Source organism: Aquila chrysaetos, chromosome 3 (assembly GCF_900496995.4).
Source record: "Aquila chrysaetos chrysaetos chromosome 3, bAquChr1.4, whole genome shotgun sequence".
Lineage (NCBI taxonomy): Eukaryota > Metazoa > Chordata > Aves > Accipitriformes > Accipitridae > Aquila > Aquila chrysaetos.
In genome coordinates this window covers 58783607-58927785 of record NC_044006.1, presented here as the reverse complement: position 1 = coordinate 58927785, position 144179 = coordinate 58783607, and the positions used below count along the sequence as shown (strand labels likewise).

The following is a 144179-nucleotide window of genomic DNA, read 5'->3' as shown; positions in this document are numbered from 1 at the left end:
CTGATTTCTGTATGGCAGGTATTGTTTCTGGAAATCAGCATATCCTTTACAATGCAATGTGGTAGCAAAGAGCAGAGGCTGCATAGACAGAGCAGTGTGCTGTCTTTAATCTAATCTGGACAATGATGCTGGTTTACTCCTGCATGAGACTGACCAGAGACCTACTTTCATGCTACAACAAGGGAATGTGCATGAACAAGTGATTCAGGAAGAGCTTGAGAGCAGCATCTTCAAGTGGCAAAGGCGATTTGTGTGAGATTAAAATCACTAACAATAGCCTTATTAAAAGTGTTAGAAAACAGGGCTGGAAAGGACTTGAAGAGATAGTTGTAGTCTGTCCCAGAGCAGTTCAACTGTAGATAAACATTGGTGAAAATTGGATTAATCTTTTCCAGGGAGGGTAGTTCCATTACTTCCCTGTGCTGTTCCTTCCCATGCCTCGCTAGCTATATCATTAGAAAGATTTTTTCTAATACCTTACCTGACTCTACATTACTACAATTTAAGCCCATTAATATTTGTTCTATCTACAGTGGACCCTGAGAATAGTTTATTCTCTTCCTCTTTCAGTTTCTCTTAATGCGATCCTGCCTCTATGTACTGAACAATGTAAATATTAGCTTTTGCACATGTTAAATTGAATATTCCCTTTCCTGATTTAACAAAATAATCAAAATGGTTTAAGCCAGACAGAATGACCTATTCCATTTTTTGTAATGCCTAATTTTAGAAAAAATCATCTGTTAAAGTGATGCTTCTTGATTGTCAGTCACATTTTATAAATGGATTTACAGGTTTCTGTTTTGAGAATTTCCTAGCCATCCATTTACTGTCTAATAAAAAAAAATGTAATAATTGCTGTTTGAACAGAATGCAGTTTCAAAATGAGCACGCAGCTACTTAGCTGTAGTTGTTGCTATAACTTCAATAAAATAGTAACTGCTTTTCTCTTTTCCCGAAGTAAACAATATTATGATCTTAGTTTTCCTAATGATATTCCCTTTTCACAGCTTCTAGTCTCATCTCCATCAGTGATATGACATAAAATAATTATTTGGTTGTAAGTATTAAGGTACAAAAAATACTTCTTTGCAAGCTGGCATAAATTCATTCTTACCTAGTGCTCTGAATATTTGCAGGCGTTCTAGTTATTGCCCAATATGCTTTTGAGTTTATAGAGCTCCTACTTTGTTCCCACTCAATCTGATTCATTCATAGTGACTCATTTTATTTAGTGATGTGTATCCTATTGGAATAAATGGCGCTTGTGAGAATCTTGAGATTTGAAGATGTTTGGCACTTGCATACAAGCCTGGAAGGTGATTTAACTCATTACATTTCTCCATTTCTGTTATTTCACCTTGCCTCTGTGTAGGAAGCCCAAAGCTAGAGCACTCTGCTTTCTTTTCCATTTTATGTATTTTTAAATGGATGCATAAAAATATTTTGTTACAAGAATATCTCAGTTGCTCTAATGTCTACAGCACGTTTGGCATACCAAGGCAGATGCACAGGCTACCTGCAGTTACTGGGCTGACAACAATTCTAGTTTGCCTCCCACCACCTGAGGATAACAGGGTCATGTTTGATTCTTGTTAAGAGAAAGTCCCATATTTCCGAGATGTGCCTGCTTACCCCAGCAGCTTGGATTCAAGTGATGCATAAGAATCCTTTCTACCCAAGCAGGTCTGATTAATTAGTGCCTACTTTAACCTGGCACATAATGCTAAATTGAACTTCACACTCTGGGTCAGGGCCCTATCTTCCTTCGCACTGTTTGCCTTGAAGGGCTTTACTCTTAAGTATTTCCACTTAGTTCAGTAGTCAGTCTTAGACAGAAGTTTATTTGTGCATCAGCTACGCCAAAGACTTTGTATTTGGGGTGGGAGGCTGTTAAAATATCAAATTGTACTGTGCAATTATGATCATCTCTTTATAGGGTACAATGGAAACCATCTGCTTTTAGTTAAGCACAATGATGAGCATGCTTCAGTCATAGCAAAGCTCTGTGTGGAAGGAAAAATGATAGTTTGATCTGGTTACATCGTAAAGTGCTCTGGAGCAGAAGTTTCCAAGTTGTTTCACATGCCGCAAGCTGCAGCATCTCTGCGCTGGGCTGCGCTTACACCCCAGGGTGCCGAAGAGTTGGATGGCACTGGATCTGTCGGAAAGGGAAAAACTGAGTATACATTTGTAGCCTCAGAACTGGACCCAGCTGTACAGTGGTGCTTTTGGAGGCCCCAGTATAGAGGGAGAAGAACGTGCTTTCTGTACGAGCTAGTGTTACTTGAGGAATTGTGGTGTTTGAAACTGCATCCTGGATTTAAGTAATGTCCTTAAAAAAATCCTGTATCGCTTCTCGTGGCGCTTCCCCTGTCAGCCACTAGCCGCACAAAACTGAACTGCAGCTCCCTGCTTACCCTCGTACTGTTTTGCTCTGAGGCAGCCGAAGTGTGTTACGGGGCTGAGACGGCTCCTGGGGCTGCTGACAAGTGCAGCTCTCAGAGCGTTAGCAAGTGGAAGAAAATAGATGGTCTCTCCCTGTTATTTAAGTGTTTTCTAAACACTTTCTCATGCATTATGTAGCCTGCTGATCTCCCACACCAGTCCCCTCATCAGACACACTCCCCACAACCACAGTTTAGGAAAACGTGCATGTGGCTTATTGTCTGTGTTGGTATTCCTCTCTTCCTTCCCCCTTCATTGACTGGTAGACCTGTAACTGTCTTGTTTGCCAGCAAACTGCAGGACAAAGTGGATAAAGCCACCCAGTTTAGTCCTCTGGTGACTCAATTTGTAAAGAGGAGAGGGAAAAAAAAAGACACAAGGGAAGACTGAGTGGGGACAGATGGAGAGACGCTGCCTGCTCCACCCAAAACTTGGCAGCTAGGGACAAACGCGGGGCAGGCAGAAGGCTGCTCCGACACCGTTGCACAACTGCTTGCCTGCACAAGCCCTCCACAAATGATGGCATCTGACAGACACATAATAAGCCACTGAGCAGCGTCCCACCACAGTGCTCCAAGTTCTCACCTTCCCAGGAGGATCAATGTTGAGCACCTAGCTTCCTTGATAGAGGAGTTAATCGAGCAGGACTAATCTGATAAGAGAAGCAATTCATTTACTTCTAGGGAGAGAAAGAAACTCGCACCACAGATTGTAGCAACGAGGGTTTAGTGTAAGGGAAGGGCATAAACCAAAAAACCTTTTCTGAAGCAGCAAGGAAGAGACAGTACTGGGGCCAGCAGAGGAATAAAGCTGAGAATGAGGAACAAAATACAGAGAAGCTACTGAGACCATGCTCTACGAGATCCATGAGGGAGGGGCGTCTGCTGCATGTTCCTGGGTTTGGCATTAACTGCAGCTGCTCTAAGGTCAGGGAGGACAGTACCATATGGATTTCTCTTAAGGAGCAGAGAAAAATCTCAGACCATAAAGATTATGATGCAGAAGGAAAGGCATAAAATATGTTGACAGCACCATAAAAGCATTTTATAATAGTCCCCTTCTCACCTGAAATAATGTGAAAGGTACTGTGGTATAAGATTAGAAGCAGAGCAAAGCAGACAGAACTGATCATCCTAGAGAGCAGAGTGATAGCACCCCATTAAAAAACCCCAGCATCTTTAAAAACAACGCAATAAAAGCTTCAAGGAGATACCCATGCAAAACATAATTAAACTGCTGGGCTCACATCATATGGCAGTATGTTAATACAGAAAAGACTCTGAGTAGGAGCATGGACACATGGAACATTTTCATCATCAAAATAAGCTGTTTCTGTGACCCAAACCAGTCTGTGGAAACACTGTTTATTTGGACAGGGTTTTCTTCTGACACACCCCGAAACATTTCCTCATGCAGTATGTAGCCTGCTGATCTCCCACCTTCTTAACACAGTCTCTTCATCAGACACACTCCCCACAAACACACCTTTTGACTTCATTCAGAGTACTAAGTAGTGTGGCTTAAAACAGATAATTGTTTTCACAGGTACATTTGGGCAAGGGGGAGGGAGGGCTAATCCGTAAAGAAACAAGCTTTTCAGATGAGATGGATATAAAGAGCCTGTCATTCTCTTCAGATCCACTATGAAGCAGCTTCTTTCTTCTCAAGCATTGGGGGTTGGGTTAGGACCCTCAGTCCAGCCTTTAGGTTATTGAACAGAGCTCTAACTGGCCTTCTTGGGGAAGGTGCATCAGCTGTCTCACCAGTCCTTTAGATGCAACCACCGCTGCAGTGAAAGAGCAGATCACAGCTGATGTCCTAGAAGTCACCCAGTCTGACATATATATATTGCAGTTGCAGGCTCATGCTTTGAACATTCTTCTGGAAGATTAGAATACAAGCGTTTTAAACACAAAATGCTCTCCCAAAATGGGTCTCTGTACTTACGGACCTCCAGAGAAGAGCTGCTGTCCCGTACATTGCTGTGCTGCTGAGCAGGGCTCGTTATCCAGACCTTCGCCAAAGGCACAGTGCCCTGCTTTACCATTGAGCAGCTATACACTTATTAGCAAGATTGCTAAGGCAGCATTTGTTGGATTCCTGTCAAACGACTTCAAAGAAGGGGGGAAAGAAGGTACAGAGCTGTTGTTAGTAATCAAATTCCATTACACACTAAAAAAAAAAAGAAACTTTTTCAAAATGGTGAGAAATAAAGCAGGTTGCACCCTTATAATGATGAGTATACATCCCAATTTAGAGCGAGAGGGTGGGAAACATTATGCAGTGAACCGTGGCCAACCACAGATGCCCAGAAGGTGAAGGCTAGAGATGATCTTCAAACATAGCCAACCTTTATGCTATTAAGCGCTTTAAAAATCAAAATTACCAGTTTAAATTAATCCGTGCTTTATAGGCAGCCAATGTAAAGAATGCAGCTGCGACTTAATAGGATCACAGTAACTCAAGTCAGGGAGTAAATGAGTTGCTGCACTCTGCACAAGCTGTGAGCAAAACAGAAACCCTGCTGAAACCCTGCTCAGAGAGAATTGCACTCGCTGAGCCTGGTGAGCACCAGGGCAGGCATAGCTCTTGCAAGGCAGCCACAGCCCAAATAAAGACAGGGGCTGTGCTCTAGAGCAAAACCCTACAAGCAGCATCTGAGACTTCTGGGAGGAAGGAGTGGTCGGAAGGAAGGCCAATGTACTTAACCTCTTATGATGTTTCCAAACACATGTTCTCTCATTACATGGGGCAACTATAGAAGAGAGTCTGCACAGTTACAGGACTTGCCAGCTCCTAGAAAACATAATTTCACATCCAGGCATAACTGGAAAGCTACATTTTACAGCTTATCCTGAAAATGAGAGGCCGAAAAGTTGAGATAGTTCAAAGAAACCAGCCAGGGATCACATACAAACATACTTCTGGATATTTTCTAGATTTTTGACCAATGTTTGGGTTTAGGTCTTTCATATGTTACAGATATTGCCATGAAGTCACAGCCAGGAAATTAGTTTTAGATGTTAACAGGCAAAACGTTTGTAATCCTAATTGTTGCTTTTTTGCTAAACAAAGTGATTTTAAACAGACCTCCCATGTAGCTTAATGTTGTGTTTAAGCAAGCTGCTCACAATAAGTGCTTTAGTCCCTTCTCGCTTATTCCACAACTTGAAACGTTACCTTTCCAAACTAATTCACAGCCTAAAGTGCACTGCTCTGTTTTTTAATCACTGTAGTAGAAAATGGTCTCATCTACTTCCCTTGCATTGCCCTCCCTGCAGACACAATCAGGTTTGGCTTTAACTATGACTTTCCCATAGCAAAGATTTACAGTGGTAAAAAATAAATTGTACTATTTCTGAAGTCCACTCTGTCAAGCACAATCCATTCGTTCGAACCATTATTGACTTTGGAACACATTTAACACATCAAAAGAAATCCAGAGGCATTTGAAATATCTTCTAACTTACAAATACCTTAAGTTAGAAATTAAAATTTGGTCCAAAGCCCAGGAAAGGCTCCATGTAAATACAATAGTTATTGAACCAGATTCTTCAAGCATAACCTTTTCATCATCAGTGACTCACACAGATTAGTCCCTGTGAAACTAAAAGGTGTTGCCATTTTAACAGTGCCAGCATAAACTCGTATTTCCTGTCTGTCTTAACATGGATCTGGATATATCATGGTAAAAGTACTTATGTTGTTAGCCTATATTCCAATTCTTATTTAGGATGCTTATAGAAGTACATGCTGCCTTGTACCAGCATAAGAAGTATGACTGTACCTGTACTAAAAGCTTTACAGCATAACTGCAGCTGTAAAAGGAGAGTCAAACTTCTTAGCAAAAGGTTTACTGAGTATAACTATATTAAGTATAATTAGTTAGCAAGACAGATGTTTGGACAGACCTTCTCCTGAACAGTACCTTCAGTCCCATTTGTCTAATGCTCCCGTAGTACTTAACAGCCAGCTCAAACATCCCTTCAACTGCCAAATAAATTCCCACAGACCAGATGAGAGCAGAACAAATCGAGCTCCAGCACACACACAGTATGTGCTAGCTTTCCTACAGCATAATTAGTACCATACAGCTTCTCTATGCAATAGGATAACTCTCTATCCTAACCAAGGGAAGGGAAAGCAAGCTCATACTGTCTGTGTTAGACCTTCTTCTCAACTCCAGAAGAAAGAGGCTTAAATATGTAATTTAAAACACAAGCATGAACATTTCAACTTTTGAATTGACTGAAGCAATGTAGCAAGACGATGCACTTCAGCTTGGATTGCTCTGAAACTTTCCATGAGGAGTAAAACATGGCACAAGCTTGGTTTACAGCCAGACACAAAAGCTTTAATGAAATGAAAACATGGGAATAATACTTCTTTCACAAGTGTATAACATAAAACCCATTTAGCTCAAAGCCTTTTCAATACTACTCATTTTTGATTGAGAAAGAAATACCACAAAATCAATTCAAAAGAATTTAAAAAAAAAAAACAACCAAACATCAGAGAGCAGACCTCAGTCCTAACAATGTACATGGCAGTTTGCACCACTGAAGAACCTATTCCTTTGATAAGTATCTTATCTGTAATGTAGATCTATGTCAATGTGCCCCTCTTACAAGTTCCAATACAGCAACACATGGAGGAGCGTGCCCAGGTGTTCCGCTGACTCTGTTCAGCTGTCTTGCTCTAGTAAAGATGGAAAGAGTATCAGCAGACTAATAATTACACTTGCATTTATGAAAATAAGCTGGAACAAGAGTTTCAACAATTCTAAGCATCAAACTTTTCAACTCACCAAGTTGCATCATGCACATAAACGAAGTATGTGGGAGGTAAGCAGAAGAGAAATGAACGGTGACAGATGTTAATGTACTTGGATGACATACCAGTGGATGTTGTTAAAGAGCAAAATGGTGTCAATTCCCATTTTTGCAGCTATGGCACACCCCTTTATTTACACAACTCATGATACACAATTATCCTGCAGAGGTCACAGAAGTCAGCTATCCCTTTCATCTCGTTCACACCAATTAGATGCCAAAGTTCACTGAGATTGATTTTTTTTACTTTTTATGGCAGTTAAGGGACTGATTCTTGATTCCAGAAGCTCACAGCCTGCTATCATGTCCTTGGGGCAAGGGTAGGGGCTGCAAACAGAAAGAAATAGGCAGCAATTCTGGAAACAAAGTGAAAAAATTAGAGATACCTCTGGTGCATGTGCCAAGGAAACATTATTAAAGACGCCCCTGGAAGTCACAGTCATTCTAGAGAGAAACAATAAGGGAAAAGAAAAGGATGGTAGTGGCCTGACTTGATTTTAAGGCAGCAATTTCACCACCCACAACCAGCTGTTTGTAGGGCAGAAGCACCAATTGTGCTGGTCCTGGGACAGCTACCAACTATTGTGCCCGAAACATCCATCCACAGCAACAGTATTAGCTGTCAGTGCGTATTTCCTAACCCGGTGACATTCCTTCTGCCCTCTTGCTTTTGTTTGGGCTTTAACCTTGTCAGTAGTGCCAATCTTTTTCAGTGTTTTGTTAGGAGTCCATCCTCAAATCCCCTCCTGTCCTCTGCCAGGCAGCTTTCCCTAGCTTCTTCTCTGAGATGCTCTTTATGCAGTATGTGTATTTCTACATATACAATAAGAGTCTGGAAATGTATAACCCATTGGAGGACTGCATGGGATCCAAGTATTTCTTTGGCATATAAGTTGTAGTGTGATGTTCAAAACCATAAATACACATGTGCAGAAAAGTGAACATCTTTAGGTCTATAAAGTTGACAATTTCTTTTCAAGCTGCCTTTTTCTATCACTAGGCTTGACTTTAAAACAGAGCCCCTGAATGAAAACATGCTGCATCAGATCCTTCTGTGCCATTTTAGGTTATCACCTCATCAAGAGAGAAATCCTCTTAAAATTAAAAATAGCCTCCAGGTTCAAGACTAAGCAGCAAAATGTTTCCCAATGAGATAAAAAAGAAAAAAAATCCATTCTCCAGCTGATTTATTAAAACAGGCAAAGCACATGTACAGTGAGACGGCAGCACACTTTGCTTTGATGAGGAGAACCAGTCTGGACTCACGCCTGTAGCTGTTCCCCCCAAACGCTGCCTCTCTGGGAGCTCCACAGTCTCCATTCCATCACTGTCTCATACACAGCTTATGAGAAGAGAATGCAAATCCATAGTGAAAAAAAAAAAAACACCTTTTTTTTTTTTTTTTTTTTTGACCTTTTACAGCCCTCTAATCTCTCTACAGGAGTTTGGTACCCCACAATTTTCACTTTAAGGAACAACAAACCTAAGACAAAGCCTGAAGTCTTCCCACTTGCCAGAAGGCACTGACGTGCTCTGCAACAATCTGCGCTGAGCTGCCCTAGCCCAGGTCTCCCCAAACATGTCCCCTTTTCCAACTACTTCTCATTTGGAAATGCAGTGCATTTCTGAAGTGCTTGTCCACATCAACTGTGATAGGACAAGGAGTAATGGCTTTAAACTGAAAGAGGGTAGATTTAGATTAGATGTAAGGAAGAAGTTCTTCACTGTGAGGGTGGTGAGGCACTGGAACAGGTTGCCCAGCGAAGCTGTGGATGCCCCGTCCCTGGAAGTGTTCAAGGCCAGGTTGGATGGGGCTTTGAGCAACCTGGTCTAGTGGAAGGTGTCCCTGCCCATGGCGGGGGCGGGTTGGACTAGGGGGTCTTCAAAGGTCCCTTCCAACCCAAACCAGCCTGTGATTCTAACTGTACGTTCACACACCGTAAGTCAGACACTGCCTGGAAGCTTCAGATTTGCCATTAATAGACTGCACGGCTGATTCACACATTCACAGTAAGCCCCAAACACTCCCCAAGTGCCAAATTTATTGCACATTTACAATAAATCCAACACTTCCCAGAAGCTTCAGGCTCATCACACATGTTTTGCACAGTAAAAGCGTAGCGATTCCTGGCTAGGAAATCCCCTGCACGCAGCAAATGGTGTGGCTTCACTCGGCGGCTAAAATGAAACACATCGTGGCAGCTGCGTTGCTGATGGTGTTGGGCCTGGGAGACACAAGGAGACTAACCCGTATTCTGAAAAGTAACATGAAGCGAATCCAGGAATAACACCTCCTTCCACTTACTTGTCTAGATGCTGTGCAGGAAGGTGCATTAACTGAAATCACTTTTCACTGGTGGTTGCAGCTTGACTTCAAGCAGCAATCCTCAAGTTGGAGTCCACCGACTTCAATCCTGCTTCTGTCGGTATTTCCAGCTGCCTTCCTAGGGAAAAGGCTTCTCGCTGGCTGGCATAAAAGTATTGACATTATATACAGTTGTTTATAGGTGTTTCTTCTTTTTGCTTATCAAGAATTATATTCTACCATTCTAAACATTTATCTAGGACTTTTATATTCATATAATCCTTCACCTTGTTAATATAATGTATTTCATTGTAACTAGTGGAAATGGCACGTCAGCAGACAATTGAGGTTTTGCTCAGATTTGTGATTATCCACACAAGAAATTCACCATACGAGATTAACCTTCTTCAATTAATAAAACCACCTCTCAGCTTTCCTTTCCACTTCTACACTTACACAAAAACTATTTTTGAAGGTGCACTCTTAAGAATGTCATGATAAATGGAGCATGTTAGTGAAGCACCTTATGATTTCAGTTTAAAAGAAATATATATAATTAAACCAAAAAGTTTCTTTGCACAACAGAGACTGAAATTCCTTGCATCTGGGAAATGTAAAAACTCTCAATCATTAAGCGACAAAGTCTCAGCAATTGCTAAAAATTATACAGATACTCAATACTGTGCCACATTTCCAACGCTTCAGTTCAGTAATCTATGAAACATGCTCTTCCCCCACTTTGTATATAAAGCAGTTTATTTCAGGTAGTATATGCACTGATCATATCTAAATTATTTTCAGAAGGGTATGTTTCAACATAGCTTATCACATGCAATAGTAAGTAGATTTTGAAACCGTCTGGCAATTACATTTCTTAAAGCCTTAGTTTTGTGAAAATATATCAAAACTGGTTTAAAAGCTGAGCTGTGATCTAGGATTATACTGCTTGTCCTGTACGGAAATAATTTGCAATCTACCTCATCTAAAGAAATGCCTTTCAGACTATCATGGTGTTTCATTTTTTTCTGAAAATTTCTATTATTGGGGAAAAATAGAACACAGAGACAAAAGTCTTTTCATTGACTCCCACAAGTCTTTTATTAGACTCAAGAGGCAAAGAAAACACGTAACACCTGGAAGTCTGATGGTAAGAGGAAACTGGAATTATTTTTATCTATTTCCCCTCTACACCTCCACTACATTTCTTCAGCCCCTCATTAAGTCATATGTCAACTTGGGAAGATACTCTTTTTCTCCAAACTCCCTCTGACAATGCATTAATTCTCCAGCTCATTTTTGCAGCATAGCGTTTTTCTCTCACATTTAACCTTCTTAGAGAAGGATTTCACCTTTTTGCCCAAAGTAATATGTTCACACACACACACCCCTTTGCTTTTTAATTCATCATTAAAATGGTATTCTGTGCTTCAACCAGGTTAATCTCGAGTGTGCACCACAGACATTACCTCATCTGTGCAGCATATGCAGTTCAGTACATGCAATCTCCTTTATGTGACAATCTCTTCAAGATTGCAAATTATCATTTCCCTATCAGAAACATGAAAGCATTTTTCACATTATGAAGGGAATGATGGCACATTAAGGCACCATCAAAACTTGCATTATCTTTAAAAGACAATGAATGCAGGGTAAAAAACCCCCACATGTTCTTGTTCACATGGAGTCAACAATGGTGTAATTTGGTTTTATAAAGAAATTAAGATTTTTTTTTTGTATGCATGCAGTTTCTTTTTTCTTCTGTAAAATGTTAAAGGCTGCAAACTTGTCTCTGTGTCCTAGCTGATAGATATTCCATTATACCTGAAGGGATAAGAATTTTAAAAAATTATGCAACCTACACACACAGCAGTTGTTCAAACTTAGCTGCTTGGTCCAATACTAGAACAGTCAAACCTGCATTGAAGAAATATTTTTAGTGCTTTGTGTTTTGGCACAAATTATTTATGACCCAGGATAGCTGGAAAATGATTTCCATAAGCAGCTTGCTTTTCTTCTTTCTTTTCATCATTTTTCCTCTAAATGCTGAAGCTCACCATAACCCATATGTACTCTCCTTTACGTGTTCTGCTAGTCATACTCAGTTCACTTTTGTTACTGTATGTAATTTGTGGCTATCTAAATTGCATGTATTTAGCGTTGCAAATTTTTAAGCATTTAAGGCTCAATCCTATTCACGTTGGTAAAGCTCTACTGGATTTCCAAAAAGAACAGAACAAGTCACTCAAAAATTAGCATTGTCTAGCCTGCCTAAAGTGAAGCTATTATACTCTCCTATATGTTATCTTATTTAAAGGAAGCTTCATAAAGGGTACATTTTCTTTTCTACCTTTGAGAAATAAAAAACTTGATACATTTGCAACATTCATACATTATTTTGTTATCTAGAAAACAGACACATACTAAATAAAAACATCTCCAAACCCCCATACACAATACTTCAAAATCTCCTGATCTAACCAAACAGTTTGCATTTAGAGTCCACATCTCCACTAACACCACAGTTGCATCTGGACCATTATGTTTAATAGCCCTCAGTGGACCTACCCCTCCCTGAACCCTTTAATACCTTTGGCCTCCACAAGTGTTGCATGTATTCTCATACTTTTCTCTTGCTGCAGCCCTAGGAGCCTGAATTAGCTGTATTGGCAGAAACCTCCAGGAGGTTTGAGTAGTGTGTTTGGAGGATTAAAACGGTCAATACCCCAGAGCAGAATAAAATGTCCCTTTAACAGAAAAAAAAGGGAAGAAAGCACTAACCAAAAAAAAAAAAAAAGTCCCTTTAACAGAAAAAAAAGGAAGAAAGCACTAACCAGAAAAAAAAAAAGAGGAATTTGTGTCTTTACAATTTACATTAATAAGGCTTTTTGACCACTTTAAATATAAATTGGGAAAAAAGTATCCCTGCTCCTTTCCATCTCACTGAATCTACCCTTTCCTTCATCAAACCATTTGCGGCAAACTGCAAAGACAACAAAGAACTGACCTTAAGGCTGATCTCCATCAAATGTCTTCTATGTTGCTTTTAAGTTTGACTAGATCTAGACAGCGTATAATATACAGCACCAAAGCTCAAGGAAAGGAAGAAATTTCTACACTAAACACAGATAACGCCTATTACTTATTAGGAGACATAAACTGCATCCCTGATAGTAAAAGATAACTCACTCAGTACTTCCAGGACTATGCACTGACAAAGTCAACGGAAGGGTGCAATATATAAAAATGTTTATTTAAATAATAAAATCTAGCTCAAAAGAGAGACTGACTATGTATGTAAGCCTTAGCGTTCATTAAATCTCACATTTCACTAAGGACAAAGAGAGGTTGAAGGAGAGCGAGTACAGGGCTGTGGGGATGTTAAGGAAACACCCCTCCCAACACATACCAGGGAATTACGATAACGTTGCACTGCTTCATTTCCAGCACAAAACTGCTCCCGAACTCTGTATCCCTCAGCCTGAGAGAAGCTGAATAACGCAAGAATTTTCTGTCAAGCCTGTTCAGATGTACAGATACAGTCTGCACGAACTCAGCAAACACACACAAGCACAACAGAAACATGCAGGTAACTGTAACCAAGAGTTTTGTTAAAACACTAATTCTGCAGAGTATAAAATATTTATCATCGCCACAGGTGGTGTAACAGTTTGTTGTGCAGATGCTCACACGCCTGTCTATTAAATTGATAAACGGAGCAGGTTTACCAGCTTTACCTGAACTCAGAGCAGTGACTGAAACACAAAACCCTTAGGTAGAGAAGAGTCCCCAGACTCCCTTCTCTTTGGGTGATTATCCTTTGCCAAACTTTTCTTAACACAGACAACTGTTTCTGGACACCAACGTTACCAGAAGGTTAATAAGAACTGAAAGGGATCTAAAACTCGTGGCTGTGAATGTTGCAATTAGAGTTGATGTCAAAGCAATTCAGCTGTCTCTCCTTCCTCCAGAGCCTCGAACTTGCACGGTGCATCATCCCATGCCCAGACCAAAGTCAGGTATGCTGGGGAATACTTCGGGGCACCTACTCAAACGCAGAAAGGCCAGATCTGATTGCAAAGACCCAGGAGCACTAAATCAACCAACAACCAGAGCTCCAGCCCAGACTCGAGTCTCCAGATGCTCTTCCTCTTTTCATTTCCTCTCTGAATTGCTCTCTAACATCTGTGTTTCCTTTTAAATACCATGCTACAATCCAAAAGCATTCGTAAAATACGTTAGTTTATACCATGGTAGAGTGCTAGTAGATAAATAGTAAAGAAATAGTAGATAAGTTATGTGTAAGTATATACAGAAAGCATGGCAGAGCAAACATCCAGAATGCAGCATCTCCTGTTCATGGTCCCTCCAGGCAGCATCTCCCAGCTCCTACACAGGCTCACCTCCGGTGAAAGTTTGTCTCGGTTGTTGCTGGTCCCTATTTTCCCACCTTCAGCTGTAAGGCAGCCTGGAGAGCAACACATCTGCTGAGGAAACGAGATTTCTAAAAGCTTGCTGTTCACTTATGTAGTTTTTTTCAAATCAAGTCTCCTCACCTTTAAATTCATTTTCAGAGTCAATGAGTTTTCAATTGCATGTTTACATAGTGCTGAGCCCTTAGAAGGCAGAATTAACCAGAAAGACAACAACCAGGGGCCGTCTCAGCTACATAACAGTTTTAAAACCCAAGCAGGGACACAAAAAGTCATGGAGAAACTGCACAAAAGGCTGCTGTTCCTGCCTATAGCAATATCTGCTCCTACTCCCACCTCATTAATTGCTAGTTTTCCTGATTATAGAAACAGCTTTTTCTGCTGCTGAAATGTATGGCGTTGTGCCATTTGCATATGCAAACTGACAAACGAACAATGAACCAGTTGCACAGTTCCTTAGAGAGCAACAATGTAGAGGATTTACGACACGTATATGGCAACAGGCAGGGAGGGGAGTATGGGGAAATGGACACAAAACAGCTCATCATGTTCTTTGTATTGTTTTTCTGATAAATAGTCTTTCAGGCGGTCTCTTGAAACAAAATATTTAACACATTAGTGGATTACTGACACTGGAATTGGGAAAATAATAGAACTAAAGATCTGTGCGATCTTTGATTTGCCTCTAGATGCACACCTGTTTATCAGATTTTAATATATGATCTCTGATGACACGATCACATGCTGTTCTGCCACGAGATCTCTGTGTTATTCAATGCAGGGAAGACAGCGTTAATTTAACGAATGGAGGCCAACATCTTAAGGTATAATCCAAGACTTCATTTTTACATGTTATTTAAACTCAACCATCCAAAAGGAATCACTCATTTCCTTATGACATTCATTGCTGTATCAAAATGCTTCACTAATTTTTTATTATTTTCCTCCTAGGTTAGATGGGAGACACCGTTATTAGTCCCATTTTACAGATCATGAAGTGAACTAGAGACAGATTAGGGGGTTTTCCCCCAACAGTAATTTGAGATGCCAGGAGCCTGCTTTTTCAAAGCATTGGAGATTGTATAGGACTTCATAAATTCAAAGCACAGCTCTCATCATGTCAACTCCACCTTTGAGTGTCTAGCATTCTCACAGGTCTTATTTCACAAACATGAAAACAGTGATTGCCTATAGAAGATTTGGCTTAAATAATCTGAACAGGAAAATGTACAGCCCTGTAGCAATGGCAAGGACAGGCTCCAGTTCTCCAGAACATCATTCAGCTGCCTTAATCATTAAACAATGGTTATACCATCTCTATGACAAATGAAGATATTTTACCAAAGGCAAACCCCCCAAAAAACCCAGAAATTGTATCACATGGACTGATGCTGAACCACAGGGCTCACCACTGGGACTGACATCCTTAGACCCATCACAAACACATCTGCCACTTGAGGTAAGAAAACAACTGGCAGCAGGAGTCGGTTGTTACATCTGCGTGGACCAGCACTGGAAGGGAACACAAGGCACAACTCACCAGAAAACTTCTGAGCTCTTTGGTCATTGCAAAAGAAGGGTGAGATTTAGGAACCCTAGATCCCATCCTCGCTTTGAGCGGGAGCGTAACACAGACTTCCAGTCTTTCTCCTTGAGCTTGCCCCCGTTCTGCCCCATCCTCCACAGCGTGTTTCAGGCCCACCCACAGCCCTCGGTCCCACCCCGAGCTTCTCCCCCTAAACCCTGCCTGGACAACCCCGGTTCCCTGAGAAGTACCAGAAAACGTCAAATTGTGCCTCTGTATTTTAAAACACAGGAAAATCACTCGGAAGGTGTGGACCATTTGGCCTGACATCAGTAGGCAGCTGAGTAGAAAGCAGAAGACAGCCACACTGGTACAGTACAGCTGGATCTCGCCCAGGCATCTGACTTGAAACCACACAACAGGTGAAAATTACTTTACATGAAGGTAATAACATATATATAGATTAAAAAACACCTTGCTGAAGAATATTAAAATGTAAGATATAGTTTAATAGGCAAATATCTGAAAGGGACTCTTTCCTGGGTGAACCTTCTGGGAGTAGTTCTCAGTCTTTTTATCTGTTCATCGATGGTCTACACGATGGCATAAGACCTTGGTCAGTAGAGCTTGCGCATGGCACTAAAAGCAAGGGCTGCAGAAAGTAATGAAGGGAACATGTTATTCCTATGAGCTCTGCTAAATGGTCACAGCCCTACAGGACATTTCAGAAAACTCAAATGGAAATCAGAAATGCAGGTGATGCTAGAAGGACAGAAGACTACTTTGAAAATCAGTTTCTCAGAGGGAAGCTGAAGAGTCTGTTCAAATAAGCACCAGAACACAAGCTTGTGGTATAAGGTGCAAATGGAAATATTGAGTGAAAGGAATTGATTTTGCTACAGTACAATTCACTCCTGAGACCACTCTTATGTGCAGTCTTGATGCCCACTTCTCCAAGTTATCTTATCTTCCTTACAGACAGTTGTACAAAAGTGATAAAAATTTGGAAAACAAGTCATAAAAGCATGAGCCAAGGAACAACTGCATGGCTAGGTTCGGCTGGATAGCTGTTGTCCTTTCTGACCCTGAAACTGGTTTTCAACCCAGCTCTTTTATGGACACCAGCCAGGCCCATAAGTTTTGTAACTTCCCATGAAGACAGCTATTATTTTTTTCAAGTTTTGCATTTAAGCTTTCTGCCACTAAGTACAGGAGTCATAAAGGAAGGATTTCTTCCATGCACACAGATGTAATCATTTGGCTTCTGATCTTAGGAAAAGATACGGATGTCATTTTTAACTTCGTTTCCTAAGGAAACCGAGACGCACGGGCACCATGTGTCTCTGTATGTGTATGACCCAGTAATCACCCAAATCCTCCGGCCGGCTTTAACCAAATTTGACAGAGGAGTACAGACTGCTCTGAGCTACAAAGTTCCTTCACATTTTCATAGGAACAGGAGTTTGGGTAGAAAAGGGGGACTTCGTAAGCACCCTGCACAAGGGGAAGTGGTAGTACGATCCCTCAAGATAATAGGCACTAAATGAGTCACCACATGAATATCCTACTCACAGCAAAGCTTCGCTCAGATCTCAGCATCAATCACAAAACACAAATCTGTAGAAAGTGCTGGAAGGGGTGAAGGCAGATGAACAGAATTATTTGGTTTGCTTTCCCTCAGAAATAGCAGAGCTTGGCCCCAGCTGTAGAAAGCTGCTGAGAGGCCAGGACTGAAGGGAGGGGAAGAAATTCCCCCCTCAGGGCTCTGCCGGCCGCGGCCGCTCGAGCTCTTGCACGGACAGAGCTGGCCAGGTCAGAGTAAGGTGCTGCTGCCGAGTCAGGGGGCAGAGACCGTGGGGAGGGTTTATCTTCCCCTACACAGTGAGCTACGCTTCACCTGCACGAATCGCCAGCCCGTATCTTCTCTGGCATCACAGGAACCTGCCGAGTTGAAAAGTACTTGGCAGATTCTTCTCCATTTGATCCGTTTACTACCTAAAAATGCAGTCCCCTCTATATAGGTGAAACCTCTACCAACTGAAATGTATCCTTCTGTGGTAAATTATATACAGAAGTGCTAGGTACATGGAAAAATCCCCCTTTTTTTTTTAGTAGGAGGATATATGATCCAACTCACGGTATTGTCACAAACGGTATTTTTCAGATAATATTTAATAAACTTCCTTAATGAACTAGCTTTGTAGTAAAGTACCTGAATAAATCATGACACTTTATTTGACTGATAATCTGCAAACACCACTGGTACCAAATAAAAACAAAACTAGGACATCAACTCTGTCTTAATATTTTTGTTGAAATTCTAACAAATACTAAAATAAATTCTGTTAAACTATTAACAGTGCTTCCTGGCAGCTCCGGAAACATCATTTCCTCAGTCACTCTCTCTTTTCTTCTTTATTCCCAAGGATAAACATTAAGCTTACACAAGAGTAAGCAATCCTTACATTTTTATTCAAAATTGTTAGTGGTTTTCTCTTGTTAAGTTTCATTTTCATTGACATCATTTGAAAAAATCTGTATTTTCTGTTCTGAGCCCTTCAGGCAAATATTAGAGGTGAAAGGTTTACAAAATCTAACACTATCTTAAATGTATAGAAAAAGCAAGTGCTCAAGCAGTATCAAACTCCTTATTTACCTAGCCGCACTTCACAGAGATGACACACCTGAGAAACAAATGTTTCTAGAGTTAATTTGTCAGTTCTAAAACCACAAAGCAGTCTCTTCACACATATGTATTTAATATGAAAGGATGATTTTCTATAAATAAAACAAATGTTTTTGCTTAGACAGTTATAACATTTTTCAGCTGGTAAAGAGTTCTTTATCTACAGGTAAAACCTTTTGGTTTTTAATTGTGGGAAAATCATTACTAAATTTCCTTTAGCATTAGTATAATCGGACAGTATTTCTAAAATAGACCTGTGTCACAGCAAGTACATATTCCTTTAAATATTTTAAGTGGAAAAATCCTCCAGGGGAATAAGTAGGACAAACATGTTTACGATTATTCAGCACTGTAGATTGCTGAACTGGTGATGTCAGCTGTGCAAGGCATTTCTGCAGGAAAAAAAAAAAAAAAACCAAGATACCATTCGAATGGGCATATCTATGTCCTCACATTGAAAGCAAATGCCTCATCCTGCTGGCCTAGAACAGGTGAGAGGGATCTGCTCCTCACAGCTGCATGTAAGAACAATACACCAAAAGTAACATCAAATACATTCAGCTTCCAAATTAATACATTTCAAAGCATCATGTGTTAGCGGAAAGTATTCTATTAACAATAATTCTTTTATATTCAGCGCTTTTTAATGTTTTGAAAAGGTGAAGCGAACCTATTCCCTCAAATTCTCAGCGCTGCGCATTTCGCAAATCCCCCTGCGTCGCCTCCCTTTTGATGAGGACGGGCGCGAACGCTGTGTTACAGGATGACAGGGGCCGTGTCCCTGGTGTGACGCGGGGCTTCTTGACAGGCCTCGCTGTCGCTTTGCATCGGTGCCCGCGGAGCTGCCTCCCGGTTCAGCGCCGGCTTCGGCTGCTGACGGGAGGGCACCGCAGCGGGCTGGCTTGGCCCCGCCGGCTGTCTGCTCCGGCCGGCCCGTGCTCCCGGCCCGCCGCGGCGCTGGAGCTGCTAGCGCAGCTGCCCGCCCCACCACCTTGTGAGTGGTACGTACACACCGTGCGCCACGTACACACCGTGAGGCCAAAGGATCACCTGGGCCACAGAGCTCCTTGAGCGACCCACCGCCACGGCAAGGGAAAAAGTGCTTCCAGCAGGTATCGCTTCTGGCTCGGCAATGAGCTGAAGCACCGACCCAGCGCCACACCACAGCACCTTTACACAGATAAGCAATCGAGGCCAGGACTTGATTTTCTGCCACTAAACATCCCATCTTCGTTTTTCGTTAGGGAAGGCAAGTTAACAGCATCTAATTATCCCGGCCCTCTAGTAATGACACTGTGCCCCCTGCAGTTTCCATGGGATACGGTCCCTCTCCTGCCTTCCTCTTCTGAGCTGCGGGGCACAAGGCTTACTTACCAAAATTGCTTTTTTTCAGCCCGGAGAAAGTCTGGGTTGAGACTATGCTAGCACAGCTAGCAAGGGCTGGATTCCGGCAAGGAGCGCAATATGAGAGCTTGGGCAAAGAGGAGCTCTGCATCTCATTAACTGCTTTTCATTGCCGTGAAGGTACTCAGCGGAAAGTCTCTATCAGCGCAAAAATACATTTTCAGGGAAAGTGTCCTCTTTCCTCTGGAAACTTACCCTCGCTCCTTCCTCCGCTACCAAGCAGGCGAGAGACACCTGCATGGCATTTCCTTGTTGTCAGACCAACTCCAGACCCCACAGAGCCAGCACTGCTCCTCGAGGATCCCTCCTGCTGCCCTGCCCGCCCGTCAGGGTGGGATGCTGCTGCCGGGGCAAAGCTCAAATTGATGGCAAGGGCAACTACATTTGCACGGTGGGGCTTTCTAACCAAACTTGCTAATAAATAATATCTGCAAATTCACAGGTGGTGTGTTACTGGCTAAGTACCATCCCAAATCATTTTCCCACACAGTTAAGCAAAAGTTCACAGCAATCCTATATTATTAATATTGCAAACAATGTTATTAAGACTATTGCAAATAATGTACAAAGCAAATAAAATACTGTCCTGGTTTTGGCTGGGATAGAGTTAATTTACTTTCTAGTAGCTGGTACAGTGTTATGTTCTGGATTCAGTGTGAGAATAATGTTGGTAACACAGTGACGTTTTCAGTTGTTGCCAAGTAATGTTTAGTCTAAAGGCAAGGATTTTTCAGCTTCTCATGCCCAGCCAGCAAGAAGGCTGGAGGGGCACAAGAAGTTGGGAGGGGACACAGCCAGGGCAGCTGACCCAAACTGGCCAAAGGGATATTCCATACCACGTGACATCATGCCCAGTACATAAACTGGGGGGAGGTGGCCTGGGGGTGGGCATCGCTGCTCTGGAACTAACTGGACATCAGTCAGCAGGTGGTGAGCAATTGCATTGTGCATCACTTGTTTTGTATATTCCAATTCTTTTATTATTGTTGTTGTCATTTTATTATTATAATTATTATTATTTCCTTCCTTTCTGTCCTATTAATTTGTCTTTATCTCAACCCACAAGTTTTACTTTTTTCCATTCTCTCACCCATCCCACTGGGTGGGGGACAGTGAGTGAGCGGCTGCGTGGTGCTTAGTTGCCAGCTGGGATTAAACCACGACAAATACACAGCAGATGATATCTCTGCAGAATGATCGAGAACTAGTGATAGCACAAGGTTTACTGACTATACCTATTCCTAAAAGGCTAAGATTTAATCTAAAACCTCCCTTCTAAAGAAACTATGGTTTCTGTAACATAAGTATAACACTTCTCTGGCTCAAGCCCAGGCAGCATGTTGACGCATTTACACAATCTTAGTTTCCTGCTCATTGGTGGTAATTATCACATCTGTGTTTGCTTCTGAAATTGGAATTTAAAACACAATTTGGTTTACCTAAAACATGGACAGTATCTGCAGGCTCAAGGAGATAGCTTTCTGTAACACTTAGGGCTCACCAAACCCACACTGACCTTGGCTGAATTTCAGGAGGCAAAGGAATGCAAATTTTTCTGCCCCATGTGAAATGCTGACTGTCATGGAGTCAAAGGAAAATTCCCATTGACTTCAATAGGGCCACAATAGGGTCATCTCTGCCACCGTATCCCCCTTCAGCAAGTAAAATTTTGGGAGGGGAGTAACAGGCTATGCACTGAAAAATACTACAGAGTGTAATATTATTTTCAGTTTTACAGAACAGCTAACATGCCTGGTGACTTTCAAAGGACCTTTTAGTTTTTAAGCAATTTAGCTGCCCGAGACAACAGCAAAGAGTAAAACAAGAAGCTTCCAGTTCTTCACACCCATGTGGTTGCTCTCTGTCACCATGTTCCAGTGGGGGTCTCCAGCCTCTCACTGTGCCAGTAATTTCTCTGTGGGGCTTTCTCTGGTCTTCCCACCTTGCTAGCTCATTTCGTTAGAAATACTAAATTATTTGCACTACATCACTGCAAGGCAAGGTGGCATTATTCTCTTAGCTGTATATGCAAGACCTTGAAAGACGAAATTTTAAAGCTGAAGTGTTAGATCTCTCGCAGGGTTTTTGTCAGGGAGGAACAAGGGCTGGCTGCTCCCTCGGGGCCGGCAGGGCAGGAGCTATGGCATCCTACAGCATCGCTGGGGCAGGGACTGGCGGTCACGGCCTGGGCTGACGTGGGGTCCTGGGCCGTGGGCAACAGTGGGGGAGGCCCCGGGTGAGGCTGGGCAGGGACAGTAAGACCTGTTAGTGCTCTCAGTTTTGGATCGCCCAACTGGAAACACTGGCAGCTGGGTCTTGTGGTACCTTCATGTTCTGTAGTACTTCATGGATTTGCAGCGTAGCTCTCAACAACTTAAACAGAAGCTTTTCCCAAATCAGATCCCCCCTTCAGCTCAGGTCCCAGTTGCTCTTTGAGGACCAGAAAGAACAGCAGCACAAAACGGCCATCTTGGGAAAGTTTGTTGCAGGGCCCAGCCCAGGTGACAGATGAGCTCTGCAGCAGAGGCAAAGCCGTGCCCCCAGCAGCCCTGATCTGTTGCCTGCAGGGTTTCCCCTCCCACGCTGCCTGCTCCTGCTGCCCACACAACACCGCAGCCCACGCGAGGGAAGGACAGTGATTGAAACACAAACCGGACTCACTTGCAGCGCATGAGGTATCTTCAGCACTAAATGAGGGAGTCTTGTGGCAAAGATGATGTAAAAACCTCAAAATCAAAATGGACAAAAAGCCCTTTACAGTAAGGCCGCATTAACTTGTAGGGAAAAGATCCATCTTGTCATTTCCTAATTTTTGAGTGCTTGATTTTTTGTACTGATTCTTTTGATGGTGTTTTATTGTATGAATTTCCCACTCAGAAAAAAAAACCCCTCTCACTGAGAACACTAAGCATCATAAAAAAGAAACTTTTCATTGATTATAATTCTATCTATCCTGCGCTCCATCACCTGGCTTGGGACATCAGAAGCTGCAGGTGAGTCCTGTGTGACTTGTGTTAATGAAGATACAGTGTAGGAGTGTGCCTAGGGAAGGGAGGTGCACAATTTACCAGTAGAATTCACAGTTACTAGACTTGGCGAGGGAGGGGGATAAAAAACAGCCGTAACAATTCTTCGGTCTGCGTCCCTCACAGCCACACAAATAGCTCTGCAAGCACAGCACAGCAGGCAGCACAAGGGCAGGAATGAATAAATTGGAGATAGGAGGGGAAGAGCTTCTTACACAGCCTTACCACCAAATGCGAGAGCACAACCAGAGCCAGCGGCACCTCCTTTCTGGCTAACGACACAGTGCGCTCACACAGCTTTTCTACTTAGTGCTGTAGCAGATCGCTTCCTGAGCACAAACTTGCGTTTTTAAGCAGTTTTCTGAAAGCTTGATGCCACGTTTCCATACAAAATATTAGTTCTCACCCTTTCAGCCTGGAAGGCAGCACACTGGATTTAAGACTTTGCAAACAGTAGCACTAGCAGACCACATGCAACTGGACATGCTCTAGCATCTGACGTAAAGGCTGCTTATGTATTTTGAGTGAGAATCACTGCATGCAGTGCCTAAATCTCACGGGGGACAGAGTCCCAGGCTCCATCCGTTCTGGCAGAAGGTCCTTGGCACGGACTTTGGGCTCCCTTCTTATCTGCTGTCTTGCTGGCCCAACAAACTTGGTATTCCTTTCTGCACAGCGCCCCAGCTTCATCCAGAAGGATGCACGTCCTTCGGCAGGAAGAGGGCCCTCAGCTACCCCCAGCTTGGGGAGAAAGACAAGGCTTATCTCATGAGCCTGAAGAAGGACCTAGCGCCCAGGTGCCGGTTCCTTGGCAAAGGCTCCAGGCCACGGGGATTACGCTCAGCCCTTTTCTCAGAATGGAGGAAGGAGGAAAGCGGCACGACCACACCACTTCTTTTTGCACACCTGGGTGCTGCGCTGCACGCTCCGCTAGCCCCTCACCTATGGCTCAGCCACACAGTGCCAGGCCAGTCAAGAGCTTTGTGGGGGAGTCCGACTCATTCTCTCACCCCCAAAAGACGATGGGCACAGACCCGATTTTGGGCAGCGCCTGCAGACGGCGGCCCCAGCACCGGTGCTAGAACAGAAGCTGGCCCCTGTTCCACATCCAGCTGAGGAGCCCAGACCGTCCCGCCTGCCTCGAGGACCCCAGCCCGGGCCCTGCGGGGCCCGAGGGCGGCCGGGACGCCCCTCCGGCCCGTAAACAAAGGCCCCGGGGCGGCCCTCGCCAAACCCCGCCCGGTGCCGTCCTTCCCTCCCGCCCGGGCGGCACGGCGCGGCGCGGCGCGGCACGGCGCGGCACGGCGTGGCGGGGCCGGCCGCGGCGTGCTGCGGCGGGGCCGGGAGGCGCGGAACGGCCCCCGCCGCCCCCGGGAGGGCCCCGGCCCCCCCCCCCTCCCCAGCCGCGGCCGGGCTCAGCGGACAGCGCTCGGTCGGAGGGGTCGGTTCTCCGAGGAGAGGTTGCCCGGCGGCCGCGGGGGACGGGAGGCCGGTGACGACACGGGTCCACGGCAACCGTGGGTGCCGGTGCGGAGCGGCCGGAGAGCCGCGGCCGGGCATCGCCTCCGCTGCTGGACGCTGTTCGCCCGGCTGCCAGAGCCCGGCGGGGCGGCGGGTCCCCCGGCGGAGCGGGCCTCTCCGCGGGCTCGCCGGCTCCTCCCGAAACCCCCTGCAGCGCGTCCCGCTCCGAGCCGAGCCGTTCCCCGGGAGTCGGGGCCGGGGGGGGCGGGCCGGGCTTCTCCCGGCGGTGGGGTTTCCCGAGCAGCACGGCACAGCATATGGTTTACATGTTGCACTGCCGCATACAAGGACTAACATTCAGCCCAGGGATTCACTTGGCATAAAAAAAGCCCTAATTACAATAATTTAGAGGTGCCTGAATGACAGCGGGCTCAATTTTTGGTTGAATTTGCAATTAAGGGAAGATAATTATGCTTCGCGCTAGCGCAGAGTATTAATATTTATGGTACGAGCCAGAGGCTGCTTTGGCTGGGAGGATGCAGCGGAGCAAAGGTTGAAGCCCCGCGGTATTGGGGAAGGGAAAGTCGGGAGCCCCCGCAAGCGGGAAGACCGCGGCTGCCTCCATTGCGCTGATGGAATCCAGACCCCGCCAGAGCCGGCAAAGATTTATGCATATCCTTTTCTATGTATTTATACCGCCCGAGATACGCACCCTTCCTCTATAAACCTTTTACCATTCAGCAGGCACCTCCTTCACCTACTTCGTTTTCACTCCCGACTATCGATCCCGGGGGCTTTCCATGCCTCATTAACAGATTGGTGGCTAAATGAGTAGAATTAATTTTTAAAACCCTTTAATTTACTTTATTAATTGCACACATGCGCCCTTGCCTACCCCGTGTGTCCGGCTCCCTCGGCACGCGGTCGCGCGGGGGCAGCCGCCACGTTAGGGTGGGAAGGGGACTAAGGGGGGCAGGGAAAGGGGTTCACCCCCTCCCCGAGGCGCCTCCTCCGCCCCCGCGCCGCGGGGCCGGCCGCCTCCTGCCGCCCGCTCGCCGGGGACGGCCCGTCACCTGCCGGCGCCTTCTCAGGACCCTTCGCGATCCGTTTGGCGACGCCTTCTCGCCGGTGCCGGGCTCACAGCACAACAAAGGCGAGAGCCCCGGCGCGGGGGCGGGGGCACCTCTCCGCCGGTTTCGGCCCCTCGCTTTCGGAGAGGGAAGAGGCTTCAAAAATCAGGGCGCACGCCCCGGACATCGCCCTCGCCCTCCCCGCGAGCGGGCGGCTCCGGGAGGGCGGGCAAGCCGCGGGGAAAGCCTCCTCCCATCCCGGGCCGGCCGCCGGTGCCCGGCAGCCGCAGCCCGGCGCGGAGAGCGGCGGCCGCGGGGGCGGCGGCGCGCCGGTCCCATGGCAACCGGGAGGCCGAGCCCCGCGTCGGCGGCCGCCCCCCCCGCCGGGCCGCCCCGGGGCGGAGGGGGCCGGCCGGGAAGGGCTCGGCGCAGCGGCTCTCCCCCCTTCCCTCCCTCCCTCCCTCTCTCCCCTCTCTCCGGCCGGGTGCCGCGCCCGAGAAGCCGCCCGGGCGGGGCCGTGGCTCTCGGCGCCCGTAAGGCGTTTGCGGGAGGGGGGTGGTCCCGCGGCCCGAGCCGTGGCCGCGGGCTCGTGGGCAGGCACGGTGCCTTCTCGCCCGCTCCCGCAGCGCAGGCTCCCGCGGGCAGCTCTGCCTGCGCGGCAGGCGCACGCTCCGGCCGTCGGCACAAGCGTGCGGTGCGGAGGCACGAATGATCCCGAACGTAAACGCTGCCCTGTAGTCACGCGTGTCAGAATCCTGTCGCCGCCGGGGAAGGCTCGTGTCTCGCTCTCTGAGACAACCCCCACCAATTAAAGTAGAATACTGGGAGTCGGCAGCCGTAATTTGTTTGGTTTTCCCCCTCTGAGGACTCCCGCTTACTCGCAGTATAGCCTTCAAACAGTTAAATTCTCAACCCTCGGTTCACACGCCAGTAAATTAAAGAAAACCACCTTTATTTATTTATGTTTATCCTTTAAAAAAAATCCTTTTAACGTCCTGGCTGATTTTGTAGCCATGTCGAAACACTATCTGTGTTTTATTTTCATGAACTCGAAATAAGAAAGACAGTGTAGAGAGAAGTACAGCTATGAATCGTTACATCATTTACCATGAAAGTCAGAGGTATATTATACCAGTCACCACTGGCTTTATACAGCTTGTATCCTTTTGTATGCCTTGTCATTTACTGAATAAGCTACTCTTTTCAACGAAGGAGGAAAAAAAAAAAGAGATGAAGATCAGTTTGGGGGAGCTTGGAAGATGAGTATATATACTTGTATGGATTTGTACACACACGCACACACAATGCCATGCAAATATATTGTCTTGCTAGTAGAGCTGGCTGTGCCGTTCAAACAGTTTATGCCAATAGGATGATTTATTAATGGAGTTGGCATGACGTTTCCCTGCACTGCCTGCAGAAAGGCATCACAACATCATTGTAAACTCATCAGCGCTGCATGGAGAAAAACAATAGGATGCTGAAACTGCAGCTCGGTGGAGGAGAGGAACGTAGGTGGGGAGTCTTAAAAGTATCTTCCAGTGAGGGCAAATCCCGCCCCCTCCAGATTTCCAGACGATGAAACACCCCGGTCCACAGGACTAACGAGAGACCTCTGCAGCTTTTCAGCCTAATGCTGGGAATCTGTGGGATTTAAATGACTCACTGACTTTGTACCTGTCTTTCTACACAGAATTTAGGATGAATTTTATCCATGGCTAATCCCATTGACTTCAAAGAGAATGCCTGCACGAGTGAAGTGGTTGATGTTTATTTAAGTGAGATCTGAAATATGTTTTTAAAAAAGAAACAGCTTTGCCATTTAGTTTCTCAGGCTAATGCTGCTTTGATTCTGTTTCTCAGAAAGTTCAATTTTTAATTTCTCTGTAATCTGAGTAATTATCTTCCGACGAGTCCTCAATTTTTGGACAACAGTCAAGCAGAAAGACTTCATATTGTTCAGAATCCACTTAAAAGTGAAATGTGGTACTACCTAGTCTGGGCTCAATCAGAGAGACCCGTGGACAAAACATATGTTGTTTGGTTTGGTTTTTGAAAGCACAACTTAAATGTGGAGAAAACAGCATGGTGAGATTTTAATGGGTGCAATAGTGTTTGAAATCGTGGCAAGAGAAGATGTATAAAACTGTTCTTGTCCGGTTTTCCTTTTCACTTTTAATTTCAAGGAAATCTCTAATTGTAACTTCATCCTCTACTTATCAAAATGCTTCTCAAGACAATTTCTTTTACAGTAATGGAGATTCCCTTTCCCAGTAGTTGGGTTAAGTCAAGTCTTTGATGTCAATTTTCTGATAAGTTCAATGTTTCCTGTTTTTTCCAAGGTCCTCACGTTAGTTGATTTGTTTAATATTGGTGTTTGATTGCAGTGTCATTCTCATCACCCCAAGTCAGCACCTCTTTCCAAAATAACTATGAATTCCAAGTCAAGACCTGTCACCTTGTTCAAACTAAATAGCAACCAACTCTGTGAGCAAGGGGGCTGTTCACTGAGTAAAATAGTCTCCAGGCTTGCCCATAGGTAAATAGACCGTGTGGGGATGTAACATCCTTTAGCATAATATCCTGGAAACTCTGACCATTCCTAAGTGCAAGAGACAAAAAGCTGTGCCATTACTTTACAATGCAAGCGCAGTGCAAAAAACTACAGGTAAAAACCTAAAACCTTCTCCTCCAGAGAGGAACATCTTTCACCATCTATGGATTACCATTTTTTTTAAGACAAGTGGGCAAGAAGATAAATCAAGCTGCAGAGTTTATCTGATGAATGCTGTCTTCATATGAGGTCCTGTTTGGTCTTTATCTCTTAAGCAGAGAGTGACTTCAATTGCAGTTAATATAAAGATTTATTAACTTGAGAAGTAAATATTGACCAAGGTGAAGCCAAGGTCAATGTTTACCTAGAGGACTAATAAATCTTTGCATTAACCTAAATATGGAAGCTGGTGGGCCATATTTTGCTCTCAAATCAGTATCTACCTTAAATTAGCCCCAGTAAGATCAAGGTATTTGCCCCAAATGTGTTCAGTATACAAACTGTTGTAAAATACATTCTGTGTGAATTTGTCAGAAATAGAAGAATTAGGCTTTTTTTTTTTTTTCAAAGGATAACAGATTATTTCTTCACACATGAAAATCTGAAGAATAAATAACGGCAGGTGGCTGGAATTGTTTTTTGCTTGAAGGTGAACAGTGATTTAAGTGAATATAGGTGCAGGTGAGGGTTTTGCTCTATTTTACACTCTGATTGGTAAATTTGATAAATTATCATGGAGATGAAAGGATACTGATTTGATGTGACCGATTTCAAGAAATCACAGCTTTTTACCCCCTTATTTATAGCAATACTAGCGCCGGCCCCTTCTTTAGAATGAGAGCTCCCTGTTCTAGGTAAAACAGCTAAAATATCAATCTGCTGGCCTGCCTTTCTACAGCGCCTCTTGAAATAATTTCAATGTTATAGAGATTGAGTGCTTTTGTCTTTATAACATTTAATTTCTAATCCACACAGCTGTGCTGTTTTATTGGCCCTCATAGATTTAGCTGTTTAGCTTATTTCATAGGCATTACTGGGCCTTTAACTTGTAAAAATGCCAAGAAATCAGCAACCCTTTGGACCTACCTCAAATATTCTACTATAGCCTAGTCTCTATGTGCCTTAGAAGAATATCACCTTTATAAACCTCTCAGGATGCTTCATGAGTTTTGACAGAATTAGTGTAAGTGCTTTTCTCTTTTGTTATCTCTTTAATAGATTTTTTTTTTTCCCTGGGTTCTCTGTCTCAGTTGTCTGGTTGAAATGCCGCTTTCTCTGTTCTCAGGAACAAAGAAATGGCTCCTGTTTAACTTAATCAAATACTCTGGTCTCTTTCTGATAGAAAGAATAGTGGCCAATTTACCTCTAGCACTATTAAGTCCCCAACAGTTTTCCTGTGTTTGATTTCTGTATGTGCTTTCAGTACAGCTTTTTTTTCCCCTACCCATTTTCCTTTGTCTTCCTCTCTTTAAGAAGACAAAAGAATATCTTACCCAGAGCATATTTTTGTTGCAAAATTTAGTACTGTTTCATTAATTTATTTCTTGACATTTATTTGCAATTAAATTAATTCTACCTTCTGCACGCACAAGGTTTCAGTAAATGGAAGTATTGCTGCTCTGAGTACCAGATCTTTCTATCTTTGCTCTGCTTAGCCCTTGTGCAGCAGAAATCCTGTTGGCTGTAATGGAAAAGCAAAGTATTACTGACTTTAACAATCTTGCCTGTGTGAGAAATGAGTCTCGAGTTTTGTCTGTTAGTAAATGCATTCTGGATCATATTTCACAATCAGACTTTCATACGCTCTCTGCTAACGTTAGGTTTCTAGGCTCAATTTTTTAGTTGCACTTCCCATTCATCACGCAGAATAACTGATCCTAGAAAATGAATCTGCGCTGGATGAAACAATAAAACGAGCATCCAGTCCCTGCTGCTCACTTTTCTCATGCAAGTGGACCCCTCGAAATCAATAGAATCATTCAGGGGAGTCAGACAAGCAAGAGCTAACTCAAAACAGGTACTCCGTGCTGCCCAGAAACAAAATGCTTCTGTCCTCTCTGCCTCTATGAAATATAGGTGCCTCGGGTTGTATCAAAATTACAAAAGGAAACTAATTTTTAAAAGAATTGTGTGAAAAAGTCTGTTTAAACACTGACAGCTGGCTTTTGCAGGCAAAGAGCATGGTTTGGCAGATGAGCAAAAATACTATGGTCAGGAAATGTTAAGTGACTTTTTTTTAAGGAACTGTACAACTTTAATGCACAGTTAAAGCTTTTCTGACTTCTTTGGAATAGCAAATGCAGCCTCTAAATAGCTCTTTCTTTAAATGGTGAGTGTTAAGGCAGAAGGCTGGGAATGCCTTAGAATGATACCACAAAAAGCTTCTGCTGTTTAATTAATTTGTTTTCACTCTGTTTGCATTCCTTTGGTATCCAATGTTTTCAAATGTGCTTCAGAGGGACAAAATATTGTCCAGTTTTTGTGAGACCATCACTGATACAGTCACTTATAACCAAAAGTGGAAAAATATTCACAGAAAGGGAATCTGGAATTTACTGCAGCGCATGGTGGAAACTCAGGTTTCCAGGGCTGTGTTTCAGGGAAAGAAACATTCCTTGGGGTCCAGTCAAAATACCTCAGATGTCTACATGCTTGTCAGAAACTTCTTGTGAAGAAACAGTACACTAAGATTTACTTGCTTATATATTTTAAAATAACAAATATATTCAGATCTCTCAATACATACTCACAGTTAACATTCAAATAGGAGGAGAGATTAATTTTGTTCATATAGTTTATGGAATACAAATTATACTTACAGGATTGATGGAATACAAGTTGTACTACATACCACATTTCTGTGGCAATGAAAACCTGGTCAGGCTGATGGTGTTTTATCTCTTAAGACCTGAATCTGCAGTTATTTTTAGATTGTTCTTTTAAGTGTGGACTGCTCCCATCAGTAAGGCTATATACATGTTTAGGCTGCTCTAGTTTTACTGTATTAATCACGCTGATCTAAAGATTTACAAATTGCCTTCTAATTTCTACTATATCATGATAATTAGAATCTTTACAAATACTATTGTGAAGTCAAAAGCCTGGTTAAAGCATCAATTAAAACCTTAACTTATGTTACTGCCAATAAGTGGTCATTAAGGGCATGTGAGGGCAACCAGCATTTTTGTAGAATCAGATTCTTAGGGGTTGGTCTCTAAAGCAGATGTTTTTCATTTTTATTTCTTTTTTAAATGACTTATGAAATACTGAGACAACTGTAAGGATAGTGAAGATTTTTTGTATCAACAGTGCATTATGAATGCAGAGCTAAGCTTTTAAACACTAAACTTTGTTGATGATGGAGGAATAATCCCTGATCTGTGGAGAAAGAAGCATTGCAATAATACTGATGGTTTAGGCGAATGCTCACTACATTTTAATGGAGAAAAAAGGAATTAGTAGCTTTCTCTAGTGTGACAATTTTCCTGCAACATGAGAAAGGAATTTCTTCAAAAATAATAAAGGAGCAGAATACAATCTCTTCACACATTACAATTCTTCCCACTTATTGGGAGGGTACTACTAATTTTCAGTACGTGCTATGATCAGATAGAGTTTTTAAGTCTCTTCAGTGTGATTTTTTTTCTTTCCTTCAGTATGTCATGCATAGTCAAAATGGAAGTAACTCTTTCTGATGAGCTTGTGTTTTTCTGTGTGACCTGCAAAGTGTAATATTTGCTCAAAAAGAAGTATTACTGCTAAAATACAGTCCCAGAAGAACACTTCCAAATGGAAATAGTTAATTAAACAAACTTTAGTGTAGGTGAAAACTGTTAATTTCACTCGCCTCCTTATTCCCATATCACATTGCCACCCTAATTAATTTAATCTTCACTGAAAATGAAGTATAAACTCTTGTTTGGGAAGTAATAATCACAGCATGTAACAGGCTGAAATACTGTTCTTAGTCAACACCAGCTGTTTGGCTTGAGGTAGTTTGTGGTGTTGAAAAAGCATTTAAATTATACAGCAGCAGTGGACTTTTAATGGAATATCTGTTTCCACTCAGTAGAAACTTCTCTGTTGAATCTCAACGTGAAACAGAGAAAAAGACAGACTTTCACCTCTTTTTTTGTCAAATTTCAGCATGAAGTAGATGAAAGTATAGGGCTTTAGTTATAAAGCCAAATAACGTAAGGAAAAAATACTATCCTTCCTGCACATGCAATAAACTAGATTCTGAACACAATGACTTTTTTAAGGTAAACCACAGAATAAACAGAAGTTAGTGGTAGGTTTATGTCCAACAAAGTGACTGGGCGATTTAGCATGCCTTGTGCTATCCTTGGTGTACAGCACAGAATAGCTCTTTCTGTTTCCTTTCTCTGAAACTATTTTCATCTCAACCCAAGAACTACGGAGTTAATGGAATGGAAAATTCAGGCAACCTCATGCTCCTGATTTATGCATGACAAGAGAAACAGTTCCCGTAGATTTCTATGATAAAATGCTTTCCTTTTATTACAATCAAGTTCTTTGCAGTTTGTTTGCTTTTTGTGGGGGCGGATGTTACCCGTCACAAGTTAGACAGGACACAAGTGCTTTTGAGCTACTACAGGGTTCTGCTGGCGTAGGTATGTAGGTCATGGTGGCTAATCCCCTAATATAGATGCAGTTTTACTAGCCTAATTTTGCTTTTTTTTTACCAGTGTAGTCTGTGGAAAGCAATCCCGTAGCTGTGTGGTGCGCATTCACAGTCGTAGCGCTTTACCAGTACGTTATACCACTCTCCCTATTTCGGTAGCATCTTCCTAGTATAGGCACGACAAAAATATCCACCACAGCACTGCCAATGTGAGTGCAAGCAGCTCAAGCAGGTATAAGTCAGGCGTCGTACAGAGCTATTTGTACATGCAAACCCTGACCTGCAGTGTGTTATTTGCAGCCCTCCACCAGATATCTACATTTGACCCTTCAATGTCAACAGAAATGTCTGACTACCAGAACCTAGTTGTCATCTCCTTTCATTATCACAGGATTTTCTTGGGCCTTTTTCTATTCCTCATATTCACAATGCTAAGCTTCCATATTAATTAAATGTCAACATTCACTAGTCTGAGACTATGTTATCCAATAAATACCTGCCTGAAGCCAACTACGCAAAGGGTGGAACTTGCATGATTTTTAATACAAATTATTTGTTCACAATGTTTGATCAAATTAATCAGTGGCAGAATAAATGGGAGCTGTAACTGCAGCTGAAAAGGATTTGAAAAAAATATTAATGCTGCTTTTGTAACTCATCTCTCTACTTTGCCTCTGATAGCCTTCATTTCGGGGGTCTTAACCTTCCTCTGGGCCAAAGCTGGGTTGCTTGCCTATATGCACAGCAAAACAGTTAAAGACAGGAAGCTTCACACAAATAGAGTCTTATTTAGATCCGGTGGGTTTTTATTTTTTCTCTTCCAGGTGTCTTGTTTTCAATTCACTTAGTTTTTATCACTGGAAAGTAGAAAAAAAAACCAAAAACAAATCCTGATGGGAAATCTAACAATACGTGGCCCTTTTCTCTCACTTGGTTTGACAATTTTAGCCACTGGCTGTAAGCGATGAAGCTCCCACGGGCAGATATTATTATCCTAATTCCCGAGACGAGGAAGCTGAGTCATGGGGGGGGGGGCTGCCCGACCGCCCAAGACCGCACGGAGAGGCCTACTTCCAGGGAAGCTCTGCGCTCAGGCTGGCTTTAATCTGCAGAGATAAAAAACATCTTTTGGCACGTCAGAAATAGCTCTTGCTTGACACAGGCCCGCTGGGAGCCCCAGGCCCATCTCTCCGGGAGCCGGCCGAGCTTTCTTGCCGCACGGTGGGTCAGATTCTGCAGCGCGCCAGATCGCTCTCCCGCCGCCACTGCGAATTAATGGCTTGGGGCTGGCTTCGGCGCGGGAGAAATGATATTTTCCCCAACAGTGCTGCAGATGGAGCTCCAAGCAACTGTCAAAAGCGCGGGGACTTCCACCTCCTCATAACTCGAGGCAGATTTAAGCTGGTGACCTACAAGCAGAGGGCTCTGCAGCGTTTTCCCCAACCCCAGCGCAATCCAGCCTCCGCACTGCCAGCGCGGCTTCATCTCGGCAGCCATCTAGGTTGTCAGAGGGATGGTGAGCCCAGGCTGCACTGCAGCGCTTGAGGTCTTATCTCCTCGTCAGGCCCTTTGGGATTTCTCCCCCTCCACGTGCTAGATGCCTTCATTTCAATGGGATTTGCTGGGACTTCTGGGAGAAGCAGCCCCCCAGGGCGCGAGGTGAACGGCTTCCGCCACGTGTGGGACCCTGCGGCGTTCGCAGCCCTGAACGTACTCTGCATCCGACCTGGGAGAAACTCCTCTAATCGCTCGTTGTTGCCTTTTCTTCAGGGGCACCAGGGAAGGACGCGGTGGCCCCGAGGAAGAGCCGTACGCATGAGTTCAGTGCTGTCCGTGAGTCTGGCCGCCACCTCCCTTGGTCCTGTGCGCCCTCACCATCCTGCCTTACAGTGGGCTGCTGCCGGCTGCCGTTCTCCCAGCCACAGCTGGGGTGAAGGCGGGAGCGTGGTAAGATCTCATAAACGGTGGTTCAAAAGCCATTGGAGAGAACCTGGGATTTCAAAACAAAATGCTGCCACTGCCAGCGCCGCAGCGTTTTAATTACAATTCCACGGTATCTGTATCACAAAACCTGGCAATTTTAATGACAAAAAGTACTCCGATGCCACAAAGTATTTTTAGAACTAATAAAACCTCTGCAGAATATGTCCCTGGAATGTATTGAGATCCAATTTCTGCATTCATTAGAAATATCAAATAGCATGTGGTGGATGGTTATTTGGAAAAAATGCATTCAATGTAAATTGATTTTGTATTATCAGGAATAATGTGGAGAGAGGTTTTTCCAGCATCTTCAAGCTTCAGCCATTCCACTGCCTGCTGCAGTTTATGCCCTAATCTTGTGAGATTTACATAGCATTTTAATTTTCAGTCTTGTCTGCATTTGCCAGCTGAGGGATTCTTATTATACTTTACATTAATTCCGAATTCACACCGTAACAATAGCAAAAAAATCGAGTACTGACAAAAGCGAGAGGCCAAACATGACTCAATTAAAATAATATGTATCACTATTAATCACCTCTGCCTGTCCATCTACATTCCCGTGGCGGTGCCTCTCTCCACAGCAGCGGCGTTTATGAGCAAAGCCAGCTCTCATCCCTCCGCTCCCCCCTCCTCCCGCCACCTTCCTGAGGGATGACGAGGATCCGGGGAGAGCGGGAAGGAGCCCCGAAGGGCAGCACTGGGAGAAGCCCGGGGCCGAAGAGGAGCCGGGCCGGCGCTGACCCCTGCGCCAGCCGGCATGTGCTGGGCTGCCCTTCCCTCCCGCCTCGGCGGGAAGCGGCCGCTCATGCCGGCCACCGAACCGAGCACTCGGCGCGTCCGGCCGCCTGCCGCGGTGGCCAGCAGCCTTGTGCCAGCGGCCGCGTTGTCCTCGGATTTGTGCAGAGCTCAGCTGGTTGCCAAAGCTTAATGCTTCACATTATTATTAACAGTTAATCCACGTAAAAATAAGGCAGGACCAATGACAAAGAACAAAAGCGGACCAGTAATAACCGCTCTCCGCAAAGTAAACCCCCCTGGGTAAGCGAACCAAAGAGGGCAGGGCTCCCCCACAATTTGCCACCAGCCAGCCATCGGGTTAATAGGAGACCCATCAGGGACAGGCGGTGACAAAAGGGGACACCGGAGGCTGAGACAGAAGGGCTGGCCCTTGCTGACACCTCCCCAGTCCCTGCCACAGCCCGTGGTGCAGCAAGTGAGCTGACGTGCAGAAACGGGGTGAGCTTCAGGGTGAGGAACGGGGCGGTGAGCTGGGGGCTATTCCCCTCAAAATCTGATCACCGCAAAGCCTCACCCGGCCCCGGCTGTCGCGCAGGTCGGGTTTAACGCAGGCCATTTGGATCGGTCTCGCCACTCTTCCGTGCTTTGTGCAATCACTGACATGTGCTCGAGTTGGGAAGAAACCACTGCTGGGTCCGCAGCAGCCCTGTGCCCACGTGGGCGGCGGGAGCCCTGCTGCAAGGGAAGGCCCTCGCCCAGCGATGGAGAGCTGGGCTGGCGCGTCTTCGCGTGACAGGGCGAAAACACAGCCCCGCACGCCACAGGCTTGCCCAAATGTGATTTTGAAGGTCATAATACAAGGCTGGAATTCCAATGCTTGTCCATGAAATTATGAAGCTTTAGAAGAATGATCTTACTGCTCTCCTGCATCTCTCTGGCCAAAGGTAGGTCCCCTCGACCCCAAAATCATTCAAATATGACCCAGGGGGCTTCTTGAAAGGAGCTTTGATGAGGTCTCAACCTTTGATAGAAACGGACAGGACCGTGTGTGCAGGAAGTGATGTTGTCTTCTGCTCCTCTCTCTTTTTCTAGATAAGTCCTATATGTGTCAGTGTTACCCAGAGCCGAGAGCAGAAAGGCAGCAGTCACCAGAAACCACAGACAGCTTGGTTCAAAGGAGAGCAAGGAAAACCATGCGACGTTTACAGTAAGCATACGTATTTGATCTGGCCGTGCTAGCTGCTCGCAAAGCGCTCCAGCCCAGTGCGTATGGGCTCCATTTCATTTGAATAAAAACACTTTGGGTAGCTATGGAGGAAAAGAAACAACTTGCAAGAAGCACTTGCTAGTTTCACAGGAGTAATCACTCATCTGAAACTGGTAACAAAAAAACGGCCCTGTCACTAAGCACATCAAACTTAGCTTGACTAATTTGTGACTGGTTATCTCTTTGTGAACAGTATGTTGAATCAAATCTGGGGAAAAGTGGGTAATTAATGAATCAGTCAATGACATCAGCTCAGTTAGAGACAAAGCTCAGCATCTTTTTTAGCTTGGGACTGTCAGTTGTTGCAAATGATCAAACACCTAAAGAAAGAACATTTTTGCTGAAAAAAATGTACTGAACCGGGCAGACCCAGAAGCATTTGCAACAGAGCTGGGCTTGGCTGCTTCCCTGCGTTACTGCTGTACCACAGCTTTCCTCTACTGAAACAGCAATACGAGATGACACATCAGGCAGGATAATAGTAAAAGAAATTATTTTTCTCTCCATTCTCGTTGCTGAAACTGCTGGGAGAGGCATTTCCGATTTCCTTCTTCAGTAGCAGCTCTGGCCATCATGTAGTTTATCTGACCTTTGGCTACGCCGCACCATGAAATCAGACACCGCTAGGAGGGGGGCCAGAACAAAGCCTGGAGAGATTAATAAGAGCATTATTTGCGATGTGGCACAGGGCCATGAGTCACCGTGCAGCCAGGCTGCTGCACCTTCTGGCAACAGGAACAGCCCAAGTTCTGCATCAAGCTTTCTGCTTTAAAAAAAAAATTATAATCCTCACTTGTGTTCTTCTTTTACACAAATTCCTGGTTAAATGAATGAATGGGAGAAGGAGGAAAAAAACCACTCAACTGGAGTGGAAGCAAAATATAAACATAAAGTTAATGTGTGACTTTCATTCAAAAGAGTCTATTCTTTGCATGATTGTTTGGGGCTTTGGGGGATTAACCAATAAAGAAAAAAATTCTGCTTGTTCAGCCTGATGTTAATGTTGGTGTGGTACTTTCATTACCGCAAAGATTTGCTCACATCCCCTTCTAATACCTTCCACCTTCACAGCTGCACCATGCTAGGGTGCAAATGCAGTGCTCTATGGCAAATACAGCTCCATTTTCTCATGTCATCATGTGCAAATGTCTTGACTTGGAGAACACTAAATTCTGTGCAGGTCAGGTTCAAAGAGCTTGAGGATAAAGAAATACATGTAATTATTATTATTATTATTATTATTATTATTATTATTATTATTATTATTACAGTTTTATACCAAGCCCAGATAGTAAGAAGAGGAATTAGATTTCTTATCTTCAACTGCATTTGACTGTAAGGTTAAAGATCAGCGACATCTTGATTAGGAAGCAAGAATGATATGAATCAAGAGATTCAAAATGAATCAAGATGATGTGAATCACAGTGAATCAAACATGAATGATGTGAGTTGTGTTCTGTGTTAAGGAGCTCCCTGACTGTACCAAGCTCCAGCAGGAAAGCTGAGGCCAGGGGATTCTCTAGGTGAGGAGCAGAGAGGACAGTCCTGCTGGAGATGGGGCAGCCTCTCACAGCACGCCTGACCAGGAGGAGCCCGTGAACGGGGCTTTCTACAGACAACGGGCAGAAGTGTCCTTCTTACCAACCCTGATCCTTATGGAGGATTTCAACCATCCAGGCATCTGCTGGAAGTGCAACACAGCATTGAGCAGGCAATCCAGGAGCTTTTTACACTGTGCTAGTGGTAATTTCATCACGTGAATGCTGGAGGGGCCAGCTGGGGGTTACGGTCTGCTTGTCTTGCCAGTGGTGAACATGGTCACAGTATCAGCCTGGGCTTATCTTCTGTCACCGTAACTGAATTCAGGATCTAGAAGAAGGCTGGGAAGGTAATGACAGAGTTACGACTTTGGATTTCAGAAGAAGAAACTTCAGTTTACTCAGGGAGTTGCTAAATAAAATCCCCTGGGATGCAACCATGAGGTGGAAACGTGCCCAGAAGACCTGAATGATTTTTAAAGAGATCTTACTGAGAGCTCAGCAAAAAACAATCCTTCTGTGCAGGAAGATAAAATTTTGACAGAAGACCTGATTGGCAACGGGAGCATCTTCTTGATGAAACCAGATGCAAAAAGGGAGCGTGCAAGAGATGGACATGAGGGACAGCACCCGTTTCCTGAAAGAAGTGGCCAATGTGATTGTGAGACTGCTGTCTACTGTCTGTGACAACTGCAGTGACTGGGGAAGTCCCTGGTGGCTGGAAAAAGTCTAACGCTTCATCTATCTTGAAAAAGGCGAGAAAGGAAACTGGGGAACTATCTGCTGGTGAGCAGCATCTCAGTCACAAGAAGATCAGTGAGTGTGTCCCTCTTGGGATCCACTTCCAAGGCCATAAAGGACAAGTTTGTATGGATTTACTGATGGCAAACTGAACCTGACCAACCGGCCTGCTTTCTAAGATGAAATCACTGAATGTGTGAAGAAGATGAAAGCGCTGGGTGTAATCTACCCCGACATTAGTAAGGCTTTGACGCCATCTCACACAACATCATCATTCGGAAGCTCAGAGGGTGTGGCCTAAAAAGACAGACTGTAAGAGAGGCTGAAAACTGGCAGGTGATGCCTGGCAGGTCACCAGCTACCAGAGGAGCACCCAAAGGGTCAGTACTGAGATCCACATTGTTCAGCATCCTCATCAGCAACCTTGATGATGACACAGTCAGATTTGTTGATGACTTAAACTGTCTGGACTGACAAACAGCAAAGCTTCAATGCAGAGGCTCCTTTATAAACTTGAGATCTGGGCCAACAGACACCTCGTGAGGTTCAGCAAGGAAACATGATCCGTTACAGGCTGGGAAGCACCTCGCTGAAGGGTCATCCTGGTGAAAAGGAGCTGGGGATTACAGAGGGCACAAGGCCAAATGTGAGTCACCAGTGTCCTCTCATCTGAACAGGGCATGTCACATCCCGGGCTACATTAGGAAGGCAGTGGCCAGAAAACTGAAGGAAGTTATTATCTCACTCTCTTCAGCTTTGCACCCAATCTTTGGGTCCAGCAGTCCAAGAGGGGCGTGGAGAAACTGGAAAGGGTCCAGTGGAGGGTTACTGAGACGCCTGGAGGGATGTGAGAGGAGCTGAGGGAGCTGTGCTTGTTTAGTCTGATCAAGTGGAGGCTAAGGGCTGCTGGAACAGCTGCCCACAGCTCTTTGAAGGGCAGGTACGCAGACAAGAGCCAAACTTGTCTTCTTAGTGCTAGAGGCTGTAAAAGGGGCCAGCGGCCACAAGCTGAGGTATGGACATGAGAAGACATGTTCACCAGGAGGCAGTGTAACCCTGAAACAGGTTGCCCAGAGAGGTTATGGAACTTCTGCCGCTGGAGATATTTCAAGATTTAGCTGGACCATGGCTGACCTCGTCCAGTGCTGGTGACAGCCCCATTTCAAGCAGGGTGTTGGACTAGATGAACTCCAGAGGTCCCTTGATTCTACAATTAACTAACTGAAATAATAACTGTATGAAATGTTAACAAAATATGATTATAAATAAGATTAAGTGGATTTGTTTCCAATTTGCAAGAAGAGGGTAGCGGAATATGCACTATTTCCTGTTTTTGCACTGCACTAGGAGAAACTATACAGTGATTCCTGAGTAATGTTTCAAAAAACTCCAAGATCGGGGGAACAGTAAATAACAAGGAGGAAAGATTGCAACCCAAAGAGTCAACTTGATCATTTGCATTGGCACAGTGAAACCCTAAGCTTTCCAATGCAGCCAAAAGCAAGCTCAGACATTTACAACGATGTAAGATTTACAGCAGAAGAGGTGCCATGCTGATCAGCAGAGGTTAGGGAAAAAGACTTGGTGAGCACAGTAAATGAATTTGAATTTGCAGAGCATATTGCTGTCACAAAAGGAGCTAATATACAAAGATCGGTGCACACCAACAAGGATAAAAGGAAACGCCAAGTGTGACACAGTAGGTTACGTCACCTCTGACATCAGCCCTCGTGGGCTGTTCTGCTGGCCACCTCCTGAGCAGAATACAAATGAAAAGGAGAGAGTCTTAGAGGGTACAAAATGTCTTATGGTGAGAGACTGAAACATTTCAGTATGGTAGCTTTTCAAAAGTGAACATAATGGAGATTTCTGCACTGGTTCGAAGAGAGGTAATTGCACATTTCTCAGCGGCATAAGGGCAAACCTGAGTTTTGCTGCTTCCTAGTTGAAAGGGAAAGAGCTTTTACAGGCACTGTGGCGTGTTTTCCTTCACCTCCCACACACAGGCAGGGCCAGCAAGCCCTGCGAGCCTGTGTCAAGCCCTGCAAGCCCATGCCAAGCCCTGCAAGCCCTGCTCCTGCCTCTGCCCCAGTGCTGAGGGAGCAAACTCAAAGCGGGGCTGTGGGCACGGGCAGCAGGGACATGGTTTTCCCTCTGCAGATCTGTTTTGCTGCTTCCAGCAATTTGCTGCCTGGAGCATCTGCCTATTCTACCCTCACCCAACACAGGCTTTGGTCTCTGCGCATTTAGACAAGGAACACAGATACAGCATCTCTTAAAGCTTTCCCAAAGGTTGGAAGTTGAAGCTAGATCAGTTGAAACAGAAACAAGCCACAGTTATGTACACAACATATATATGAACTAAATAACAGTCATTAACTATTGAAATAAATTACTGCTGACTGACGAGCAAATGCTATTAAATTGAGTGTACGTTTGTCCCAAAAGCTGGTGTTTTCTGCAGCTATTAGGCTTGAAACATGACTTATCCCTGGGTTGCCTAAGCGGGAGGTCAGCTAGATGATCACGCTGGGTCTTTCCGGCCTTAAATTCTGTGGCTCTGTGGAAATTATGTGTCAGGGGGTTTTTCTCATCATAGCCAGACTGAGAGCTTGAAATCCACATGGTTACTGACAACTCCCAACTGTCAGTAAAGCTGTTTCACAGAAAGTGTTACATGACTGATGTCTTTACAACTGCACTTTTCCAAACAGATGGGGGGGAAAAAAAAGGCACTGGTCTCAAATCAAATTAGTCTTGATGGATTACGCAAAAGAAATTTAACACATGCTCCACATTTTGAGAAACTTCTAAATATAACATCTCCATTGAAAACAAAGTATATGACTGTGCTAAAAATATGTAAATACACAGCTATAAAACTATCTTCACATTACAGAATGAGGACGACTATTAGGGGCTGGAAAAAATGACATTTTCTTGATGCAGGACACCCATGTCAAGGTTGCCACACCTTGTTTAACCTCAGAGATAAGCTCATTTCTGAATGCTCACTGTTTGACTTATAGAGGTTTGTCTCTACTGAAGACAGGGCAAAGATAAAAATGTTCCCATTGTAATTTATGTCATCATTGCATTTAGAAATAATAAATCCGTGACATTATGGAAAAAAATTAAAGTAACCCACAATGGAAAATGTGATATTTAAATTCTGTTGCAGCTGGAAACATACTGTAATAAAGAATTAACCAGTGAGTCTTGGTCTACACCCTGGTATTCTTTCATTATAATTAGGCAGGGTGTAATTTTATTTTACCAGAGTAGTTATACTGGTAAAACATTTACTGCATATGCAATTTTCCTCATATAAAGGTATGATGCCTTAGTATATGTTATGCCATCATCATCTGAAGAAAGAGATACAGCAATGTAAGAATAGCACCCTAGTATGCCTACATACCTACCAAGCAATTGTACTGGTTTAAATGGAGCCATGTGGTTAAGGGAACATACTGCCTATGTTCAAACAGGTTCTTGGAAAGTTAGAGAGTGATATTCTGAAGATATAATTCTTTTACAATTACTTGTAGGAATTAATAATAGTAGAAAAAGCAGTCTCAGACACAGAATTAGCAGAATAAAAAGGCAGAACTGAAATTTGCACAAACAAAAAAGGCAGGTTTTTTTTCTGAATAATTTCAAATTACACAGGTAAAACAGGCCCTGAGAAGTACAGCAAATAGGGTCTGTATAACAGAGGAATTATTTTCTCATGAAAATTACATTTGAATTCATTTATAGCCATCTTTTGGTGCTCCAAAAGATAAAAAGCAAATCACATCTCTAGGTCCTTTATTCCATGTAGAATCTGCTTTGAAAATAGAATAATGACAGCTTCCTAATTATTATTTTTAAGGTAATTTTTAAAATAAGAAAAAGAATCTCCCATGTAATTATCAAAAAGAATTAATATCGTTCCAGGAACAGCAGCAAAAAATTGGACTGTAGCCTCCTACCTGGTATGGAGCCAGGGAGTTTTCTTTGGTAAGACCGTAGCAGGCAGAAGAGGCATAAAAACCACTGTAGCAGCAGACATTAAGAACATTAGCACGGGGGACGATTTTGTTCCACTTGTCAGTGAACACATGCAAGATCACCTTACTTGGCTCAGTAAAGACCAGTGTGGCTCTGTGCGAGTGGCTGGAGAAGAACATCCATTTCTCCATGAGAAACACCCAGAGTACCACTGGGGGGAAAGGCACTTGCAGTTCTTGCAACAGTAGTTAGAATTATAACTGGGGGTACTGAAAAAGTATTAACTAGCCTAAGCAATGCTTTTTTTTAATCTTCCGTATGTTTTACAAACTTTAATTTTGATTCAGCCCTGGCTTATGCCAGCTTGCAGCAGCAGCCAGATGGGGCTCGCTGCCCCACCAGGCACCTACACAACTTTGTGGGGATGTTTATGTGGTGGGAGGTGCTGCCTGGGGAAGGATCTTGTTCAGGCATGTGCTGAGTCAATGTATTTCTCTGGCAGCTTGTACTGGCAGAACAATTATAGTGGCCAAAGAGTTATTTATAACTGTCCTCCCGCAACAGGATTCTTGAGGGAGGATGTTGGTACGAACGCTGCTATTCCATGTACACATACATCTACACACACGGCAGCTGCATCTCTATTAAATGAATGCAGAATACTGTTCTGACATAAGTCCTGGGTTTTTTTTCCCAAGGAGGTCACTTGTATGGGGGAAAAAAGAATGCAGCTCCAACCACAGTCAGTCCACACCTCATCTGAAAGCCTGGATGCCTCCCCACAGATTGCCATAACTTCTTCATGAACTCATCAGAACTGACAGCATGGGTAAGCCTCTGACCATACAAACAAACCCGAACACTAATGTGGCTTCACTCACTTTGGCTTGCCTTAGATTCACCTCCCCTCAGAAAGCAGCCACCATACAGCTTCTGAAGCCCGTGTGAGAGTGAGGAAAGGGAAACTTATCCTTGAAAAACTCAGGGCTCCAAACTCGTCACCTCGCAGGAAAGGCACCCCATCGGACACAGCAGAGCTTCGCTCCCTGCTGGCTGCAGCCCCTTCACTTGCTCATGTGGAACAAGTTACAAAATCAGATCATTGCTTAACCAATTTAACCAGTAACCTACCACGGGTGAAGCATGACCTTCGTAGTATTCTTACTTTCTTGTACTCTAGAATATGGACAAATCAGGTAGAAAAATGAAACGATCTGAAAATGCAATGGCAAATGCCTAAACTGCAAAATGCAGTCGTATATGCATGGGGCCTCCACACAGCAGCACGCCTTCATTATTGTACTGGCTGCGAGCAGGTTGGTGAGGAACAGAAATAGTCCTTGGGCACTCAAGAATGTGTGCCTGCTAGTTTATTTTCTTTGTTTTGCAGTTTCAAATGCGAGCGTTCAGCCTGCCTGTCTGCTGCGAGAAGGCTCTGCAGCGGAGGAGACGCTGCTTCCCGCACTGAGGTTTTGTACATGTTCCTTTCCTGGCATTTCCCCGTGCAGGGGAAAAATGTGCATTTTGTTCTTTGTGTACAGAAAATGTAAGGAAACTGGGAAACAGGTCGGGGTTGTTTACTAACCCTCTCCACAAGCCAATGTAGCAGTAAAGGAAGACCGAATGCAAAATCTCCATGAGAGAGAAAACAAAGCCTGTCTCTCTTCCATCTTGAATCTCAGGGTCCTGCCAGGCAGACATGATGTTTCGCACATTTAAAGGTGCAAAGCACATAATAGGAGCTATATCATAGGGCAAATAAATACATCTGCATGCATTTCAGAGAAGGTAGGACTGGAAGCAAAAAAAATCACAAACACAACCCTTTCTCCACCATTTTAGTTCCATAGGTGGATCTGTATGTTACGAACTACCACAACAGTAGAAGGAGGTGTTGCAAAAGGGAAAAAGGCAACTGATTCCAAAATTGGGATTCAAACCCTCTTGCACGCAGCATAGAAATTAGACTAAAGAAGTAATCTTTTGTACTGATAGGGCTGAATTAAGAAGCTTTCATTCATGGTCATTCTATATTTATTTCACCTACACAAACCCTGGTTTGCTTTAGGGGTTCAGAGGAGCTGGAAAGATTTCATAATGCCACTGTGTCAGAGTTTGATGGCTGTTTTTTGTTCCAGACAACATAAGGGATGTACAGCAGCTACTGAAGTGCCAGTATCAAGGAAACAGCAGCGATGTTGCCCTTCACAATTATTTTTATTCTAAGACTCATGTGCTTTGTTACATTTTCTCAAAAAAAAAAAAAAAAAAGGAAAAAAATCCCTCTCCTTAGTGGCACTAAAATTAGCAATGCCAGGAATAGATACCAAAATCATCTTCTTCCCCATTTATTTTGCTCAGATGTGAATGACGCTGCATCAAGCACAGAAAAGGAGTATATTAGTCTCATGCTGCTGGAAAAACAAGTGTATTACATTGCTGAAATGTCAAGTTTCCACCATGCATTTGATAATAGATTGTGTGCTCGGTTTCTTGCATCCGTTGTAGCAGCTTACTGAAGATATGCTCTGCATTTGCCAACAAACCAGCCTGCCCTTTGGACTGAATCATTCCAGCCAACTGTGGCTTTATCATTAGCCTTTTTAGGTGTGGCCTGGCCTGTCAGATGGCTGTGTATTTGAAAAACAGTTAATACTTTTTTAACAACAGAATCCTTCACCTGATTGATCTTTTTTATTTTATTATCCCATAATCTTCCATCATGCACTCTTCCCGCAAAGATTTTTGGCTACCGTAACAGGTGAAGGGTCACACCTGGACATCATCCATCACAGCGGCATTGTCTCTGCACTGCAATTGCATGGGTGGTGGTTTGTTTCACAGGCTGCAGTAAGCAGGTAGGAACAACTCTGGCAAGAAGGGTTGCACGCTGTCAGTGCAGGTCCCCAGATGACTTCTATCAAAATTTTAAGGCTCTGCATGTCGTGAAATGCCCTGATACTGAGCTTCAGTCTGTTTCAAATTATATCAAATGCCTGCATGTAAATCTCATTCCGAGTGGTCCTCCTCAGACACAGGCTGTGACAAGCTCAGGGTGCGGAGTACTACATAACTCGGGTACGATTGCTATATCCTAGTTATCATTTGGGAAAAAAAAAAGGACTTAGAGTACCTTTCTTCAACTCACTTACCAAAATCCGAGACTGGAAAGCATCGGTGATCATACACATCTTCTCCAAAAACTCTGGAGCGGAACCAGCTTCTAGAAATTCTTTCATTTCAGCTGTAGCCTTGCGAAACCTGCTTGTCTTCAAAATCTTATAGCTGTAGTTGAACGAGCTGTGCTGTCAGCTGCCTGGTTTTAGACACACTGCTGCTGCAGGCTAGAAAATAAATGTGGGGTCAGTACCTGAGGGATGGGTGCAGAGAGGGAACTATAAGAGGAGAGGAAGAAGCCTGTATCTATGAGAAGTGACCCACATAAAGAGCCCCCGGTCACTGCCTGCTTTTCTCCCCCTGCCTTGCCCCTGCCTCGCGTGGTGCGGGATGCCACATTGTGCGGGAAAGACGAGCTGAAAAGCAGTGCAGGAGGAAGACAGTAACACACCACCAGGCACTGGAAAGTAGTCAGCACCTCCAGGAACAGGCAAGGCTGAAAGTAGCAGTGGGCACAGAGAAGATGCTATCAGCTTGATGAAGGTAAGAAGCACTGTAAGAAAAAAAGAAAGGAAAGTGGACAAATTAGCTGAATAAATTTTGTGGTGAAAACAGCTGGATGAGCGTCTCTGGAGACTGAGAAAAACCAGAAACAGAATGGAGAGATCATCATCATCTGTCCGTGCTTATAATGATGACAGATATGACAGTCTGCCCAAGCCAAGCATTGCTGTCCTGCTGCGGCACTTTCTCTTCCCAGTACAAAGCTCCTCGGCAGTCGCTTTGAGCCCAACAAAAAAATTGACATCTTTTACTGCTGCTTCCTGTGTTTTTATTTTCTGTTCACTATTTCTTTTTTGGTTTTGTATTTTCCTTTCTCCCGATCTTGGTGATGATCAGTAAAGAGCATTACCTGCAAAACTGCATTGCCTGTGAGTAGGCACAAAAAAAGGCTTCCTTGCCTTCCAGCCTCTTTCCCGAGCTGGATCCTCTCAGATCCTCCTTAGCAGCATTTGTCCCTCATCAGATGTCATGTAAGAAATACCTGTGTTTAATAGTTGGGCCAAAAATTTTTCATTGTGGTGTTTCTCTAGCCCAAAGGGTCTGTATTTAGCCATGTTCTTCAGTTTTGTGCTCGTTTCTTCTGTTAAATCCTAATCTATACGATTTCAGTGTAGAGTTACAGTCTCTCTCTCCCCCTTTACTCCAATAAACTGCCAATGCAGATATTCCTGTCACACCATAGGGAATATCCCACCAGTTACCAATTATATATCAATAGCAGGTATGAGACCTATGACAGGAATTGTGTTATCACCTAATCTCTATATACCTTCTCTGTATTTTGCAGACCATTGTATGAGAAGCCATGTAAAATGCCTTGTCCCTATGGAGGGAAGAGTGGAAAAGAATAACTGGCACATAAGTACTCACTTGAGAAGCTGACCAAATGTGTTTTTGTCCTGGTTTCGGTGGTTAAACCACAACAGTTTTGAAGTTAAAAAAATGAGTTACTGACATTTCTCTGGATGGTGGTTTCCACTCCTGAGTAAAGCTTGGCTCTGTCCCTGACTACCATTCATCCTCAGCCTTCAGCCTCAGGCTGCGTGAGACAGGGAGGGTAACCCCGCATGGCAAGCACCAGGCTGCCAGAGGGCTGGCAAGCTGCCATTGCAACTCCTGGCCACAAAAAGGACTTTAGAAGGGATCCTGGGAATTGCAGACCAGGAACTTTGCCTGCTAATGGCAGTAGAGTCTAAAAAAATAAAGTCACTGTAGACAGGGATAAACATGGTCTGTTGGGAACAAGGCAGCATAGTTTCTGCAGAGAGAAACCCTGCCTCACCAACGCACCACAGTTCTCTGAGTGCGTCAGTAAAGATGGAGAGTGAGTCTGGCAGACACAGTACCATCCAACTTTGAAAAAGCTTTTGATGAGGTTCCACACCAAAGGTTATCAGAGAAACTAACTTGCCACAGGATGGGAGGAGAGACTCTTGCAGACAGAAAATTGGAGGCAGGACATGAAGCAAAAGATAAGGCTTAATAGTCACTTTTCAGGGTGGAGAACAGGCATCAGCAAGGTCTCCCTGCTGTGGGATTGATGGTGGGACTGGCTTTACTCAACACTTTCAGTGAGTACCTGGAGGGGACCGTACAGTGTAGTCCTCAAGTTTGTATGTGACACTAAGTTCTTTCAGGCAAGTAACTCTAGAAGGCTTCATAAAATGGAGTGAGTGGGCAATGGGTCCATAAGCAGATACTAGAAGGGTTAGGCAGTGATGAGCTTCTAACATCCAAATCTAACAGCTGGGGATGCTGGGGGAGTACAGAGAGGACGGGCCACAGGATGTGACCAGGCTCACCTGCTCGCTGTAGGTAGCACTGCCTCTTTCCACTGTTGGAGGCAGACTCGGGGCTGGATGGATCATTGGTCTGATGCGGCACCTAATGTCTTAAGTTCTTAAATGTACTTCTGCACACCGTCCCAAGACACTTCCTAGTTTCAGCGCACATTCTGATGGGGCAAATTCCCGGCTTGGCACTAAGCTTGGGATGTAAAAACCCATGGAGTCCAATTACTTCAGTCCCCAAAGCCAGTACTGCCTGCCTCCATCCGTGTCTTCCCTAGTAGCTGACCTGCTGGCAGGCTGACCTGCTAAGCACGCTAAATATAAAACCCTTCAAGGACCACAGGACAGTTAAAGACAGAAGGAAACAGATTGTAGATGCGCTTTCACACACGTGCAGTCTCTCAGTTCCTCCTTCTCCATTAGCAGCCCTTGAAGAGGAAAGGTCTGTGCAAAAACGACAGACACTTGACTGGAAATCCCTGCTTCCACTGCCTCACCTTTCCTTGGATTTCTCTGGGGTTTGGAGAGCAGCCTTTCAAGGGCCAGGATCACTCAGCTTTCCATCCTTCCTCTTCAGTCTGCTGGTGCAGGCACGTCCATCCGTGCGCTGCAGGAAGGCCTGTCCCTTTTAAAGGCAGGGTCTGCTGATGCTCATTCCTGCCTCTCCTCTACCCACCGCCTCGGAGCAGGCGACTGGTAGAACTCGGTGGCTCGGTCCGCCAGCTCCACAGCCACGCTTTTGGTAGCCAAAAATGGCCTGATTCAGATCCAGAGCACGGTCTGCCCTCGGCCGTGACAGGGCTATCTTAACCCGTGCGGACGGTCACCGTCAGAAATCCCACGCAGGAAAGAAGCTGAGCCCCTGGAGCCGGCGGGGCGGCCGCCCCCCGCCTGCCGCCAAGGCCCTGCCTTGCAGCACCCACCGCCCGGCACAGCACCAGGGGCCGCGGGGGGGGGGCGGACTGAAACAAGAAAGCACGATTTAGCAGCTTGTGTATTCTGTCAGCCTCCGTGGTTTCTGCAGTGATAGGTAAAGGGTGAATTCTCTGTCTCTCCCACCTCCTCCTGCTTCCCCGTTTGTTTGGGCTGTATCCCGAAGCCTGTCCTGCATCACGTCCCCTTTTCCGATGCCCAGATGCACACCTCCGAGGTTCCCGAGCTCACTTTACTGAGCGAGGACTGGCGAGCCCAGCCTGAAAAGAGACCTCTGCTACCACTTAGAGGAGCTGCATCCCAGCTCCCCCTCCCCCAGTCCCTTCAACACCACCCACACAGCAATCCATCAGCATCACCCATGGAGCATCTGGGGGCAACATGTAATTAGGAATGATGCTGCCTGCCATTTATAGACATACTACTGCAAAGAAAAGCTGGTGAAAGTAATACCCACCGACAGACATACCTTATAGTGTGCATCAAACATTAATGGGGAAAAGTAAAGGAAAGGTGGAGGAAAGATACAGAGGGAAGAGAGAAGGATGAAGGCAGTAGCGTACTCCCCACAGCTTTAAAACAAAGCAGTCATTAAAATACATGCTCAGAGTGATCACGATGTAGTTGTCTGATAGAAGTTTATTTGAAGCAATAAATGAATTCTGTAAAATAAGAACACCCTGTCTTGCTGGATAAGTAGAGCTGCATTTGCTCCATGATCCCTTCACTGGGATACAACCCAGCAGAAATTGTGCAGGCACCCACATGCTACATTGCCTATGCGCAGGACGTGCTGGGCCCCGTGGTGTTTTCCTCTCCTCTTGAAGTCTTTCACTGCAAGAGATCTTCTTTGAGATTTTCCTCACAGCTGATAACTGTCTGGCTCATCGCAAGCACGCCTGCCCCTCAGTTTGAGAATGTTTCTTTTCAATCGTTCCCTATTTTTAATCTCCACCTTAATTTTTTTAAAGGATTTCAAAAAATTGGTTGTGCTTGTCACGACACTGTAAGCATTTAATATGCAGGCCTGCGTGTTCGCTTTCAAGGCATACATCAGCCTATTGTCACAGCAAAAACCAGCTGTTTGTGAGATCCTGTAACAATTCTGCCAAGACTCAGTAACTAGCCTTGGAAAAAGCAAAGTTAAACAAAAGGAGTGTGAACTATGACAAGCAGTGTGTGGAGTGGTAATTTAGAAGGGCAGGAGGAGATGTGAAGAGTAATTAGCCAAACAAACAAAAACACAGGACACATTATTTAAGTGCATCACAACCTGGAATCAAGGAACAGGAGTACCTGAGATCTGGAAAAGCACTGGAAGGAACTAAAAGAGAAATTCTTGCATCTCTCCCACAGATAAAGTCATGTAGGAGATACGTGCATCAGTGAATTTGAGTTAAAGCAAATGAAAGAATTAAAAAGACAGAGAGACAAGATGAAGGAAATCCAGAAGTGACTGAACCACTGTTTCGTTCAGTAGGAGAAAGGGAAAGAGGCAAATGGACGAGCTGCCTGCTCAGGGCATAACAATACAGCACAGAAGACAGCAAAGACCTCAGTGCTGTGCTTTTGGGGCTATGGAAAATGCTCTTCTAATGAGGAGTTTTTCAATCGCATTATGAAGCCAGATCAAATCCCTCCATTGCTTTGTTCATTCACTTGGTTTGCTAATCTGCAGCAGTAGAACTGATGGCAGTTAAACAGGATGGAATTTATATCAGGCTTAGAAATTGTACTTGCTGCCCATGGTTTCCCTGCAGAATGGCTTCAAATTACACCGCACTTGTGTGAAGTTGCAGAGTTTTGTCATCTAACCATTCCACCAGTCCAGAGCACATCACGGGAGCTGCGCCGCTGTCATCTGACTGCCATATGCCCCAGCCCGGGAACCTTCCTTCAGTGCAGTCACCCTCAAATCAACAAAAGCTTTTGCCTGGCTGAGGGTTTTCAGGACCCGCTCCCCAGACAAGTAGGACGGCCTGTCTGCAGCACTAGTTAACTAACATCCATCTTCTATGTATTCTTCATGTGTCTATCACCCCAGGATTCCAACACACTAGCACCACATTTCATTCATCTGCAACAGATGAACATTCATCTGAAGTTTTATTAGCATACTAGTGAATTTTCCCAAATTACCTTTTAGTTTTGTGGATTTTTTCAGTTCCTTCAACAGCTATTGCTAAGGGTTTTCACACTATGATCCTGACAGGTGACTAAGCTGTGTATAAAAGGATCTCTAGCTCTGGTCCTTTGCACTACTCAGGTTGAGGGGAAGGGAGAGGTATGTATATCCCTCCTTCAAGATTCAAATAATTTTCATTAAGATTACAGAAAATTACTTGTGGTCTCTGAGGAGCAGCAAAAATCCAGATTTCAGATTGCTTTTGTAGTCCTGTGTCCTTCCTTCAGGTGTGCAATGATGTAGCTCTGTCTATTTTCACACAGAAGGAATCCAGCTGAGATCACGTTTTATTATAACTCCAGATGATGAAAACCTCATTTTTCTCAGGTGGTCAGAGAACAAGTCCCAGTAAACTGGCATTCTTTTCTCTCTCATCTGAATTCTGCAGAGGAACTCAAATTGTTTATAAAGCCATTTCAAAAAAAAAGGGAGGACGGTCCTGGACTTTTTCACCTTTTCAATTACTCTTCAATCTCTTAAGAACAGTCATTTAGGTCAGAGTAGTTAAACTGCTATAAAACAGCTGCTAAAGCATTCTTATATTGTAGATTAAACAGCAATTTTGCCAAACATTCCCATGGCACGACTACATTAGCATAAACACAAAATGATGCAACTGCCTGGCCCCAAAGCAGGAGGCAGAGACAAGCCCCATGACCAAACTCAGAGATGGCTACAGCAAGGAGGTATTACTCATGAAAGGAGATAGAAAAATTGAAGCCTCCTTACATATTAATTTCCCAAAACAGGTAATAGCTGCAACACCAGTATGTTACTGATTCTTCTAATCTTCCTTTCTACCTAATGCCCTGTGCGGCTGGGGATTCAGTCTCCAACACAGAGCATGAGCCATTCCCTGAAAGCTCTAGAAAGATTTTCCTACCATTCCCTCATTTGAAGCACTGCTGGGGAAGAAAAAAATCGTTTTATCACTTCAGCTTTGTTTCCAGCAAGAAGCAGAGCTGTTCTGAGCACAAAGGAGTACAGGTGATACAGATCCAGTGTCTGATTCTCACTGCAATGGAAATCAGGTGGGTGCTGCTGACCTTAATGGAAATTAGTACCATAAAGTTGGCATTAGAGTTAGTGAGCAGAGGAATTGCCAATGACCCACTCTCCTTCAGTCACTAAAGATGCTTTAGAGAGGCAAGTCTTGTGAAAGCAAAGACAGAAATTGTTACAATTATGTTTTGGTTGACCATGCTTGCAAGTGTGTACATATGTGTATACAGGGAGGGGTTACATAAAAATCAGAGCAGACTACAAATGGGAGCTGTTTTTTCCAAATTTTATATGTTGCTTGAGTCATAAAAAATTAACTTCACCCAACTCAGTAAACTCCCTTCCCTCTTTGTTCATATTCACTCTAGTATATCCATCATTTTTGATCCTCTACTGATTTCCATTGTTGGGGCTTATTTTCTGTGACTTGAGAACCTGAAATTATGCTATATATCTTTGTAGCTCATTGAACTAACCAGCATTCATTTTAATTTAGTAAGGAAACATTTGGCTGGGTGTGACCAAATAAATACTGTGTCTAAACCAACACAGATATACTTTGTACAAGGCTATAAACCTGTCTCAGAGCTCTAATGATATTGCAAGTCAATGAAGCTTCAGTGTTCTCATTAACATGATTCCATCAGACCTCTACATTGCGTATTATTAACTTTTAACAATAGATTGTAATATAATTTATAGCACTGTGGGGCAACAAAGGCTGAATCTTGGTAGTAATCCACCCTTTTAGGTTGATAATGGCTTTAACACTGACCTAATATTGAAAGGTGAACATGTATAGAGGCCATCAGACCTAATTATAAATAGGACAACAGGGATTAAACACATCGCTAGTCTGTATCAGTGAAGACAAAACTTTCCTTGAGAGCAAAGGGCACAGATCTTGTCACAAGATTACGAGGAGTTTTGTTGCTGACTTTGACACAAAAAATAATCAAGAATGTTGTTTTAAAGACATTAACACACTTCCCACCCTCCCAAAATTTAATTTTTGTTATAAAAGGAACAAAATATAGAATAGCTAAAGTTAATCTGGGTACCTATTATTTAACTCAATTTGAAGGTAGGAACTAGTAGGAACAAGCATATTTTTATGAAGAAAAAGCAAGCCTTCAAAATCTCTGTGGAAATCTGTTAAGATGATGACATTAGTACACTCACATCGTTCCTCTCCATAGCTTGCTGATGCATGATAGTGAACACAACTGGTTTCTGCTACAGATCATGGTCCTCAGCACTTTGCTGAGCACTCAGCAAACCTCACAACTGGACCTCTGGGTAGGAGGGTACACAAACAACTACAAAACGTGTTTAACTCAAGTAAGAGTAACTTCTTGTGAAAGGCAGCACAATACCATTTCCTGGTTTAAAAAGCATTCTCATCACCAAAATATGCTTTAGTATTGCTTATATGTATTTTCTAATTCAATCTTCTGTGCAGTATCTAGAAATACAGTACAGCGGTAATAACGTAATTAGTATTTTCACTAGCTAAATTATAGAGGTGACTACAGAATACAGCATAGTAGCATCAATATTAACAGTTAAGTATTATACAAAAATGACACAAATAGTTTTAGTATAGTCATGAAAGACACTGTAATTTCCTCTTTCTCCAAGATCCCTTCAAATTGTGTCAGATGAGGAAACTCACAAAATCCACTGGACTTCAACTCAAATTCTAAAAACCAGCATCTTGAAGATTTCTTAAGTAAATTTTTGTAGGTTCTTGAACAATATTCCTTTCTGAATATGGTATTAGTTATAAAGAACTTAAGTTCTGCTGCATTGACCTCTCATACGAATTTAATTTTCCCAGCACTCCACAAGTTAACAAAGGAGTATAACAGATACTTCACAGCTGAAGATGATGATACATAGGGATTTGTAGTAATTATCCAAGACCATAAAAGCAATCCTATGTCAGTGCAAGAAGTGGAACCACTGGCTTTGCAATCTAGCACTACTCCCTATCTTTTTTTCTACCCTGGTCACATAGTGAGATCCAGAAGTCTAACAACGAAGACACCGGACACTAAGCAGCCATTAAGGAAGATACTGAGGCAAGCATGCTTTCACAGATTCCTCACCCGAAGGGACAATAGTCAGCCACCCCTACATGCCCAGAAATCGGCGAACTCCAATTTACACCAGAAGCTGAAGGCTATCCCATGGCATCCTCCATGCCCAAAACTCCCTTTTGGCCAAGCTAATTCACAACCCCCTTAGAACTCACCCAGAACACTGAGGATCTACCCACACTCCATCCGCTTCCTAATTACAGTAACTTTATGCTTTACTTCACAAAATGAGATTCATTTCTTCCTTCACCAGTTCCATTCAGGTCCTTCAACAGTTTGTTCGTTTGTTTGTTAAGATGCAGATCTCCAGCAGATTGATCACTTCAGATGAGACAAAGCAATCCCTTGGTAAATCCCTCTGGACATGCAGAACATATTATATGCACAAGAGTTGAACTCCTTGAATTTCCCCTTTTCATATGCTCTTGGTTTCCAGTCATTCAGATAAAGAATGGAGCTTTTGTAGGCCAGTTAATCCATCCACTGAATGAAATATGGTAAAGTTTTACACATCCACATGTTCTTTCAAGGTCCTGGTTTACATCTGTAGATGTAATAATAGCTGTAGTAATGTAGACAAAAATCATGGCTTGGGCCCCCAGAGAAGATCTTTAAAGACTTGGGTTGAAAAGTCCCAATGTTGCACTCAAAGGAACTGGCAAAATGATTTAAGGGCTGTCTCTGCTTACATTTATTTCTGCCAAAGCACTGGCTTAATTTTCTTTGTGTGTCTTAATAAGCCACCTCTGTGAGAGGGACTCTTACTTGAAGTGCTTGTATGTCCTAAGCTCAGAAGTAGGCACTGTTGAGTGGTAAGCTGAGACTAACATCCAAGGTGGTGTCAGGCTCAAACTGCAAAATGAGCCTGTTGTTCATCTTCTCTAGCATCAGTCACAAACTAGCATGAAAACAGCATTTACACAATGAATTAAAATGCAAATCTACATTTTATTCTATGAAATCGAGACAAATGATACACACTCGAAGCCTGCCAGAGTAGCAATTACAAACATTAATATAGCTTTAGATGATGACTTAAGCCAAATAAGAGGATGGAATAGAAACGCTGTACATCAGAACTCGTGAAACACTACAGGAAAAGAGCAACTCTTACCCTAGTAATGTAAGCCTAAAATACAAATTAGTGATAATTCTGCTGTAAAGGGCTAGGATCTGCACTGTGCAGACACGTACCTCCTGAGAAGCCTCCAGCCAGAAGCTATATGTACAATGCAGGGAAGCAGCCTGCCAGCAAAGGAGAGCTGAGGGGGTCTCAAAGTATGCGGGAGGGGACTTTGCGCTGCCACAGCCTAATGGGATGTGGCATCGTCCAGGAGAGTCCTGCAACAAAAGGCCAAACAGCCACTGGCTTAGGACAGAACTGCCTAGCTGGTGTAAAGATGTATTTTTGCTAGGTCTGATTTAGATTGTGCTCTGCACAATCAGATCGCTTTGAAGGTTTGCCTTGTGCAATCATTTCCTTTGTCAGGAATCAGAAAAAGACTGTGAAAAGACTGTGAACAAATTGTTTAGGCATTGAAATTTAACCCTGTGGAATCCTTACAGTGTAGCACAGTGTGACACAGCAGGAGCACATTTGTCAGGGGACTGAAGCCTCTTTGCTCTCTCCGTACAAAACATATACATTAGCATTGTGTGGTGTGGGTGTGCTCCCAAGCACATGATGCAGCTATGGGTACGCAGCTCCATGCCTACCCTGCCTCCCATCTGCACTGCAACTGTATTCAGCCCTCTGCACCATTTCTGTTCTGCTAGGGAAAATAAAGGTTTCAGATCCTTCAAGACTGTCTGGAAGCCCTTCCATTACGTATTCTTTTAGAGATTGTACAAGATTTTATTTTTAAATATCCATAATGCAGGTGAGAAAATTATTGAGTATTACAACAATCTTTTTAATAGACCTAATGTTTTTCCACTAATGTCCTAGCATTAATAATGTCAGAATGTAAACACCAAAAACGAAAAGGCATTTGGTAGAAACTAGTCAGTTCCAAGACTTTTCACTCTGAAGTGGGCTAACCCAGCTGGTGTGGCTTCTATACCGGTATTCATGACACCAACGGTTTCCATCTCAGTTAGGCTCCATACAGCAAGGTACTGTCTATCCCCTGCTCCTTCTGAAGAGCAGAGTCTGAGAGCACCAAATCCCTCACAGCGGGAGCACAGCCCTCTGTAGAATTAAACCTTAACACAAGATAGCCACAGCACAGCCCTCTGTAGAATTAAACCTTAACACAAGATAGCCCATCAATGTTTTTGTAAACTGTTGAAAAATATGCTGACAGGAATAAAAGAAAATAGTCATTTGGAATTTGGCAGAGAAAAGCCACTCTAAATCATTTCCAACTTCAATAAGTCTTTGCTCCTGTTTTACGAGTAGTAGAAGAGACTATTCCTGTTTTATAAACTCATTCAGTTAATATGTTTAAGAAAGTAGACAAGTTTCTCTCCTGCGGGGGTTTTCAAAAATTGTCTTTCCTTGTGGCTGCCAGTATTTCAACATCCCATTCCAGAAACACTGTTTATTACTCTTTAGGAAAAAAAAAACCCCAACAACAACAACCAAAAAAAACCCCACAAAAGACTACTGCATAGGAAAACAAAAATGGTTAGAACAACAAAAAATGGTAAAAGACAGTTACATATTAGGGAATATTAAAGGGTTGTATGCTGCTCCCTGCTGCTACAGTATACCAGAGCAGTAAGCAGAATGTAAAATTCTTTTCACTCTACATAAGAAGGCAAAAATATTTCCAGGATGTTCTACAGACACACAAGAGCTCATACCTCCAATAACCTCCGCATAGATGTGACCTGCAACTTCAAGACTAAGTTCCAAGTGTGCTTCAACTCAATTCTGCAGCAATTTCAGCTCTTGAAGAATAAGTACTGAGCAGCCTTGGTCCCATCACTCCAATTGGTGGGACTCAAGTGTCCTCAGGTTTCCTCTGAATGTGCTCAGAACTTTGCTAACAGTGTTCCTGCAGCCAAGTAATTCTCCTCTCTTCTGAGCCACACAAATTTGCTGCTGACTCAAATGGAGCCAAACCTCCCAGCATCCTTCCCTTTGTGCCCATGGAAATTCTAAGTTCACTCTGTCCTTTCCAAGAGGAACAACAATGCATACACCAAACAGTGTATTGCTCCTTCCCTCCACAGTGAATCCTGCCTTAATTAGGAAGACTTTTGCAGAAGATGTATTATCTACCATGCCAGGACCACCACACTATCATATCATGCAGAATTCAGCCCTTTTATCATCATCAGGTCTGATTATTTCTTTATTTAACAGCTACTAATGTGTTTGGAGATGCAAAATCACATCACTTTACTTTCTGAAAGGTAGCAGTAGGAGATATCTCAGTGCAGAATGGATTCCATAATTAGAAAAAAGCACAGGGGCCAGCTTTTTCCCTCTCATCGAGCTTGGGAAGCTCTAAACAATATGCAAAGGCAAAAGGGGAAAATGGCTACAGTACTGAGAATGGTAAAATTTGAATGAGATAATAACAAACCTTTCTTGTGGAAGGAAAAGGAAATGACTGATTCTAAAAAAGCTTCTGTCATAAATCATCACCCCTGTGTGAAATTCCATTCATATATGCCACAATATCTGGTAGTAACGTTAGAGAAAAAACAAAAAGGACAAAAACTTATCAAACAAGTTTATAAAGAACAAAATATAGCTTGCTGGAATTGCTGAGCTCTTTCAGTAGTTCAAACAGTAGAAGGAGATTTCAGAATCAAACAGGAGTTTCAACAGCTGTATTTGTATTATAAGTCATAAAGGCATAAATGTGAAATACAGCTCTAATAAAAAAATGAAGTTTATAAAACTGGATGGTAATTTTCCACCCTTTCCAGAAGTATCTCAGAATATCCAGGGGAATAATACCTGAAAGAGAAACATTTTGTTTGTGCATTAGACTACAAGGCATGTTCTGTGCTAAGTAATGAAACACTATTCGTATTTCTATTGATCAGGAAAAAATCCCAGCATTAAACACTGGTCAAGGAATTCTACAGTTATTCCCCTACAATGTTTTAAGAGCCTGCTTTTCAACTTACATTATCATTTATACTTAAAAGTCAGGTTTTCAAAAATATGTTTAGCTTCTTTTAGGGCATGTAAGTAAGTGGCTAGTTTTTAGATAGGTTCAGCAGTCATAAGCATTGTCTTTAATGAGAAATGTAGATGTTAACTTCTTTTGAAATTATGGCCTTTAATAAAAAAGCATGAGTTTACACAGAACCATAGGCTGCCAGACAACAATAGTCTACAGCTGTTCATCAAACATAAGCACACACCCCAAAGCTAATGTGAAGTCTACATCAATGTGAGAGACATTGATTCTGGAACAAAAAAAATTATCACAATGACCTTCTGTCTCTAATGCCAACTCAAGGACGGAGATTATCCAATAGGTTTTCATTAGAGTAGGACTCTATGGTGCCATTATTGTCCTGCTGTCATTCAGTTGGTTTTCCACAATGGACCAACTACATGCTTCCAATATGCAAGCATCACCAAAGCTGCATTTAGTTCTTGTTTTCCAGGTCAAGAGTATCTAAAATTTATTACTGTGTTATTCTAAAAACATACATCTCAGTATATTTCTGGTTTTGCAGGCATGTAAATTGTCATCTCTGAGCCCTGTAAGCTTTAACTATAGAGAGGAACATACTTCCATGTAATGCATGCCTAAAATGTATTCAAGTAGAAATCCCCAACGTTTTCACACCGAAGGAAGATCCATTTACCTTGTTGATTTTAATTTTCTGGATGATTTCTGCATAATGTAACCCTTTTTAAAACTCATATTAGTTCTCTCATTATAAAGCTAACTTTTCAATGCATTATTATATTCAGTCTGCAAACAGCCTAAAATAACAGGTCTCCAGGACAAACCCAGAGCTGGAGTCTATTATAGCAGCTGTGCCTCAGGCAGCACAACCAACATCAGGCAGTAGCACAAAGAGGCAAGCAGGAGATGCTCGAAGGGGCCCTTTTCTTTATTATATCCCAATCTACATGAGTAACCTTGTTTCATTTACGGGGTGGGGGGGCGGGGGGAGAAATAGCTGTAACAAAGCAACAATAATTATATCCAGAAAAGCATAAGCAAATGTCCTCTTTCCCTCTGAAGTATTAGCTGCAGAATGAAGTTTCTTTATGATTTTGCTTTTACCCATTTGCCAGCCACTGGCTTTTCCTTGTGGAGACATACAGGGCTTCATTTTGTGTGACTTAGTTTGTAGCTACTATTAGCTGAAGAACTCTGTTGCTATAATTAAAATTGATGATGCAAATTTTCAGAGCCTGTAGAGGGAGCGCATGAGTGCAACATCCTTTTGATGTGTTGATGGAGTGAAGGACTGGTAAATGGATATCTAGAATCTAGGAGGGCATTTCTCTCATTATTACAATTTAGGATGGTGACATTTTGACTGTAAGCTATTTAATAGTGTTTCTGTATTCATTAAGGGCAAAGTTCAACTTGGTGCAGACAGCTGGTGTATGGTCCTTTTATATAACACTTAAGCCTCATGATGAGGCTGGGGGAGGAAGGGCAGCTGTGGGCAGAGCAACTGTGCAGGAGAGCCTCTGGACCCTCTGTACATCAGAGGAAGTTTCAAAGGAGCTTCTGAATACACTAGTTCAGACAGGCTCTTAGGGAAGTCAAGGATGCAACCAAAGATTCACCAATACATGTATTTTGGAGCCTGGGTAATCCATAAATAAGTTACCAAGATAAACTAAACTTCCCACAGACATTCATTAATATGAGAGCAGTTGTGCTGAAGCCTCAGAGTCTGTCTGGGTAGTGCAGGACTGACTTTTCTTCCCAGCTTCCTGCAAAAGCCTGATTATTTGGGCTTTGTTTACAAAGAAATTTGATTCCAAAAACAATCAGAAAAGAGAAAGTGGTCAAAAGTATGTGTCTAGCGGTTGTGTAACCACTGGGGCAAGTTAACCAAATGTTATGCTGTTTTATTAAAAACAAAATTAATGTAGAAGTTAAATTAATATTTTAAATTCTTGCTTTGCATTGTTCCTGTGAAAAACATCTAACAATGTTCTAAGGATGAATTTTTTAGATTTCATTTTCCCTACCTTACTATTTCCTCTGGATAGCAATTGTTAATAGTGTTGATATATTCCTGAAGAAGTGACCCAGGTTCTGCTTTTATTTCTTGAACCTTTTTAAGTCCACCAGTTGTTACAAAGAGACGACGTGCTTTACTGTCATGTGGTAACACCTACACACAGAAAAGTACATTAAAAAAAAAATTCTTTTAAAGGAATCTCTATGCTACTAGGCTTAAATATTGCTTATCTGTTTTTAATTCAGAGGACAGATAAAATGGAACATCAGAGGTAAAACATCTGTAATGACTACTGTATTTTAACACCCAGTTGCACAGGAAAAAAATCATAAACCAGCCCTTTATGATTATAACATAATTTAAATTGTACTTTAATACATAACATATATAAAAATAATGAATTGAATATTTATCTTTACATAAATAATATTTCTTGAATTATTCCTATGGAGACAATAAGATTGCGGAGATTAAATAGATAATAAAAACAGAACACTAACATGGAATAACAGCAGCATCTGTTCCACTTAAACCAAGTTATTCAGGTCTTTTATGTCAATTCCCACAGTTTAATTGTAGAGCGGAATTTTATATCATTATAATGATCTAGTATAGATTAGTGCATGAAAACAATACTGAGAATTGTTGCAAGTGAACAATGCAGCCTTGAAGCATTACATGCTGCTATTAAATTCCTAGATATTAAAATCTTACAACACACTGTGTAGCCATGGAAGCCTTTTACACACACACACACAAAAAGCAAAAATGTGAAGTTTCTGCAGCCAAAGGGGATGAGAAGCAGAAATGATCAGACAATACATTCTGTGCTCCCTGAGTGATGCCAATATGCAGCTCTGTCCAGAGGACAGGAGGGAGGGAGGGCGGTGGGGGCTGGGCCAGGCGAGGGAGAATGACAGCATGTAGTCCATAGGCCCAAGGGCTGCAATAATATTAAAAAAAAAAAAGGGGGGGGGGGGGGCGGACATAATGCAAGACATCAGCTGCATCTACAACAAAACCAGACAGGTTCAAAACCAACTCTGAGAGTTACATACTGTGGGGGCAAAAGCATTTTGTAAGCCTTCACACTGGTCACACAAATCAAGCCATAGATTTGACTGTATCTCAGTGTAAAACGAGAGCCTCAAAGGAGGAAGGGACTGTCTAAAAGGATGAAGGAAAAGAAGGATGAGATTTCTGCCATGCATATAGGCAAACAGCCTTCATTTCTCTGGTCCCTCTATGCTGTACAAAATCAATAGACAGGTAAAGAAAAAACAGGGGAGCATAGAGACTTCTCCCTCTTATATGCTCCATTGTGGGAACTGAAAAGACGGCTGTTTCCACCTATCTCCCACAACAAGAACTGCCAAGGATGAACTAGCAAGGAGACAGGATATGGCCCTTTCCCTGCCTTCCTCCTCCACACTGTGACTCCCAGGCTGGATAAGACAGCAGAAAGCTCTCTTGGAAGAGGCCCTAAAGACAGACGGCACCTCTGAGACACAGTCCCTTCCCCCAGTCCAAACTGAGACAGCACAGAATTGCACAGACCCTGAAAACGATAATGCTAAAATGACACAGTCCAGCACCAAGAACGGATAGCATCCCGCTCTGAAGCACAGCTCGGAAATAAGGCTTTTACTGTGCTATAAATAAGCCCACAGAAGTAATACACCACAGCTCTAAGAATAGGAAATTCCCAAGCTATGATACAGGAGGGAAAAATGCTTTTACTGCAGAGAACTTAATTTTAAATGTATACTTCAGAAGAGCAAATGCCAGACAAGTATAGTTTGTTTGTAGGAGAAGAAGAAAAACAAACAAAAAAAAAAACATCAGCTGATATGAAGGGTACAAAACCACTTCAACAGCAAACAACATTCAAATCTATACACTGGGTAACCAGTTACTATGCACTCAGCTCATTAATAGCTCCAGTCAGCACACAGAAGCAAAAGGCACTGGATTCTGTGCAAATCTCCAATCTTTGTACAGACTTAGCAAGAAGACAGGACAAACCTAAGTGTGGCAATGTAATCAGGAATCTGCAATACAAACAGTAGTGCTTCCAGATCTGTGATAATCAGAACTGAATATCAAGCATGCTTTACTTGGCCATTTCCAGAAAGAACACCTCACCAAGAGAGCCTGGTACCCCCTGCTAACAGATTACACAGCAGAGTATTGCACAAAAGATAGTCTATAGCTGAGCAGGATTCCCAACAGCTGGTGAACATTGCAGACACTGGAAATCTCCTGATTAGTTAGCAATTACTTAAATAATTTGAAATATTTTGATTAATTTGTATCACTTTTTACATGCTGCAGTCAAATCAACAATGTAATTAACAACAAACAGTTTCAAATTTTGAGAGGCAAGAGAAAAGATTTGGGATTTTTACACTTACTTAATTGAGACTGCAAATTAATGAGGATAAAAGTGGTGAAGCCTTTATACTCTAGATTATTGTAAAATACCTGACTTAAGTCACTCCTGCACAGACAGCTTGTACTTTATCTAAAACAGATGTGGTTAGGATTTATGTGATACATTGGCTCAGTAAAAATATTTGCACGTGAGTTAATATTCCACTCAATCTCAAGAGGCAAGGAAGAAAAAAACACCTTGCTTATAAGCAACTGTTTTCCCAGTCTTAGGATGAATTATGGTAGGTTCCAGATGAAACAGTATCCAGCTTTATCGGACAAAAGAACGGGATGCTCCAAACTGCTTCTGCAGGGGATGCTTGAGGATTCTGAGAAAACAACTGGGACATTTAGAGAGACTTCATCTTTGGAAAGATAGCTTCCTTGCTAAATGGAAAACAATTAACATTACTTATCAAGCAGAGCCTTTTCTTACCTTACTAAACTGCCCAACAATGTGTTTCATAATATTGGGAGGGGCATCATGCAGCAATGGTTCAAGTGCTGGAAGATACGTGCATTTCTGAAGGATGTTCTTTAAGGCTTTTTTAGTCTATTGAAATGCAAAATAAAATTTCTCTAGTAAGACATCAATGAAAACAATAAGAATTCATGTTATATATCACTGAAGTCTGATCAAAAAAGCAAATTGATCAGAATTCTCAAAGAGCATTTTCTGAACAAAAACTATGATATCTATCAGGTCACTTAATGAAGAATCAATTTTCTACTTAAATTTATTAAACCTCAGAACCTACAGTGCATCATATTCTTATTATGTTATCTACTGTCAAAGTAATGGCAATTTTCTTTTGACTACAATGGAAGCAGGAGTAGACCCTTTAAGTAAATTGAAGTGCTGTAATATAATAAGAAAGCTAAGTCAAAACACATTTTAAAAGATTGTATTTTAGAATTGAAGTGGCTTACTAGGAGAGTCTGCTGGTCTGGGATAGCAAAGTGCACTACCGTCCAGGCAGACGGGGAAAGAGAGAGAGAAACAGTTGTACATCAGTGCTTAGTTTCTGAAAACAGACTTAATGTTGACTGCTACAAGCAGTAATGACCTTCTTGGGTAGGATTATAGGTACAGCTAATTTGGCCTTGATATTTTGGTACCACTGAAAATGACTATACAAAAGTTATTTTACAGATCTGGAATGTTATACTTCAGTGGAATGTACAGAAGCATAGTACAACATGGGAGACCATATCCTGTCATACTATACTCTTCAGCTGGTTCACTTACTGTTGCTCAAAAATACACTTTACCAAACTACAACTCCACTAGCTCCCACACAAGGAAGGCCTTAAACATGAACAGTTGCATGTTTTCAAGAGCAGAGCTTTGAGTATTTGTTACAGTTTTATTATAATAATAAAAATGTAAGCAAATCTACTACAAGGGCAAGCTTACACTTTAAAAAAAAATAGATAATTAGAAATTAGTCACTCACGAGAAATTACAGCATTTATGGGTGTATGCAACTCTGTTCTAAACTGGGAAGAAAATGAGGGACTAGACTGCTGTGGCTGTACTATATGATTTGGTATGCACCATATGCACACCCGTTAGGACCAGCCCGTCCTAATAAATGACACACAGCCTTCAGACACCCTACACCCAGGAAGTCTGTGACTTGATGAACATCAATAAAAGCACATACCATTTAGTAGGTTTTAAGCACTTACACCTGTTGATTACAACAAATATCTGATACTGCAGATACTACAAATATACTTGCTTTCATTTGAAGATCTTCTGAACTGCGTGTGTCCATATACATAGCAAGCAGTGTGGGTAGTACGTTTGCTACAGTAACAGCACGTGCATGCTCAGGAGTATGTCTTCCAACCTGTCCCAAGGCCCAAGCAGCTGCTGCCTTAATATGATCTTCATGTTCTTCTATCAAGCAGGCACACAGTGGTGGTATTCCCTGTAGCATTAATCAAAAGCACAACCTTTACAAACCTACACCAGGGAAGGACAACTTGAAACTGACACAGATTGTTAGAAAATGTTTCTCTATTTACACTCTTCTTCTAAAATAAACTATAAGACAACGCATGCTAGTGGTGTCATATTTTTACAACTTCATGACTAGCAAGGATTTTTAGTAAATCTTAATAAATCCAGTTAAAGAAAGAAACAGATTCAATGTTCTAAGTCAGAAGGCAGTTTGAGCTAACACACAAATTTAAGGGATAAAAGGAATACATGACACAATTCAGGCTGTACTACCAGTAAAGGCTTCAGTTTTGTCAGACTGAAAAGGAAAGAATTTGAGTGTTTATGAATCTATGAAAGCAGTTTAAGACCAGAAGGGCTCAATCATTGAGTCTTTTTTTAATCCACAGGACTAAATTTCAACTTACTAACCTCTTCTTGAGTCCAATAGTTCTTGTTTGACTCACCCAATAACTTCCAGAAATGTTTCAACTCTTGATTTGAAGACATCAAGAGACAGAGAATACCTCACTCACATCCAGCTGTTACTGAAGTTCTTCTGGTTCAGGGTCACAGTCTTTAATCCTTTCTCCACAGGATTATGGAGCTACTTAGTAGCTGGTATTTTATGCCAGGATATTTCAATAGGAATAATTTCATGCTACTTTAGGTAAGCCAAGGCTACTAAACCTCTAACTAGAAAACCTTTTTCTCCATCCCATGGATCATTTTTTAGTCTTTTCTGTACACTCTTCAGATTTTTTCAAGATCCTTTTCAAATACAGACAACAGAACTATACGCCCTATATACAGAGTATACTATATACAGTATATACTATAGAATCATAGAATCATAGAATCATTTACTAGATGCACTATATAACAGAACTATATAGATTAACTTCTCTTTTCCAATAATGCTTCATCTTCCACTCTTTAATACTGCAAAGGACTGAATTGTCTTTTTTTTTTGCCACTGCACTGCAGCAGAAGACCACAATGAAGTATTTGTCCAGTATGATCCAAAAAATCATTTTTCAAAATTCATCCTTTCCAGGATACAGTACCGCAGAATGGAGCTATCACTTTCCATCATTACATCATAACATCATAGATGTGTAACTGCATGTGGTTATGCCACAGTGCATTTCTTTCAAATGGTTCCAGTTTACCAAGCCCTGTCCTCAGCACTATGTACCACTCCACAAGCTTAGTTTCCCCTGAAGCAATTTTTTTTTTTAAAAACAGGGTTTGGGTTTTATTTGGGTTTCTTTTGTGGGTCATTCATTAGAATATTTAATGAGAGTTTGCACAGATCCCTACAACATCTCTCACTGCACTCCCATTCAGTTGTGGTAGTAACCATTATTACTCTTCAAAAATTTATCACTTTGGTGCTTCTCATGAACTTAATCCTGGATTCATCCTACTTAATGTCAAGCACTCAACAGCAGGAGCATATTTGCTCGAGGCATCCCTGAAAGTGGACAGACACACATCCAGAGAAGAAGGGTCTCCAGAGAGGCCAAGGAAAAATTGTCTATTTCTTTAGTTTTCAAATGCAGAAGAGCATTTTTTTGATCACTGCTACCTTCCCTGCATACTCATTGATGATATATTGTAGCGATTTCCATTTTTTAACTTACATTCCTACTAGAAGACATTTCTGTTCCTCTGTTTTTATTGTTTCATTGTTTCCACTCATACAGTATATTTTAAATGACAGACATAGTGTGAAAATGGGCCAACAATGCTCACTGAAATTACGTCCTTCCTCCTGTCATGAGTTAATATTCTGATGTGAATAATGCTATGTCAGGCACTAATTTCACCTATTGTGAATATTGAACATTCTCTCCCTTCTATATCATTGTCCAGCAGAATTTATTTAAACCTGAAAATGTATAGCTTATCTCATCTGAAATGTCACTTGCACAACTGAATCAAACCATACTACTAAGGTCTTTTCAAGTGTGAAGATTTCTGTTGCCAGACTACTCTAGCAGTACTAGCAGAGTCATGCTAGTGCAATGAAGAACGTGCCGTTAAACATTCCTGTTTCAAAAAGGGGTTTGATGTAGCCACAAATATTCATTTTAAGAGGAAACAGACCATAGAAATTCACTGACTTATTTTCTGTACCCATGCAATTGCAACACAGAAAAATCATGTGCTGTAATACACATGGATACTCACAAACTAATCCAGGACATTTTATAAAAGGTTTAACTTCACAAAGACACACTTTGATCAGGTTACCACATAATTTCAGCCATAGCAAGCAGCAATATTTGGAGAAAGTGCATTCGTCAACAGCAAGTATATAATTCTGTCACAAAAAAACATTCTCTGCCTATGTTACTTTGTATCTCTTTCTCAGAATACCACTGAAGAATTATAGGAAGACGACAAAGTGATAGCTAACCTTGGAGACAATCACTGCCATTGACAGGTTCTCCGAATGAGCTGCTACGTAACCAAGCATCATGATGCCAGGCAGTCTGACAGTCCCTCTGCAGCTGCCAATACAATCAATCACAGCAGCGACTCCACCTGCATTTACTATAAGCTGTGAAAGCTAAAAAGATAAATGGAAGAGATTAGATACTGTGAGGTATCAACAGGCATAAAGCACTACATTAGAAAAGTCTTTAAATGTATTGCTCCTGATTTACAAAATAAAGCTGGAATAAGAGTGATGTATCATACAGACTGTTGGGCGCTAAGTGCAGCATGAAGTTCTCGGGAATGAAGCCGGTTTGCTACTCTGTTTTTGACTTTACTGCAAGGAAATTGGGACTCTGAATTCTTGATGCTGTATAGTATGGAATGACATAGTCTCAACTCCATTAGTATACACCAAAGAAACATGCAAATGACAGCCTAAGACATTAATGCCCTTGAAGATGCACCTACTGAGCCAGATACTCTTTCATACTAGTGCCCCATTCATTCCCAGGCCAACATCATATGTTCTGTGCAGGGACAGAGGGAAAGGCCCGCTCCTCCTCTTACCTGCATTCTAGATAACCTCTGCAGCATAAGCGCCTTGGTGGTTCCCCCCCCAGAGGCATGAAGCCAAAGACAACTGTCACGGATGCGCAAAACCGACTTGGACTACACCATTCTGCCACGTTAGGGTGCTGCAAGGGAGGTGTCCAGGGAACATGCTTGATGGGCAATGGAGTTTGCCCCAGAATGCCAAATTATATAGCCTTCCTTACAAGTGATAATCAAGCTATGCAACATGTTTCTTTCCAAAAGGTATCACTTCTTACATCACTTGAGGGACAACAATAGAGTATGTATGATATCAACAATGCATAGAAATTAAAATAATTTCATATTATGATTATTTTATTCTATCTTGTTAGGTATATCCCATTTTTCCCAAAGATTCCAAAGCAAATGAAACATGTTCTTAAAAGTCAAAATTAAATGAACAAAACTGAGGCATGTGGATTTCCCATCTAGTTGATTTGTATAAACATGAAATCCACCTTTGCCTTAGAGCCTTTAAAAGGGGATTGTTTCATTCATGAAACAGCTAGGTGGAATTTAAAGTTATTACTTAGGAAAAACTGTTCGCATGATTGTGAAATGCAGCCAGTGACGACCAAGCCTATGTCTGGGCACAGCCATCTGCACTTTGGACGCACAGAGCTCCTGCACAGACACACTCCCCGGTGCTGTGACCCTCAGGCCCCGCTGCAAGTCCCCCAGATCCCGACCTTCACACGAATTTTACTGCATATGCAGATAGAGAGCCGAGATCCAAAAGCCACAACGCTCACATGACTGACACAGCCAGCTCCTCTAGAAATATCGCTTGCCAATCTGTCTCTGCTGCAACATGTGTTGCTTGAATAGAGTTGCTCAGAGATGGACAGAGATCACTGTCACTCTGAAGTCGAACGTGGATTGTGACTTCCCACGGGGAGCTACCAAGATAATTCCTACAGCTCCTTTGGCGAGCTGCTAGAACGGCCAATTCCCCTTGCGTGGAGGATCCTGTGCTGGCAGCTCTTCTGACTTTAACTGCAGTCTTGTGAGTTTGGCCTCTGGCTTCCGACTCTAGTGCCCCCCTTTGATAATGATAATTTCTTCACTTTTTTGAGAAAGTGAAGTTGCACTGTTCATGAGGTGCAGAGAGAGAGCAGGAAATGTGACAAGACTGCAAACTTTAATCACCAGCAGCTTAAAGACTAGCAGGCTGAAGAAACAGCACAATATACATGTTTAAACACTTCTCAATTGTTAATCTAGTATCACAATTTTGAAATGGTTGTGCTCAGCATTCGTGCGTTCCACAAATACATTGCTTGTATTTCATTCCGGAGTCATATTTAGAGCCTTTTAATTATCTCTGTGGTCTGACACATTAACATAGTTATAATTATTTGGTTTTCCTATTTGTTTTGTATTGACTTCGCCAAACATCCCCACCTTCCTGTAGCAATTATTGGCAAAAACACTGCAAATGCTGAGACTAAAATTACAAACTCAAGCTAATAAAAGAAGGTACCATCAGTTTAATAATAAATAAGAGAATTTTTGACCTTCATTGTCATTGGAAAAATAATTAACATGTGATCCCAGCACCCCAGAAGATTTTTTAAAAAGACACTCAACATCTATTATTATTATAGGATGATCTTGTCATTTATTAGCTAGTATCATGACTTCTGTGATGCTTTTTTCATGGTATTTTTAATACCTAGGACTGACAATACTGTCAGCCTAAAACTCCCTCTCTGTGCAGATATCTTATGGAATGAAGTAGCTAGGTATACATTATATGATTCCCAGTTTCCAAACCCAATTCATATTCAATACACATCTCATAATATCAGCGAGCATTTCCATATTTTTCCAATGAACACGCCAAACAGCTATTTGCCGTCCCTTTCGAAAAGCAAATGACAGAATAATCCTGTATTTTATTTAAAGTGTAAAAATCTAATGATATGACCTTGTATTTGCATTTTCAAGGTTTTTACCTCAGGCGTATGCTTTGCTATCTCTCTAATTAAAGTTGCACCATTTTTCTTGACATATTCATCTGAGTCCTTCAGGCATGTGAGCACAACTGGGAAAATTTCTGCTTCAACCACCAACTCTGCAAGATCCACTGAATGCTTTGCTATTTGGCTTAGAGCTGACAGCACCTGACGCTAGTAAATAAAAATTGTTATAAAATCAATAGTATACAAACATCCCATAACACACACTCCTCCTGCACACAAAAATCTATTGCATCAAGGAAAACAAAGCAGGATAGGGAAAACAATTACAGCTATTTTACAATTCACTGAGTCAATTCATGCACGAATATAATGGCACAGAACATTCGCTGGTTCCTGAATAAAAGTTTCTCCTTTGTTTTATCCCATTCAAGCTTGCTATGTATTAAAAAAGAAAAAATATATATACCATTTAAAACTGTAATTTAAAATTTAGTGAAATCTATAGAAAGTATCTTTATTTGCATAAGTTTGGCCTGTTAGACCTTATATTAAATAATTTTTATCTATTTGTTTGAATTGTCATTTTTGTGTTGTCTTCTGTTTCTGTTAGAGTAAGACAGAAAAACTGTATTAAGAAACAATTTTTTGTCAGTTAAACCCTAGTGATTAAACCTTTGACAACAGCCACTCACATCAGATAGTACATTCTAAAATACAATAATACATTTAATATTAACTGGTTTAAAATATAATCTTAAGTATGCAAAACCTTTTTTGTAACTGAATTGTGCAAATTTTATCTATTAAAAATATCTGTTGCATTCTTCATATACTAAATAATTCTAAAAAAAATTCATACTATCCACTTTAAAGATTAGTTTAGCTGTTCCTCACAGAGCAGCAGTTTTTATCTAGTAGCTAAATCTGTGAATGTCTTCAGAACTCTTTGTCACTAACTATGTAGTTACATTTTGTTAACACCCCAAACAAGAGCTACCTAAATAAATACACACATCAGTGTCTTTGATTCAATATAAAGTAATGACTGGTATAATGGAGATTAAAAAAAAATAATTTTTAAATGTACCTTCAGTTTAGCATCAGGGTTCAGGATCATCTGAGCTAAGTGAGCGATAGCTCCTGCATCCACTACTGTCTGTGCTAACTCTGGAGAATGCTTTGAAATATCACTGAGAGTTGAAGCAGCAATCCTTTTCAAAGCAATTTCTGGCTCCTGGATACAGAGCACTAAAAGAGGAACAGCGCCTGCATCCACCACAGCTTGTGACAGTTCTGTAGGTCCAAGGAAAGTAATTAAGTGAGTATGGGTGACTGACCCTTGTGCAAGCCATTTTTCACCCTGACAGATACAGCAAAGGAAAAAGGGGAGGGTGTAGTTCACTGTCTCGACATCTGCATTTCAAATCAGCCCTCCTGGTTTCATAAACCGTGTGGACCAATCCACAACTGAAAAGAATGCAGGTCAATAGATGGACCCCCATTTACATGCACACATTTGAGGTAGATTAGGCTGAAATGGTTTGTTATTCTGTTTTCTTTTTCTTTTTTTAAAGTAAGCAGATGTCAGCTGTTTAAACCCTGGCTATTCTACACTGATCAATAGGAAAGCATTTTATGCATGGCTAACAACAACACAGAAAGCCAAAGTACCAAAATTTTACCAACCACCTAATTAGAGAGCATTTTACCCTCTTTAAATGATAAGCAGATATTAGCATAGATCAAATGCCAAAAACAGAAATACAAAAAACATACATAAAAGATTTATCTTACATAAAAGATTGGAAAAATGGAACTTGCTGATCAAAACTAGGCTTTGCTACCATACATGGGACAAGACAGAATTTATACTTTAACGACATGAAAATGTTATCATACACAATTAGACAAATGAGAAATATCATCAGTGGGATATTGTGTGTCTGAGATCAGTACAATATCCTTAACTAACTGCACTTAAATAAAAAATAAAAAAAAATCTGAGCATATGATTAGCTGACATGGACAAAAATTACACTATTAGAAATTCATTAGTTCTGTGTATGCAGCATTAATCACAATCCTAAAATAAGAATTACTGGATATCAGAAGCAAAATTTATACTATAACCAAGCAGTGCTATTTTAAAATAGTGTTGAAAAAGTGGTAAAAATCATGGGGCATTCAATAATCTATTAGGTTTTTAGTTCAGTTTTGCTACACCTTATTATGCATATCCATTATTACCTTTAACATTTATCTTGACTTATAGTACCATGGCAACATATGGCTGTTGTATTTCAAGACCCTAACTTAGCTTTTGATTTATAGTCCATCCATAAAGAGATTTTCATACTAAGAAAAATATAGCATACTTCATTAAATATACATAGACTAATATAGTTTTTCATGAAATCTGTAAGTCATGTCATCATTACGTTGTTAATACCCAAATAATGTTCCTGACCAGATTTGTTTTCAATTAGTGAATTATAGCCACACACTCCAATACGTGATGTCAAATATTTACACTGTATGTTATTTTATGATATAATATTTTAAAGAAATTATAAATATTACCTCACAAAATTATAATAAATAATGCAGTAATTTTTAAACTAATACAAAATTAACCCTTCAAGGTTCACTTTTCAAATAACTGTTTGACTGAAAATGTAGAGTGTGCATCCTCCAAATACACACACATCGTAAGATTTCAACAAAACCTGAATGCTCTACCTTCAGTTTTACAACTTTGAAATGAAATGTACCTGAAACGTATCTGAAAACAAACCTGAAAACTAGCTAATCAATATAAGTGGCATAAGCTACATTCAGCTTTTCATGGAAAAAGCCATACATGATTTTTTCAAATTGTATTTTGATGCTGTACACTGACCAAGTGAAATACATGATGTGACCGACAATCCAGATTAATCCATGCGACTGCGCCTCAGAAGCAACTTCAGAGCAACCAACTCAATTGCCTACAGTCTGCTAGGAGATGCTAATACCAGGAAAATCATGTCAAGAAGGACAGGATACTACTAGAAGAATGGGTTTCTTTGATGCCTTGTGAGCTGAAATCATTAAGTTCAAGTAGGAAGAGAAAGAGCAATATTTTAAGGTCACAGCTACGCCCAGGCATGCAGAAGTAACCATAAAAGTTATTTTAAAAGAGGAAACTAAATCCGATTCAATTTAGATCAGCTCTTGCTGTTAGAAGGCTGCTATCATTTAAATACTGATGGTTACTGTTGGTCATGGTTAATTAAATGGTTGTTCTTCCAGTGGTGTTTATAAGGTTCATGGCTAATAACTTACCACATGGAGGGCTGGACCATGTGTCAAAAGACAGACAAGCAGTAAATGGACTGTCAGAAAAACAGGAAAGCTGAGGCAAGGACAAAAGAAAATATAGATCTTCCCATCACATTCCCCTGCAAACAGCCCCAAACTACAATTCTGAGTATTAATGATTCTATGACAATTGTAATTCTTTTTTTCTCAAAAAGAGGCTAAATCAACCTTCCCATTTGGTAGAAATCTTTAATTCAGACTATACACCAAAGGATTCATGAAACTTTGCCATCCAATTACAAAACACAGAGGTGAAAAAAAATGAAGGCTGAGAAAGAGTTAAAGGAGAAAATACAGTTGTCAAGAAGAAATTTCTAAAAACAAATATTCAGTCAAAGAAATTAAAATAGCTGGTACAAATTACAAAAAGACTTTTCTGAACACTATGCCAAGACTGCCCTATAAGGGCAAAGACAAGACCAATAGCTGAAGAAGAGAAAGACAGCAGAGAAAAACTGATTTATGAACCTCATTTAATTCCACAGAGAGTTATGAAAACCCTGGGCTTGGAACTTCAGTTTGGGGTACAGCTCAAGGAAACTATCCAACTACATGACGATAAAGTAGGACTTCTCCCTATGTGAGTGAAAGTAGGAAATGTTATTCTACATATGCTCAGAGACAAGAGAGCCAAGACTCAGAACCCACCATAAATTAGTTACTTTTGTCCAGAACAATATGAGGAAGATTTTAGCAAATGGAGATACTGCAGACATGAAGACAGACTGACATGGAGGTAGAAGAAAGACCGATAAAGACAGACATTGGAGTTTAAGATGTCACCGGTTCAACTAGAAGTTGTACTAGATTAGATTTGTCTCAATACAAAAGTAATCATCAGGGACTAAGAAATTAATTCAAAGTAAGTTGAGGCCTAGTCATGGGTTTATGCAATCAGGAAGAGTGGAAAGTGAACAAAGAGGAGTCAATAAGATCCTGACTACATACCCACTGAAATCAATGGGAAGTCTTACAGGATTGATCTAAACCGGTTTAAGGTGTTACCAAAAAAAAATCCATATTAACGTTAACATGTTGGCAATAATAGTATGGATAAAAAAAAAAGATTAGGGAGAAAAGATGAAGGTGAGAAAGTGAGTGTGCAAGTAGTCCCCAGAGAAGGAAAATCAGCTCTGAACAAATGTCATATTCACATAGCAGAGCAGCAGCAAAACCTTCTTTGCTTGGAAGCAAATGCAAGTTTCAGACCAGACCAGGGTTCTCAAACAGACCCTGCTGTGGTGGCAGGTGTATCCACAGGAAATAACAGGTTTTATCCAAAACAACCACCAATACTGTATTTTTCTGAGGACTGTGTGATCATGTAATGGCCACATAGGAAGACTCTAATCCCCACAAGTAGTCCAACCTGCCCTTCAAAATCACAGGTTTAGGCAGACTGCTACAACCACAGAGCTAAAGATTCCACTGGAACCAGTGGGAAAACCTTTCATCAGGAGAAGGCTGGAGGTCATTAATTACAGGACAAGCTTATATCCTGGAATAAGACAACGTTACTGCTAGACTCAAATCACTGAAGAGCTGAGCAACCTGGTCTAAGCTTGTAGCTGACCCTGCTTTGAGCAGGAAGCTGGACTAGAGACCTCCCGAGGTCCCTTCCAAGCTGAGCTATCCTATGATCCTAAGAATATCACTGTATGACAGAAAATGAGCATAATTCCACTCTCAGCAGTATGCTTGAGTATAAATAGTGTTGTTTATTTTTGTTTTCCTACCAATTTACAATATGCTGAAGCAGGTAAGAGATGATTAATAAATTACACCTTTTATGTAGGCAAAGCAAATGGAAAGCTAAGTTATTTGCGTATCTCAAACATTAGAATTTTGCATTTTAAAAGTAATTGAATATAGTAGAAGTAAGAATTTACAAAATATTTTTCATGGATCTGATGGTATTTTGATGGTATGTGGAACACTTTACACTTCTTTTCAAACACAAATAGTAGACATAATGAATGGCAAAATTACAGCACACTGATCTGTATATTTTGGAGTAAGTTCCTAAATTTTGGAATCTGACCTGGCAAGATTTCTAGTGTCTTGAAATCTCATGAGACATCTGTCTTGACCTAAAATCTCATAGGTCTTCTGGAGAGATCTGTTCACAGAAGAACTGCATTTTAAGAGACTGTTGTATGAAGACAGTAGGGAACTTGCTAACCAGAGTATGTTTTCATCGGGGGGGGAAGAAGTCTTGATTTCTCAGATTGGAAGTATTTTCATGGGAACATACACCGCAGTTCCTAGAGAGCAGCTTTACCAGGTCATGGATGGAATTTCTGATTAAAAGCAGAGAGATACTCCCATTGCAAACAGTTATCACCAAATGCTGGGAGCCTTTGCTTGCATTCAGGGAGACAGCGGTTCACATCCTGCCTAAGACAGATCAGGACTTCAATCTGTCTCCCACGTACATCCCAGACATATGCCCTAATTATTGAACTTTTCTTGCTGGGGCAAATAAGCCTCCCTACCCCCCCATCTTTTCAGGGGAGAAAAAAAAAAATTATCTTAATGTTGTCCCACTTTGGAACTGAAACAATTTTTGAAACTGAAAAACTTTTTGTGGGTGGGGAAAACCATTTCACACCCAACTATTTTTAGAGTTTAAGCTGCAATATGTGTTCACAGACAGTCAATGACAGAAAATCCTAACTGCCAAATTTTGTCAACACAAGCATGGGAGTCTAATCCAGAGTTTCTCAAACAGTAAACACCAGATGTTGGTAAGAACAGGTCCATCTATCTTTGTATCCCATCTCCAACAATATCCTGTTCCAAAGGCATGCTCGTAGGAGTATAAGAAACATACCATGCACAGAGTGATCTTTTTTCAGTATAACTCCTCTACTTTCAGTAATCATTTTAGAGACTTCCTGTGACTGTCTTATAGCGGAAGGTAAATCCCCCAAATTGGCTGTAGCCAGGCAGAAGAAGAACAATTTTTTTCAGGTTTTTGTTTTGTTCTGGTTTTTAACTGACTACATCTAGTGATCTGTCTATGTCCTGATGCTTGCAGCTTGGTAGCACTTAAAATTTCAACTTGATTTCTGAAAATGCTGTTCTTATTGCTGGCGTAAATTGACATGAGACATGCACCCATTCACTGTCAGTGAATAAATAATTCATAACCATGGAATAAAAATTTGTACAAGGAATTTGGTGTGTTTGATACACTACACACATTTATACAAACGAACACTTTCAAATGACACTTAAGTATCTTTCAGACAGAAGCAACGATTATTTTCCACCAAGGGTGGGATTCAGACCCAGTGACCAAGAAGATCTTTACCACAGAGGTGCTCCAAGAATGAATTTGTTCTCCAGAAAAAGCAGACTGTTAGGAAGATGCTGACAACTTTGGAGTCTGTCCCAGTAAGTTAACCCTCTCTCTAAGTGGGAAGTGGAAATCTCCCATACCTTCCACAGTCCAACACTCCATATCAATTAAAAAAAGAAAGAAAATCACTTCCAAATTCAGTCTATGTACATTTTAGAGCCAAAACCAAACATAAATGCATGAGTTAATGTTATGATCCTAGAATAAGTTTAACTTTAAACAATATGAACACAAGCCATTTCTCCCAACCTTTCCAGCCAGCAGTTTCTTCCCTCAGTTCTTTGATTCATAGCTCTAAACTTTTACTTGAACTATATAAATAGCTGCTAAAAGAATTATCAACCACGTGGATCAGCTTTTAAATAGGAACATGACACTGCCAGTGAGTTATACAACTGCTTGTGAGACAGCAGTGAACTGCTCGATATCGGATTCCTAGGATCTATTCCTGACTCTCAGAAAATAGTGTGGTCTGCTGGCTAATGATAATATAGTCAGTGCAATGAATTTGGCACATTTATCCTGCAGGCACTGCTGTAAGCTGAATGAAACTTGGTTCTGCCTAGGCTTCTCCATTTTACTATGTATATAAAATAAGAACTAATGTCAAGCAAAGAAACTTTGTTCCACAGTAACAGTTACACGATACATAAAGATTCTGAAATTTCTTCATGATGGAGAATAAAGCAGAGTGCTTTTTCCTGGCCACAGGCCTAATGCATCTCCTCTTAGAGCACCTCTCGTAACTGGGCACTGCTGGTGTCAGATATGCCAGTTTCCCACAACAGGTACAGCATTGTCAGAAGGGTATAGTTAGACTAGGTTTTTATTCCAAATTTAAAATTTTATAACAGAGAAAAAACAGCATCTTGTTCTATTTATGAACATTACAATAATGCAATTTATTGTAACTGTCACATAGCATTAAGCTGAAAGATAACACCTGTGAAACCTGTTACCTGAATTGTGTCGGGCAATATACCCAAGTGCCCAAGATGCAGCTTCTTTGACTCCAGGGTCAAAATCTTCCAAGCAAATCACAAGCATTTCCAGTGCTCCACACTGAACTACTGCCTGAGCTAGCTGTGGAGAATGTTTACCAACTGCTCTTAGCACAAATGCAGCTGCTTTCTTGTAGAAACGCTATACAAATCAGGAGAAAAGAAAAAAAAAAAAAAACAGCTTTTACTAACATTAAGTAGTTCAAAGCATAATACAGTACAGACATCCATAAATCAGACTTTTTTAGTAGCAGCAATATCTCATACAGATCCAAATCAGGACCACCAGACATCACAGAAACAATGAACTTACAGACCTTCTTTGAGACAGCTCATGATATAAAATTTGCAGTAAGTGCATAAACAAACAGGAAAAAAATGAGAGGGCTGAGAGGATATGGGGAAAAGATAATAATCTAGATAAGTCTGTTTAAGTAAGTAGTGAATGATAAGAGCTGCAAAAACAATAGCTCTTAACATATTTAACCAGATTACACAGGTTATGCAGGGCAAGCTCCTAAAATAATTCTACCCATCTCTGACACTTGCAACGTTTCACAATTTCTAATGTATACACCCTCACAATATCTCTGTGAGAACACATTGTTTACACTTACAAACAGGAAACTGAGACACAGAATTAGATCCAACAGAAGGGTTTAGGATCTGAATCCTGAAATGCCTAAATACTGCCTAAGCCCACAGCTAAGATCCTGAAAACCCACCCCACCAAACACCCAACACTGGATGACCCTCGGTTTTGACCAGGCAGCCTGCAGTTTTACCCCTGCATGTCCCCAGAAACAGCTCACTTTCAACAGGACTAAGCACCTTGGCACTTCTGTCACAAGTTCAAGGAAAATCCAAGCACTTGTGTCAGTTCTACCCATCTCCCTCAGTGCTGGGCCAAATACATGTTTTGAGCATATATATAACATATGATGCTGCACACATCATGGGGTTCCATGTAAAGTGCAGTGGCGGTTGTAGTTTCTTCTAAAAGTGCAGTTAAAAGTCTTCCCCTCAAAAGTCACCTCTGAGTCTCCTCCTGCAGTTTCGTAAGTATCATTGGGATGTGGAAGCTGAAGATTAAATTTCTTCCCCTGCCTTACAGTTTCAAAATTCAGAGCCCAGTTAAAGTACTCTGGCCAGAGACAACCGAGTTGTGAGAAAGACAGTTCCTCTCTCTCTCATGAAGCAGCAATGAGTGCAAGATTCCTTGGGACACAAGTAATGTACTGCTATGTCCATGTGCCCAGAGTATGCTCTCCAGCCTGGCAGCTGACAGACCATCCATCCCTACGGACAAGCTCTAGAGGGCTCTCTCTCCGTGTGCCAGCTGGCTTTAATCTCATTCCAAGATGCTTGATTCTCCCCTGCTCTGTACAGGGAGCCTGGGCACTTTACAGTGCTAAATTCCTCCTGTCAAGGTACCCAAAACTTAATGCAAAGCCCACATCCCTTTTGAATCACGTCCAGAGAAACAAAGAACCACGTGAGTGCTTTTGTGCATCCTGTAAGGTGCAACCAAACACCTCCAAAAGTCTGATCTAAAGCACTAAGGTATGGCAATAGAGGAGTATCTGCAACGGCTTCACAGGAAGTAAAATGGACCCAGGCCCACTCCCTGGCCCTGAAGGAAAGTGACACTGCACACCACGTCCATCCACTTGAACTCCTCGTCCCTCAAACCACAATGGCCTCATCTCTACTACTGGAAACTGTCCCCGCCTTGTGCTATCCCCTAAGCCATGTGCAGGCATTGCCGAGTAGTTTGGTGGTTGGCATTAGCTAAAACCACACCACAGAGCACGTTAACGATCAAAGAGCACAGTCATCTTCCAGTGCTCAAATGCATGCCCTGACCCTCCTTAGTTTACCGGTACTGATATAATTCCTTAACGCCAAAAATCCAGTCTTCTAAGTTAAGGCCTACAAGCAAGTACATTAAACATAATTTACAAGCAAAGCATTAAACATCATTTAGGGGGAACAGAAGTTAAGGGAAACAGTACAGACAAATGGTCAAATCCCTAGCTAATGTAAGTCACCGTTAAGTTCTGCTGAACCCAATGGAGCTATAGCTGTTCACACCAGTCTATGTCTGTGCAAATATGGGTATGTTATTTCTGTTAAGTAATTATGCTCCTGGCAAAGAAAAACATTTCTTTGTTTTTATTATTCAAAACACATTTATTTACAAACCATATTCACAGGCACAGTCAGAACACACTGTAAAACCGTGTTTTGCTCAGTTTAATTGACAAAACATTGATCTGGGATGTGACCCTGTATCTGTTCTCCATAAATCAGTAGAATCAGTATTTATTGTGTGCTCAAAGAATCTGCTCCTTAAATATAGATGTTGATACATGAAGAGTGAGTGGAATGGAAATGTATTTGGGTGGGGTTTTTTTGCCTATGGGAAGTAACAAACTGCACTCATTGCTAAACTCTGCATGAACTGGATAATGAGTTTCCTTCACTTGCCCTCAGTCACCAAGGCATAGTAGGCTTTCCATGACCTCACACTAATCTTGCTGCTGCCCCAAGTGATTCTGAATTACAGCCATCTCAATGTAAGACAGCATGGGCAGTAACATGGAAGAGATAAATCAGGGTACTCAAGCTAATTTAGTGAGGGCTTTGAGTTGTAGCAGGGGGATAGTTTTCAAACCAAAAGAGAAGATAAAGTTTTGTTCACCTTCTTCCCTTAAAAATAGAAATAAAAGGACCAAAATGGTTATAAACTTGTCTAATTAAAACCTTAACTTTCTTTCCATACTATACCAGTATCTTGACATCAAGGTTTTTCTTTAGCTTTTTTTTTTTTTTTTTAAGATTAATTGTATAGGCAATGACCTATATGCACAAAAAAAATATGCAGTGAGTACTTACATTTATGTTTTCCTCAAAAGATTGCAAATGAAAATATATAGTTTTCCAAATTATATTTCCATTTAAATCCTACTTCTCCGAAATCTAATAAATCAAAACTGCAACCTAAGTATGGCTGTGATATTAATGCATTTAACTCTCAGCTGTCTCTTTCTTTTTCCAATTATTAGGAACCTTATTTAAAAGTATTTCTGTTAATCTAGGTTAGGATCACTGGAAAATCGAAGCTGGAATATATGCAAAACTTGAGGAAAAATGGTGAGAAGGGAGAAAAAGTGACCACCAGATTTATTCTCATTGCAATTGTGACTACACATTGTTTGGTTTTGACAACTACAAAGATGAAAACCTTTCAGTGTATTTTCCTGTGCCAGTGGTTTGATATTTCTCATGCTACAGATTTCCAAAAGGCTGTGTATGGAGATATTTAATATTTCATTACAGAAGTTCAGGGGTTTTTATATGTATTTTGTAACTGTTTGGTACTATCGACAAATCCTAGTCAATTATCACTACAGCTTTCAAACTGTCTCATTTTTAAAGAGGGACTTTTAGAAAGTATCACTCAACATTTTAAAAACATAACAGTGCCATGAATATATTTCCTATAGTGGACTAAAAGGTAAAATGATATTTTAAAGTAAAGTTTATTTGAAGTAAAACTTAGGTACACAGTACGCATTGGTCTCTTGGGGGTTCAAAACATACATGCTCTCTCTGACTTCACTACATTTACTGCTATATTAGAATAACAGCAGATAGCTGATACAGAAAGATTTCCCTTTCCCTGTGCAATAGTTTAAAAAAACGATTACTTAAGAAAACAATGGTGGCTTACATTCTGCTCAGACAATGAACACAAGAGCTGTGGAAGAATGTCTCCCTTCACGACTGCCTCTGCCAGGTCATCGTTATAATTGGCAAGTCTCCCAAGAGCCAGAGCAGCAGTCTGTTGAATAGTTGGGACGACATCCAGCAAAAGAGGTCTCAGCAAAGACATTACACCTGAGTTACACCAGGAAGAGAAAAGCCCATTTGGTAAGCAGAAATTTTCTAAACATTTGCCTTTATTCATAAAAACCTATTCAATTACTCTTCCAGGAAGTAAGAACTTGTAGGAAATCCAGGTGTCCCACTGAAATGAAGTCAGCACTTGCTATGCGTCAGCAGTGCTATCCAATGTTTCTGCTCATTTTTCATAGGTACAAAACACTTCTGAAATATAAAAAAAAGTCACATGTAGAAATAAGCTATATTCAAACATCTATAAAATACATGTCTTAAAGTATACACAAGAAAATAAGGTACATTCAAACATATATAAAATGCATGTGTTAAAGTACGCACAGGAAACTCCATCTGGAGGTCCTGGTGAGCTGACATTGTCATGTCACTCATTCAGCATGCCAGCAGAACCTCTACGTTGAATTACACCAAATCACTTTTCATCTATTACAAGCAATGATTGATTTGGGGACCAATATCCATAATAGATTACATTCCAGATAGAAGAGTTGAAGATTTTCTTATGTTATTATTTATGACGTGTTTTCACTGATGAGTCATCCACAGTGTATCAGTTAAACATGAAAGAACATGAAAGTCCATTCTCTAAGGTGGTCTTATAAATACATCCTTGAAATTATAGCTGAGGTGAGCAGCCGTGACATGAACCATTTGCAGTTACAGCTTAAGAAAGTCCTTACAATGGACAAACATCTGGCTAAAAATAGGAAGTGGGAGGAGTAAGCTTTCCATAGGTCACAGTGCAGTTCTGCAGGCCTCCATGCTGGGACATGCCATTCAGTATTCATCTATGATCTGGAACAGCATGAACAGATAGGTGAGACTTTGCTGGTGACTCAAAGTTATTCAAGGTAGTACCAGTGAGGGAAACAAGGAACTAGAGACTGAATTACTGGATAACAAAATGGCAAGTGAAACAGAGCACATACGGGGTAGCCAGTCCCAACCTCACATATGCAGTGATGGACCCCAGACAGATCACTACCACCCAGTAGAAAGATCTTGATGTTAGAACAGATAGTACCATGGAGATACGAGCTCACTGTTCGGTAGCAGAAAATAAACTTTACCCACAGAAGTATGCTCTGCTAAGGATTATTTGGAAAGGAATAGAGGCCAAAGCAGAGACCATCACTATGCTATTGTATAAATCTATCCTACATGTAATACCCTCCCCTAGAGCAGAACTGAAAAAGGTTGAATGAAAGGCAACAAGGATGATCAAAGAAGACCACTCTGTATGTGGAAGCTCTTCCTACAGCCAAACTAAGACTCTTCAATAGGGATATAAATGAAATCCATGTGGTTACATAAAAAATATGATTTGTAAGGTCTGGGAAGGTCAATACTCCAGACAGAAGCTGCACTGCCATGAGAGATATGGCCTCCCAGGATGTTCACAAGTCAAAATAACACAGGTCTCAGGGGGGCACACAGTAAAAGGAGAAAAGTGATATGAAATTGTGATGTCTAATACCACTACAGAAGCACCAAAAATGGCTCTGTAACATGCACTAATTGAAACATGTACATGTAGAACCTATGGAAATAGGTCTGTAGTATAGCTGGCGCCTGCTCGCACTTCTGTCAAAGCCACTGGGAGCTGAAAGAGGCCTCCTGTGTACCAGCAGACAAAAGCTAGATCCTCCAGTATTGTAAGATCAATGTGAATTCGTTTAGCACTTTGCAGAAATCACTACTTCAGAATGTGGTCATCATATTGACATCTTCTCACAAACTCTCCCAAATAGCAGGTATGGTCTCATTAGCAAGTTACACTTCATATCAAAATGCACCAAGTACTTTATATCACAAATTAAAAGTAAAAACAAATAAACATTACATTTGAGCCCTTAACTTGAGGTAATATGAAAACAAGATAAGTTTAATAAATTTTAAAAAGGAAAAAAAAAAAAGAAAATTATTAGTTTTACTGATATAAAAGAGACTGTTAGAAGTGGTTGGGGGAGAGGGAAAGGAACACTTCAGTGTGCAGTGTCCTGACCCTAGAAAAGCCAAAGGCCTGATGGGTGGGACATTCAACCAGGATGTGGCAAACAGTTCAATTCTGGTGATGGTCTCAAAATCCAGTGAAATTTAAACAGACTAGATTCACTTTACCCAGGAGGAACCCATGAGCTAGATCCAGACCATGTGACATGTTTCTGGCCTGCATGACATACCTAGACACTGCAAAATGTAAAACCACATTTAAGAAAGTTTACATATACATATGCTTTGAGTTGTCCCAAATATGAGAGATTTTGTATAATTTGTATTTGCAAGATTAGCTGATACAGATTTCACTTTTAGAATAGGCTAGAAAGCCTTGAGCCTGAAAATGCTTCCAAGCAGCATGCCTCCCCATGACCAATACCATTCATTTCATGGTAGTATAAACCATGTAAAGCTTGGTGATGACAGCAATGTGTCAGCACAAAACGTTCTACTGCGAATTATTTTAGCTGATGAAACTGAAGGTGAGGAAAGAGATGAAAAGTGAAATGGGAGTTACTGTTTGAAGAGAGGACACAAGATGCTAAAATAGGGTTGAAAAAAACCAGTGAATGGATGGAAAACATTTAGAAATAATAGAAACTGTGCTGATCCTCAAGGAAACTGTATTTTCCCAAAGTGATGTCTGAATGTGAGAAAAGACAGTGAACAAATAATTATCATGACAAGAGCTTTGGAGGAACAAGAAAAAGAAAAATCAATTCTTGTTGCTGTACAAACCTTATACTGACATCAAATTAACGGAGAATTGAGAGAAGTGTATAGGCCTAGATTATGCCTGTGCATTGAACATAATTAAAAGCTTCTACCTCTACTTCCTGCCTTCTCTAAAACCAGTTTCCTTCTCTGAATCAAGATGCTATCCATCATCTTTGACTACTCTGCAAGACCAACTGCTTGAAGAGTTTTCACCATTGTCATGATTTTTACATCTTCAGCAAACCAAGTATTTCTTTCTTTACAGCACTTAGAAAAAAATAATTAATTCTGAGAGCATGAAAACAGCTACATAGAGATTATATGGTCTCCACTAAAACACCTGTAGGAAAACCAAGGTGTCCACCTCTCCTTCTATGACTTTTGAAGATAGTGCTGGAAAGGACAGATGTGCCTTACACAGGAGGAGGCTTTCCTGTCTTGGGCCCAACCCAGCTCTTTCTCCCAGAGACATCTGTATTTGATGAGCTCCTCTATTTGATCTCTTCCTTTCTTTTGACTGTCCTGTCTACAGCAAAGTCTACCCCTCTTCTCCAAAGAGGACCAAGCCAGGATTCCTATCAGCATTTTGAATTAAATTCAAACATATTTCACATTATCTTAGAGCAGGAAAATAGGTAAGAACCTTCTAACAACTTCCTTTTACCTCTACCATTCACTCAAATGAACAGGGTCATACAGAGAGCAGGGAGCAGTAGTGTCTTGCTGGAGAAAACTTTAGGAGAACTCTTTGGTTGCCTTCTAAGTAAGTCTGTTGTGACAGAAGTAGGAAATTCATTAACTCTAATTCAAAGGCAGCAACACAGAAAGTAAACTACAAAATAAGGCATTTAGACCATTGGACTAGATTTGTTTTGGAAGACTTCCCACTAGAAACTTGGAAACAGGGTAACAAAGAATTACTGCCAAATATTCTCTCTTGCATCACAGAACCTTGACTGACCTTGGGCAAGGAATGACTCCCCTTTCTATCCTCAGTTTCCCACTCAGATTTGTTTCAAAGAATGACACACTTTAGAAGCTGAATCACCCTTAACACACACCTCTCGAGTGGAGCTGTTGTGCACAGGCCTGATGCACTTTCTTTTAGCAAGCAAGCGCTGGCTCCTGCCTATCTGGAAAAAAAAAAAAACACTTAGGGCAGCAGCAGGTTCCAAGTTTTTTCATTCCAAGTTTCTGCAACCAAACAAAGAGTCACTATTCTGGATATAGCAATCTTCATTTGGTCATTTTGATTTCTTGGGGAAGACCACCTGGAAGTCATCCAGAATCCCTCTACTCTCCTCCCACCCCCGCCAAACCCTTGTCAAACTTGACTAGTCACAAGTCAGAGAAACATCACTCTACATTTGAAATTCTCTCCATTTCTGCACCTGAAGATGACCACTTCTGCGCTATTCTCCTTCCTTAAAAACAAAATTTATTTCCATTTTAAAATGTAAATGTGGAAAAAAAGTCATTCTATGCTAGTGTTGTCTCTGGACAGATGCTGTCTGAATTTATGCTTTGGATCGAATATAATGTTGTCTTCTCATTTTTGCGTGCTACCTGTTACACTAAGAGCAGTCAATGAGCTAACGTTAGCACTCAAACATTCATCATATCACCTTGATTTTTCAGGGCTCCTGATGTTAAATCAGCTGAATTTGACAAGGAAATAAACTGGAAATTTATTGCTGCCTCACCCCAACTCCCTATCTTCAACTACCCTTTCCTAGAAGCAGCATAGCAGTGCATTTTAAGTAGGAAACTTAAAACAAATTTCCCAGGAGAATAGTGAGAGAGAACTTTCACACTCACTCATTTTGACACAGCCTCTTCAAAACAATGCAGTACGCACGTCTCAAGTACGTAGTCCTCAAGTGTGACTCACCCCAGGAAAGGACTCCTCACCATGACAGTTCCATGCACAACACAACTACAATCCTTCAAATATCAAAGGGAACATAAATACAGTTTGGTAACAGAGACTCTGGGTAATCAAGTAATTCGTACAGCAATTACCAGATGGTGTGGGACATAATGCAGATTCAGTTTGACAGCAGGGCTAGAGATTTCTGAAGGATCGAGGAGCAGTAAGTTTCTCCTCCTTAAAAGCTGATCTAGCTGAACATTTCCCAGACCCTGTTTCTGCATTAATGGAGCAGAACTAATCCTGTTCCAAGAGGACTGAGGTTCTGAAAATGCCCCTCACGGGGCTAGTTAGTGGCCACCACACAATCCTTCAGACACACCAAAACCAAGGTGGTCACAAGGTGCTGCTTCTTTTTAATGCAACTTGTTAAGATGAGACTGAAGCTCCTAACAAATTCTGGCTTTGAAATTTTACTTGCAAATCTCCTCCAAACAGGCCAGGAGGCTGAGAAGAGGAAGAATCCTGAAGCAGTTGAGCTTTCAGCTGATTGAGTTACAGAAAAAGCCAGCCAGTCCTCCAGCTTCAGCTGCATTTACTTTCTCCTTCTCTGTCATCTCTCTGTTACTTTCCTTAATACACAACCTCCTTCTTCCCTTCATCAGGCACCACCATGTCGTCAAGCCTCAGGGAAAGCCACTGTCCTCACTTGATCTGCTACAACTCCAAATATAACCTTCTGCCTTTCATGCCACATTGCATACTTCTCTCCCACTTTTCTTCCTACTAAAGCTCAGCAAAGCTTTTAACTCAAAATAAAAATAATTTAAAAAAAAAAGTAAGTGCATCCTTCACAAAAGAAGGTACATAAACCCAAATGCTGAAACTGGCTATATGGGGGCACTGGAGTCTGTCCCAGCATATCCACTTGCAAGGTCCAGATAGGGCAAGAACACAGATGCTTTAAGGGAGCAGCTCTTTTTCTGCACAGCTGACTCAACAGCCATCCTCCCTACACACCCTATGCTCCCAGCTGTCTTTCTACAAAGCACTGTGCTATCAGAGCACATTCTTTAATATTATTTAAAATGTGGAACTACATCCTGAAATCCCTTCCCAGAGTCTGATCCTCCTTACACAGGGCCAAGTATCCAACTGTCACATTCAAAATAGGTACATTTAAAATACGTACACTAGAAAGAAAGAGAAGTTGAGAAAAGTATGGGCAAAAAGACTCAATGTAATTGGATGAAGGAAATAAATTTGAACAGCCTTTTCTCAAAAACAAAGACTCCTAAAACCACTCCAAAGATCTGGAAACACAGCTTTTAAAACCTGTAATCAATGGAATAGCTCTGGAGCAGGGAGAGAACTAACGCTCATGACATCATCCTTTACCTGCATAAAAACAGATCATGAAGTGGGGGAAAATCTGCCATGCTACAAGGGTTTATGATGGAGACCTAGTCTGATGCAGAAAAGCCCCATCCCTGAGCTATAGCCTCTTGCCAACACAGATTGTGAGGAGCAGATACCGGAGAAGATGCCCAGAGGTAAAAGAGGAGGAGAGGACCCGGTCCTGGAGCATAGCTTGTATGTAAGGCCTCAGAATTAGCTTGATACCAGGCAGAATGGAAAGGAGACCTGGGCTCAGGATTGTGGGCTGATGGGGTGGGAGGACAGTTGGAAGAGATTCACTGGGAAAGGGTCTCCCTTTACACTGACATTTTGGAACTTTCTTGGAACCCTGCAGACTGGCCAGCATGTAGGTAAGGCAGAGGAAGAGAAGTTGAAGTTATCTGCCCGAGATGATAAAAATACCCCAGCAGCAATGAGAAGGGAACCTGGGTATGCAGGGTCCCAGCACACGGAGTCCTGTGGCGACACACAGGCTGCTAGACCACACAGCTTCAAATTTCTTTTTCCATGTTCCAGACTCAGCTTCCCCTATGACTTCCACAGCCATTATGCTTAAGAATGTGATCAGCCCCAAGAAAGGGGTTAAAAAGCTGATCTTGTAATATCTTTAAAGTCAAAGGCTAAGTTGCAAGACTAAACTGTTTCTTAATCCCAACGATATCCTTAAATAATTTACAAATTAAAAGCAACAATCCCATCACCACAAGCTCTAATGCAAAATAAATAAAAATTTAATTCCTACTATGAAAGAATACAAAAATGAATACCCAGAAGTAATTCAAGTCTTATTCTGATACATTTATTAATGCTGAATTGTAAATGCCTCTTAAAAAAAGAAATCAAAACAAAATGCTATGTCAAAGGGAGTATTTATTTACAGAGTGCTGCACTTCAGCACTTCACAAGGCAGATGAAGAAAGAAGAATTAGGCCCTCGGTGACTACCACTTTTAGAAACATACTGGAACCAGTTTAGATTTTCTCCTAAATTTTGTAAGAGATAGAAAGCTGCCTACATCTCAGCGCAAGAAAGACAGCTCAAGTTCATCTGCTGTTATAATTGAAAATAGTCTGTTTCTAGGATTTAAAATTTTGGATGGATGAGGGGATCTGGAGCTCAATAATGCATTCCAGTACCAAACTTCCTGAGCTGTAGCTGCCAAATGAATAGATTTATGTTTAAAGAATATGTTTTAAACCGTTACTGTCAAAGTAGCTTCTACCATTAGTCAGCAGCCCTCCAGAAATGAGATTTGATAAATCAATTGTCTGTCATTGTTCCAAGTATATATTTACTAAAGAGAAAAAGTTTAGGAGTTTTGGAGATTTTTTTTTCCCCCCAAGTATCCATTAATTAAACATTCAAATGACAAATCCTGCAATTATTATTCATGGTAGCATTTAATTATAAAGAACAACCTTATCAAAGCCAACCACAGAGTTGGAAAACACACAGGAATGAGTTCTGACAAAGGAGTGTCTCTGATCATTCCTTGCACTTCCCACCACCAGAAAGCTGTTGAGCTCCCAGGCACTAACCCCCCAGGACATTCCTGACCACGAGAGAAACAGCCCCGTGTAAAAGTGTCAACGTCCAGGGCCAGATTCCAGTTCCCTGGTTACAACCACTTTCAGGATTTCTGCTCAGTGGGAAAGGCAGCTCCAGAGCCTGATGAGATACAGAAGCCTCAGAAGAGAGATGCCCTGGGAAAGGGTGGGTTTTCTGTTGGCCCTCTCTGACCTTCTTTCCAGCTTGCCACTTGCCACCAGTTTTCCTTACAGGTCATTGTCGTGGTTTAACCCCAGCCAGCAACTAAGCACCACGCAGCCACTCACTCACTCCCCCCCCCACCCAGTGGGATGGAGGAGAAAATCGGGAAAAAGAAGCAAAACCCATGGGTTGAGATAAGAACAGTTTAATAGAAAAGAAAAGAAGAAACTAATAATGATAATGATAACACTAATAAAATGACAACAGCAATAATGAAAGGATTGGAATGTACAAATGATGCGCAGTGCAATTGCTCACCACCCACCGACCGGCACCCAGCTAGTCCCCCGAGCGGTGATTCCCCGCCCCCACTTCCCAGTTCCTATACTGGATGGGACGTCCCATGGTATGGAATACCCTGTTGGCCAGTTTGGGTCAGCTGCCCTGGCTGTGTCCTGTGCCAACTTCTTGTGCCCCTCCAGCTTTCTCGCTGGCTGGGCATGAGAAGCTGAAAAATCCTTGACATTAGTCTAAACACTACTAGCAGCAACTGAAAACATCAGTGTTATCAACATTCTTCACATACTGAACTCAAAACATAGCACCGTACCAGCTACTAGGAAGACAGTTAACTTTATCCCAGCTGAAACTAGGACAGTCATACACAGGAGTCTCCACAATAATGGTACCTTAAGGTTTCTCAACAGCCAAGCCAGTATAAGAAACTCCCACCTCTGATCCAGGCCGCTTGCTCCCCTCCATGCTGCAGTCTGCCATCTCCTAATTTGCAACAATACCACTGCTTGTACCTGGTTTAATACCACAGCAGCAGGGCTTACAGTGTAGCAAAAAAATATTTTTTAAACACACTTTCATCTTTCATGATGTTAGCATGGTGCCCAGAGACACCTCCACAAAGAACAAACTAGTATCTATTTTCCTTATAAGTTATTAAGTATTTATCAAAAGGACTTCTAAAAATGGGATGAAATGCTTTATTTCTGGAGCACTGATCTTTCACCGCTACCAGTCTGAATCTTGGATATTCCAGGAATATAAACGGAGGCCAACAATGCAAGAGTACGCTACAGCACATTTTGAGGGCTCAATTTTGTTCAAATTCAAATCACTCTAATCTTGCCTTCTGCTTCAGCCAGAAAAAGACTAAACCCTGACAACCTTTGAGATCCAACCGAAGAACACTGCAAGGTGCCCCCTAACTCCTAAAGCTAATGGACAATGACAGCTGGCAAAGGCTTTCCACATCTTCTTAAAACTGTGATCTCCCTAAGGGATAGCTAACTTTCTTTACCAGAATAAGAAACGAGCCCCCAATCCTTTTATATATGGACTTATACAGAGATACAGGTATAGACAGACATCTTTCTTTCTCAAATCATTGCTCCAGAGCTCACCAGATGAAGACCATGAAAGGTACACCAGTTATCTGTTAGACAGTTGTGTCTCAAAAGATTTGTGTAAGTCCTTTAAAAAAGGACCAAATCACATTTTATTTGGTGGGAGATTTTAAAAACCACTTAATCACATTTCATTTAGGAGGAGGTTTTAAAACCTCTATCTAGCACATCCAGAAAAGGTCAAAACTGACAGTTAGCATTTTAATTATATAACTGTGAATTAGTTTTAAAGACACAGGTTGGGGAAGACAGTAAAATATTTGCGGGCCCCAGCCATTCAAACAAATTGTAATAGGAAACACTACATTTGCAGACATTCCCTTCTCTTCTAGCATCTGAAAAATGAAAGCCTGCGGGAAAGCAGCTCAGCACCAAAATGAGCCAAGAAGGATTATGACCTACACAAATGCACATTTCCACATTACTACCCCAGAGCCCGATCCTTGTAAAATTAGCCTTCAGACCAACACCGGCTGTGCACAGAAGAAAGTTTCAGGCCTCTGAACTGATTATTTCTTCTGCACAAGCAACAAATCAGTTCTGAGGTAATGCTACCAACCAGATTACATCAAACAATTATTTTAAGAAGAAATACAATGTAATTAAAGTTAGCTTGCCACTTTGTTTTCTTTCTTAAAGTAGAAACTTTCTGCATTTCTGAAAAGAGGGAACTGTAAGAAGCCTGCCTAAATGGGACCTCTCTCTGTGAGCAGCTAAAACCAGAACCGCAAATGGATACAGAGGGTCCTCTTCTTACAAATAAGACATAAATTATTCCTATGGCCAAGATGTCCCTTTGGTAAACAAAGATCGTTTGTATAAACTAAAGCAGTGGCATTAAGCCACTGAAAGATGAAAAAAAAAAAAAAAATCAAGAGGCACAGCAAGGTATACAAAAGGCCTGGTGCCAACGTGTCACTCCCATAATCAAAGCAAATGTTTCTTTGACAAGAATTTAAGTGATAGATTTTCAATGAAACCATTTTAATAAACAGTTGTAAATACAACAACAGAAAGTTGAAAGTATTTACGTGATTGGTTTTCTTTTTTGTTTGATCCCATTGTATCTCAGAAAAGATTGACAGCTTCACTAGATTTGAGAAACAAGTATTAAAAACAAAATCAGGACAAACCAAAACACAATCAATTCATGAATACCATATGGTAAACCAACTACCGACTTATAGCACTTTTTCAAACTGTCTTTCAAGTAATCAATTACCAAGCACTTCTTTTTCCTCTTTTAAGCTCAGGAACTTTGGCCAAGCGGAGTGGGTCTGCCAGATGCCAGCAGTACAACAGCTGGTAGAAGTGTTCCCACAGCTCCTGTTTCTAAAAATGCTCAATTTGGTTCACGACATCCCGCGACAGCAATATAACAAAAGCGATTCCCTCCTGAACTGAGCAAATCTGCTGGCGAAAAGCACTGAAGAATTTAGGAACAACTTGTAAAGCTAGTATAAAAATAGTTACTTCTAAAGTAGGCTTTCCTTGGCAAGTCAGCGCTGGCTTCGCAGGCAATCCCGTTTTCTATACTTTACATAAAAGCTATATGGGAGGCACAAGGAAGTAAATGAAGTGGGTTATACTGTGAAATTTTCCCTGAAATAAAAATAAGTTATGAGATCACAGCCAGAGACATCTACCTCAAAACAAACTCAGGAATAGCCCTGCAGACAAGCAGGGCAACCCGTGCACGCAGCTGATGAGCGTAACTAACTTTCCCCGTAACGAACTCGGCAAGCCCTCGGAACCTCGCACCGCGGGGCCGGCCCAAATCCTACGGGGAGAAAAACCCTTGGAAACTAAGCGGCCAACCGCGGGGGGGGGCGTGGAATTAAAACAGGGACGCGCCCTGGCAGCCCCGCGCTCCCGGGGGCGGCGCGGCCCTCCGCGGGACCCGAGCCCCAGGCCCCGGGCCGCCGCCGCCCACCCCCTTCCCCGCCGCCGGGCGCCAGGCGGAGCGGCGGCGGGGCGCGGAAGTCCCCGCGGCCGCGCACCGCGCAAGTCCCCGCGGCCGCGCGCCGCCCGGTCCCGCCGGCCGTCGCGTGGCGGGGGGGGCGGCGGGCGCGTACCTGCGTTCTGGAGGGTCTCGACGTTCTGCGGCCGGGCGGCGAGCTCGGCCACCGCCTGCACGAACTGCGTCCGGGCGCGCTGGTACTGCTCGAAAACTGCGGGCGGCAGCGCCGGGGCACCGGGTTAGCGGCCGCCCCGCACGGCCCCGGACCCCCGCCCTCCTCCGCCGCCGCCGCCCCAGCCTACCTTGCAGAACCTGCCGCTGGCTCATGGCGGCGGCGCGGCGGGCTGCGCGCCCGCGCAGGGCCGCACTGTGTACCCGTCGCCCTGGCAACCGGGCGGAAGCCGCGCCGCGGGGAGGGGCGGGGCCGCGCCAACGCCGCCCGTGACGTCAGCGCGCCCGCCCGCCGCGCACCGCCCCGAGCCCGCTCCGCGGCCCCGGGCCCCGCGGCGGGTGTGCGGGCGCCGGCGGGGACGAGGTCCAGCCCCGGCGGGGACCAGATACGGCCCCGGCGGGCTGTGCCCGGCTGGCGGCACGTTGCAGACGTGTGTTAAACCTGTAGTATAGGTGGTAGGGGGGCGGGTATGGGCACCTGCGGAGATGCGCGGGGGGCGTGCGGACCTGTAGGTGTGCGGAGAGAGGACTCCGCGCCTCCGTACCGCATCTGTACCACGATACGTACGGAGCGGCGCGGAGACGCACCGACGGGTCTATATACGAACACGAAGTTACGCAAGAGGGCACAGAGGTAGCCGCGTAGGCTCACCTCCCTGCAGGGAGCTGTCGTTCCCGGGAGCGCCGGGGAGGGCCGAGGACGCGCAGCGCCCGCCGGACGGTGCCGGCCTCAGCGCAGGGACCCGCCCGGGCCGCAGCGGCGGATCGTCCCCCGCGGGCGGCCGGGCCGGGGGTCTGCCCGCCCCCGCTGATATGTGGCAGCCCCGCCGCCCCGCGCAGGCAGCCGCTGCACAGGCCCCGGGGCCCCGCCGCTGCGCGGGGGGAGGCGCGGTGCTCCGCGGGCCGCGCCCCGCCCGCCGCGACCGGAGAACTGCCTCGTCCCGCTCCGCTGCTGCGCGACTTGCCGAGGGCCCGGCGGGCGGCGCGGGGAGAGCCCCGCCGCCCCGGCTGAGTCCCACGCGTCGCCCGGCGGCTCCTCCGCGCTCCGCCTGCCCGGCTCCCGCTCCCCCTCCGCTCCCCGGGTGGGGGAGAAATAAAAAGGAAGAAAAAAAAAGAAAAAAAAGGGCAGCCGCAGCGCTCCCACAGCTGCCCCCACCGCACCCCGCCGCGCCTTTATTCTTCGGGGAGAGGGGCCCTTTCATTTTAATTTTTCCCTTTTTTTTTTTTTTTTTTTTTTTTTCTTACCGCCACCGCGATTCCTCCTCGGGGATCTCCGCTGCTGCCTTACACCGCTCCGCCGGCCCACGCCGGGTTTTTTCACGCTGCACGGGGAATGAACTCGCCCCGCGGAGGGCCGCGGAGCCCCCGCCTACCCACCCACCCACCCACCGACAGCCGCGGAGCGCTGCGGCCAGCGCGGGTGCGCAGGGGCGAGCCCGTGGGCTACGGCCACCGCCTCTGCCGGCAGCCACGCGTGTCGTGCCACGGGGCAAGTGCCGCGGGAGAAGCGCCGTCCCCGCTGGAGGGGAAGGCTTTGCTGGCTCCGTACGCCCGCGCAGAGCTCATGATAAGCCCGAGCGCATCCATCCGCGCAGCGCCGGCAGCTGCCTGCACCGCCCAGATGCAGGCGGCTGGGGGGCGGCTTGTGCCCTCTCCGTGCAGGGGGGAGCAGCGCGGGAGGGGGCACTGGGGGGGTGAAACACGGTCAGGCAGCAGCCCCCTGACTTTGCCAAGCACAGGTACTAGTTATTCCTGTGCACCATAACAGTATTTTTTCAACACTATTTTTTTCAATCCCGTATCACTCCCGTAGAGAAGCTAGGCACTGCCTTCCACTTTTCCCATCTTGGTGTCTCCGGCTGTAAGGACTATTTACGAATAATTCTCTTCGCAGCCGGGCGGCCGAGGCATGGTTGCACCTATGAGTAAACACAGCCTTGGAGGTCTGTATAGCAACTAATGCAAACGGTGGGACTGCAAAATGAAATCAGGGTTATCAGGATTTGAATGGAAATAGACTCTACATCTCCTCCAGTATCTTTTGAGGGCGATTCCCAAGACGCGGGATATTTGTGAACGAAGTTACTGGTTAGCTCTGCTATCGATCAGGCTGCTCCAAGAGAAATTGTGATCCACAGCAGAAAAAACAGAGTTACTATTCAATAAAAAAAGTCCCTTTCTGTAGCCACCCTCTAACGCACAGTGGCTTCAGGATTTCATAGGCTGGCATTTTGTTCTGCAAAGCTCTAAATGTACAAAATCAGATGACTGACACTACACAAATACATTATTTGATAGGTAGTATAAAGTTTTGCTTCATACCTCAAGGTTGAAAGGCTGAAGTTACTTCAGCCGCATTTTAAAAGTTTGGAAAAGTGTAAGAAAGACGTCTAGTTTTAATAAACCATCTCTGGGTTTGCTCAGCTGAAAAGAGGTGGGCTAACGTAAACAATATCACGGTCTAAAATGAGGCACGTGTTTCCAGGAGTATTTAATGCGTAAAAAATCTCTCTTTAAGCAAACAAACAAAACAGGCGATGTGCTGTTCTTTACAAATAAATGAGGCAAATTAAATCAGATTGGTGAGACGGTCGTTTGCCACAGAAAATATTTTGGGAAATTATCACCATGTGTACTTGAGAAGGGAACAGCTGTTAAACACATTTCTTTATACTTATTTCTGTTCTTAAGTTAAATAAAAAAAATAAACAAACGGTGACGAATTACTTCCAGAGTTTTGGGGATTTTTTTAAAGCAGATGTGTCGATTACAGATAAATTGATTTATCTGTCTAATTAAGTCTAATGTTCGGATAAGTGAAACAACAAAACGCACCCTGAGTACCTCCAAAACTTGCTGTTACATTTCGTTGCTTGATACTGAGAGTCTGTTCACATGGTTAATAATAATAATGAGGAATAAACACCATGCAAATGCGGTCTACGGAAATGTCACCCGTTCTCGCAAAAGTACTGAAGACGGAAAATCATTTATGGAAATGACGTAGTTGTGAGACTTCATTGCCTGCTGCTGGGGTGCTCATTAGTAGGAAACCTGTATCCTTAGGCGGGTGGTGTTAGTAACGACTGCGTTACGACACACGTCAGCTTAAAAAATAAACCGGAGACCAGGGGAATAGGCAACAATTATCCAAATTAATAACGTGCCTTCGCTTTCTGGTGGGTGTTCTTTAATCCCAGCCTTTGATTCACTCAGAAATACGCCCGTAATTGGGCGGGGAAGCATCATTTTCCCCAAGCCGGCGAAGGGCGAAGTTGCTACCGGAGTTTTTTTGGGGGGGTGAGGGGTGCCGGACGGGCTTCCCACGGGCTTTCCCGGCTTGCTCCCCTCCCCGCGGGTGCGAGGCAAGAGGTGGCTCAGCCCCTGCAGGGGAGCAGCCAGCTCCTCCGTGGGTCCCCGTCCCGCCCCCCCCACCCCGGCTGGAAGGGAGCTGGGTGGCAGGGTCGGGGCCGGGCTCGCTGCCCCCCGACGGCTCATGCCTCGCGGTGCCGCGGCTGGCCAAGCCGTGGCTGCTCCTCTACGGCTTGAAACTGCGCGACGCTCATTAAAAGGTGAGGTCTTCCCGCGATTTGGTGTGGCGGCTTCCCCACCGGCTGCGGGATGCCCTCCCGGGACGGCCCGCCGGGGCTGCCGGCCAGCCGGGCTGGAGCCGGAGCCGCCCCCCGGCCGCCCCCCACGCCCCTCGGCACGGCGCCGGGTCGCCCGATCTGCCTCCGGAGGGTCTCCTCCCCTTGCCACACGCCTGGCAGATTGTTCGAGGCTTCGAGCAAGTATTTGCAGGGTTACAGAAGTTAGTTTTTTTAATCCCGCGCTCGCACGACTGAGGGCGTCCGGTGGGAAAAGCAACGCGCAAACTCCTCCGCTCGGTCCCGCGGATGGGAGTTGAAAGCGCTGGGTTTTTGAAAGCGGGGAGGTTAAGCGTGGAAAGGTTACTGGGAGTGAATGGGATGTAGGGAACTGAAGTGGTCTCTCGAAGAGAGTGTACTGAGTGAGGGATCCTCAATTCCGTGTATAGCCTCTACTAAAATATGGTATTTGAACTCTTGGGTAACTTAATTTTCAAATTTAAGTTGGGCTTCGCCGTTACCTGATTTTAGCAAAAACTCTGTCAGAGGGACCGCAGCAGTGGAGAGTACCCTCTTTTTTTCCCTGAGCTTTGGCTCGGGGCTCCAGCGATTCACGCTGTTCTGGGGTCCCCTCTCCGGATTTTCTGTAGTGAGTTTAGTTTGCGAGACCTTCCTATAGAGTAAATTAGTTCTGTGAGGCGAAGACAGAAACGTCGAGGCACTTCAAACGCACTAGAAAGAGGACTTCTCCTTTTTCTTCACCTAAGACGACGACGCTGGCATTTGAGCAGACATTTGTAACCGTGAACATGTAAACGGCATAGATTTGGCCAGTGGAGATTGGTGCGTCGCCATTGCACCAGGCAAAGAGAGAACAAAAATTATAAGGGATAAATAAACTGGAAAAAGGCAAAACATTTCAGGTTGACTTGCAGGATGGGACCAGGAAATATTAGCTGGTAGGGCTGAGCCCTTTTTACCACGTGCATATGGTTACACCTCTGGTTTCCTGCGGAACCGTCAGCGCTTGTGCAGTGCCATTAAAAAAAAAAAAAAAAAAAGGACAAATATTTTTGGGACGGTCCAAAACTGAAAGCCGGAGCTTAATTTATTCTGAGGACTTGAAAGGAACGAGGTCTTCCTTTGTGTCTGTTGCTCCGGGGGAGGGTGTGTGTCGGCTTGGCGCTGAACGCTGCCCGCATCTACATATGTAAACCCAGCAGCGCTTCTCCCCCCCCCCATGCCGGTAGGATTGCGGGCGCTGGCAGCTCACAACAATGCTCCCAGACAATACGAAATACGCGGAGCCTGCGCGGCTGCGGCGGAAGGAATTCGGGGGGGGGGGGGGGGGCTGGCCGGTATTTAGCTCTTGCTCTGGAAGGACCAAATTTGCGCGGTGTCCGGCGGAGCCCGCCGCTCGCCCCGCGGCCGCCCCGTCCTCCTGCCCCATCATTGTCCCTGGCTGCTGTGGTTAGAGGGGTGGGGACGCGCAGCAGCCAGACGACGATATCCCGGTCTGCAGAAGAAGGTGTAACGAGAGGCACCAGCAGCAGAAAAGGCTGCAAATCGCTGTCGTGTGGTTGCTATTAGCAACAAATCAGCTGAACAGCCTGCAAACCCCGAGCACCTAGGGCGGAGGTGGCAAGGAAAACGCCAGGGCTGGGGAGGCTGGGGCTGGTGGGCGCTTTCCCGAGGGGACCTCCCGTGCAGCCCCGGGCTGCCTCCCCGGAGGGCGGCCGAGGAGGGGCAGGGCAAGGGGAGACGCTGCTGCCACCGCCGCGCACTGCGCTCCGGGAGAGGGGAAAGGAAACCCACTTAAAAGAGACAAAATGGCAGCTCGTGGCTTGTAGGCATCCCTCTCGGCGCTGAGCGCCTGCCTCGCCTCCGCCGGTCCCCCCTGCTGCCCGCTCCTCTGTGCCCGGGGACTCCCTCTGCACGCCCGCCTGCCCGGGGGCAGCGCCCCGGCCCGGGCAGCAGCCGCGCGGTGTCCCCCCGGGGCTCCAGCCGCTGCCCTTCGCCCTCCGTAACCAGCCCACCCAGCCTGGAAAGCAAACGCCCGTCCCTCGGGATGGGACAGGTCCCGACCGGGTGCACCGGAGCGCCCGGTGGCAGGGCGGAGCCGCGGCTCCGCGCCCCGCGCAGCCCAGCGCCGGCTGGCGGGCTGCCGGCTCCGGGAACCCGCGGAGGGTGTGCGCAGGCTCCGCGCCCCACGCAGCGACAGCTGCCTCGCAGGGGCATCACTCCCACAGCACCCCTGCACCTTGGCCGTGCCAACACCTTCCCTTGCAGCGCCGTTTTCGCGTTGCTTTAGGGGTTTTTTGGTTTTGGTTTTCGTTGGGTTTTGCTCTGAGGTTTGGTTTGTTTTTTTTTTTTATTTTCGCATTTCCCATTTAAAGTTTTTGGGGTTGTGTATGCGGGGCTGTTTCGAAGTGGGTTTTTTTTGTTTCTTTCTTTCTTTTCTTTTTTTTTTTCAGGATCAGCCCGTTTCGGAGGCCTCCAACAGCCCTTGGCAGATCTTTGGCACAGTGTTTTCTCGCAGATCAGAAAGTGCCTCGTCGAAGAGGCACCTCTCGAGCATCCCCAGCACATGCAGAGGGAGGAGTGAGCAGTGCCGGTGCTGGTAGAGGTGCCCGGGAGCTCTGCGCTGCCCGGGGGCCCCGGGATGCGGGCTGGCGCCTCCCGGCCTCGGCCTCCTCCACCGGGGCTGCGGCGTGCAAGAGGCACCGGCGGCGCGGAGAGCCAGGCGGCGGGCGCGGAGGGAGAAGGGCCGCCGGCCGCCTCTGCTATCGCAAAAGTGCCTCCCTGCCACCGGGGAGATCTCACCCGGCCGCTCCCTGGGGGATAGCCCCCCGCTGCACCGCTGAGAGCATCGGCGCGGGGAGCGGGGAAAGCATCTGCCTTTCCCTGGCGCTGGGGAACATGCAGCCCTTTGTCTCTCTAAACGAGGTGCGATATTCAGCTGCCTGCCATGAAAATACAGGCGCCAAATGGCTACCGCGGCCCCCTCCCCTCTCTGGGGGAGGTCGGGGCGCCCCGGGGCCCCGCCGGGCCCTGGGGAGGGCTGGGGCCGGCCGGCCTCTGAGGGAGGCCGGGTCCCCGAGGCAGGGCGGACGGGAACACGGGACCGCGGCGCCCCGCGGCCGGCCGGGGGATGCCGCAAAGCCACGTCCCGGTGCCCCCTTCCCGGCAGCCGCATCCCCAAATATCCGGGCTCGCTGGACCGCCCTGAGGGCAGGACGGTGGGGGGAAGGGCAGGCGGGGGCGCAGGGTGGTGCAGGGGCTCCGGCCGCATCGCTACGCCCCGGCGGAGGGCGGCGGCGGCCGGGTGTGCTGCCTGCCGGGCGCGACCGCCTCCCCCCGGCCCGGCCCGGCCCAGCCCGGCCCGGCGGCGTAAGCGGGGCACCGCACTCCGCAGCGGCCGCCCGCGCCGGCGGAGGCTGAGCGGGCGGTGCTCCGCGCGGGGGGGGGGGCGGTGCTGCGCGGCGCTGCGAGGAGCGCAGCGGAGCGCCCGGGAGGGGGGTCCCCGCGCGCCGCCCCCCGCGCGCCCCGTTCGAATCTGGCGGGCGCGCGGGGGAAGTTCCGCGGGCGCGAGGCGGGAGAGCTGCGCAGGCGCAAGATGGCCTCTGCCCGAGCGGCGGCGGCGGGGGGCGCGGAGCCGGCTCGGCCCTCCCGGTGGCGGGGCGGCCGGCGGGGGCAGCCGGCGGGGACCAGGCCTCGTCCGGCGGCGCCGGCGGGGCCGAGCGCCGCGTTTCCGCGCCGGCCCGGGGAGCCGCGTCCCCGCCGGCGGAGGCGGCGCGGAGGGAAGCGCGGTCGTACCGCAGCTCCCCGCCGGCCTTCCGCGGCCCGGGGGAGGCGGCGGCCGCACGCCCCGGCGGCGGCGGGGCGGCCGGGAGGCCGGCGGGCTCCTCGCACCCCTGAGGCCGTGCCCGCCTCCGGCACCGCCGCTCGCGGCCTTTCCGTGGCCGCCGCTGTCCTGGCCGGCTCGCCCGCGGCTCCGCGGCAGCGACCGGGGATGGGAGTCCCTCTCCCTGCCCGCCCCCGGCAGGGAAAACCTCCGTTAGCCGTGGGATTTGCGTGTCCTTCGTGCTTTGCCCGTTACCGACTGTTTGTTGGGGTTTTGGGGTTTTTTTGTTTTTGTTTTTTTTTAATAGCCCACATCATCCCTGTTAAATAAATACGAATACCCCATCCCCAAAGACGGTGGGACCGAAAAGTGGCCCCGGTCCCCACCGGGCATTAGCAGTTTTTCTGTTGTCCCGGTGGGACTCCTCTGTTAGTCGTGGGGAAAGGGAGCGAAGGAGCCAGAGCTGGGCAAGGTCCTTGCTGCCAGAACGCTTGCAACTCTAGAATTCATAAAGGACAAAGCAACGGTGGCTCTCGGTGGAGCTCTCGGAGCGGGGCAACGACTTTGAACTGAGGAAAGCGGAGATCCGCAGCCCTTCGGACGGGAGAGCAGGTTCCTCTCAGGGCGTCCTCTTGGTGGGAGACAGGCAGAAAACATGAAAAAGAAACTGTTTATAGTAAAATAAAGGAAATCCGTTTCAAGTACCCGGAGTAGAAGCAAGAACGTTAAAAATTAACAGCGGAAACAGGAAACACTTATCTGAGTAAACATTGTCTCAGAATTTCACCATATGAAAATTGGGAGGGAGCAAGGTGCTCGCCGGGGCCGCGGCCACCCGCCTCCCGCCGCGGTACCTGGCGGCGGGGGCCGCAGCCGCCCCGCGCCGGGGCTGGAAACCGGAGCCGGGCACAGCGAGACGACCCGATCCTCGCGAACCGGTTTGGTGGCAAAGATCGGAACTGCAGGAGTTCCTGCGCGGTGAGAGATGAACAGTCCAGAAGTGATGTTTGGGAGGCAGGAGGAGCACAGCTCTCTGCCACCGGGGCGAAGGGACCGGCGGTCCGGGGCCGCCGCGAAGAAGAGAAGAGGCGCGGGGGTGGCGGAGGTGGAAGGGACGAAGCTTCCTCCCGGTGCCGGCCCCCGGGAGGACTTGCTTTGGCCGCGCTTTGACAATCCCCGGCGAAAGGAGGGAATCCTCGGGCAGTGTACGGCGGGGGAGGCGACGAGCGGTCCGTCCGCGGCGGCCGGCGCCGGGGAGGGAAAGGACCGAGGGCACCGCTGGAGCTGGCAGGACGCCTAGCTCCCGCTTTGCCTCCCCCGCCGCTCTCGGTGCCCCCCTCCACTACCAGAAAATCGGAGAACGTCGTCTCTGAGCGGAGTTCCCGGAGGCTCCCTCCCTCCGGGGCTCCCCGGGCCCCCGGCGCCGCGGCGGCAGCCGCCCTGCACTCTCCTCCCCTGCCCACGGGACGCTGCCGGTTTTTCGGGAGTTTCCCGGCTGTGCCCGCCCGCCGGCACCGGCCTGCTGAAGGGCAGCGGCGCAGGTTGTTTTGAGCAACGCTCGGTGCTGGCGGGGACGACGACACACGAACAGCTCGGCTTAGCAAGCTCGCCATGCTCCTTCTCTTTCTCTTTCTGCGTATTTCTGCATTCCTTCTCCCAGTTTCTGCCCGTCTTCTCCAGAAGCCCGTGGAGCTCTTCGCTCTCCCTCTCCCTCGCCTTCCCCGGGGCTGGATCGTTACCGCCTGTCCCCCATTCCGGTCGGGCACAAAAGCGCTGCCTGGAGCCGCAGGCAGCTGAAGCAGGGCGGAAAATTTGATCGGACGAAGACAGAAAAACACCATTTTCCAGCGGGCGCAGACCGCCCCTGCCTCTACCTTTGATCAGATTGCTTGTCGAACAAGCTCGGAAAAACGCAGCAGACTTCGGCTTTATCCCTCGATCTGTATAAATGCAACGTCGGATACTGCGAAGATTCCTCTTACATATAGCGAGCTGAGACTTCTTTCCAAATAGGGAGGGTTTACGTACATTTGCAAGGAAACCCGCTCGCTGTGTAGCTGCAAAGGAAAATATTGTGAAACCAGGGAGGTTGACACAGCAGCTTCGCGAGTAGAACATCAAGATGCTATCTTTGATCGTCCTCCCAGTTGTGCTTAGCAATATATACGCATCGCAGTGCCATCTGCCCAAGGCCAGCAGCAAAACAAAAGTTTCACGTGGCAGCACAAACATCCTCAGCGGCTTCTGCAGCTCGGCAAGAGAGCTACTGAAAACGTTTGTTCTTTTCCAGACGGGAGATGTCAAATTGGGAGATGTGGAAAGTGCTGTAAGAGCTTAATAAACCTCGACGGGAATTATCCAGCTCCTGTTTCATTGCTTTGTGTTTCACGGACACTCTACAAAGACCGAGAATAGTTCCGTTTTGATGCTAAAAGTTGTCATTATCAGCTACTCCCAATATAAATAAGCGCTATTTGGTCAGTACGCTAACGTACAAGCCTCCGCTGCAGGTTCAGTGCTGGTCTTTGGGTGAATTAATTCAACCAGTACCGTGTGATTAACTCATATAGTTGAGGGAATCGTGCCAAGATAGACACTCGGTCGCATGGAGAGATATCTTTACATTAAAACGTATTTAGTTCCACCGAGACTTTAAAAAGTAATCCAGAGCAGCACAGGGGGAACCTGGCGCTCGCCATCATCACAAAAATCACGTTCTTCCCTTCCCAGCCGGTGCAGTTTAACAGGGGCTAAGTTTGAACAGATAGGAGGTAAAACCTATTGCTGACTGGGATGTGAGAATACACCATTTGCTTATTTTCAAGAATAATTCGGGGTCAAATAAAGAACAGCAAATGTTTTCGAGGCAGGCAACCAAAACAAATCACGGCGATTTCTAGGCAATTTTTGCTGTTGTTGTTATATTAGTACTCTGCTGTTCTGTTCACTAAAATCTTTTGCACACCCAGAAAGACTTCCGGCGAGAACAAGATGTTTGTCCTTTAACACCACATTATCAACAGAGGTCATGTGCTATTTTTCAATGAATTATCCCTTTTATTTGTTTATTTCTTTGATCAGCTATAAATGAAAGTTATTCGTGTATATAAAACTGAAGTTTTTACTGTTGAAATTGAACTGTACATGTTTACTACAGGAAAAAATATCAACTCTTGTTTAACAAGACATTATACATCAATAAGCAATAACCTTGTGGAGGATTTGCAATCACCTGGTCTATAAAAACACGCAGGACAAGTAACAGCAATTTATATGCAAAAGTAATGATTTAATGACTATAAGCAAGACAAAGCAATAAGAATTGTGCTTCTTTTGCAGACTGGAGACAATGAAATGTTTAACTACAATTTTCCCGTACAAACATGAAACAATATCCATATAGAATAAACACCCTCACAAATGTATAACTGATGGGTGATGAACACACACGAAGTTCGACCAAAGCAAAGCACAAACTGAAAAGTGTTCTGGGCTGTTTGGATTTTATGGTGGAAAAGTTCCTTCTACTGAAAAAAATAATACCCTTAGAAGCCTCTAATAAAATGCACCTATTTGCAGGCCATTAAAGAGGAGGCATTCTCCACAATTTATTGGAAATATTAAAGTACCTGTTAAATTTTAATGAAGTTAGTACTGTACCATATATGTATATATTAAAACAAATTTAGATAAAATGCCTTCATCCAGCGTCTTGCTGGTTCCTTAAAATTTATACCAAACAGTTTATGGCTTCTATAATGATTCCATGTGCTTTTAAAAACACAGTCCCACCACATCAAATAATAAAAAGGTAATCAAACAGGTCAAAGACTTCCATGTCCCTTAACTTTTTTTTTTTTTTCTTCACTGCATCACTTCAACATTTGGTAAAGTAAAAATATATCACTTGGAAAAAAAGACAAAGCCAGTGAAATCCTTTTAACATTGCCAATTGCCTCCAGCTTATCAGAGACTTGAATGTGCTTTCCCAATACTGTAGCTCTCACACGCAAAGTGTTTCTTGCAGTATGAGCAAAGCTCAAACAGGCGGCATCTGCAAGGGTCGAACCAGTTTAGAAATTTAACAACCATATCATGAGTGCATGAAACACAATATTTTCTTTATAGTATTTATAAATATATCATACAATACTGTTTCCTGTTATGTCATATACCAATATGGCATTGTACAATAAGCATAATGCCATCTGATTCTTACAAAAGCGAATCATTTAAACAAGTCAGTAAATAAAACGGTAATACCCGCTTTTAGGCATACAGATTGTAAAACTGAAGTTTACTTTTCTTTTGATCGGTTCTGCGCAGCAACAGAGAAGTAAAAGATGCAACATAAGAATCAAAATGGCTAATACGCAAAAATTGTTATTCACAGTGACATGGCTACATATATGCATTATTCTATGCATATTCTTTCCATTTTGTTGGATTTCAAGATGAAAAAGCACTTGCTTTCTACAGGTTCACAAAACAGCATAAGAACAATAACAATCGAAGAGAACGCAATGGAGGAGTTAGTCTGGATTAACAAACTACTTCCCAGGATTTGTATCGACTTCTGGAGACTCCCGAGTCCAGATGATGGGGACGGAAACAACTCCGCATCACTCAGAACAGGTGAAGGTGTAACTTTTGTTTGCTTCCCAGTCCTCTGAAAACAATTTACATTTCAATCTTGCGTTTCCATTAACGTCCATCCTGAATGTCACCTAGTCCGCCTTTTATAGCCAAGTTCAGTGTCACTACAAAAGAAAGCAATTTGGACGATAGTCACATGGATTAGCATCTATAAAGCTGTAATGGCATGGAGAGACCTATATAAAGGGGGGGGGGGGCAGTAGCCTGGTTGGCACATCAACCAGATGAAGTGGCCGAGGAGCCATTTATCGACGTTTTCCGCGCTCTGTTGGTAAAGGAGGACTGGTGGTTACTGCTGGGGCTGCTGCTGGTGCCGTTCATGGTGCTGGAGATGTGGGGGAACTGGGGGTGAGGAGACTGGACCGGCGTGCTGGGGCTGGGCAAACAGGAGGAGGTGGAGGGGATGCCTCCCGCCGGGCTGCTCGCCTTGTCGCTCCCAGAGTCACTTTCCAGCTCCCCGCTATTATTCAAGCCTTCCCTCTGGTGACTGATCTTCATCCTCTTGCAAGTAGGTCGGACCCGGTATTTGAGGGGGAGAGGCCCGTTCTGCAAGGCAAAGGGGAGACCCTGGTAAGCGCCCTCCCCGGGCCACGACCCGCACCACCTCCCCCCCTCCCCGGGGGAGGCCCACTGGCCATACTCACCCGCCTCCAGGTATAGATGTAGGCAATATCCATTAGGGTGTAGTAGTCCTTCAGAGGCTCCTCTTCGTACATCACATCGATCTGTTCAAGATACGAATCCTTGCATTAAAGAGCATCCAGGCATTTACCCCTAGCGTATGACTGCTCTGAGGTGGAAGTTGCCCCGCTGCCATATATATCGGAAAATTGAAAAAATACTATGCCAAAACCAGTGGGGAATAGGGAATTTTCATATCTATTAGATATGTTTTAAATACATTAAGGACTAATTTCTTGATACCTGGATATTTACAGCATTAAAAAATTACAGAGTGTCGCCAAACTCTCCAGATAGGTGTTTTAAAAATAACGTTCATGATCCCATCCACATATTGCACACACCAGAAATACCTGGTAGTTAGCACTTGCTGGAACTGGCTGTAATGAGAAAATGAGTGCTAACCAGCAGCAGCAGCAGCAGGCTTAAAATAGCAAGACTGATTTAAAAAAAAAAAATAAAAAAAAATCACTCTTTCCCCGTAGGTACCTGGAAAGTGTTAGGTATATCCATTTTACTCCGCAGGAACTTTCTTAGATGCATCACTGTCATCGCTGCTGGGCAGCGTAAGTATCTTTTGTCATTCACCTGATGGCACAGTAAAGAAAATCAGACTACTGAGAACAAGCAATTACTCCCACAAAGCTGTACTCTAACATTTTATGTTAATTTTTTAAAAATGCACTTTATTAGATTATGAATGATAACAATTTCTGCTGCCTTATAAGGTACAACAGAAAGAAGTGGCAAATTACAGTTCTAGAATAAGTAATTAAAAATGCAACTAATTTTATACATAAGGATTTTTATCTCACAGTAAATCTCTTTTTAGAATATATGTATTACACACTGATTTTTTAAATTAATTGATATATAATTTATTGCAGATTCTGACAAGAAATCAAATTCGACTTTAAAAGCAACATGTCAGATATTTTTTATTTCAAAAAGTTGTTTACATATGCAGCTGTATGAAGATGCTTGACCTCTTCTCTACCTAGCGCCATAATAGGTGTGCTGCTTTTGTTCTAGATACACATATACCTATGTATTTTTTTCAGCTACAAACCTGCCCCAAAAGATGTTTGTGTGTGTTACATTTCTTCTAGAGTAAGGAAAAGTTATTTACCTCTTCCTTTGATTTTTCTTTCTCCTTATTTCCTTTTCGTTCCAGTCTGTGAGAAGAAATGAAACAATTACAACAAATAATAAATATAGCTGCTATCAGTCAGGTAAATGTAAAATATTGCCATTCTGGAACTTGCCTATTCTGGTCAAAGAATTCAATGGATAAGCTTATTATCTCGTCGTCTGTTATAATTCTTTTGTCTTCGTCAGCCACTTCTCCCCTGTCTTCATTAGAGCCATTGGCAGCTGCGCAGAAATTTCCACAATAATTTACATTTTGAAATTCAAATCAGGAAGAATGGCAATTCTCAGTACAAGAAAAAAAAAATCTCCATAGTAAGATTATGAATTAAAGCTACATAACTGTTAAAACAATATACTTTTTTAATGCTGAATTTACTTCTTAAAATTCTGTCACGGTAATACATAATTTGTAAGTTAAAAAGGAAACAGTAAAGCATGTAGGTCAATGCTACATTTATTAAAGTTGCGAATGAGAAGCTTTTACCATCGGCCGACGGATGAGCAGCATAAAAATCCCTTCTTCTTTTCATTTCATCTAGATGGAAAAGCATATATTTTTCTTTTAGTGTATACTGGGTAACTCCTGGTATTGATGTAGGATAGCAGTTCTGGGTTTATTTTTCTACTCTTCAGAAAAAAAAAAGCCGATTTAACTACTTACTTTTGAAAAGGCCTGGTACTAGCTTGTATACAATATCTTGGAGAGTTTTATCTGACCTGAAAAAAGAACAACCCCAAAACATAAAATTAAGCAGATGAAGCGATACTTTAATCCAAGCGGCAGCTCCTCATTCATAATCTTTCACAACAATGAGGCATCTTCTACAAAGTGGGAGGCTAGTCATAAAAAGTTAACTTACAAGCCCTTGTAATCAAACTAACACTGCTCTAAATACCGCTATAAAACAAAACTCATCTGTGCTACCACAACTGAAAAATAATTCTCTCGGACTGAAGGAAGGCCTTAAAAACTACATGTCCTCCCTAGAAAAGAAAGAGAGCAAAGAGTAACGCTGACAAGAAAAATATTTCTGAAAGGAGAAGCATGCTTTAAAGGCTTTTGCCCCTTAGCTTGGAAAGTTTCGGCAAGAGTTTTCGTGACAAGGAGCGAGGCAGGGACTGAAGCATGTCTGGGAGATATAGGAAGTGGAGGTAAAAACTGTCGGGATGGTACACGCGAGAATGGGGGAGAGGGAAGAGGCATTGCTTCGAGGGTTGGCGTATGCAAAAAAAGACCAACAGAAACTTTCAGTCTCGCCTCCAGAGAAATCTTCAATTTCAATCAATGACAAAACTCCAAAGAGAGAGCATAGACACGAGTTAGCTTGTAAATTGACAAGTCCTTTCAGATTTAAATCGCAGACGAAGAGATAACATCGACACGACTACCGCAGGTCTCCCCATATAAAGCAACAGAAGGGATGCAGGGTGCGCATTGCATCTTTCTCCTACCTTATATTCAAAAGCGGTCGAGTTTTGTGAACTTGGACATCACAGATAGGACAATACTTGCTGGTCTCCAAGTAACGCACGATACAGGTCTTACAGACTGTAAGTCAAACACGAAAGCCTTTTAGTGATGGTCATAGGTGACGCTCAGATATGCATAGATAGAGGTGCGATTTTCTAAACTATGCAAGCTACAGCAAATCGTCCATTGTCAGCAGCGCGCTGCTTAAGCTAAACAAATACCCAAATAAGCTGCAATTACCATGAAAAGGAGACGCTTAGAGTACATATATTATTACTTTAACAAAGACCGTAGGGCCGTCGTCAGAAAAACTGCACCACGGCCGGGCCACCGATTTCCCAGCCCGTCGGGGAGGCGGAGGGGCGGCGGTCCCCAGCACCTCGGGGGGGGGGTGGGCTTGGCTTGGGGGGGGGGGGGGGTTTGTGCTCCCCGGGAAAGGTGGGAAGCGGCGGGGGAACAACGCGGAGCGCCCGATGGTACTTACAGGAGTGGAGGCACTCTATGATGGTTGTTGCATCAATGAAGTACCCGCCGCAGAGCACGCACATGAGATGGGGGTTTAGCTCGGTTATTTTGATTCTGGTTGTTCGGTGCATTTTGGCGTGGCGAGGGGCGGCTCTGAAAGACACACACACACACGCGCGCAGGACCGGTCAGCGGGGACGAGCGCGGCGGCGTCCCAGGTGCCGAGACCCGGCGCGTCCCCTTCCCCCGTCCAGCCGCATCCCCCGGCGCAGGGGGAAGATCAAGCGCGGAAGGCGGCGGCGCGGGGCCGGGCGGCGGGCGAGGGCCGGTCCCGAGGCCGGCGGGGCGGCCCCGCACCGCCCCGCACCGCCCCGGGCCGGCCTGAGCGCAGCCCCGCGGAGGCGCGGCGGCTCCGCGGCACCCACCGCGCCGCTCCCCGGCGGGCACGGGCTCTCTCCGCGGCGCGGCGGGGCACCGGCCGGGGCGGGCTCCCCGGGCGGCTCGGCGGGCGATGCGGCGGGGACCTCCGGGCGGGGGCGGGGGGGGGACGGCGACGACGACGACGGCCGGCCGGGCACCGGGCTGCCGGCGAGCAGCACAAAGGGGAACCAGCGCCTCCCGGTGCGGCTGCCCTGGCATTTCCGGAGAGCGGGGAGGGGCGGCGGGGGGAGGGACGGGGGGGGGGACACGCACCTCGGAGCGGGGCCGGGCACCGGGGCGGCGGGGCCGGCCCGCGAGGGGGGTCCGGGCGGCTGCCGCTGCTGCTCGGTGCCGATCCGGATCTGCTCCGCTCTCCGAGGGGGTTGCTATAGCAACTTACACTTACACTTGGCATCCTGCCACCGCTGGGAACACACGAGAGCCGGGCGGGGGGGCGGCCGGGGGGGGGGGGGGGGCGGGCCGGGCCGAGCCGAGCCGGGCCAGGGGGGGGGACGCGGGGCCCGGGGGCTGGCGGAGGGGGGTGGAGGAGCCGAGGAGCCCGCGGGGGTCTGGGAGCCCGGTTGCGAGGGGAGGGGAGGGGGAGGGCGGGAGGAAGGGGGGGGGGGGCGGCCCGGGCGGGGTCGGGGTGCCGCAGCCCGGAGGGTGCCGGGGCGCGGTGCGGGGCGGCGGGGGCGGCCCCGGGCGCGGGGCTGAGCCGGGCTTTGGGGTCTCAGCCCGGCGGAGGCGAGAGCCAGAGGCTCCTCCCGAGCCTCGGCCATTTCGGATCCTCTCAGGGGCCTCTCTCCACGTCGACTCGGTGCGAGGAGCTGGTCTGAGATCGCTCCGCTCCCCCTCCGCTCCCTCCCTCCCTCCGCCGAGCCGAGCCGTGCCGCGCTGCGCCGCGCTCCCGGGGACCGAGCCCCCCGCACCGCCGGCGGGGTGCCGAGCCCCAGCTCCCGCTCCGCGCCGCCGGCATCCCCTCTCCCCCCTTCTCCCCTTTCCTCCTTTCTCGCCTTCCTTCCTTTCTTTCTCCTCCCCCCCCAACTCTTTCTCTCTCTCTTTCTTTCCTTCCCCCCCTCTTTTGACTCTCGTTTGAAAAGCCTCCCGCGGACGAAGCGAGCGCGATGCAAAGTTTTGCAAGAGGTGGAAAGAGATTTGCAGCACCAGGGTAAGGTGTTTGGACGGGAGAAAACAAGCCTCCGGATCCTTAAACAAACCCCCTTTTCAGCAATAAAGCACACCGGGGCGGGGGGGGGAAGCCCAAACCGACTTTAAACGGTACATTAGTGACAACATGCGAGGGACCATGTGACCAGATCATTCCTAAAGCTAAATCAACACCTTGTCAACACAATGCAGCGACAAGAGTGAAAAACAAATGTCATTTTCAGAGTCTGAAACCCATAAACACCCATCGGATGCACTGGCACCAACGTTATACGCACACATACTATTTAAAATGAGAGGGACTAAGAGGTAAAGGGGAAAGTACACCGGGGGAAAAAACCCTGTCCGCCACATCAATTGCAGAGTACATTATTTTCTGTCAACCAGATCCTGAAAAACGTAACGTAACAACGTCGCTCCCATGCAAGCTATTCATTTCCCCATGTCAGCGCTCCCAGTACACCAGCTCCTATCCTTGGTCCCCACTCTTCCCGAGGCAGGGCTTGCGAGCCACCTCTCACTGCAGCACCGTGCGAGCTGGAGATGTCTCAAGGTGCGAGGTTCTCCCCAGCCACTGGCAAACTTCGATATTAGGCAGCGGAAAAAAAAAAAAACCCACCAAAAAAAAAACCCCAACACACCAAGCTTTCTGAAAGCTTTGAATTTCGGCCAGACTGCCCAGGACAGGGGTACAATATTCCTCAAGAAGTGTGCACAGCGCCAACGAGCGACCCTAGCTAGGAAACTTCTCTTGCTGCTGCAGGAGAACCCTCGAGTGAGCAGCAGATAAAACCCCCCCAGCATCAAACCGCAGCCGGCTAGCACACAGAAAAGCAAAGTGCAAGAAGGACCAAGCCAGACCAGGTCCCCAAAGCTGTTCCCAGCCCCGTGTGGGAAAGCAAGACCCCCGCTGCCTTGTACTGCGGTTTAAATGTCGCTTCCAGGCTCCCTGACCCTCCGCTTCTTACTTTTAAACTGACACCGAGGGTTTGCTTTTCCCAGAAAAGGCAGAGCCTGGGCTTCTGCGCTCCTCTCCGAAAAGTCCAGCGCCCTGAAGCCGGCGACTCTGAGGTCCCTTTAGGTACTTAAACGTGGGCAGGCTGCCTTCACGGTTCTGTGTTTTATTTGTTCAAGTCACTACCTTATGATTCATAAATATCTGAACCAAAAAACCCAGCAGTGACCGAGGTCACGCAAGTCGGCTGACCAAGAATTCCTTCCCAGCCCTGACAGACTGGGACAAACCTTTCAAGACATTAACGCGTTTATTTCACGCAGGCGTAGCCCCTTCCTAAAAGGAGGGGGATTAAATTCAACCGTGAAACCTGTTTTGTCGAAGCAACCCCTAAATGCGGATTATTTATTGCCCAAAGTTAGCACATTTTCAACGTGCTATGAGCTATCTTTGAAATCAGTGATTTTCTCCAGCGAGCTGAACCAGGCGCCTAACTTCTCCCCAAAAGCCACCCGTAGAGGCACACGCACACGCGTGTCTGTGCCTGCGGGTTTGTAACACAAACGCAGCACTTTTTACTGCAGCAGCCTGAGCTTAATATTTTGGTACGAGCAAAACCCTTTCAGATTTTTTTCTGCTCCTGCTGATAGCACGGCGAATACCAACACTTCACACAGTGAATACAAGCAGCCTCTTAACCGGGACAATATATATTTACACACTGACACACGGAACAACTAAACGTAAAATATACGGAGATAATACTCGCTAGAAGTAAACACTGCCAGCCAGCTGATTATTTAGAGGCCTTAAACCGGTTATGTCAAAATGAAGAAAAACAGAAGTGCATTCTCCTGCTAAGAATCAGCTACATTATTAAAAATCTGTAAAGGCAATAAGCTATCAAACCTTGCTCGACAGGTCTCTAACAGAAAATACATACATAAAAAAGAGAAGCATCGCTCGGGTAGGTTTGTGTACTTTGCACCCATCTCCTCTCGGAAAACTCTCTCATCAGGAATAAAGCAGCCGTCATTCTACGTCTTCACCCATTATCAGTCAGAGCCACTTTTACTATCGAGCCTGTTATTACTCTTTCGCTTAAGAATGGCCACGTATGTTTTAAAGGGGGGACGCTGCTTCTTTCAGAGAAGGCAGACGGAGCTCAAATATCTCTGCCCAGCTCGCCGCAGCGAGGAGAGACCTGGATATTGGCAACGTGGTGCAAAAGGACCCCAATCCCTTAAATCGCCTCCCTGGAACTAGGTGAAGGATACGATCTGTCTACTTAAAAAAAAAAAAAAAAAAAAAGCCACACTAAAATGTTAATTTTTGTACTATCTAAGCGATCAGGTAGGTCAAGCGTCCGTGTCTCTGGCAAACTGCCGCACAAGTCTGTCTCAGTTTCCAGGACGCACTGCACAGAGTCACTCAAAGTAGTTTTACTGGACTGCATTTCCAGGATCCCCCTGGTCTTTGGGACAGTCCCATAAAATAAGTTGCTCTGACCACTACAGACTACGCAAAAAAAACCTTTTAACGCCAAGCTTGCAAATGGGCACGCACGCCCAGGTTTTCCTCGACTTTTCTGGAGAGTGGAGGAGTGAATCAAAGTTTCTAGAGGCTGAAAAGTGACTCTCTCACTTTTATAGAAATGCAATTTTTCTGCTTATTTTTACCTGATTATTTGCAAATATTTACAGTAAACACAGAGAAACATCCCGCGTTATATATTGCCAAGGCCATACAATTACAAAAACATACACCAGGAACTTTCCAGTGGAGCCCATAAGCAGCATGAGGAGCCCACTCGTGACACCTTTAAGATCTGACAAAGGATTTCATGTAAATTTACCCTTCCCGGGCTGAGGAGGAGGGGAAGAAGAAGGAAAAAAAACCAAACAAAAAACCAAAAACCACCAACCCAGAGAAAAGAAATTCAGACCCCCCCCCCTGCGTCCCACAGACACATCACCTTTGCTCCAAAGGCTCCAGCAAACCGCACGCCCCAGGTCCCCAAGATCGCAGCCAAACTGCTATCCTTACGCCCCCCAAAAGTTATTTCTCGGTGTTGGCCACCCCTCTCCCCTCCCAGCAGGCACAAACCCCCAAACTTTAGCATTTAGAGCAGAAATGCAAGAGGAGACATTGGAAACAACTGGGAACCGCCATCTTACAACCCATCCAATTTCACACAAGTACTTGTCCAACTTAAGTTAATAACATTTTCTGCTGGGTGCCCCGACGCCTAACAACCCCTCCAGGAGGATCGCTACCCCCCGCTGGCTCTATCTCTATAAAATGGGTGCATTATCTGACATTTTAACCTCCCCCAGACACATTTCTTTCGGGGAGGACTGAAATCACTTGACCCAGGCAGCTCCAGATTTCACGAACGCCCCTGTTTAATCAAAATCTGCCTTTAAACAAAGGGCGCTCAGGCCGGGCTGGCAGCAGGGTCTGGAAATATAAATATTCTCCTCGGGGGCCATGTGCACAGAAAGGTTTTAGGGGGCGTCTGGAGAAAGAAAGGAACTAAAATTTGCAAATGTGGGTGCGTAACGCGAGCGAGTGCACAGGCTGCTGCTGCTGCTGCTGCGTGTCTATATGTGTGTGCGTGTGGCTGGAGCAGCCTGTCAGCGCTTTTCCCATACGGAGAGCTCGGGGGACACCTAGGCTCCCCTTTGCAGCCCCCAAACCGGCCGAAAACCGCCGCCGAGCCCCCTTCGCCCCCCGCCCTTGGTAAGGCGACACCTCGCTTCATACGTACCCGGAAAGCGGAGCCGGTGGGTGACGATCGGAGCGGCCAAAAAAGACAATGAAAGTTAAAAGTCGTTCAGCAGAAAATGAATGTGAGCCAAGCGGCCATCTTGAAATGAACTGCAGACGCTGTCAATTGCAATAAGCTTATTGCCGCCGCCGCCGCTGCGCTCCGCTCATTTTAGTTACAAAACACCCGGGTTTCCTCCTCTCGTCCACCGGCCCTTCTCGCTCCCTCGCTCTCCCTCCGAGTTCGCCGCCCGGGCGGCTCAGGCGCTGGGAGCGCAAAGTCTCCCCGGTCCGGATGGGTCCTCTCTCCACCAGCCCATTGTCTCTCCCTCTGCCCCCCGCTCCGCCTCGCGGCCTCGCTCGCGTGCCTTCTTTTATTAGTATTAGTATTATTATTACGAGTATTATTGTTGTTGTTATTTCATAGTTGGTGGCGGGGACCCGGGGAGGGAAGGAGGGCGGGCGGGCGGGCGGGCGGGAGGAGGGCGGAGGAGGGAAGAATGCAACGCTGAAGGCACACAGTGGAAACTGACACCGTCCCCAAAATGGCTCGGAGTTCGCCCGCCCCGCCAGCGTCACGTGGGGCGCCTCATTCCTTAAGGGCGGCCTGGGAATTAGCGGCGCTGCCGCCGGGGCCCGGCAGCCTCCCCGTGACCCAATCCCGCAACCCGGCCGCCTCCTCCCCCTCCGCCCCCGCCTCCCCCCTCCCTCCCTCCCCTCCCCCTCCCCCGCCCGCCGCCCCCTCCCCTCCCCCCGGCCCTGCACGCGCTCGCCCGCGCGCCGCCGATGCCTCCTTTTCCCCGCCGCGCCGACCCCCGGCCCCGCTCCCGCTCCGCGCCCGCGGCTCCCGCCCGCCGCGGCCCGACGCCCTCCTTCCCCGCGCTCCCTCCGCCCGCGACGCCGCTCCCGTTCGCCCCCGCCCGCCACCCGCGCCCTCGCCGCCGCCGCCGCTCCCCTCCCAGCTGCCGCCCGGGCTCCGCGACACCCCCCTCATCGCCCCCCCCCCCCCCCCCGCCGCCCCCCGGTCCCGAGCACCGCCCGCCCCCGAGCGCCGCCCGCGAGGTGCGTCCCCCGCCCCGCCCCGCCCGCCGCTGCCCTCTCCATCCTCCCCGCAGCCCTCGCCACCCCCCCCCCCCCCCGCCCGCACACCCGCCGGCCCCACACGCCGCCCGTCCCCCTTCCCTCGCAGCCCTCGCCTCCCTCCGCGCACTTGTTGCGCGCTCCCACTCGCGGCCCCCGACACCCGCCGCCGCCCCGCACGCCCCTGTCCCGCCACCGGGCGAGCCCCCGCCGGGGGACCGCGCCGCGGCCTCGCGCCCCCGCCGCCCTCCGCCCGCACGCGGCCGCGGGACGCGCCCCTCGCCCCTCGCCCCGCCGGGGTCGGGGCGACGCGTCCCCTCGGGGGCCGCGCCGACGCTTTCCCGCCCGGAGCGGCGGCGGGAGCGGGCGTCGCGGGGACCCGCCGCGTCCCCCGCCCCGCGGAGGGGACGGGGAGCGCCGGGCGCCGCCGCCGCCGCCGGAGCGGGGAAGCGGGGAAGCCCTCGCGGTCGCTCGCCGCCGCCGAGGACAGGACGCCGCCCGCAGCCCGGGCGCGGAGGAGCGGGGAGGGAAGAGCCCGGCTCCGCGCCGGGCGCCGCGGCCAGGGCTCGTCCGCCGCCGCGCTTCCTTCCCCCCGCCGCCGGCAGGTGCGGGCGGGCTCCGCGGCGGCCACCGGAGCCGGGGCGGCCCAGGGCCAGCGGGAGAGGAGGGCGGCGGCCCCGCCGCCGGGCGCGGAGCGGCCCCGCGAGGGGGGGAGACGCCGTCGAGGCGGAGCCGGCAGCCGGCTCTCCCGCTCAGCCCCGCGGAGCCCCGGCTTTCCGCGAGGCGCCCCGGCTCCGACAAATCGCACGGGAGTCCTTCGTGCCTCCCGCCGCGGGACCAGCCTCGGACTCGCACGGAGGACGTAGGAGCGGTCGGAGTGAAATAACAAAGCCGCGGTGGGCAGTTCAGCAAACGCGCCGTAGCCGCGGCGCGGGAGGAAGGGAGTTTCGCCTCACCGAGCCGGTCTAACGTTTAGCATCTTACTTTTAGGCACGGCTAATTCACCCACAGAAATTGCAGAACGGGAGTGAATAAACTTTATTAGATCCCACAGAAAAATAATCCGTGACAATTCTAAAAATACACAAAGTTAAACAGAAGGAATGCTTTGAAGACACGACAGTTAAGCAACTATTTAACAAGAGTTAATTAAAAAAAAAAAAAAATGACACGAGCAAGGAATACCAAGTCCGGTCATAAAAAAGTTATTTCACTTAATTCGCATCCAAGGACTTAAAAAAAAAAAAAAACCACAACAGTTTGCATCAAGAGATGAAAGACATTTGTCATTTAGAAGACACTCAGGAATGAGAGTACTTCAGCTCAGCAGGCTGACACCTTCCTTCAATCACATCTGAGTCGCTCTTTCTAGACTTTTTGCAGCATCTTTTAGTTTTCCAACTAAATCCTAAGAGATGAAATACTGTCTTAGGATAAACACGTTTTTTAAAAGGTCAGCTAGAGGAACAGAATATTTGTTTTACAGAGAGAGAGAGAGAGGCAAGGGAAACCAGCACCTTATACCACAAAGAAACGTTGCAACTGATGAACAATGCCAGCAAGTAATTAAATAGCTCCCTATTTTACAATGTAGTAAGCAAAGTGGGAACTGAAGGAAAACACCTTTTAACATACGTTATCTACTAAAATAGATCACTACTCTTAACACGTAGATTTTATCGGTATCGTTAAGATGGCCAACGCTGACATTTGCTCTAGGCTTTGAAGTACTATATACATTTCTAAAATACTGAAAATATTTGGAGTGCTATTTTGTACTAGGACCGTTCTCCAGCCAAAGCACATCAGGTTTAACTAAGTCAGCAAACCAATTAAAAACACATTATTAAGAAAAGGACGACTTTTGAGGCACACGTTAGAAAAGCAGAGGTGTAAACCTGAAGTTTTAATATCTTGCTTTTCCTCTCCCCCCAACCCCTCTTCCCAATCCTCCACAGTTTGGTCACTTCCAAGCATTACAATACCTCTATTGTTCAGTTACACATTTAAATCGCTAAACAAAGATCAACGTTTGTTTCAGTACATTTCTTACATGTCATTAACACCACTGAAGAGCCTTCAGCTCGTTCTCTATTTTTAATCATGACACACTTAAATCATTGAACCAGGTTCTTTAATCATTTCTCTAAAGCACGGGGAAATCAGAGTTTCAGAAAAATGATGTATGTCCTCCCATATATATATATATATTACAGTTATGAAAACAGACAAAATATTTATGCACGTATGTAAAACACTCCCCATGCAACTAAAATCAGTTACTTTGCAACTTTATTTGAGTCGACAGGAAAACTACACTTGGATAATTTTTATAGAAGATTCTCCCCTACCCTCCCGGTCCTGGGTTGTTTGTTGTTTTTTTTTTTTAATAACAGTATATATAATTTCATTTTGATTGGCAAGTTGTTAAAAAGTTTACATACACAACTAGAGGCAAGCATAGAAACAATGATGAAGGAAAGAAGTACCTGTAGTTGTTCCATCGTGCAACTAAAACTAACATCTGGGTGTGATCCTGAATCACTGTTCTGAAGAAAAAAACAACCAACAATGCATGTTTTATTAAAAAAAATATCGTGAAATTGCATTTTTTCCTCTGAGGGTGCTGGGAATACAGTACCTCTACGTTTAAGGTCACCAAGTAGGAAGGCTGGTAAGTTTTATGAAGTTGATTGCTCTAAATTAAAACCAAAGAGCATAGAAAAAAGTCAGGTCTCAGCACTGAAACAGACTGAAGAGACACCTTGATGTGTTAAAATTACCTTGATCTGATACTCCAAGCGCCAAGACACATCAGTTATATGGAGAGGAGATCTGCCTATGCTGAAAGACACAACAGTTACAAGTTCCCTACACTAAAAGAAAACGTCATTTTCTCAAGCTGTCCATTAATAAAGAACTTTTTTATGATCCTTGTAATGTCTTTTGAAAAATTCAAAAAGTTTCTTAAGAGTAGAATTCTGAAAGGAGCAAGATAAATTTCAAGAGCTGTTGTCTGAAGTTTGTTAAAAATGTAGAATTTTTTTTTTTTAATGGAACAATATTTCTTCATCACCTAAAGTATGCACAGGTGTTTCCCAGGACAGCTTCAAAGTAGCTGAAATTGAAACTATCTATCTGTGCTCACTGATTGACCTACCTTCCCAATAGGATTTCCAATGCATCCTTGTTTTTCTGGGGAAAAAAAAAAAAAAAATTGCTAGATTCAATAAATCCCTGTGAGAGAAAGAAAACATAAATATGTTAAAATTGGTTTAAAAACCTGATATTCGGTGCAAAATTGTTCTATTCTCTCTTTGTCCAGTTTACAGTCCTCAAGACATGTGCTACAGGGAGAAAGAATTTATTAGTTTTCTGTTAACTTGGCAGTACAGTTTAAAGTAACAACCGCTAGAGAAATGGGGTAGCTTCAAAGTATTAGTACCTTATAGCAGATATGTCGGCTTTCTGCTTTCCTGCCTCCAGAATACACGTTGCAGCCGCAGCATGGCAATGTTTTAATACCATAGGGTCAATATCTTTCAGGTCTGGATCGTCTAAAATAAATGAATTACTGATGACACACTTATTTGCCAAATCCCCGCACACGGCACCAAGAGCTGCTGCGCGCCCTTTGAACGGGATATCTTTCCCACAAAAACCTCAAAATGAAACACATTTGGTGTTTTAGAGCGAAAGGACGGAGCAAGCAGGCAAGGTGTGAGGAGGAGGAGGAGAGGGGCTGAAGCACTGGCTGCTGCAAGCCGTACCAGGCGGGGCTGCCCGGCGATGCACGCCCCGCCGCCTCTCCATCTCCTTCCCATTAAAAAAAAGGAGGAGGAGGAAAAAAAAAAAAAAAAAAAAAAAGAAGGAAAACCTCAATTTCCTTTCCAAGCCCCGTCCGCGCTTCTCGCAAGCCCGTCGCCAACGCCGAGGAGCGGAGCCGGAGCCCTCGGCCAGGCGGGGGACCGGGGCTGCCCGCCGCCCCCGGCCGCGGACACCGGCGGCTCCCTCCGTCCGCGGAGGCGGCGGCGGTGTCATTAACACCACCGAATTAATTGCACCGCCCTATACTCTCAAGCCGGGCTTGCCGCGGGAAGCGTCCACGCGCGAAAAAAGAACCAACCAAACACGCTCGCAGCGGAAAAAGCCGCCTCCTCGCCCCGCCACGCGGACACGAACGCGCGGGGGACCCCGACCCCCCCCCCCCCCCCAAAATAATTTTGGACGGGTTTTAGCTGTAATGAAGCAGGCGCGCATTAGCGATGACACCCCGCGCAGCGGCACCCTGGAGCCGTCCACGGGTGACGCTCCGGGTGGGAGCCGCCCCGTGTGTGTGTGTGTTCGGGGGGGTGGGGGTGGACACCGGGCAACGCAGCACGGACACGCGCGTGTAGACGCGGAGACACGCGTGGCGACGCCGGAGGAAAGAACACGGCCCTCACCGCCCCCACGCCTCCTCCCCCCACGCCTTACCCAACCCGCTTTGAGGGTGATGGAGGAGGCTGCGGAAAGCGGCGCGGAGGAGAGCGGCGTAAGGACGGCGGGGAAAACGGCGGGGGTCACCCAACAACCGCCACCCGCCCTGCGCGTACGCCGACAGCTCCATTGTGGGCGCCGTGACCTTCGACACGCGCCCACGTGACGCGCGCGCAGCTGATCGCCGCGACGAGGCGGAGCCGCCGCCGTGGGGCGGGCGGGAGCGGCGGGGGGGGGAGGCAGGCGAACGGCGCCCCCTCCCGCCCCCCCCCCCCCCCGCGTATTTTGCGCGCGTGTGGCGGAATGCCCCCTCCCCCCCCCCGCCCCAAGTCCTTGGGGTTTGACGTGAGAGGTGATGCTGTTTCTGACCGAATTTGGGGCGTGTTTAGCTCGTCAGGGCTTTTTATTTCTTTAAAAAAAAAAAAAAAAACAAAACAACAAAACCCCACATGGTAAAAGCGCTTATATCTCCTCAAATCCCTATAGTCCTTTTATCTCAATACAGCTTTAAACTGCATCTGTCGGTGGGGAGCTTGAGAGTCTGCAAATTTTGAGCGATGCGTTTCTGCAGACCTGCCGCCCGCTAACTTAAAACATCAGAAATAGAGTCTTATCGCTTTCCCCGTCAGTTATTTTGCTTCTGAAATATCTACCTTCGATATGTGTATCGCATGGTATTCCCCCCCCAACACCCCGCCCCAATGTTACGCGTATCAAACCACATGGTTTTTTTCCCTATGGTTATGGCCAGCTGAAACGCGAGCTTACAATCAAAATAATTTTGTAACTAAAATTGGTGCAGCATTTTGGTAAAGGCTTTGCACGTTTTGGCATACATAAAGTAGTGACAGATCGGCAATACAGCCTTCACTGGTGATTTAGTAAAGATGTACAAATGCTACCTAAAAACATCTCCATGTTAAGCTAATCAACGCCTAATGTGAGGCATTAACCTGTTGCATTAACATTTTATTTTGCACGTATTGAAACATTGCCATAGTCGCCCCCCCCCCAATCTTAATATTTTACAAATAAACAATGAAGTTACATGTGTTTATATCTCAGCTGTGGACCAAATTAGGACTGAACTAATAAAACACAGGTAAAGGCCTTACTGTGCCACATGAAGTATGATGTATATGACCTTTGGAGTTGAAGTATGCAAAATGTTTTAGATATCCCCTTTTTCTTCACGCGTGGCTATTCTGAACAGACAAGAACGTTTCTGTGTAATCTTGCCTTCTTTATTGAACGTGAACATTTCTTAAAGGGAAATTCAATGTTGAAAGCTGCTCAGCCTAAAAAAAATGAGTAGAAGCTGAAGGCCTCTGCCAGATTAATGATTTTGAAATAACACCTATATAATGTCAAAAAGGTAGTCCTTTTTTTCCTGCTACAGATACATATTGGACAACACAAAGTGCAAAACCAACCGACTTCACAAATTATTGCCAAATATGTCAAATAGTGTACAAAAAGAGCAGAGCATTTTCCCCTCTAAATTTTTAAAGTTACTTGTCTTACTTAGTGTTGCTAATAAGAGCAGGTCAGATAGCAGTACTTATAAAGTATAACATTCCAGAGTAACTTAATTTAGAATAGCCAGTATAGTCTGCTCTTTTGATCATCTGCCGACCTGTGCTGCAATCCATTTACAGGTTGACGGCACTGTCAGAGGACTGGACTTCTTACTAGGAAAGTGCTTTGAACGAATGGATTTCATTTCATCTGAACTATTCACAGTAGCTGACTGGTAGCTGATTTAATCAAAAAGCTGTTCGGAATTTTGTATCTGTATCCATAGCTCTCACTAATTACAGTCAGTCATCTAAGAGCTCAGTCCGGCTTTGGAGGCCAGTTCAAGTTTTGTTGCTGTAAGAATGGTAAGATTAGGCTTTATCACATCTCACTGCATCACGTTCTATGTTTACTTGAATCACACTACCTTTGAGATCATCACTGGATTTTTTTCTTTTCTTTTTTACTTTTTGTGATATTATTATAGTTCTTTTATGCCAATCCAGCTGCCCACTTGGCAGCGTGTGCGTCTCCTTCGGTACGGACACAGAGCACGGGTGATCGGGTGATTCTGCCTTCTCAGTTTCCTGGCACCGTGGGTTGTCTGGTCACTGTGTTGTAAAAACACGTGTTTGTATACCTATGTCTCAATTATGCCCAAGTTAAGGTCAAAAGGAACATCATACTGGCTACAGGATCAGGCCCTTAATTCTAACACACTGTGTACATGCAATATTAAGCCTCATGACACTGCGAAGGATGAATGCTTAGACTTTTGTTGTGTGATCTGAAGTAATATCACTAGCCTGATACTTTAGCATGAAAATTAATACTGCTGAACTGATGAACTCTGAGCTTCAGAGTTCTGGCTGACAGAAGTCCTGGTAATTTTTATTTTGCCAGAAACAAGAAAAGCATGGCAACAGGCAGGTGGGTTAACAAAATAAGGCTTTCTCTATCTTTTGGTATGGTTGTCAAATACAGACACGATACCCAAGAAGAGACAGCATAAAATGGAGGAGAAGAAAAAACATAAAATGGAGGAGAGGACAAAGCTCTGAGCTGTAGAATTACAAAGGTAAAGAGACCAAGGCTATAAAAGAGGATAGTCACCCCAAAAAAGTTAGAAATGTACACATATGGCATGATCGCACGTTACAGAAATTTATTCTTCAACATCCCCATATCGTTTATAGCATATTGCAACCTATAAATTAAAATCTAGCTTTAGAGGTAAAGCAACTGCTAAAGATTCATTGCAAGATTAAGTAGTACATGTAAGTTTAACTAGTTTTCATCACAAAATTTATATTTTCAATTCTCGTCCCGAACCCCTCAGCCTGACTTTTTTTCTTTCTCTCTTTCTCCCTCCAAAAAGGACATGAGATAGATTCAGACTGTCATATTGCTATCAGATTTTTTCACTTGTCCATAGTGTATACACATTTTAAAACTGTTCATTACAATTTCCAAGAGGAAGATAACTGTATATTGAACAAAGAAATGATTAAGGAAATGCATTAATACTTGAATATTAATTAATCAGGGAAACAAACTACCTCAGTCCATGCAGGCTCGTATTTTTTACAGCTTGCACTTTCTTAGTCAAAACAAAATAATGCAGCTGCTCAAAATAAAGGGAAATCACTTAGTGTGTCCAGAGGACTAATTCATAAAATTTAAGAGTTGGCATTTTTTCTTCTGTGTATTGCTCTTCACAGAATTAAAAGACAGTAATTTAAGATGATATTCCAGTGTTAATTTTCTGTGGAATTATTACTGACTTCCAAGAGTTTCATCCACACATTAATGGAATGCCCCTAGAACTTTTCTTTTAAGTCAGTGTCGAGTATTTTTTATTATGAAATATATTTTACTGAATAAAATATTTGAAGCAGATAAGAACAGTAAAGAATAAGTAAAAATTTGCTACAAAATCTATTTCTTGCTGAATTCATATCTGAAGAAAAAACATGATACTCATGTATCAGTCAGTGACATGATCATAGCATCAAAGAAAAGGAGTCTGCATACCCCAAAAGACCCAGGAAAATTTCTCTCATCTCACAGGCACAAAAGTGCAATACAGTAAATAAAATACTGCCTTGAACTAAGCCATTATGTGGATTATTTATTTGGTATGATTGCTGTAGACAGTCCTCATATCTGGTGAAAGTGCAGTACTTGTCACATGTTTTAAAAAATATTTTTTACTTCCAGAATTTTTTTGTATGTATTAATTTCAATAAATGCATTGTTTGGCTACAGACAAGGGCTATTCAATAAAACATACTTTGTTTGCTCACAAATAGTTCTGATTAACAGTTAAGGAAATTAGCTTTTTAATGAAATATGTGAAAGCATTGATTTATTTCAGTAAGGTAAAACCTATAGTAGCTGAATACATTTTTGATTTAATATTTTTTATTCTAAGTTTAACCTGAAAAAAATTTTTGCTACTAGGCAGTATTTCTGGAATTAAGTGACATTCATTTATTAAAAAAGGACTTCTCTATTTACCTTTTGATTAGCTTTCTTCTGACTTGTTTTAAGCTTCTATTTGTCAAAACTTAAAATCTTCTGATTTGCCCCTCATACATGAAAAGAGCCACATCCTCATAGGCTGTAAAAAAAATAATAAAAAAAACCTTAGAGCTTTCACATTTAAATTATACACTTTTAAGCTCTTAATATTTCAGTCCTTATTTAAGTACTCAGGAATAGAGGCAACCAGAGAAGTACCACTTGTTTAAAACATCATCACTCCTCTGATTTCTAACAGTTTGGGAAAATCTTACAAATTAGGAAAGTTCCATTTTCACCTTATTTTACTAAAACATATATCAGATCAAAACTCTAAAATTTTTATTTTAATTTATATTTTATTATTTCTTGTCAAATAAAGAAAATCACAAGGAGAATTTGTACACTTTATGTCTAAGATCACATAAAAAACTGAGTAAGGATTTAAGCATCTGAGCAAGCATCACTGTGATGTACTAGATAGTGCATCCTCCAGGACAGCAGCTTTGTCTTTTGGGGTGTTTTAACATATTTTGAAGTCCTTCTAATTAAGTGAAAGTCCTATATTTACTGAATTTTCAGTCATTCTCTTTCTCTCACAGAGAAATAAAGCTATGTAGATCATAATGTGTTTGCTCTTTCTTAAGATAAAAGTCTAGTGTCTTTGACTAAATTTGTGAAGGTGTATAAATGAGGCCTACAGAAAAGATGTCTCCTTTAATGTCAGATGGAGAAATACAAAGATTCCTGCTGCTTTAGTGGAACTACTACTGTAATTCCACGTCTAGTCCTGTGTCACAGATGAACATAGTTTGTCATACTTACAAAAATACTAGGAAATACTTTTTAGTGATTATATTGCTATTCTGTCTTTGTAAGCAACATTTATTGGTAGTAGCTTTTAAACAGAAATTTTTGCTACTTTTCAAATGACCTGACATCATTTACAAATATTTCAAAGTTGTACCTACTGCTCGTGCTACTCAGGCAGCACTCAGTTACAGACATCACACATGGTACCCAAAGTTCTTTACATTTAGCCTTATTTTTTAGATACATTGAGAGATGCCTAATCTGATGGGCTTTTAAACAGTAAACCAAATATATTTGAAATTTGTCAATGTTTTAAGTAAGCTTTTTTACATGTTTATACACTCGATAGTAAGATTGTAGCCTTGCTGGTGGAAGCCTGTAAGGAGGATATTATACTCTATTGTCAAGAAGCATTCACAGTCTGTCACATTAGTGCTGGAGATGTGTATAGAAGGGTAATTATTATAAGCTGACATCCAGCAAATGTAAGTAAAAATGGATAAACCTCAAAGGAAAATTAGGCTGTATGTTTTAGGTACTATTTATCTCCAGATGTTTAATGTCAGGACACTAAATTGTTATTTAGCATAGCACCTAATTGGTAAAATAATTTTTGTATTTATATAACAAACAGATGTGTGATTTTCTTACCTCTGCATTTAGTTAGCTTCTCATCAAGGTAGATAAATACAGAAATACAAACAATGAGTTATCAGTAATCCAGTATTTAAAGAGATACATGGTATAACATTTTAAATTCTCTTTATACAGTTCAGCAGTACCAAGCAGCAAAAGTATCTAAATCTGCTAACGTAATATGCAGTTTTCATAAAATAATTAGTTGGAAGAGATATTACAGCAAGAACATGCACTACATGGCATTTTTTGCTAGAATTAATCCTGCTGTTTCATGAAAACGTTTGATTCTGGTCATAAAGCAAGGCTTGCATGCCAAAATGATAGATGCCTTAAAAGAAGCTTTGATAAATAAAATCCTGCAGACCTTGGCATTCAGAGTTCCCTTTTGGCAATAGCGAGGAATGGCTGAGTAATAGTTAGGAAACGGACTTATTTAAGATGGTTTATTGCATGTAAAGATATTAGGGCTAGATCTGCAGCTAGTGTAAATCAGCATATCTGCCTCCAAATTACTTATATTGCTTTGTGTCAGCAGAGAATCTGGCCCATATCCATTATCTAGAGGGAATATCAACTACTACAAAGCATACTTATCTAACCAAAAGCAAACGTAGTGTGCATAGCTCATTGATGTTTCTTGTAACACTTATGTTAACCTTTATAATGTGATAAAAATCTGGCACAGTTACGTATGGTTGCAAATGATCTTGCTTTGATAATATCAACAATTATAAATTAGCATTTATTGCTTTTAATACTGCTTCAAATTACATTGATAAAAGCTTAACTTGATATTGATGAGAGGACTAGTAATTTAGGACCTTGCTGTTACTCTAATTAACTTTACTGGGAGCAGGATTAGGCCTCTTCTCTGAAGCAGATCTGCCTATCAAAGTAGTATGGAGGTTTTTTCTTTATATAGTGTATTTCTTGTGTTCTCTTTTGGTGAACGTATTTCATATCTAGTGACGACCACATTTTACAGAGCCACTCTAAGTTTAGACTCCTGGCTTTAACATATAAACAAGCGTGCTATTCAACCCAGTAAAATCACCGAGAGTGAAGTTCAGATGCAGGCTCTGCAGAGTCCAAGTTAAAAGTTTTAGTTGAAAAGACTGCCCTGTGAGACTCAGAATAACATAACAAACCCTGGCTCATTCTTAATTTGTTTGGCTCAATTAATGAAAGAGGAAGTTTACCAATTATCAGAATTTTGAGCAGTAAACACTGGGTCTAAATAATATCTCGATTAGTGGTTATAATGCTGCAACCATTAGACCTGTTCAGCAGCCGTTCCAGCGATAACTTACAGGCAAATCAGAGCATTGAAATACCTGGAATTTTGCACATGCTGCATTGTCTGCATTGTTTATATGACAAGAAGTTTATTTCAGATTGTAGAAATAGTTTTGATATTAAAAATACAGGCGCGGTTTCTGCCCATTTTTAAATGGCAAATGACATTATGGTCAATCTGAGAAACAAAGAGGAATGATTTGGTGACCCTAAGTTTATGATATTGGCAACACCAATGAAAACTACGACTGTCCATGTACTGTCTGTTTCATGCAAGATTTATTTGTTGTGAGAGAAAACCCTGATGGTTGGTTAGTGAATTAGGTCAATAAGCAGTAGGATAGTGATAGGGGAGATTCTATTGCTCTTGGGGATTTAGGCTTCCTAGCACGACATTTAAATCAATAGGAATCATCATGCCCATACGAAATAGCACGGGGCCTGAGGTGGTGGAGAAAAATTGGAAGAGACCCTGGGAAATTGCTTTTTTTTCCCTGAGATAATTAATGAAATGTGTTGTGTAGATGCTTATAAGAATATTTTATCTACTTTTACTGTACATGCAATTTTATTAAAAATATAATGTATTTCTAAAGGTAACACTAATTATGATCATCATCACTTCTTATCAGTGCACTCATAGAACTCTTCAACTATTTTTGCAAATCCATCAGTACCCTGTCAAAATGTGTGCAAGAAAGAGGCACAAGGCAAGAAATTCCCATTACAGTATAAACAAAATGTTAAGATCCTGGCTTGCAACTGCTGGTATTAGTTAACATAATACAATGTTGATACAGTCAAAATGATAACAGAAAGAGAGAGTTAAAATTACAAACCTACGTACAACCAATATGAAGAAGTGTAAGAAGCCTATATTTTGTAGGTAAAGTGGACACTTTTTCTTCAGTAATAATTCAAATCGCCGATGATACAAACCCAGAACTAAGTGCATCAATAGGATGCAAAGATAAATCTACATTGTTTTCTTCCTATATTTTCACTGAGTACACAGGAATTTGAGGTGAATATATATTGCCATAGCAGCACTTAGAAAGCTGGGAGACAATGTTCTTCTAAAAGAAAGTTTGTTTGCTTGCTCTATTAGTAGCAGTCAAATATAATTTAATTTTGGTCAGTTTGCTATGTTAAATCCTGAATAATATTGGTTATATAGGTGGTAACAATTTTAGACAATATATTATAAATGGTGCATCATTGAAAAAACCTCTTACCTCTTGCCTTATGCTTATTGTAAGACATAAGTGAACCCATTCTTTGTTTAAATGGTTATATTTATTAAAAGGATATTATCACACAAAAGACTTTATCTTAGACCACCATTCAAAATAAGCACTAGATACTCCCCTTCGTCTCCACCATAGGCTCACACAGCAACATGTTAACCTCAAAGAGCTATGTCAGCTTGTAACAGACATTCACTGATGGTGTCACTCTGATTTTGTCAGCCAGGAAGCCTGCCTGCAGCACCTACATGGGAAGTGTATTTGTTCAGTCAAATGTTGTTGCCATTATACCGTTTTTAGAGTGATAAAGTTCCGTTGAGGCCAATTAGGAACTACTAAAGTGGAGAGCGAGCAACAAATTTCAAAATTTGATCCATCATTTCTTGGCTGTCGAAGCCCATACCCATCTGTTCACATGGCAAACAGCCCACTTGCAAGTGGGCTGGACCTTTCCCCTAAGAAATGAGTGACAGGCAAGAACAGTTTAGTTAATCTGTGTAACAATGCGAACAATTTTTTTTCTGCAGGAAGTGTGGTCCATTATCTAGGAGAGCTGGACAGCATTTGCCTCCTTTCACTTCATTATATTTTTTGACAAGTACACTCTTAGAAATGGTTAAGTGAAGGAGGAAAGAAAATCAGGGGCTTACTGGTACTCGTTGCTGCCAAAAAACCAGGTTGTATTGGAACAGGTGCTTTGAAAATCTGTGAAAGCCAGCTGAAAGGTGTCAAAATGTGCATAACATGAACCAACAGTTCACAGACATTTTGTGTGAATTTGGTCTCATAGCAGGAAAGTTCAGAAGGAACCCTCTGTAGAAAGTATCTGCCGTAGGAACACCGAGCCAGCTTAACAGGCATACCCTTGTCTGCTCAATCACAGCGTGCGTGATGCTCTCATGAGGAGGGAAGACAAAGGGGAAAAAAAAAAGGTTTCCTCTTGTTACATTTATATCATTCATTGTCTTGGAATTGTCAAATCAGGAAAAAAGATGTGATAATCTGTTCCTAAAATACGTTAATCTGATCATCTAGCCTAAAAATAAAAGTAGATCGATTGAAACTCCCTAAGCTGTATTCGGGTGAGTGATTAACTGCAGAGTGTGTGCAGGTAAAAGAAAGAAGAATGCATGATCCTTTTTATAGTACCGGTCAAACTAATGCCTGTGAGCCACACTTGTCCCTTGACCTTGTTAAATGTGGCCCACGTGTTGGAGGGAGTACAAGCAACTTTTCCGACACATTCCCTTCCCACATGTTTTTCCTGCAGTGTGCTACTGTAGATAGTTCTAAACCACATGGGAGTACAAGTGGCTTCTCCATGTGTATTTAAAACCTAACAGAGCTACAGCAGTCAAAACCACATGGGGATAGGAAAGGAGCATCAGGAAAAAAATGCTTTTCCACTATTTGTGCTCATGTTCTTCATGTGCTCAGGGAACACATGGGAGAGCAAGAGCAAGACAAAAAAGACAAGGGAGAGCAAGAGAAGAATGGAAGAGGAAGAAAGAAGCAGACAGAAGCAAAGAAAAAGGAACAAAGCAAGATGGCATTGAAAAGAAAAACGAGAAAAGACAAGTGAGAAAGGAGAAGGCATGGCAAGGAAAGGACAGGAATTGACAGGGAAAAAATCATAGACAAAATCATTTCACTGCTTGGAAAGATAAAACCAAATAAGCCTGCCTGTGCTTTTAATTTCAGCTTTATAGTTTGTGTGCATATTTAGTTTCAACAAATGTAGGAAGAGGCATCTTTTGCACATTCCCCGATGTCATCCCTCCTTTTGTTTTGTCTCCAGATACCGCATCTTTGTTTCTGCTTTCCGTCTCATTCCATCTCCAGCTTCCCCCTCCCCTTTTTCTCTTCTCTGCCTCTCACAGGCAATGAATGAGATGTAGCATATCACTGTATTAGCAGGGCCATTTTTTTTCCCAAACTTGCCTTAAAAATGGAATGCCGGTGAGTATGTTGTTATTCTTTCAGCTTTTTTTTTTAGCGAGAAAACTTAGTTGAGACATCCTGAAGTCATCAACATAAACCTAAGTGAGCATATGGGTGAAATGTGACTTTTGCTCCATGCTGGTCATGGGATATGGTCATAGTCTTGATTTCAGGGAGCTTTACAAGAAGTCAGTACTGAGAAAGTTTTCACTGTAGTTGGTGAAGTCCAAAAGGAACAAATAAAAAATCTCGCATCTTCCTCCCTCATGCTTGTGGACACACATTTGCATCCATTTTACAAGGGCATGTACTGATAGGGCAAGGGGAAATGGCTTTAAACTGAAAGAGGGTAGATTTAGATTAGATGTAAGGAAGAAGTTCTTCACTGTGAGGGTGGTGAGGCACTGGAACAGGTTGTCCAGAGAGGTTGTGGATGCCCCATCCCTGGAAGTGTTCAAGGCCAGGTTGGATGGGGCTTTGAGCAACCTGGTCTAGTGGAAGGTGTCCCTGCCCATGGCAGGGGGTTGGAACTAGGTGATCTCTAAGTTCCCTTCCAGCCCAAACTATTCTATGATTCTGTGATCCACAGGCTGTCCTCTGGACTTCCCTAGATGCACTGCTTTCTGTGTGCACCACTTACCCTGTAACCTGTTGTTGGGAAAGATGGTTTTGTATGTTGCATGGCAAATCTGAGCACACTCACAGGAATATACAAATATTATGTTATCTAATATTATACATTTGGTGTAATTTGGACTGGAATCAAATGAAATAGCTTTGAACCCAATTTTTACTGTACTATCATTTGATAGACTTTTGTTCATCTCAGAGTTTTTTTCTTGATTTGGAGATGAAGATAATACTGAGTTTTGGCATTGCATTTAGATGTACGATTTTTATCATTAAAAGCATAGAAAGGCTCTTAAAACACGTATGTACTCTGGTTGTGCCCCCACCTTCTTTTGGTTCTAAGTCTTATGCTCTATTTTTCTTTTTCTTGTTGTTGACCCTTTTTAGTTGTATGCCAGGATCTCAAGGTTTCCAAACTAAAGCCAGAAGCTCAGAAGGATGAACAGCTTTCAGGAAATGGTCAACAGCTCTCAGGGTGCAATTCTAAAGGTCATTTGTTATCACATCTGTTCCTGTCAAGGCGTCCTTTCTGAGGCAAAGCCCATCTGAGTGGCTGGAAACCCTGGGAGGTTCTATGGTAGGATTTTCTCTCTCATGCTGTATGATGAGACTGAAAAGAGTGCATTCATCTGTGGAGTTCTCCCAGTGTCAGGGAAAACTGTCAGAAACCGTTTCCCTCTGCCCTGTTTCACTGTGACCTTCATTTCCCAGCCACTGGCCTGACTCTAAGTGCAAAAAAACCCCCAGTTAATATTCAGATTGGTCTGATTTCCCCTGCATCTCTTGGGACAGAGTGAAACTGGAGACCATCATCTGGCAGATAAGTCCAAGATTTCTTGAATGTGGCTATGAAGAACAGGAGTCAGAGGAGAAAGGAAGAATGCTGGGGTTGAATGACCTGTTAGTTTTGCTAGCGTTGGAACTTCCCAATGCTGAAATCTGTTCATGCCATGGAAGTTAGTGAGCTGATTAGACTGGGCAAGTCATGCTACTCAGGCTTGGAGGTAGAGTCCTGCTTTGTGCTTCCCACCATTCACCCACATCACTAGGATCACCGTGCCACATTCTACTGGAAAAATGCCATAAGGATTTTGCATATAGACATGGAGTCAAGCATGCATTTTATGGCAGTAATTTACTTTAATTTTTTAAGTTAATATATTATCATTACATTACAGTCCTCTGGAAAAAAAAAAAAAGGCAGAATTTTGAATATCCTGTACCCGATCTAAAAGACTGTTATCTAGTCCAGTTTTTAAATACTCTGTGAATATAGTAAAATACCCGATTAACTTAAAAACAGTTGTTATATCAGGTAGATGATACGTGTTTTAAAATGTAAGTACATAAGAGAGTACTTGTTAACTTAATCTATTATTTACAGGACAGTGTATTAGACTAATATTATGGGCTAAAGTATCTCCTAGCACAAGCTGGTACAGCCCTGTTTAGATCTATGTAGCTGTGACAGTTATACCAGTGAACAACAGTTTTGTGTTTTTCTATATTTAATGGATAGACTACTTAAATTAACTAACCTATGATATGCCTCTGTTCATATTTTGGAAAAGAAATTGTTTATGTAATTTAAAGAAAGTGAAGATATGGTAGCTTAAAGCATAAACCATTTTTAAGCATAAATAAATTTAGACAGATACTTTACACATTCTAAGATTTCAGTTCGTTTTTAATGTCTATATTGCTCTATGAAGGCAAAAAAAATTAGGTAAAAGTGGTATTTTGTGGAAGAGGCTTTTGTCATTGTCTACAAAGAAGAGGTGTTCCAGAACTGTTCCACATTGTATTTTACATGGCAGACAGAGGATAAAAAATGGTGAATTCTGCATCTGTCACTATTCCGCATCTGTCACTCAAAGAAAATTCCCCTTTCCCATTTTGGGAAAGTTGCCTAAGGATGATGGGATATGGCTGATAACAATAATCCATATTTAGGCAACCAGAAGATTGTGACAACATTAGCTGGAGTAAGGGAATGCAGACTTAAAATAAAAACATCTGTTACGGTAACTTTAACTTACCCTATTATTCCTAGATGTTGCAGTGTCATAACTTACATTCCTGCATTGTCTTGCCATAAAAATATACATCTAGCCTTGAAATTCAGCACTAACTTTCAATTAATTTGCTTTAAACTTCGTATCATTAAATTAATGTTACTGAAGCACAGCAGTTCATCTTTGTATTGGGTTTGCGTAGCAAGGTTTTGGTAGCAGGGGGGGCTACAGGGGTGGCTTCTGTGAGAAGCTGCAAGAAGCTTCCCCTATGTCAGATAGAACCAATGCCAGCCGGCTCCAAGACGGACCTGCTGCTGGCCGAGGCCGAGCCCATCAGTGACAGTGGTAGCACCTCTGGGATAACATATTTAAGAAGGGAAAAAAAGTTGCGGCAAGCACAGAAACTGCAGCCAGAGAGAGGAGTGAGAACATGTAAGAGAAACAACCCTGCAGACACCAAGGTCAGTGAAGAAGGAGGGGGAGGAGATGCTCCAGGCACCGGAGCAGAGATTCCCCTGCAGCCTGTGGGGAAGACCACAGTGAGGCAGGCTGTCCCCCTGTGCCCATGGAGGTCCACGGTGGAGCAGATCTCCACCTGCAGCCTCGGGAGGACCCCACACTGGAGCAGGTGGGTGCCCGAAGGAGGCTGTGACCCCGTGGGAAGCCCACGCTGGAGCAGGTTTTCTGGCAGGACTTGTGACCCCATGGGGGACCCACACTGGAGCAGTTCCCGAAGAACTGCAGCCTGTGGGAAGGACTCAGGTTGGAGAAGTTGGTGGAGGACTGTCTCCCATGGGAGGGACCCCACTCTGGAGCAGGGGAAGAGTGTGAGGAGTCCTCCCCCTGAGGAGGAAGGAGCAGCAGAGACAACGTGTGATGAACTGACTGTCCCCCTGCACCGCTTGAGGGGGGAAGGTAGAGAATTCAGGAGTAAAGTAAAGCCCAGGAAGAAGGGAGGGGTGGGGGAAGGTTTTTTTAAGATTTGGTTTTATTTCTCATTACCCTACTCTGATTTGATTGCTAATAAATTAAACTAATTTCCCCAAGTTAAGTCTGTTTTGCCTGTGACAGTAACTGGTGAGTAATCTCCCTGCCCTTATCTCGATCCACAAGCCTTTCGTTATATTTTCTCTCCCCTGTCCAGCTGAGAAGGGGTAGTGATAAAGCGGCTTTGGTGGGCACCTGGCGCCCAGCCAGGGTCAACCCACCACAATCTTCAGTCACAAATAGTACAAGTAAGTGATCTTCTACTTGATAGATTGCAAAATATGTTGTATTTTATCTGATTATAAGAATAATTTGATTTGCCTCAGCATAGCTATTAAATAGTTAGAGAGATTGATTGTAGTGGTATGAAGGATTTCACTATTAATAGTTTTATGAGAGACATTCAGAATATAAACAGATTTCATGGCTGTTCTTAACTGGAATATCTGAACATATACCATTCCTTCCCTACAACCTGTGCACATCAGCTTGGCGTGGAAATTTCTGTCAAAAGAGAGAATTCTTTGATTTTCCAGTGCTTCATATCACAACATGTTGCTCTATCGCCAGCACTATAGCAATGAGGACATGGTTGCATAAATCACAGGAGACAAACGCCTAGAATAAAATGCTATAATGAACGAAAAAAGGTGTAGTACATGATGAGCCTGATGATAGATCTCAGTCAGAAGATTTCATTCTGTTAATTTCAGAGAGGATCAGTCCCATCACATGTGCTAGGAAATATTGATTAATTCTGATTCTGCCCTCTTTCTACCAGTCACTCTTCTAATTATGAGCAAGAACCGGTGCTGGTAACTTATAGCTGCTGCATAGCTTGAATTTAGGAGTGTATGCAATGTCTGTGCTTGGGCTGCCAAATCACATTGCATGTCCTCTGTTCATTCACTATGCCTGCTAGAATAACTTATTATGATACTGGACTTCCAAAGAATATATTAACTTCCTGACTCTCTATAGTAATACCATACAGCTGGTTCAAATAAACATTCCAAGCCAGTGCATTTTTCATCTTGAAAAAAATAGAAATCCCAAAGAAGTTCTGTATTTATTCAGTGCTTACTGTCATTGTCTTTGACACCGAGCACAAAATTAATAGTTTAAAAACTTGGACTTACTCTCTAGGCCTTTGCATTGATTCTCTCTTGTTCTTCATTTATTTTGTTGACCATTGCAGTCAAAAAGAGAGGAAAAACTGCTCATAGCATTAATTTTCTTGAGTTATTGCACTGTTCTGTCTCACTAAAACTTTATTGTTGTTTTTTATACTTTGAATAAAATGTGGCTGATTCTATCTGAAGCAGAATCCGTATAAAGAATTCAAGTTGCTCTTGACTTTACCTTACTATTCTGAAATTTCATTGATATTGATACAAAACCATGACTAGGTAACTAAGTTATCTGCATTAAACTTTTGCATACTATTAAAAATATATTACTTTGTTTCTTTAATGATTTCATTGTCAGTTCATTTGTTAATATTGCTTCTATCAAAAAAGCTGCTGAAACATTATCAGTGAGAACATTAGGTGAAATAATCATGTAAATAATGGATATTTTGGCTGTATAAGGGCTGAAGGTTTGGTCATATTTGATCACACAGTTTTTGTAGTTATATTATTGTAGATGCACTGAGTTTTGGCTTCAGAAAGAGTACACATGATTAAATAAAGAAAGATTTTTCTCCAAATATCACTCATCAGTAACATACTAATTCCCACCAGAGAAAATGAGATATATCACAGCGTACAGGTCTTCCATTTCTATTTCATACTGCCATTTATTAAGTAATTTCCTAATGAAAATTGTTAGATGTGCCAGGTTTCTGAATTGGATTCTTGTACTCTAAGCTGTAATTATGCAAAAACTTATGGATGGAATTATGGAAATTATGGCAAATACTGTGCATGTCCATACTTTTCTGAGTTTTGTTTTAATCCTTTGGGCTAATTATGAAGAAAAAAGTGATATTTCCAATAAGTTGTGGAAAAATCAGAGTTAGTCAAATACATATGATACCTGTTTTTAAGGAGTTTTCAAAAGCTGGACACTAGTTTTGATCTCTCATCCAATTGTGAGTGATGTAAATGGGAATGTGTCCCTGATTTCAATGGGAGCAGGAGTAGGTAATAGTTTCTCAGTGTTATATCACACATGAAGAAGGCAATTGTGTATGCAAGACTTACAATGATGTCAGATCTACATTTTTATATGTTTTGTTACAGTCTGTGAATAACTGGACCGTATGGATATAAATCTGTCTTTGATTAAGATAGATTATTCTGGTGTCCCATTATAAGATTATTTTACATAAACAGAGTTATCATTGACAAGTACAGAATCATTCTGATTTATAGTACTTTCTGAAAAATATACACATCTGTGAGAAATGCTAACTTATGGCTGGAATTAAGGGTTCTTTTTATTCTGCTTTTGCATTAAGGAAAACTATTTTGCCTGTTACTGGTTCAAATAGTCATGGAAATTTGCTTTTATCAGAGATCTATTCTTCATAATTTACAGATAAGGTAAATCAAGCCATAGTTTTACGACTGGAAGCGAGGGAGTATTGTAAAACTGCAGCATTAGGCAAAGTACCTAAGAACATTCTGAACCCCCAAATGCTATATTAAGGTCACACACGTTTTAAATTAGGAGCCTCTGTTCTCACTCGTAAATGTCTCAAACTTTCAACTTCTGATCTGAAACTTTTGGTGGTTGAATATTGTAACAGTAGCCACTGGAATTAGTAGATACTGACCCTTGTGCCATATGACAGGGTATATATAACTGTTTGTGACCCTGACCATGTTCATGTGACTGGAGCGAAGAAATTGAGGTTAGTCTCTCACTAGAGCTCCTGCACGCTAGAACTATATAATAAAGGTAAAGGTGACTGTTTTTTTTAATTAGTCTATCAATATAAAATACACTTACACAAAGAATAATATTAGATTTAAACCATTTTCTCCCCATTCACATGACATCTATCATATTGTACTCATAAGCACGAAGAAAGCAAAACAGCTCAGTCTCACTGCCTTCAAATTTGTGGTTGTTACCAGTGAATGCCTGAACCTTTATCTTTTATGTTTTCAGCTTAGATTTTTAAAAATTATTTTTGGTATTGTTTCTTTGTTGTTTTTCTTTTGTTCTTACTATCTGCAAGACATGTAACATGACAAGCACTGAGCATCTATTTATGTAGAGCATTCAAGGAAATGGAAAGTTATAAATATGTATGTCTGATGGTAATACGCAACTGTGACAAAGATATTCCTGCCTATGTTTTTTGGAGGTGACCATACAAAGATATGGTTTATTGGAATAACGGTAAAAATAACATTCTAAAAATGTACTAGTTACATAAATATTCAAAAATACAAAAATGTGTTCTTAGTCCCAGGTAGAAAAGCTCCTCTCTGAAATATTTGGAGACAGATGTCCCTGTGTCTCCCTATCCCCCAAGATTCATTTTCTGCAAAGCTCTTTTAAATGTGAGAGAGGATAGAGTTTCGCAACAGTTTATTGCTAGATTTACAATGCTGGCGACAAAGTCATTCTTAAAAAATGGAATAGACTTCTCCCAGGAATTGATCTCTGGTTGGGTTAATGGATTATATGGGCCAGACTGTGACTTACACAGTAACGCTGCTGCAAATGCATGTGAGATCCAGTCTCGTAGGAAACTGCTTCTTATTCTCTGGAATAAGAGAGGGTCATGCTTATGCCTCCACATTGATACAAAGGTAGGAAGAACAGTCAATGCATTCCTAAAGGTGCTGTAAGCCAGCAATGTCCCTACATTCGTTTGATTATGGAAAGATTGTTCCTTTTGCATTTACTCCTAACTACCTTGTGTTGTTTGAAACAACCATCATCAAGACTACTGGTCAGCACAGAGAAGGTTAATTATTTGGCTGTTTTGATATTATTGATTAGATTTTATGAAATTCTTTTTTGTTCCTTACACAGAACTTTAGCTGAAATCAGCAGGATGTAAAATTGACATTTTGTATTTGCTTATATACTATTTTAAACAACTTCCAGAAGACCTGTGCAACAGCAAAAGGCAAAAATAGTGGCTGAAATGGTTTGGTGCATTAAATTGAGTGGTTTTTTTTGTCCCTGCTGAGTACAGTAAGATTACTGTGTCCCAGAGTCTTTATCATACCACCTAACTGGTTTGCGAAACCTTGCTGCTGCAGGCAGCTTGATCTGGCTGCCCGTGATATTGGTGGCAAAACTCTTTTTTTTGTTTTGTCTTCAGCAGAAGCAGAATTGGGCTGCCTAATGCCTGCAGCATGGAAATTTGGCGGCTCCTCAGCGTCGCTCCGGGTGTACGGTGATTTTTCACTCTTCTTTGTTTCAAACTGCTGCATTGAGGGCTGCTCCACAGTAGTAAAACTAAAGCAGTGCAGAGTATGAGAAGGGCATACAAAAACTTTACAAATTCACTTTTGAAATTTAAATCCTTTACAAAAGGTTGCAAGATTACAGCTATTAATTTTGGTGTGTCTTTTTGGTCAATAATTGCTTTTGAAGTCTCTCTGGCCTTAGATCAGGGTAACTTTGTTTTGCGTTACTTGGTGACAGCCAGGTTTTGCTTACACAAAAATTGATAAATTTTTGCAAGAACGATACAAAGAAACGGTATTGCACAGATGTAGTGTGTATATATGCACATATATGTGCACACAATAGTTAGTTTCATCTCACGAGCCGGTGGTTTTGGGGCTGCGGCAGCAGGACTCACCGTGCCTCTTGGAGTCTCCACCAGCCGCCGCCATTTCCCCACCATGGCAGCCCGAGGCCTGCCCATCCACTGTGGACTGTGATGGTGGGAGGGGACTGCTGCGAGAGGCCATTGCTCGCCGTGAGGCGCTGGTGAAGAAGAGGCGGGTGAGGAAGGGGCTGTCCACCGCCGCCCCTCCCGGAGGGTCTCGGGGCAGAGGAGCCGCTGCCACGTGTTGTCCTCAGGTAGAGGCGGTACTTTGAGGAAAGAAGTGGGAGAAAACAGCCCGCGGGGCCGCAGAGCAGCTGGCCCGGAGGCAGGAGGTGGGTGTGAGGCAGGGAAGGGCAGCGGTGGAATGGGCGGCACCACATGGTGCCTGCGGAGAAGAGCGGGAAGGAGCACTGCCGCTGTGGTGGCCATTGAGGTGGCCGGGGGCCGTGGCGAGCTCCCGGGGCTGGCTGAGGGCAGGATTCCCCGGAGAGGGGTCAGGGCCTGGTGGGGTGGGTGCTGGTGGGCACTGCAGGCTGACGGGGGCGCGGTTTCCCCCGGGGGAGGCCAGTGATGGCGGCCATCAGGGTATGCTCCCAGGTGGGGAGGTCGTTGTGGCCCTGCCGCCATGTCAGGATCGGCAGTTCTCCTGGGTGTGGGGCTCAGGAGTGCGTGGGGTTCATCTGTAGCCTTTTATTAGCAAAGCAAAAGTCTGTGAAATTCAAACCTTTCGCCATCCCTCCAGCTTAAGCGGTTCTACGGGTAATTATTTTAAAAACAATTACACAAGATGTTACCTCAGGCAAATCATATAAAATTAAAAGAAAGAGTACAGTGCCATATCGTCAAATTTCACGTTGGTAGGAAGTTTTAAAATCCACAGCCTTCTGGAATTCCTGTGGTTCAGTATTTGTTCATGATACACGCCAGGGGAAAACGTACGGTAATCCCATGCAGAAATAAATGTGACTGAATCCTGTTTGCTTTCAAATAATTGCATTTATTTACATCAGTTTAACCTCCATTTAAAATGTCATGTGTATCTCAGCTATATTAATGCATGTAAAAAAACAAGCCTCTGTGGGAAGTGTTTCGAGTAAGCAATTTGTTTTGCTTGTAATTCATGGATTCTTACCTAAAGTACAAGTTATAAATAAAAATAAACTAATGGTGAGTGGTAGTTTGCTGCTGTCGTTCAAACAGTGGACAGTTGGGTAATTACAGACCATCAAAGAACTGCTGCACTGCTGATTATTATCTTTTAAGAATTCACCAGCCTTTCATCGTTCAAAAGAAACTCGCATTGAAGACTTTAAATATATGCTATTAATAAAATAAACCTATTAAGTGGTGTGATGGTTGGTATTTACAGCTCACACAGGAGAACAAGCCACCTTTCCTTTGTTGCTTTGTCTGATACAGAACACCACACTGAAATCGGTAGCCAAATCTCACTTAGCCACATGTATCTGCGTCTATACCAAAGGCTTCATTCTGCAAACGTGTAAGCAGCTTGACTAAGATGAGAAGCTTTGGAGCAGAGTTGGACTATACCTCTGGTGAAAGTTACTTGAGCGCTTGTAAGGCCAGATCATGAAAAAGTCAGAAAATCCATGTGCACAAACCTGGAGTGCAAACCTTTGAAGTGAAGAGAAAAAGTACCAATGAGGAAGATGTTGGCAATAGTTGCATCTGCTCTGAACTAGAAATGTGTATAATTTCTAACACATTTTTATAATGTATACTTATTCCATGTGTTGTTAAGATTTGTTATTTTAAAATCCGTATAATATCTTGATATGTATTTACAGAATTTAATTTTCAAAACTAAACAAGCCACTAGCCACAGAAGTATTTTTCACAGTTGCGATTCTCCATTTATTTAATATCAAAATGAACAAAACATACATTTCCATGGTAATTTTAGTAAAAAACTGGACTTAGGATGGAAACGATGTTATATATATCCCTTCTCCTCATAGAGGTAAACCAGTATTTAATACGTCCTAGGCTGTGATCTTTGTATTGACTAGAATTAACATTTGAAGCATAATATTGAAAAATGTGTTTATGCACACCATGGTGCTGGAGATAGTGAACTTTTTGTCTGTCGGGGGGAGTGGGTACAAACAGTGTAGAGCTGATTGTTATATGTTTCCATCAGAAGTACTGCAGAGCTCTTGGAGCTTGTAAGGACTTTGGATTCAACATTGCTGTGCTCATCTGCCTAAAAACCCTGTACAGATAGCAGACACATGGTCTCCAGTAAGGAGGCATCCACTACCTAAGTTGATCTATATAGTTTGTCTACCCGTTTATCTTGTGTTTATATCAGAATGCAAGAGTCAGTCCTGCATCTCTCATTCAGAATACTTACATGTGATTGGATTATTCATCTGAGTAAGATTTCCAGGATGGGGATCATAAACCTCTGTAAATAGAACACTGAAATTGTAACTAACATAAACCAAATGCTAAATATTGTACTCTTCAGTTGCTTTCATTGAGCCAAACTATAATAATCATTAAGACATGTAAAAAATATAGAGATATATGGTTTATATGAAAGGTCAGTTGCAGTCCGTGGTAATTTTTAATTCATTGAATTGTTTTCAGCAGGCGTATCTGTATGTAGCATAATATCTTGCCCGTTTTCAGCAAAACATCCCTAAATTTATCATACGTGAAAACAGAGCTGGAGGAAGAGGAAATGAACAATTTTCCAATTAATGCAATTTAAGAGAGATATGGGGGGGGTCTTTAATGACCATTGGTTGTATGAAATACAAATTATCTGTACCTACCAAGCTGCAAAAGCCTGTTGAAGATGGCAGAAATGCTGCTTTTAAAGGGTTCTGTAGTCTTGTGAGACCAGTTTTGTTATAAATCTGCATGTGTGTCATCGAACAGGATACTGTGATTTGTAAAAGACCATAAATACAATTTTTGTTGTTATTATCATCATTCATTTTGATGTGTTTTAGCTTGATGGTTTTGGTATAATATTTTAACAAGCATTAAAAAATCCTAAGCTAAAAACAAATGAAAGAATTTCAGAAAATGAGCTATTTTAAGGTTGCTTGACAATTTAATTGAGAATTTGCTGATTTTAACAGTACAATTGTGTTGATTATCTTAATTTTTTAAAAAAGATCAAAAATTTCCAGGTGCATTGACAGACTCGTGCACACCTGTTTTGGGTTTTTTTATGTGTTGTTGGGGTTTTTTTACAAACTGCAAAGAAGAAAAAGGTTAAATCTCTGAAAATCTGGAAATTAAAGCTAGTTGATGTAATGACAAGACTAGGAAGGGCTATAAGACTTAAAAATATGCTGTACATGATCATATGTTTTTCATATTTTGTATTGACACTTAGGTAGTTACTTGTGGAAATTGAGCAGATGTACAGTGTATTAACATATAGTGTGAAAAAAATGAAAACGCTGATGATACTGGAATTACTGCTTGGCTGTATGAAAAACTGAAAATGCTGGATTGTGTTCTTTTGAAAAATACATGGTTTAGCATGTAATGCAGGATGATTGGGAGTCTCTTCAGTAGCAATTGGGATGTGTTGCTGTGTGTATTAATATACCATTTTTTCTTTAAGTAGAATTTCATATATGTATAATAATTATTTGGAGGCACTCAATAATTGCAACACAAACTTGAGGAAATATAGAAAGGCTTTTATGTGATGAACAAAAAGTGAGAAAGGAGAAGGGAGAAGGAATAGTTTTAGTCCTTTCAGGCCTAGAGGGTTCCTGGGCAGGTGAACTGATGAGATTTTACATGTTGTCTGATTGCTCTTGGACTTATTATTAGGGCCCTGCATCATGGCCTCAAGGAAAAGGAGGACGACTTTGCTATTGTCAGAATACGCTGCTGTGCACAGCCTGTATTTCCTTTTCCTGGGAGGATTATACTGTGTGTGAGTGGCAGTGTTCTGTGTAGCAGTAGAGATGCCTGAATGGAAGATCCCTTCCCTCAGGGGTAGCACATCTCAGTAAATGTTCTGGTCACTTGAGCCAGGAGCATTTCGACCAAAATGTATTAAACTTCGGAGATGTGACCTCTTCTGTTCCTATTTATTAAATACTGCATGTGATTCTTTATTTAGGGGCAAGTTGTTCTCGTTTTATTCACAGTTAGTAACTTGCATGCTCGTGGAAAGGGAGAGAGATTTAGCTTGTGTATGTCTTGGAAAAAATTTGTAATATAGTCTAATAATAGTAGTTAATAATGAAGTCCCTCTGAAGTCCCTCATGGCAAGGACAATGGCAAAACAAGACTGTGGTTCCTCATAACACCCTTGCCCTGTCTTACCTTCTATGGACCAGCTTAGCTATATTAAATGTCCAAACAACAGTTTTTGTACACTGTATTCATACTTTTAAACATGTATCATGCTTTTATTTTACCTTTGATTTCCTTGACACATGATGCTATAGGGAATTAAGATAAAGTGCAGTCATCTGTCCAGTCTCCTTCCTATAGCCATATTGTATATTAAACTCTCAGGCCCCACAGTGTTCTGCAGGAGATTATCCAAGAAATGATAAATCCTCGGTAGGAGCCATCAAAGCATCATTGCCAGTTTGTAGCCGCTAAAAAGACCCTCACATCTCTTTCACTGTCACTGCATTATTGATTAGCTTGCAAAATACTGAAGCTGTATTGATTGCAAATATTTAGGGATGAAAAAGGAAACATTGTCCTCAAAGGTATTTGCAGTCCCCTCTTCTCTGTTAAAGAGACCTTTCTTCTCTTGTATTCTACCTATTATATGCTGCAGGCTGATGTGTTCATCCAAGGGTACTGGCAAGGTGGGCAAGTGGCTGCCTCACCCTGCTGGGGCCAGTAGTTACCCAAAAACCTGAAAGAGGCAAATGAAGGGGAGTGCTTAGATAAAGATTGCGTGATTGGTTTTGCACACACATGCATTTTGACAGAAATCATAGGAAGAAAACCCATTTCCTATTTGTCTACATTTTAATTAATTTGTATTTAAAAACTATCTTAACGATCCAGGCAATCTAGGCCATGAGGTCTGAAACAGTTCTGCCTAAGATAGCACATAACTGGCTGATATTCTAGTCCCATTAGACAGCATACTGCTGAAATCCCAGCGCATTCTGTCTCGATATTCATGGGTTCTCCTAATCCAGTTAGAGGAATACTCTGTGCAGCCAGGCTAAAGTACAAGACCTTAGAAAAATCTTAGCTTGTTGATCCATTCGGGTGAAGTCTGGAAAGGGACTTTGCAAATGAAGAACAGTAAAGTACAGAACAAAACAATTCCCTGCAAATTCAGCACGTTACTTCTTGCTGTCCCTTCTCCAAGAAGTCCCTGCTTAGCTTCGTTGGCACATGCAGGTGGTTTCTGCCTGGTTAGTGTACAGTTAGTTCTCTGCCTGGTACTTAAGCTGAAATCATTAACATGTGTCTTGTGTGTTACCTGAATGAAAGGCGAGTTCACGGGTTATTATTGCCCATTTTTTCTCTTTGCTCCTGCACTTCCCTGTTTCGATTACAAATCCCCCTCCAGGCACAAAGCAAGCTGGACACCTACAGTGCAGCTAAAGAGTTATTTGTTCCCTAGGTGGACACTAATGAATGACTGCAGTGCTGCCCTGAGTGAGGGGGTCCCCACTATTAAAAGTTTAATAGAAAGATCTGAGAAGCTGGGGGCCAAGAGGAGGAGGAGGGGACAGGGAGCTGTGAGTAACTCACTAAGTGCCTTCTCTGTTCCTTTGCTGTAGTGGAGATTATACCATCCATTAGGACAGGAGCAACTGGAGAGAGGTCAGTTCCCTCTGCGTTCTCCTTTTGCCTTCAGTCTCACCACAGGCTGTTGAAACTGCAAAAATATGTTGATTCCTTTCCACTGTAAAATCGCTGAAAGCAGCAGGAATATGGCCTGTCTGAAAAATGAGCTAATTCAGACTTCCTTTCACTCTTCTGATTTTTTATCCTTTTGTTTCGCTCCCACTCCTCTTTGTTCTCTTTTTTCTTCCTAATCTGTCTCTCTTTTCTTTACTCTCCATATTCTTATCTTCCTCTACCTCATACTTTTCAAGGCTTGGCACTAGGATAGGTATATTTAATTTGGGGGCTTAAAGGTTCTTTTTTTTTTTTTTTTAATTATTCTTTAAATATTCCAGCACCCACATGAATTCCTGTCTATGCTAAATGATCATAAAATTTCATGGAACAATGGAAATACACTGTCCCTTATTTCAACCAAGGTAATTAGAAACCTCCTCAATTTTTTCCTCTCCCGCTTAATTGTAGGAGAGTGAGATCTAGTTTTAGTTTTGCTTTTACTTTTTGATCTAGGCCCCATTACTGTAGCATCTGTCCAT

The 144179-nt window shown here is 43.7% G+C and overlaps 3 protein-coding genes across 7 annotated transcripts; all 3 read right to left on the bottom strand.

The window, feature by feature from the left end:
* Positions 1-33169: 33169 nt before the first annotated feature.
* On the bottom strand, positions 33170-92971 carry SPAG6 (sperm associated antigen 6). 5 transcript variants are annotated; one of them, XR_003922803.1, is made up of 12 exons: positions 92867-92971; positions 92680-92775; positions 81285-81451; positions 77507-77690; positions 70911-71116; positions 69857-70030; positions 67282-67434; positions 64654-64845; positions 63345-63461; positions 60483-60628; positions 57155-58262; positions 33170-34376 (listed from the first exon to the last, which is right to left on the bottom strand). XR_003922803.1 is itself a non-coding variant. In XM_030010070.1 (11 exons), the coding sequence occupies exons 1-11, from the start codon at positions 92889-92891 to the stop codon at positions 46242-46244; spliced, it is 1542 nt and encodes a 513-aa protein (XP_029865930.1). In that variant the 5' UTR covers positions 92892-92971; the 3' UTR covers positions 44911-46241. The 5 variants fall into 5 exon arrangements, 2 of the variants coding, with proteins under 2 accessions (XP_029865930.1, XP_029865931.1); XR_003922802.2 differs by lacking the exon at positions 33170-34376 and adding an exon at positions 54054-56551 and having other exon boundaries at positions 56596-58262; XR_003922804.1 differs by lacking the exon at positions 33170-34376 and adding an exon at positions 54054-55244.
* Positions 92972-103263: 10292 nt separating this feature from the next.
* Positions 103264-114347, bottom strand: BMI1 (BMI1 proto-oncogene, polycomb ring finger). Its single transcript, XM_030009845.2, has 10 exons — positions 113904-114347; positions 108611-108744; positions 108108-108204; positions 107317-107372; positions 107140-107190; positions 106769-106877; positions 106633-106678; positions 105993-106091; positions 105467-105547; positions 103264-105368 (listed from the first exon to the last, which is right to left on the bottom strand). The coding sequence occupies exons 2-10, from the start codon at positions 108720-108722 to the stop codon at positions 105039-105041; spliced, it is 981 nt and encodes a 326-aa protein (XP_029865705.1). The 5' UTR covers positions 108723-108744; positions 113904-114347; the 3' UTR covers positions 103264-105038.
* A 1649-nt stretch (positions 114348-115996) lies between these two features.
* On the bottom strand, positions 115997-119643 carry COMMD3 (COMM domain containing 3). Its single transcript, XM_030009846.1, has 8 exons — positions 119459-119643; positions 118428-118539; positions 118266-118329; positions 118143-118177; positions 117766-117826; positions 117624-117680; positions 117472-117531; positions 115997-116390 (listed from the first exon to the last, which is right to left on the bottom strand). Exons 1-8 carry the CDS (start codon positions 119589-119591, stop codon positions 116331-116333), a joined length of 582 nt encoding a protein of 193 aa, XP_029865706.1. The 5' UTR covers positions 119592-119643; the 3' UTR covers positions 115997-116330.
* Positions 119644-144179: the final 24536 nt, after the last annotated feature.

Coding starts and splice junctions, on each gene's coding strand:
- COMMD3 (XM_030009846.1), bottom strand. CDS start 119,591: ATGGAGCTGTCGGCGTACGCGCAGGGCGGGTGGCGGTTGTTGGGTGAC. Junction 117,532..117,623: donor TGGTGACCTTAAACGTAGAG/GTACTGTATTCC, acceptor TTTTTTCTTCAG/AACAGTGATTCAGGATCACA. Junction 116,391..117,471: donor GCACGATGGAACAACTACAG/GTACTTCTTTCC, acceptor TTCATCTCTTAG/GATTTAGTTGGAAAACTAAA.
- BMI1 (XM_030009845.2), bottom strand. CDS start 108,722: ATGCACCGAACAACCAGAATCAAAATAACCGAGCTAAACCCCCATCTC. Junction 107,191..107,316: donor AGTACCAGGCCTTTTCAAAA/GTAAGTAGTTAA, acceptor TTTTCCATCTAG/ATGAAATGAAAAGAAGAAGG. Junction 106,679..106,768: donor GAATTCTTTGACCAGAATAG/GCAAGTTCCAGA, acceptor TTCTTCTCACAG/ACTGGAACGAAAAGGAAATA.
- SPAG6 (XM_030010070.1), bottom strand. CDS start 92,891: ATGAGCCAGCGGCAGGTTCTGCAAG. Junction 92,776..92,866: donor CCAGCGGCAGGTTCTGCAAG/GTAGGCTGGGGC, acceptor TGCCGCCCGCAG/TTTTCGAGCAGTACCAGCGC. Junction 71,117..77,506: donor TATTGCCCGACACAATTCAG/GTAACAGGTTTC, acceptor TTGGACCTACAG/AACTGTCACAAGCTGTGGTG.